General features: G+C 41.2%; 1 long non-coding RNA gene across 1 annotated transcript; it reads right to left on the reverse strand.

The window, feature by feature from the left end:
- Positions 1 to 9,764: 9,764 nt before the first annotated feature.
- Positions 9,765 to 97,188, reverse strand: LOC120323579. Its single transcript, XR_005564196.1, has 5 exons — positions 97,119 to 97,188; positions 30,693 to 30,789; positions 29,220 to 29,389; positions 25,235 to 25,449; positions 9,765 to 9,848 (listed from the first exon to the last, which is right to left on the reverse strand). It is a non-coding gene; the product is annotated as an uncharacterized LOC120323579 (long non-coding RNA).
- Positions 97,189 to 144,179: the final 46,991 nt, after the last annotated feature.

Consider the following 144,179-nt stretch of genomic DNA (forward strand, 5'->3'; position numbering starts at 1 on the left):
TCTTTGGGAAATACTACTGTCCCTTATTCATTCAGCTCTAAATCACTCTCATTTGTAAACAAAACAGAAGACTAAAGAAATACAGGGCAAAAGTTACATTTCTTTTATTCTCTGGATACACCATAGAATCATCAAGGTTGGAAGAGACCTTCAAGATCATCTAGTTCAACCATCAACCCAGCACCAACACCATAATACCCTTAAACCACATCCCCACACATCCAGATGCTTCTTGCACACTTCCAGAGACAGTGACTGCACCACCTCTCTGGGCGACTTATTCCAATGCCTGACCAATCTTTCACTGAAAAAAAAAAAAAATCAAATATCTATATTCAAATGCCTCTGAACAAAAGGCATTTCCTTTTGTCCTTTCACTTGAGAACATGGCAGAAGAGATTGACCCCCACCTGGCTCCAATCTTCCTTCAAGGAGTTGTAGAGAGCAATGATGTCCCCCCTGAGCCTCCTTTTCCCCAAGCTAAACTAACTCAGCTCCCTCAGCTGCTTCTCATAAGGCAAGTTTTTCAGACCCTTCCCCAGCTCTGTTGCCCTTCTCTGGACACACTCCAGCACCTCAAGGTCTTTCTTGAAGTGAAGGGCTCAAAACTGGACACAGGACTCGAGGTGTGGCCTCACCAGTGCCGAGTACAGAGGGACAATCTCTTCCTTAGTCCCGCTGGCCACACTATTTCTGGCACTGCCCAGGATGCCATTGGCCTTCTTGCCCACATTGGCACTCACTGGCTCATGTTCAGCTGCTGTCAGTCAGTACCCCCAGGTCCCTTTCTGCTGAGCAGCTCTCCAGCCACTCTTCCCCCAGCCTGTGGTGTTTCATGGTGCTGTTGTCATCCAAGTGCAGGACCCAGCACTTCACCCTCTTGGACCTCATGCTGTCGTCCTCAGCCCATCAATCCAGCCTGTCAAGATCTCTCTGTAGACAAAAATCAAGATGTGATCTCTTGGTAATATACAGGAGAACAACATTTTTTGGGTTTGCTGCCATGAAATACATCCCAGTGGGGACTTTCTTGCCATTTCCTAATTGTGTTGAGTAACAGAGCAGCCAGTTTGTGGAGACAGATGCTTAGACATAATTTCAGAGGCTCAGGCACAACCTGTTCAAAAAGGCAACCTTTGTGGCAGTCAGAGACAGCTCCCTACCCCAGGCAGAAGGGCTCACCTTGCCTTCACAGGGATGGCCAAGAGAGCTGCAATGTAACCAAACTCATTCAGGACCCTCTCTGAGCTCTCAGCAGTTTTCTTATTCTCATCTTGTGAAAGGGTTTTCCCAATGTCCTGCTGCTAACACTAGAGCAGGCTGAAAAGTGAACTACTGTGCACTCCCAAGCTTTAGAAAAGGAACAGTTTCCCATGCACAAAACTGCTGGCTGGGACTATTTATGCTTGCAATGGTCCACTGCACAGGATCAAGGGCTTTTAACTGTTGCTGTGAAGAGCATCTATTCTATGTGAAGCTTCACAGAAGGAAAGTGACATTTGATATAATTTTTCACAGATATTACAACACTCCCTCCTCTACACGCTGCCAAAATATTTGCAACCAAGTGTGTTTGACTGAAAACTTGGCATAGGGCTTCCATTAATTTTTTTCAGTTCACTGAATAGGTAGATTAGTCAGGGAAAAAAGAACAATATATATGGGGTAAATCAGCGAGCCAATCATTGGCAGATGCCTTGCCTCACAACTGAAGCATTTTGACCTTAAGGAAAATGGACATTTAACAATAATGCTTCATTTGTTAAGATATTGCAATCAATACACCACACGTGAAAGGCTATCTCACAAATGGAGACACCCTCAGCACAGCAAAAGGACAAGCTTTTAACAAAGAAAACACTATTTGGCTGCTGCAAATAAAGGCAAAGGAAATGTGTACTTTCACATTTGAGTGCATAGGTAAAATGAAGAGGGTGCTCCTCCAAATCTGTAAAGAAAATCAGATGGGGAGGTAGCAGGGCTGCAAGGAAAGGCCTGGAAAAGACATCCCTTTGTCTTTAAACATCCTGGCCCTGTGCCTGCCTCAAGACAGACATTTTCTGAGGGAAACTGGCAGGGAAGATCATTTCACCAGACCTTTGGATCTGACGATGTTACAAAAGGGCAAATACTACCTAACACCAATGTTCATTCAAAGTAAAATCCTTCCTGCTGCATAAACACGTGGCATTTTCCAACAGGTAATAAAACACTCTCTTGCATACTAGATTTGCTCCATTCACAGCCAAAGTGAACACTGACACTTGCAAAGTGCTTGTGACAAAACCACAGCTCTGTGTTATTCCTCAGCATTCCCACATTTGCAGATTGATCTGTTTGCTCTCAGAGCTGTTCAGCTCATGCCACAGCTGTATTTTACTTGCTGCTGTAGTAGTAACACTGCTGTTACAGCCATGGTATAAGCTTCAAGTTATGAAAGCAAGACTGTAGAGAGGAGTCATATTTTATAGCACAGCAGTTAAAACAGCTGGGAAATTCAGAAACCTGATAATGGGACTGTCAAAGGCTTTTCCACATTTCCCAATTTCCATTCCTCTAATGAAAAATATTCCCTCTGCCTTCACATCACACTTCTCTTATTCTTTTAGCACTTTCCCATAAGTCACTCTTCCACTCTCTGAACGAATCAAACTCTTTTTTCTCTAAGTACCTGAAATCTTGCCATGACCATCTAGTGATGATATAGAAATGGCAAGTGCAAATGCAGCCCAGGACACTGCACAGACTGTTGCACACTCAGCTCAGAATCATAGACCCATAGAATATCCTGACTTGGAAGGGACCCACAAGGATCACTGAGTCCAGCTCCCAGCTCTGCACAGGACAGCCCCAGAAATCCCACCCTGTGCCTGAGAGAATCATCTGAACACTTGAACATGTCAGGGTTGGTGCTGTGACCACTTCCCTGGGGAGCCTGTTCCAGTGCCCAACCACCCTCTGGGTGAAAAGCCTTTTATTCAACCTAAACCTCCCCTGACACAACTCAGGTCCTGTCCCCACAGAGCAGAGATCAGTGCCTGCCCCTCCACTTCCCTCATGAGGAAGCTGCAGACCCCAATAAGGTCTCCCCTCCCCTCCTCTCCTCTCCTTCAGGCTGAACAGACCAAGCAACCTCAACCTCTCCTCTTATGGCTTCCTCTCATCCCGTCACCACAGGAGGCCCAGGCTAGAAAGGTGTTTAGGCAGTAATGTTGGTGCCCTGATGTGATCCCCTTGGCATGCCTTTTCCAGGCCCAGCTACATTCAACAGTTTAAAAAATCATATTATACCAAAACACTTTATAAAACAAGAGTCATAGTAACTGGAGGCTGTTCTAGTTTATGTGAAAACAGCTTGAAATAACAAACTAAACTGTAAGATATTGCTCTGCAGACAGGTTTTCAAAGGTATTTTACTGTATACTAGGGGATTTTTACAAACTTAGCCATTCTCTTCAAAAAGAATGCTTCGGGAGATTTTCAGATCATGTTGGATAGAAACAGGTGCAGCTTATATTAATACTTTGGCAATTCTGAAAGACAAATAAACTTTCCTAATTATTTTTCTTTTTATCTTTTTTTTTTAATATTTAATTACCATATCATAGCTGTTTTTCTATACTAACATAGGAGGGCTAGATCCTTCATCACATAAAGGATCTTATATAACATTTCCACGATGTCAAATAGACTCAATGGATGTCAACACCCTTTTGAAAGAGGCCTCCCTGGCTGGTTTAAATCATTGTGAAGCAAAACACCAATCCCATTCTAACTGCAGGACAAAGGGAAATTTGGACGTGATTGAAATCATCTGACTACAGATGCCAGAACAGTTTTATTATATAATGCATGTGAGCACAGCTGCTTTCTTATCACAAGACCCATGATGAATATATCATATACTGAAGGGCAGAGTTACCTTCCCTTCGGCCTCCTCATAAATCCCCCTTGATGGGTTACTTTCCACGGGCCATTCCCAGTACAGAAAAAGTCCAGAGTGCAAGGAATTGGTACCAAACCATCACTCTTTGAAAGTTATTTTCCAAGGGCAGCAGGAAGGACACCACTCTGTCCCTTGAGGTACTTTTATGTGGAATAACACAAACAGCCAGTCAGATGCCTGATTTGGGAAATCTTGGGGTGCAATTTGCCATGCAGGCACGTGCAGTGAGTCTGCAGAAAGGTTTCCACTCACAAACAGTGAGAAAGCCATTTCTAATCTATTTTTGACCAGGGAACACTGTATTATTGAGTGAGCTCTGCAATTTAGTCATTACCACTAAGATGATATCAAGACCTACATAAGCACACTAAAATTTCATTGTTACTGTGTACTCAGGACACAGAGTTTGACCATCATCTACCTTTTAAGAGAGGGTGCAATGTAAAGTATCTAAACAGTAAAGAACACATTTTAAGCAAGATGTTACTGACTTTCAACATGTGATCAATCAAATTCAGTTTCTCTTCACAAGTTTCCATTGAGAAACCTACTTCAATATTTTGCTGTTCAGAATATATGGGAAAGGGGAGGAATGTTTCACTTACCAAGATTTTATCATTTGATTTGAAAATTACAGTACAATGAATGCAATTTTAAAATAAGTCTTTCCAATAACCCTCACTTTTGTGCTTTCTGTGTGTAGTATTCACCAGTTCACACGATGAGCATCTTCCACACAGCAAGTTCTTATATATTTTAGGGCGGAACACAAAAGAACTCTGTGTCAAAAGCTGGGAGAGTGAATAGCAAGGTCCTTCAGCCTCTGAGATGCCCAGGAAAGAGTGAAGAAAACTGGCCAACTCTAGCACAAATCAGATGTTGGTACTGAACTATAACCAGTTCTCTTGACTGAAGGTTGGACAGCACATAGTGACAGTGAGGAGAGAAAAAGAAAGGCATATTTCAAAGACAACCTCTACTGTCAGAAATCCAAAAGCTTCCTTCAGAGATGGGGGGATGTGGGAGAGCAGAGGTGGGTCGATGATGTATGAAGGAAAAAGGCTTTGGCAGGGGCTTAATTTCTATTCTCACGCAAGCCTGTGAACTCTGAATTATGGGGGGTTTGCCTTTCAAGGTGACTTTTTATAAATTATACACAGGATTCTCCCTCTCTGACTGAAGCATAAAAATATAGAGCCCCAATCAGATTTCTGTTCATTGGAGGATATCGGGCTGCTTTGCCCCTCCAGGTGCAATAGTACCAACATAACTAAACCATTCTTCCCAATCTGTTACCAACAAAAGGATTATTTACAGTTCAAGCACTTGGTTTTAACTTGTCTAGAACAATTTCCCTTCCATGTTCCATAAAGGTGAGAATAGAAGATACATAAGGCACAGGAAAGTGTGATGAAAAGCTCTCCAGAATGGGCTTTGCCACACTGAATGTTGCCCTCCGGTCTGGTTTCTGGCAAGTTGTAATAATGTAACCTGACTCTCAACTATCCTGACCTGTGGCTATTGTCACATACTTTCCAAAATCATCCACAAGATGCTGAATGAACTCGTCATAACTTATTTCTGTTATGCAACCATGTGGGGAATACAACTCTGTATCATGGACCGACGGCCCAGAATAACTCCGTGCAGAAATGACTCAGTATCCAGGGAAAACTTTCAAGCTTGAAAAGCATGACATTTTCCTGGAAAGCAACTGTTAAACTCTGACTAATGCATTCCCCTCTTTTTCTCTCCTTTTTTCTAAAGTCTATCCATACAGGTTTGGAAGCTCGGAATGCCCCTGGGCACTGAAGACAATGTGAGGTGAAGACTGTTTAAAAATGAGAACTCAGGCTGGACAATGCTGTGTATGTGATATTTGGGGAACATTATGGGGAAATGAAGCAATCCAAGGGCCTAGAGCCAGACATTTCCTTTTTGCCCAGGCAGTCCATATTGACAGGGCACTTATTAGGTGTCCTGGAAAGACTGAAACTTGGCCACTAAGTGATCTCCTTGGGCAAGCACAGTTCTTAGGCACGTTGGATGAGCCATACTGCTGACCCACTTTAAGTCCCAAGTGCTTCTGGCCCAAATTAGGAATAGCAGCTCTAGGGACTTCAGAAATTATGTCCCTGTCTAACAAAAAGCAAAGCTTCCCTCTCTTCTCCCTCCATTCCAGCTGGAAAGCTTCTTGTCACCATATCCAGAAATGTACTTGTAGTGAAGTAAAACTAAGTGAAAGTGAACACTAAATGTAACTATAAAGATGTTGCTTTAGCAAAGGAAGTGTAAAACAGACAGTGCTTCTCCACCATCTTAGCTATTGTGGTTGACTACCCAAAAGAGTGCAAATATGTATCTCCATCCAGAACTTACCTCAAATTTACTCCTAGGAAGGTAAACATCAGTGAATGGGACAGAGAAAGCTTAAATTTGTGAAAACATTCTGATCTCTACTCCTTTTGCTTTGTTTCAGGCTACTTCACACTATTCCAGTCTCCCATGTGAAACAGTCCCCACACTCGAGGTGCACACTGTAGGAATATTGCAGAATTTACACAGGAAACTTTGGTGTAAAGCTTAACATAAAAGAGTATCACCTGAGCACGCTGCAGGATCACAGATCTTGTAATAAGGAGGTCAGTAGACTGAGAACTGAGGTACTCTACTCCAGTCTGCCATGGAGGGAACCTTGGACTAACTCTTTTCCCTCTCTTTATCTCAGTGTCTGTGTTCCTGAGACAGTTAAACAGGACTGTCATCACAGGGAGGCAGCAAGAATTACTGAGAACTTATAGTGTGCCTTGAAACATTCCAAAAACCACCACTACTCTAGTCCTGATTACCAATACCTATCACGAGAAAATTACCATATATTATTACACAAAGCCATAGAGCTGCTAAAGACAATGTGTATTGTAAGAGATGAGCAGGAATTTTAACTCTCTGAGCTAGCAAGGGAAACTCTTTTCTCACTGACAAAGCCTCCAGCTATGGATGGATGCAGTGCTTTGTTTTCTCCAGAGCAATGGTGACATTTTAGATCATCTTTTGTGCTATAAATGGAACACTGTGATATGCTGAACACTTGTTACCTGGAAGACCATTTCCTGGTGCCTGAGTCATCAACTTCCTTGGATGACATTGCCACATCTGTAAGGAAAAGATGTGCTGCTAATTTACGAGGCCACTGTAGTGCTGATATCTTAAACCACTCAGGTGTGAATAGAAAGGCTGGCTGGTATTTGAAATCTCTTCAGCAATATTAGCTCACTGTGGATGATATTTGAAATATCTCTAAACTGGAGACACGCGGATTTGGCAGATGGAACACTCAGTGGATAGGGAATTGCACTCAAAGAGTTGTGGTCAACAGCTCAACATCCACATGGAAAGAGGCAACAGTTCTCAAGGGTAGGAACTGGAATTGTCACTGTTAAACATCTGCATCAAAAGCACTGTGACCCCACTACCACTTCAGTGTCCAGCAGTAAAACACACAAATTCCAGTATAATGATTTTACAACTATTGCTATTAAATTATTAAAATCTAAACAAGAGAATTCTAAGGCTGTCAAAACACTCAAGAAGAGGTTTTTTTCAAGTTCAAATCTGTTACTGCATGTCATCCATGTAGGCTGGCAATCAAGAAACATGAGAACAAGAAATCAAGAAGTCTCTAGGGTAAAACCTCTTTACTCCAGCGCTCACCCCTTTGGCTGGGAGGAAGAACCGTTCTCCCCCCTAACTAATCCCAATTGTCTTCTTTCAAAATATAGAATGTAAATTAGTTTGGCTGCAGATAATGATGTTTCTGTTATTAGTAACACCCTGAATAGCTTCAAACCCTGGCTGGGAATTTAACTCCTGGGGACTTGGCTTAGCAGGATCTCCTTTTAATAGACCCTGCTCAGTCCAGGAGATAAAATGGCTTCAGAGTCCTCTCCAGGGACACTGATAGGCCTGCATGCTTCATCACAGGCTATTACACACTCAAATTCGCTGAGGTGAAAATCTGTGGGCAATATATATAACTTCAAAACATCCATGAAGCTCTTCAATCTGCCTGTAATTATTCACCTGCAATTCTGAATGCATTTGCTGACAGAAAATAAGAATTTGGTATGAAATCCTTTTCTTCTGTGTTGTTTCTATGGCTGTCCAGAGAGGCTGAAACAGCAGCTTTCAATTTAATTTTTAAGACACAATTTTATGGTGTACATTAACTGACTGGCTTGAATTGCACTGGAAGTGGCCTCCTGAGTCAGACCGGAGCATCACCTGGCTTGGTGAAGATCCTTTTATGCTTCACCAAAATGGTTTTATTTATAATGGCCAAGGCTTTTAACAGTCTGTGTTAGGGTTACTAGAAGGAATAAACTACAGGTCCTTCGCTCAGGTACCTGATTACCATGGGTTTATGTGTTTTCTAAGCACTGGAGGCCCTTGGCACTGTTACAATGGAGAGAAAAGGCATTTCCATAGGGGATGGAGCCTCCCTGGAGCTTTTTATCTTTCTGCACTGGCCATACCAGCAAAGAGACTCCTTCCCCATCAGGGAAGCTGTTAAAGTCACATGGGATAAATCTGGGCATTGGTTTTCCAAAGTGGCTGAGATCCACAGGCAGATGACATTGAAGGGGACATACAGGCTTGAATAGAACTTACAGCATGTTTTCACTTATTTTTTCAGTAATAATGGGGTCTTCAGAGGAATTGAAATTTCATTTAAATATGGAATTTGATGAAAGTGATTTTTTTTAAGTATAAACATTTGAATAAGTTTTAAATATTTTCAAAATATTTCATTTTTTGGGGGAAATTTATGTTATACATCCTTGCATTTAATATCCACTGAATAGCCTAGACATTTCTAAATAGAAGGTGCAACATTACATTTAATTTCTTTCCTCTCAAAAAATCTGCTTTGTGAAATAAATTAAAAAAAACACTAAAACCTCTCTGTGCTCATCCTACCTTTGGAACACAAAGTTCTCCAGCTGTGGAATTTCCTAAAAGCCAAACAAGGAAGTGCTGCCAAAATCTTCACTGCCTCTTTTGAAAACATACAGTTCATGCAGTTCTATATATTTCCATCAATTTGATCAGATAATACTGTGATCTAATTAATTCTAGTACTAATATATGTGCCCTCAATAGAGAATTGGCTGAAGACTGAGGCTTCTTTTAGTTAATATAAAGACAAACCCGTTTATTATAATGTTCCTTGGGGTAATAAATCCACAGTGACCTTAACCATGATTTTTTCTGTCAGTTCAAAAACATAATCTTCATTCTTGGTTAGCCAGGTGATTTAGATTTAGTGTGTTCTTCAACTGCCCAGCAACAGATTATTTCATTTATGCCTTCCATTTATTCTTCCAACATAGCTGGTCCTGCTAATAAAGAACCAGGTTCACAGCTATTATCCCTGGTTAAACCTTCATAATTGTCTACATCTTAAACTAGGGATGTTATGCTGAATTGTATTTAATACAGTAGCTTCACTATGTGCATCAAACAAACACACAGAAACAATGACCTTGGATGACACACAAGTCATTTTAGATTCTAGTTCTCTAAAAATATCTCATTTACAAGCACTAGGCAGGTGCAGACAATGGTCCTTGTCCTTCTGTGTTACTGTTGGTTTCCACAATACAATTGATGATATTAAAAACAAAAATGTACTCCCTCACAATAGGAAGAAAACTATAAACGTCAGAGGTTGCCTTCAGAGGCTGTTCGTACACAGACAGTGGTACCTTGTTTTGTCCTTCATTACTCACCTAAATTATGTCCTGGTTTACTTGACCAATGTTCAGTGCTGAAATCTGTGTTCTTACAAAGGACGCTTTTTTAGGCCTTGTTTTCACAGGTAGTTTGGAGAAACTGAAGCCTAACAAAAGAGAAGACAAGTGGGATAGTAGGCTCAGTTCAAGACTAGAGAGATCCAAGTCTTTTATTCCTGCACCATTGACACAGATACACTGAACAGCAATTTCAGAGACTCACAAAATCACAGGATGATTGAGGTTGGAAGGAACCTCTGAAGGCCATCTTGTCCAACCCTCCTGCTCATGCAGGGTCACCTCAAGCAGGCTGCCCAGGACTGTGTCCAGATAAGTTTTGGATGTCTCCAAGGATGGAGACTCCACCACCTCCCCGGGTGACCTGTGCCAGTCACCGTCACAGTGTTAAAGTGTTTCCTGATGCTCAGAGAGAACCTCCTGTGTTTCAAGTTTGTGCCTCTTGTCCTGTCACTGAACACCAATGAAAAGAGTGTCACTGCTCTTTCTTTACATCCTCCCTTCAGATATCTGTACATGATAAGATCACTCTGAGCCTGCTCCTCTCAAGGCTGGGCAGTCTCAGCTCTCTCAGCCTTTACCCACGGGAGCTGCTCCAGTCCCTCAGTCACCTCAGAGGTCCTTTGCTGGACTCTCCAGTAGCTCTGTACCTCCCAAGGCTGAAATAATTATTTCTCTTTTTTTTTCCCCTCAGGCAATCAGAGAACACAAGCAGAACAGGAGACTATATCAAGAGCAGAAGTAAAAATATCAAAAAATAGACAAAGACAAACACACCAAGTTGAAGCAAAGTGTTCTGGTGAGATCGTCATCTTTTGTTCCACCTCATCAAGAAACTGAAGAGCACACAAAACATTTTGCTTTAACAATGTCCTCCAGTGCCTGCTATGGAGTGACTATTGGAAGGTGACATTTTCCCTTTCTTGTGACTGGTTATGTGCCCTGGGAAATGTAAAAATATCACCAAGGTATGCATAAGAGAGGAGTTAATTAGTTTAACTTCCTGATGGGAATATATTAACAGTGTAATAAGATGTTCAAATACTCTTTTTATGATTGTCCCTGCCAAAACAGTTGTTGGAAAGCTTTTTTGTAGTACAAGAAGTTTTATCCTCCATATGGAGATCCAGATGCTGACTATGATCTTTGTGTGGCAGAGGTCACTGCAAACACTCAGCCTCCAGATCTCAGCAAGCTGCACCTCTGAGACTGTTACTGAAAGGATCCTGTGTCAGGATCAATATCTATAGACAACTTTCTCCTAAATTCCTCTACTAATCATTTCCCTGTGTCAATACACAATGCTTTGAGGGGAAGCAAATTTATTTCTTTTTTCATTTCCATCCGATATTTTCATATTTCAAAATCTTTTGTAACCAAGTTCAAATGCAATTTGTCCTGTACAGTCATTGCCCCAAGTGGACAACATAATTAATCATCTATTCTTATATACTTGTGACTTAAAATGACTTTTAGCTAAACACTCTTACCCTAACTCTCCCCTTGACTAAGCCTGAACCACATAAGCATGAATTTTATTACTGCCTTTCTCCTTCTGTCAGCTAGAAAGTCACTTTGCAATTTAATCTAATGAAAAAAAAATATAGTATGTTGATTTCCCCACTACTCTAAAATACATCTATTTTTCATTTGAAATAATTTTAATAGATTTTTAGATAGCTGCAATGACCAGAATAATATTTTCTTATGAATTGCATTCTAAAATTACACATAAATCTTTTCTCCCTTGCATACTGAATATGAGTGACGTGGGATTATATTCCTTATAATAAAACCTTAAATCAACTTCCAGCTTCTTTATAACTGTCTAGACAAGAAAAATATTCTCTAAAAGCCCCACTAACCTTAGGATCATCATTTAAGAGGACACTGTCTCCTAAGCTATTTATACTTTTATCTGTATCTGATAAAAATCTGTGGGTAGGACACACAGTCCAGTTTCTATTTCCCTGCTTTATAAAGGCAAACAATCACATTTAGCTGATTCTTTCTCTCCAAAAAAGGCATTATAAAAGCAATAAAGAAACTAATATTTAAGCAACATAGGCAGCAGTGTGGTAATTTATATAATATCAGATTTACAAAAAAGAAGGACTGTAAAACCTTGTTTTCTTCAGGTTGCAAAGGAATGATGGCAAATTCTCAATTATTTTAGGAGATTAAGCAGCCCTTTTCAATGCCAGAGTTTTTGCACATTTCTGTAACATTATCTTGGGCGATTCAGCCACCTCATAAGTAATTGCTTGCATCAAACAATTATAAAAACTTTGGAAGATATCAAGACAAATGCCTGGGAGAATAAAAAACCTCAAAATTGAAAATGAAATAAAATTTAATAAAAAGTTTTCTGTCACTGCACATCCCCAAGTCCCCATATTATTTTGCTGATTCATTTATAAGATTATATATATCAAACAGCCACCTTTTTGAAAGGCCTTTCTAGTGCGAAATAAATTAACTTGACACGTAAATTCTTCCCATTTTGCAGCTTTTCTAAAAGGCTAAATCTTGTTGCCAAAAACAAACCAAACCAAACCAAAAAAAAACAAACAAAGAAAACAAACATTGAAAGAGATAAAAGAAAATAAAATAAACAGAACAACAAAAGTGCCCTGTGTGGTGAAGAGAGTTTCCCTGCTTTCCAACACCCACTGGCCACAGGAGACGTGCCCAGGAACCAGGATCTTCAAGCAGACCCACATCTCATTTTAGGAAAAGATTTTTTCACAGGAAGCAGGTCCATTCCAGAGGCCACCACACGGAGTCACAGGCACTTCGTACAAGCCTGGCACTACTTTTTTAGCATAAACTGTAACAATGTTGTCGTGGGCTCCTTTGAAGAGTCTTTCCCTTAACTGTAAGATGAATTTCTGGTCATCTGATCACTGTTTGGCTGCACTAGAAAACCAGCCCTGGTGCTATAACTGCAGAGAAAAGCTTGAAGAACTGTCTGTGTTTTCTATTCTGCAGTTACATCACCTGCACAGCTGCTTGTGCTAAGAAGGTTGTCAGGTCCTGCCATATCAGCTCATTTCCCTGCTGATTCAAGAATGGGTTACAGTTTAAATACCACGGCCATGCCCTGGATAATCACCTTCTAGCATAAAAATAGCTCGATTTGAAATAATTAAAGAACTCCTACATGTTATTTATTGGGAAAGAAGAAGTAAAGTTCCTTAAGTTCTTCAAGAACTTAAATTCTTTACTATTTATCTGAGATTACTTTGTTTTGATTACTTTAACTTGCCAGAATGACACTCCTACTAATCCCAGACTGCCTGGTAATAACTAGGTAAGCTGTCAAATTACATATTGATATCTCCTATCATTGTGGTTCCAATCTATGCTCTGTTTTATCTATGCTCTGTTTCTTCCTAAGCAGTATTTTATTCTGACACATTGATGTAGTTAATATCTTTTCAAATCAATTCAAGTCTTGTTCAGGTTGATAAACATATTAATTTATAAAACTGATGCACTTTAATATGAATTCTTTGTCCTTTCTTACTGGTCATTAGCCAATTACATGTTATCACTGTTTTTTCATTCTGAAAAAAAATAAATGATAAACAATAGCTGTTGTGACAGCCAACTTAACCATCTAGCACCATCTTGAGGTTAAACTGCTCTTGACAGTCTAAAATAATTGGACATTCCTTGATCAGCAGCTCACCAGAATTCTAGAGCGATGCAGGTACCTCATTTTTAGTTATAAAAGTAAAAAATCACGAGTTACATGACAGACATCCTATAGATTTGTTTTCTTTGCTTCTTTGCATAGACTTGAGGACAATTCTGTTAATTCTGCTGGGAATTAAGCTTAAACTTGTATTCCAAAGGAAGAGTGGGACAATGCACATGTTTATTTTGTAACTGCTCTGGACACTGTACTCAGGAGTGAGCTAAGGGAAGTTCTAAGTTTACATAAAAAAATTTCCACAATTACTTTCCATTTTCACTGCAATTAATTCTAAAGTTTACTTCTGGAGAAAAACACACATTTACAAAGAATGCCTTATTCTAAAGGTTACTGGGCCACCCAGACACAACCATCTTTAAAACTAATGCATTTCTAACAGAAAATATCTGGGTATGTCTGGATATGATATTTTGTTGAAACATAATGAAAATGTCAAATAAAGCTATTGAGTCCAAGGCTTTTCACTGCTTACCCTATGTCTGGAGCTAATCATAACACCAGAACACATTTGAAATGATGAGTGTGGTACAATTATGGCTTGAATGGAAAAAGGGATGAAGGTTGGGATCTTTTCAAGGAAGCCAGGTGACAAATGAGGAAACTGTGCTGACTTTCTCCAGCTGGATTTGCCAACTTTGACACTTTCAAAAAGAAAAAAAAATAAATAAAAAAACTATATATATATATAAGCCATTTGCATGTATGGTAAGGAGAGACTGAGACATACATTGGCTGATTATTTGAAACAAATCTGATCAGGAGTTCTGTGCTGCTGGGCTGAACTCCTGATGGAACTCATGGGTCTGTTGCAAGAATCCAAGCCCCAGTTTTATGAGCATCTCACATGGCAATATTCACTCAAACAGTCTTTGCTGTGTCCCCAGTGTTGTGTTATCAAGTTTAAAGACTTAGTATTAGGAAACTCTAAAAATATATGATTTCCATAACACCAGGTATCAGCACTTTGTGCACATTGTTGTTTTTGCCTCAAAGCCTGCCTGCAAATGCAGAGTGGAGGAAAAAGTAATGGATTTAAAATTCACCTGCCCTTCTTGAAGTGTCCATATGATGTGCAGTTCTATAAGGAGGTGACATTTCACTGTACATGGAAGTATCTAATCACATGTGACTCTATCTGTGTACACTTAACACAACACATCAAACTTCTAGCATTAATTGCTGTACTTTCATTTTCTACCTGACAGCCCTGTGAAAGTGCCTTTCATCTTGCAGTGACATACACTTAGAACTGGAGGGTTGATCTTGCTAAAACACTGACTTACAGTGGTTTGGCTCACAGGTTTCAGTACACTTTAACATGAATTGTATCTGGACTTTTTCCACAACAAAGACAATTGCCTGGTGAAAATCAATTACAGTCATTGTCAACGTCAGGGAATTGATTTAAAGTCGATGTTGATGGTAACCACTCTATACCAGAAAGACAAATGCAAATGCAAAACAAAATACACAATAATCAATAACAGACATGGATAGGCAGGAGACAGGGAATCCAGTCTCTAGAGACAGGCACCTATTGTTCTGAGACAGCAGATAAGTAAGACAAGGGAAGCAGAAGAAATTAAGTCTAACTCCTCCCCAGCCAGAGCTTTTGAAATTGCCACCAGGATTTGTGTCAATGCTTTGAGAAAACTGAGCAGAGTATCTCTCAGATCACAGCAAGAGATGCAATCCATAGGGAGAGCAAGGAAAACTTCCAAAGAAAATGCAACTCATACTACATATCTGGAAACTTATTGGGAAAGTGACTGAGACAGTCCTACTGTGAATGGGAAAATCTGCTTCCTGGTTAGCCACAATCCCAGGGCTGAGAGCCACCAGTGCAGTTAAACAGCTCTATCTGTGGCTCTTTTACACTTAGATGAGACAGTAAAAGGAACTGAATGGCATTGAAAGCCCCTTTTGATAGGTGTTCTCAAAATATCTGCAGCAGCACTTCAAACTTTCAAGTGACAGTGTTGGGAGAAATGCCATCCGTGAGAGCCTCTGCCCGGAGCAGCTATTCAAAACATCATGTGAAGAACAAGCAAAAGTATAAACAGCCCAGCACTTTCAGAGACAGTAATTGCCTCTCCTGCCAATTCACACTACAATCATGGGGAGAATAAACCAGGAGTGTGGGGCAATACTTGAGCCAGTGGCAGGTATAAAACTCCAGATTGAATATGTGCACCTGGATCTACACTTAGCCCACCTTGCAACACGTGCCTTGAAAGACAGAAATGTATAGGAACTACACCTACTTCTGGCTCTGCTCTGATCTCCTTTTAACCCTCACACACCTCCTGGCTCCCTCCCTCCCTTTCCTGTCACATCAATGTTGGCTGTGTCCTTTCCAGAACGGCGGCTGTGTTTGTGTATTCCTCTGGGGATTGGGGTCTGACTTCCTGAATCACACAAATGCTTCAACTATTTCATCATGAAATCCCAAATCTTGAGACTGGAGGAATCCTCATATTTTTATAATGCCTGTCTCTGTATCTTCAGGCCATCAATGATTTATAAGTTATGGATGAAGGAGCGAGGGAGAGACTATGCACATACACTTAAAAACTGGCCCAAATTACCATGTTGACACTTGTTGCCTATTGACATTTCTTAGTTATGTCCATGTCAATCTAATTCTTTCTTAATTAATCGATTTAGACACTGAAAATGAAAATTACTTTTCATGTTCCAATTGTTCTTGTTTCATCATGGTGTTTGACAGCTCAAATACTCAATATTTTAATTCCAAACAACCCTTAATCAGTGCTGTTTTCTTTCATGAAGAAAAACATAATCAAAGCAACAAAATGTTGTTCGAGACAACAGAGGTTTGCAGCTCCCTGGTTAGCACAGTAAAGTGTTATTTAGCCTTCACTGAGATAAATTATTTGATGCATATTTTGTTTGCTGAAAGGCAAATGCACTTTAACATTGCAGTTTGTCTCTGAACAGATCACTTCATTCTGCTGAGAGCTTTAGACCACCTATTTTATCAAAGCAAAAGAGAATGTTTGTGTCAGATCAAGTGCAGGAAGCAAAAGGGCAGACATTCAAAGGCAGCTCCCAGAGTTAGGTACCACTGGAGCTTGCAGCCTGCAATTTGGGTCTCACACAATGACATTTGAGTGACATGCAACGCACATGTGGCACTCAGAAGGTCAGATCAGATGCTCTAACTGCTTTCCCTGGCTCTTAAACTCTATGATTCCTCACCCAGATCAAAGGGGCTCTACTGATAGCTTCTTCTTAATCAATGACAGATTCTTATGGCGCCGTGAAGACGCAGAAATGTACCTCTTGGGTAAATTTGTTACAATTATGCACACAAAAGAAAAGAAAAAAGGAAATAGATCTAACTCCCTTGTCATCACACTTCTCAAGAAAAATTCCCACTATACTGAGGTCTACCCTAAAGTAGATCACCCTTCTGAAACCACTCCAGTAAAGAGTTAGGCAGGCATTTGTTTCATGTCCTAAAGGCTGTTGCAGAAATTAATATCCTGGGTCTGATCTGAATCCCATTAAACGTTACTGGGTCATTTTCCTGGCTTTTAGCAGGCAGCAGCTCAGATCTTACTGCCATTTAGATTAGCAGATGAAAGTTGGCTATTTTACACAGATCTGTATAAATTAACACTATATTTGGGATAACAGACTGTGTTTTTTAGCCATCAATATCAAGACCTCCCGCCCTGGCACCATTCTGAGACTGTGGTCCAGAGCAACTGGGAGAGACAACAGACTTCTGAGAGGAGTGAAAAGCCTCCTGTCTCTGTAATATCCCCCCACAACTGACTATGTTCAGCCCCACCCATCTGATATTTAATTACATTTCTGCAGCTAATGGGTAATTTTTTGCCGACATTAAACCTTTCCTCACTTCTGACTAAAACCTTCATGAGCTTCAGCCGACACCTCCAAGGTGAAGAGCCAAGCTGAGGATCCCATCAGCATTCCCCTGGAGGAAACTCTCATTATCTTAGTGCCATGAACAGCAAGCTGATCACACAGCCATTAACACCCCTGAAAACCCCCTGCCCATTAGCTCCGTGGAAAGAGATGTATCTTGTGTGCTAACAAAACACATCAGGCAAGAACATCAGACTCAGTAGAGAGAAGGCATAAAAAGATGCTTTTCTACTGCCAACTGCTTTCGAAGCTCCACTTGAAACAAGTGACAAAGCAATAGTTATTGTACAACAGATTGTGTGGTTGCCATGAAAACCAAAAGTTTCGGCACTCTTAGCTATCATTAGGATCCTCACTGGCACACTGAATCTTGATAGTTGCAGGGTACAAAACAGGAACCCCAGTGGGACCATCTACCCAGTCATTTACGTGGAGCTGTGTAGGAGGCCAATATTTCAAGCAGACTTGGCGTATGTGTTCAGGGTAAATCTGGGAGCCTAATAAGCTGTAAAAATGTATATCATCTGTCCTTCACGGGTAAGACTAATGTCCTCTGATGATAATTTCTAAAATGGGTTATGAATACTGAAATTCTAAATTGTTGTGAAAAGCAATAAAACCACTCAGAGCGAGCATATCAAATTAATGTGTGATAATCCCTCCCTTGCTGCAGCCAGATTTTATTTTTAAGTTGCATTTTAAAAATGTCTACTGTGAAGGATAAAAACAGTGGGGATGTGATAATACCACACCAACAGAGAGAAAAAAAAAATCCTTCTCCAAATTTGCAAAACCCAAATCTGTTATTTTCAGACCAGGATGCACTTTTAAATGACAGTGTACACAGGAAAAAGGGAGAAGGCTACCCTTGGAGCAATGCTATTCACACAGATACTCGAAAAGGCCTCAGATATCCTTCTGGCAACCCTGAAATCCATCCCCTCCATTCTTTACTGGCCAGTAGAGTACAGCACCAACTGAGTTCCCATATGTAAACCATGCTGCTCTGCTATGGAGAGAGGTTAATAAGAAAAATACATATTCCTGAGCTTCAAATATTTCTACAGCATTGGAAGATGGCACCATTTCTTGGCTGCAAAGGAGAGTGATTTTGGGGGGAGGATGTGAATTCTTATTTTCTCCACAAATAACTGACTAATATTTATTGTCTGTACCGGTTTTGTTTCAGCAAGGTATAATGAGAGAGCTTTGAGAGTTTAAATTTCCTGATTCCAAGGGTGCTGTAAATAAAACAAAAGCCTGAGGAAGCTGTTGGTGAGTGAGCAAGCTGAGTACCTGGTTTAACCTAAAGAGTTTAATTTCCACCAAAAATGTTAGCAGAAAAGGATCAGGACATATCCAGCAGCTCTTGCCAGCCTGTGACTCCAAACAATATATTTCAGCTTTTAGGCTCTGGTGCTTCACTGCAGTTTGCCACTGAAAATTTGGCACATCTTCTGTCTGACATTTATTCGATATAAGCTACTGTTTCTTGTCCTCAAGTACAAAAGCCATTATAGAAAAATATCTAACATGAGAAAGATATTGCATTATAGAGCAACTGAAGGGATAGAATTTGTGTCTGTTTCATAAGCAGAAACTAGATATTTCCTAAATGTGTTCCTTGCATTTGAGAAAACTGTGGAAAAAAGATGGAATTACCTTTCTTTGATTTGCAGAAAAATAATATGAAAGTGATCTCAAATGCTCAGTATAACAGATAAAGCATGAGATGGGATATAAATGACATTTTTTACAGACCATAAAACCAGAAAAAGTAAAGGATGCTTGGGTTCCTAATATCAATTTATAGTTTCTACCTAGAGAAAAATGTTGCATTAACACGCAGGCTAAAATATGAAATGTCTGAAAAGACTGGTGATAGTCCAGAAGATAATTTCCTAAATCAAAAGGGTTCCATCCAATGTGCTAGGAAATCTATATTCCACTTTACCTTGAGAGATAAAGACTAATTCCTCCTAGAGCTAAAAAAAAGTGATAGTTGAGGTGAAACCAATCACCCTACTTCATTTCTTATGTGCAAGCAAAATAAAGTCTAAACCCCAGTGCTTTTAAAGAACCAATTCCAGGAAGCCAGAAACAATTACCAAGCAGATTGATTGCTGATGTGAATTTAACAGAATAGCATGAGTGAGAGCAAGTTACAATGCCATTATTTTTCCAAGTGCTACAAAATAATAATCAAGGAAACCTACTCATTCTTAAAGTTTCATTGTAGAGACAAAAAAACCCCATGAAGTAATAAGGAAAGAATACTTATTAAATTACAAAAATAAGGCAATTGATGATAACACATTATAAATCAAGAGGTAGAACTTGCAGAAAATTGAGACCAGAAGAATAAAATTGCTATCTAGCCTAGTTAAAACCAATAGAAGCTTTTTTAAATATGTGAAGAAACAAAACTAACATTACCTTCCCAGATATCATTAAAACGTACCCCATACCAACTAACTTCAATTGCTTGCTTTTTAAAATCAATTCATGGTTTCAAGACTTGGAGGAAAAAAATGCAATATATAATTTTTGCTGCAATTTAAACATTATTATTTTTTAGTGACACATTATTACCATTATTGATTGTTGATTTGTCTCCATTCTATGATATTATCCACTGCTAATACAACCACTTTTATCGGTCTAACTGATGTAGCCTGCTTTGGAGCTACAGGGAATTTATCCTTGGGAATCAGAGGCTGTCAAGGGCTGTGTGAGAGGAATTGTGAAAATAAAAGCAATCAGTAAAAAGCACATATTTACCAAGAAATGTAACCGTACAGTTGCCTCAGTGCCGTTATTGTTTTCTCCCAGGTAAACTGTTTTATGACAGGCAGTGCATTTTTTTTATTTCCAATCCTGTAAGCAAACAGCAACTACAAACAAAATTACCCCAAAGGAAAAGAAATCCAAGAATAACAAATTGAAATGAGATGGGACATGTGACAGCAAGCAATTCTCAGTGCAGGTTGGGCAATTATGAGATGGAAACCATAAAAAGTTACAGGAAAGGTATTTCTGTTCTTTTCATATTTTCTGTTTTAGCTCATTAGTGTTTGAGCCTTTGGATTACTAAACTTAATTAGCAGTAATTTAATTACTACCATATATTTTGAGGTGCAGAGCTCTCCTCAGCAGGCACTTGCTCCCTCAGAAGGCACTCTGGAGAATTATAGATGTGTGTTGCTGTTATCAGTGGTTTCTTTTGGTCACCCAATGCAGCAATGGAGCAATAGAGAACAGACATGGCCTCAACTCCTTCTCATTTTGTAACTGTCTGTAGTAAATCAACTTGGAACTTTGGCATTCAAATGACAAGTCACAATGTTCTTTCTCACTAGGTTCCTAAGGTGGAAAAAATATTCATGTCTGGGAAAATATTTATGCATCCAAGTATATCTGTATATCCTGAGGAGACAGATACACGTCACAGAGCTCTGGTGCTTCAACTCTAGGATTGAAGTGTATGGTTTTGAAAGAGTCTTCTCTGTGGGAGAGTGGGGGTGATGCCTAAATCACCAGATTTTGAGCTTACAGAACCTTTTAGGCTAATTCAGGCCTAACCTGAGCTCTGGACTGCATATACGTACAATATTTCTTTTCCCTTGTGGAAAGGGCTTTGATCAATTCCAATAAATGCTGCTTTTAATTGTCCTGTACTTTACCAGTATCAAATAAAGGAGTTTTTGTGGGCATGTTTTCCTCCCACTATTTTGGAAATGCTTCAGTTTTAGTCTTTCAAGAGAGAACATGAAATCTCTGCAGACGAACAAAGACAGGTGTGGGAAAGGCTTAAAAAGCAACAACCACATTATCATTCAGTAATTCATGGCATTGTCAGTGAGGGAGAAATGTGAAACCTGCCAGGCCAGGAAGTACTGCACAGTTGCAATTTTGGCAGCTCTCTCTCCAGCTAAGCCTTCAAAAGCAAAGGAACAGAAGGCAAAAATGTAGCAAAGCACATGCAATTTATTGAGATGAGATGACATTACTGGTAAACTCTCCTTCAAGACTATAAGACAAAATATTCAAAATCTGGTACAAATGGACCAGGTACAAACGGACCATTCATCCAGAGTGAGCAGAATCTGAAGAGACAAGGCAAATGCAAACAAAGGATACAAGTAGTTATTAGATCCTGTAAGAAGACCTAAAATACTCTTACAGAGCCAGCTCAGGACGTGTCTTCCCATTCCTTCACCAAATGAGCCTCTTGCATTTCCATTCAAGTTGAAAGTAAACACGAGTGACTTCAGCCTAACTTTTGTTATTCGAATGACGCAGCTTAATCAGGAACTAACTCTCTGTCCCCGGCTTAAAGCAGAAATACAGGGCTCTCAAGAGATGGTTTACAGCATCATGGCATCTCACTGCCTTATGCAGAGGCAGTCCCTTGGATTTTTCTGCAAAGTCATAGCAGACACTCACATTTGGCTTACAAAAACAGGAAGGAAATGGAAATGCTGGTATGGTCTTGAGTCCAGATGTCATGTCCATCACTGTGGCTTTGATTAGAATAAGGTGGAGTTGCACTCCATTTGAACTCTTTTGGCTTTGGTCTGCTTAACCAACACTGGGAGAACATTGACCTGGAATTTCAGAGTATTTATGTCATACAAATGCCAGTTTGGCCTGAACACACAGGAGTTTAAACCCAGCAGCAAAGTACAGCACATAGTGCTGCTTGGATTGATAAACCGTCTCCAGACACAGGGTTGCTTGAGGATATCCAACAGCATTCCACAAAACCCAAGGGGCTTTGGCTGCCTTTATCATGAATAGTGAAGAGCTGCAGTTTCTGTCTCTAGAGAATAATAATTGAGGCTTGGTAGCTACTGTGCTACTTGGAGGTTCTTCTGATTTCTATTTCAAACAGAAAAGTTGGTTCTTGGAAGTTGTAGCACTTGTGAAAGAGGTGTGTACTGTTATTGTCACTGCACACCATCCCCAGGTGAACTCCTGTTATGTTTTCTCAGGCTTTAGAGCTTTTTCTTTAAGTACAAAGGAGGGGACATTTTTTACCCTCTCCTGGTTTAATAACTAACAGGTTGATATTCATGTTGAAGTGCAAGCTTTTCTCAGGGCAGCAATACATTTTAATATTAGTTGATAGCACTGGAAAAGGCAAACAGGCTGTCAGACACACCACAGAGGTATAAGGAAAGGGCTGGAAAAGTGTTCTGGTTTTCAGTGGTATTAACCACTTCTCCCTACAAGCCTTGTTTCTTTTCCAATCTTAAATCTTCTCAAATGCAACAATACTTCTCTGCATATTAATACTCAGGGTTTTAACTACTAGGGTGGGTGGTTTATTTCTAATTTAATCAATTAAGTGTCTCTAAGGCACTTTTGAAAACGTGGTTGGGTCTAAAACGTTTTATATTAGCATCTCACAGGATTTTTAAGATAAGCTAAACATATTAGATGCTTAAACTTCATTAGTTCCAACTTGCTCAGGCACTTTGTAAAATCCCAGAAGATATTCACATCTATCATTAGATGAATAAATAATTTTTGACAAGCTATTCCCAAACTATATTTGAAAATTACCACAGGAGTAATTTTAAGTTCTGTAGATAAAAATAATTAAAAAAAAAACCTTTCAGAAGTTGGCAACCTGCTGTTTCTTATCTTGAACTGTGCCTCTTTATAATGAAATAAAATGAAGTTTGAGTGCAACAATTAAATAAAAGTATTCTGTTGTGAAAATAATAACAAAAAGTAGTGGAGCCCTTAGATATATGTGGGAAATCTATGAATAAAAGGTGTTCAGAAAGCTGCACTCAGGCATGTTCTCACATTTGTCAAGCATGTACACAATAATGCTGATTTCTACACACATCAGCATTACATTTCTACACACATCCTTCTGAGAAGGATACAACCTTCTCAGAGGAAGGAGTCTGATTCAGACTAAATACAAATTTGTCCAGAGTAGTTCCATAAAGTTTCTCATCATTTCAGTTAGAGTTGAATGGTTCTTTAGCATGCAACACTGTATATGTTATATTTTACATGCAGAAGTGTCTTTAGCAAGAATGGATTATATGGCCACCTGTTCTAGGAAAAAGGTGGAATGGTGAGCAAGTATTTCAAACATGAAATATTTATTACTCACTGGAGATAATTTTCCTGTTAGAACCAGCAGAAGGGGAGAATCCAAATCTCTATTTTATTGTGGATTTGGATACTGACAGGGAAGAGAGAAAAAAAATGCATCATGGATTACCTAAAAATAATTGGATCACAGAGGCATAAACTTCTCTCTCTGGCTGATTTATGATCACATATGTACAGTCTCAAGTGACTTAGCCCCACCAAAATTAATGTTAAGTGCCAAAAGACAATCGGATGCTCCAGATTTAATTACTGAGTTACATAAACACTGTCATTAATTGCAGGAAGCAACAGAAATATTAAGCCTACTAATATGTGCTGATTAGTAAAACTTAGAAAAAAACCTCTTTCCTTTTCAACGAAACTCATCTCCACAAAGATCCACTTTGTTGGTGGGACTGACACAACAATGACACAACAGCCTGTGCCACACAGGGCATTTCAGAACATGCTCTGCACTTCAAGCAAACCTGCACTCTGCAAATGCTCTCCACACAATTCTGTGCCTCACTGCATTAGCATTATTATTTATATTTATTACAGAACTGGTGAAGATCTAACTATTACGTGGGACATACTACAGCAGACACTGTGTGACCTCTGGAGAGTCACTGATAAATGAACTGATAAATGGACAAAGCAGTGCCTTCACATTGAAGGGAAAATATAACAGATTCACAGAGTTTACACAGTCCTGTTCACTCCATCTCTTATAGATTTTTCTAAAGGTGCCTTTGTAATATAAGTCAGGACTGTCCACCATTTACATAGGTCATATCTGCTGTGGCCAAATTACAGATGTGAGGACTACAGGTCTGTTGTTCCTCAAGAAGAAAAAAACCCAAACCAATAAGAAAATCCAATTCTGCTGTGAGGCTGAGCCTCCTTCCCAAAGTATTCTCATGACATGGACCTTAAAGAATGTTTTGAACTCCATTTGTGAGTGGTCATTGCTGTCCTACTATGAAATCCTGTTCTCACAGACAAACTTCTCTCTCTTACAGAACATCCTTCTCTGGCACTTACTATGATGAGTGAGAAGAATACTGATGGCTAATTAAGAGCTTCATGATTCCTTAATGTTTTCAACTCCTACATGTACAAAACCTTTTTGAGACAAATCTAAAAATACAGAAATGTTATTATGCTTATCTCAGATATGTAACAACGCTTCTGTTAATTCTGTTATGTCTACCAGAATAAAGGTTAGCCAAAGCTCAGTTTTGGATTCAGAATCAATAAAAAGCTCAAAAGTCTAACACACCACACTGGAATTTGCAAAAGATTGGCCTCTGACACAATTCTACCGTATTTTAGTTAAAATTTCATAGGAATAACTCTTCTCACTGTATTCCTGCTGGGTCTGAAATAAAGCTCACAAATCCATCCTTTGACCATCTAACTTCAGTAACCACAAGTAACTGAACGTGAATGTTCCAAACCACATGTAAGTATAATAAAGACCCTCCAGTAAAAGCCCAGTTTTTCTGGGTTGAGGAGAGGGAAGTGTGTGCACACCCAAGAAGAAAGCATGGAGCATTTTGTGGGTTTTTTTTTAATTATGCTGAGTCTTAAGCCAGCTCCATTTTACTCTGAAAGCCTGAGGATTCCTAGACATGCTTTTGCAGCTAAAGGTGGAATATCTACAGAACACCAGGGCAAATAATTAGTGATTCCTATCACATTTGAATATTACCTTACCTTATGCTCAGGAAATTCTCTAGGTAGGAGTTTTTCAACCTGGAAAGCAACATTACATCACATCTGCTTCACTCCAGCAGAAGCTGCTCTTTTACTTGATGTATTCTCCTGCAGGACTCTCAGTTCTTTCTTTGCACCTCCAACACCAGTCAAATGGAAGATAAGAGATTATTCCAGGACACTGGATCCATCACAGATTGCTGCCATCCTACAGTCTGCAGAAAAATAGACATCACAATTATTTTACTCAAATATTAATTGCTTTATTGATAAAACTGTGCAGCAGGTCTTGTAGCCTTTTTGCATATCTTCTGCATATGAAGGAACATAGACTTGACCTATTAGCAAGAGAATAACTCAAAAAGTAACAAAAAAATCAATGTTCTTATATAATTATAAATGAAATACCTTTCTGGACAGCATTAAGGAGAGGTCATTCAAGAGGAGATAGTGTAACAGCATTATTTACAGAGGGGGGTATTTATATTAAAAACTTAGATGATGAACACAAGAATAACTTCCAACCTAAAAGGTTATAAAAGTAGCAAAAATTAAACAAGTAAAAGGTCTTGACTTTCCCCATATGCATGTAGCCTTCTATACCACTTCTTTTTTTTAGCTGCAAGACAAAGACTAGGAATCGGATTTATTGAATATACTTAGTTCTGCTGGAAGTGGAAGATAAATTAATGGGGGGATATTGTATTCAAATGTATTTTATACATAATTGATGTCTAATACAAATATAATAAGGGTTAGCTTTGCCATATGCAAAATAGTATTGCTTTGGGGTTTCATTAGTACTGCTTAAGTAAAAGTAATATCTTTTTTTAAGACACAAACCAGAACTAGAATGGAGAGTCATGTAGTCAAAAAAAGAAAAAGTAAGGCTTTCCTGTAGTGTTTAACAGGCTTCACCATAGTCTATTGAAAACGCTGTTCTTTTAAAATTATTGTCCTCCTGCATTTGTATGAAAAATCCATTCAACAGGGAGTCACTAGAGGTGTTAGTCACAAATTGTGCATAATCATATACTATTGTCAACAAGAGGGAAAAATCAGCATTTTAAGTTACATTGGAAAAGGTTTTTCTATCAAAACTTTAGCAGAACTGAGATTGAAGGGGTTGTGCAGCAAGTCCATTTGAGTTTGTAACTTCACATATAAAAGTTACTTTGGCATCTAAAAATCCAGTCAGCTCTTCTTGTCCTTTTATTATATTATCCCTCCATGCCCTTGACATGAGTGATTTTCTGCAATATAACAATGGTTTCACTTATTTGACTCATTTAATAGGCAGCATTTAAGAACATATTCTTTCTCAGCATGTATCCTGAACTATTGTCTGAATATTACCAAAATGACTAGCACATTAGTAGTATAAAATTAATCTAATTTTACCATTGTTAATTAGCACTGTATTCCTAACTTATGTATATAGAAATATTTTTTGACAATGGAGATTATTCTTTCTCAATTTTCACTGTTCTGATGATAAAAACAAGATAAATTTCCTGAGAGCAAAAAGATTCCATTCTTATTAATTTTTGAGTATCATAAAATGATACCAATTATTTCCACCTAAAGGCACAAAAGCTTAATTCTGATACTAAGCAAAGTGCCATTTTAGACTTTCAGCATTTGTTTCTTTGCTGCAAAGGGAGTTGATAAGTGCTAAGAACTAGGTACCAATATGGCAAATCGTTTATCCTACACTGACAATCTCTCTGGTGTAAGCTATTACAGTTTCTTAGGGGGGTGAAGATGAATCATCCTTCCTGTTGCATCTATTTATATTAACTCATAAACCTGTAATACGTAGTTTAAGGACAGAGTTATTCCAGAGTATTCATTTTATTCGGTCCACTGGCCGTGTATAAATGGGATGTAAATCCTGTCGAATGCACAGAATCCCACAGCAGCTGAGGCTGGCCAGCTCCTCTGGGATGGGGGTCCCTCCACTCCAGCAGGTTGCCCAGGGCCACATCCAGGCCAGTCCACTTCATAAAAAGAAACAGAAATCCAATGATGACATCTGTATTTCCAGATCATTTGATCTTTGAAAGATTAATCCATCTCTTACAATATGAATCCAATGGAAAATCTCCCAGTGATATAACTCTTCAGTGTGCCTTGCTCTGAGGATCTTCAGCCCTTGAATGTCAGGGTTTACTGACAAACTTAGAATTCCTTTGATTTTGGTGCTGAAAATTGTTTGGTGCAGAGAACAAGGCTTTTGCAATTGAAAATGTACAGTTAAAACGTGAAAGAAAAGTCTCTCCAAGCACTTAAAGGGTTACTGTATGAACAATTTTGGGCTGTCACTTTGACTCTTTATCGTGCACCACTTCCCAGATTGGGCCTTGACAGGTGCAAAGGCAAGTTCCCTGGCTGTGGCAGAGCCAGTGCTTGGCACAGGCTGACAACACAGACCAGCTAAGGAACAACACTATTGTCATTTGGAGAAGATGAAAAAACCCTATCTATGTTTTTAATTGGTAAACACTGACTGCCAAGTTAGTAAATCAAAATTTAAATGTATAACATTGAAGAATCCTTCAATTTCAGCTTTTTTTTTCTTTCCTATTACAGTCTTTGAACTAATTTTGGAGGGCAGCTGGGGCTATTAAACACTTAATTGAACTGTTCTTTTCACTTCAAAAATGTAAAACTCTTTTGTGAAATAGATACAGCAAAGGAAACACATCCAGATGACTAATTCCAGCAGTGATTTCAACTCATAATTTCATTAGCACTGCCAGCAGAGTCAGCAAGAACATCAAGAGATCTGTATGTGTAACATTGTGCTGCACTTGTGAAATACGTTGGGCCAAATTCTGCTCTCGGGTTTTTTTTATCTGATCAAATATGATTTGGACCAGTTTAGCTGACGGTAGGTTTTGGACCTGTATCAACTGGCTTCAGAAAAGCTTCACCTGTCCTTTGAGTAGACTGACAAAATCAGCAGAAAACAGACACATAACAGCTCCAACAGGAATTCTTAAGCCTCAGGTTGGCCAAGAAATGGAACAGCTACATTTGCCCAAGTCTGAATCAAGGTCCTGCCTGAGACTTATACCTTTGAAGTTAAAATCCTAATTTGATTTTCTGACATTTGATGGGCTTGTTTGGGTTTTTTTTCGTTAATGAGGAAATTTTACAATTTCCTATATTTGAAATGTAAATATTCCATCCTCCCTTATTCCTTCCATCCTAAACAGCATACACACACCTCATCTATTATACAAACAGAGCAGGACAGAAAAGTCATTTGTCGTTATAATCACATAAATGTGTCACTGCCTCTGAAGAACACCTGACTGAAGGCCAAGAATGCCTCTATTTCCCAGGATGATGAGGCACATTCTTTTTAACAACTACTTTAAGCTCTTTTGAAATGGCTGAAATTATTACAATTCTGGCAATCACTCCAAAATTTCTTGCCATCAGTTTGACACCAGCACAATGGCTTTCATCCTTTCACAGTGTTTGTGATTATTCCCATACAGGTGAGACATTACTTGATTAATCACACAACAGATTGAGCCAAGGGAGTGAAGAAGGGTTCCCTGGCACAGATAAATGTAGAAAATGTGGTACAATGTGACACCCACGGGTGTATGGGGGTCCTCTCTTCTATCATAACCTGGTTATGGATCAGTTATTGGGCTGAGAGTTCTTTATGATGGCAATAGTCCTCATTTGTGTGCACACAGTTGTCACAAATTGGAAGGGCATCCTGTGCTGTTACAATATAGGTAGGAATGTGACTCATTTGCATTAAGATCTCTTTAGCAGCTGCAAATTTTGCTCAAGTGGATCCTGAAATAACAGCCCATCTGAATCTCATTCTAAAAACACATCCACGCTCAGGGAAGCCAAATCTGTCACTTACTCAGCACTGGAGTTCAGACATCATTACAGAAGGGTTATTGTTGGTCTCCCTGCCAACACTTGAAGTACTTCCCAAGTTTCACCTACTCACATTAGTCCTTAACAAGAGTGAAGGGTTCAAGGGAGGAGTCACTTGAGGGCTGCTCCAGCTGTGTGCTCCTATGGCATGAGGCATTCATTCAGCCATTTCAGAATGTGTATTTGCCTTTCCATCCCGTAGTTTAGAGGCAGAATTAAAAACTTGGACAGAAGGAGTCCTTCCTGAAGGGAAAAAACATAAGTTTCCTGTTTCTCTTCTACTGAGAAGCCCAAACAAAAAGCCAACATGAGCCATCAGGACAGCATCTGCTATACACAGCTTTTCCTTTTGCCTCTGAAATTCATCACTCAACAGAAATACAACAACCTGGTAAATTGTGGTACCGCTACAAATGCCTGGATACAGACAACTGTGGGATACCTGTGAGGGCCACAATCCTAAAGTACTGTTTTCTGTCACACTGGTCCCACTGAAGTCATCTGAACTTCTTGCTACAGAAGCGAGCAAGAACACAGTGACTTGATTTTAACTGTGAAAAGGCTCCAAGGAGCATTTTTCTTAAGTGGGTGCTGGGCTACCTTCCCATTCCTTAGGGATATGAGTCATTTGTGGCTTTGTCCTCACCACGTGCTGCAGCCTCCCTGCAGGGTGTGATGCCAACTGAACCTCAATGGAAGTTGCTTCAAAGGGTCACACCGGTGACCTCCATGTGCCCCAATCCTCTGCAAATACAATGCAACCATAAAACACAGCTCGTGGGAGCACAGTGAGATTTATGCAGTTAATATAAATGTCCTTTGAAATAATCTACTGGGAAAAAAAACCCACACAAAAGAAGAGCAGCAGCAGCAGCAACAACACCAAATTTGAGTCTGTGAGGAGTCTGAACAGGCATCTTTGAACACTTATACTTTAAATAATTCAGAGCACTCTATCAGCAGCTCTTGGATGCAGCACTAGGACGCTGGTTTGTTAACATCATTGCTCTACAAATGTGTATTTTAATCTTGTGAAAGTCTCAAGAGTGCTTGGGCGAGATTTATCCACTAAAATCCCACCACAAAAAAGTCATTATTTTCGTTTCTTTGATCCATCTTTTGGGGCACATGGCTTCATGGCAGAAGGGATTTTCCAAGATAAAGTTTAAAATTAAGAAGAGAAACAACTACATTTTTAAATTCCCTTTCTAATTCATTCTTTTACAGTGTAATTGATATTAAAGCACAGAAACTACAGTTTGAAGAAGGATGAAAATACATGGAAAAGAAGGGATCAGAAAGGTGTGACTGATTTATGTGTTTCTTGATCAGCCAAGAAAAATTCGGTTTATCTGCAGACCTAATGACTTTTCACTGTACAGCCATATTACACCAACTTGTAATACATAATAACAAGAAATATGACTGGGTTTTTATGTATTTAGGTCAAAATGAAAACATCAGCAAGGCAGAGGTGCTAACAGGGTTAGAAAGCATTGCAGTAATGATCAAGCCCACATAGTTCAAAGTGTTAGAGCCAACTTACCTCCTTCACAAGCACTTTATTTTTTAAATTGATTCCTTCTGTCTTTATGGATTTCTTGAGTCAAGGTCAATAGTTTCATTCTGTAGCCAGGAATAGGCTAGACAATATAAAAGTTGCAGAAATTAATTCATCTAAAAGAGATGCATGTCATTGGGATTTGAGAATAATAGAAGTTATCTTCAAAAAGTTGCTGAGTGTAAATATTCTCCTTTGTTTACTCAGCTCTGCAGCAGGTAGAAACCTGGAGAAGCAGCTTAAAGGTCACATTCAAGTATATCATGTTTATGTCTGTTGGTATATGGTCCAACTTTCACTGTAAATTCTATGTGGACATGACTTATGTGAAGCACATCTAATTCAGGCCTCCAAAGTTCTGAGTTTGTGCTGGTAGGAAGGACTTGGTACTCAGCTCTCTGAAGCACAGCTACCAACTTCCACAACACCCAGGAACACCTAAGAGGAGGTCTGCAAACACAAGAAGGGTCAGAACACAGACTTTTTATAGGGTGGTTACAAGGAATCACAAATTGCAGTGTAATGAGTAGCATGCAAATTATATTTATTAGCAAAGAATTCTGGAAGAAAAGGAACCCTAAGCATTAACCTAAGGACTCATAAGGATGAATCTCTATCAATGTTTTTCCTAGGTAAGGGCAGATGAGCCTGACAAATTGCACTGATTATATTTTCAGTATGCAGGCAAACTGACATTTTACCTTCATTATTTCTCCATTGTTCTATTTTGAGCTTCCCACAAGGTATCTGCAGGGGAGAAATGAGCTGTAACGCACAAAGACTAGTGTAAACTTACTTTTGTTATTGGGAAAAAGAGAAAAGAAAATTCAGAAGTAGAATTAACAAGATGAGTAGGACTCCAGTTTACTTGATTTTCACAAATTTACATCTCCTCTGGCTAAAAAGAAAAAGCTCCTAGTGATAAATGTTTCAGAACTCAGAGATAAAAATTTATATTTCCTGGATTTATTGCCTCAACACAAAATTGCACACTGCATTTTTCTGTAGCCAATCCTCTCCTAGTGCAATGTAGCACTTATCCATGTCCTGTAAATCACCCATGTTTTGTATGAAGTGCCCTCTCAACTCCAGTAAAATACTTGAGCTTTTTTACATCTTTCTGGATAAAGGTATCTTTTACACTAACAATTACAGAGCTTTAAAGGAACAATTTAATATTATCACGACCTTGAAGATGCACCTACTTTTTAAGCAACTGGAAGAACATATTTAGATTTGGTGGGGCTTCAAAGCCCTCACAGATTCTCAAAACTATCATATTCTGAGACAAGACACCAGCTCAGTCTCTCCTCCAAACACTTGGATGGGTTTTGACAGTAAACATCGTGTAAGAGAGAGATCTGGTGTTACAAGAGCACACTAAGGGCCTGCTGTTGGCTACAGGGCTGAGGGGACACTGCCTTGTCAGAGATGCCCCCTCCACTGCCTCATTTATTTGGGCATGTTGAGCACAGAAGGACTGTCACAAGAGCTTCATCTTGTCATGGCTTTTATTGAGGTTACATAAGTAAGAAAAAAAATCACAGAACTCCGTTTGAGAGCAAAACGTTTCTCCAACAGCAATAAAAAAAAGTCCTTTGTCTTTTAGAGTTGGTTCCATTAGCTCTGTTATACTCTAAGCAGAAGAAAGCAGTTTTCCACTCTTGCTTTCCACACTAATGAAAACAGACCTTAATGACTGTGTTTCTGGGAACCACAGCCATGGTCCGAAACTCGAGGCAGATGCTGAGAAGCCAGAAGAGCAGAAGAGACATTAGTGCCCATGCCATCTGCTCTCATCAGAGACCCTTCCCTACTTAAATGATGTAGGATGAGGCTGCTCCTGGGACACCACACACACACTGCTAACACCTACAGACACTAACTGAAAACGGGGTGAGAGGCACCGAGCTCCCCGGGTGTGCTTTTAGTGCCAGCTCGTGGCTCCCTCTCCCTCTGCCTGAGGATTTGAGAACTTCCACAGAGAAGACAATTGCAACTGAAGCACTCATAAAAATAGGGACTAATATGTCGCTTCAGCTTTCATCCTTAAGCACTGCCATATTCCAGAGAAGCATTTTTTGTTCCTGATGAGTTAATAAAGAAATGTAAAGGGAAATACATAGACTTGTTTTGTCAATTAACTGGTGGTAGAAGACACTTCCAGCGGCTCTCATGGCTTTCTAGTAACAGGGTAGGCATAACTACCTGTTTTCAGTCAAGTGTTTCTATTTACCTCCAAATTATGGAGAAGGTGCAGCTTTGTTTAAACATGAAATATATGAAATTTAATTTGTCCCCAATATTATAAAACAAAAGTGAGAAAGGCACATAGAATCCTAAGACAACGGGATGTTGGTTGCACCCCTTGGGTTTGAATTGTATATTCAATTAGTTTCATTTTATGTGAAGGGCATCATTTTCACACAATTTTCCAGAGGTGATGGTAAGTATCTTTCAACTTCAACTGAGAATAAAAAGCAATTTAAAATTAATATGTATATTTTCAACTTAAAGCATCCTTTACACAGGAAAATAATACAGCACATTCTTTGCAACTGAAAGTTTTCTAATATTATTTTTTAAATAATGTTCACAGTATTCAATTTCAGCTTAACTCTATTGATTAAAAAAAAAAATCAGCATGTAGGAGAGCTTGGATTTTCTATGTAATTTTCAATTTATAATAACTCACAGACCCAGCCTGATTCCACTAGATCCATGCAGCTTTTACCCTTAAATTTATAGAAACAGTCAGTATTTGCATTAGCTGGATTTACACATCGCAGACTGAAGTGCCTCAGCAAGTTAAGATTATTAAACTGTGCATTGCTTTTTGTGCATCTTTGCCCTGATCTGCACTATTCAGCTACATTTCTGCTAAACAAGTCAAAAGGAGCAGAGTGTCTGTATTATACATTATATTTCTGCTGAACAGAACTTTAATAAATGGACTAAGCTTCTATTTTAATCAAGCATCATGCACACAGTGCAAAAAATAATGTGTGGAACAGCTCTGAATGATCCTGTTGTCTGCCTCTTTCTATAAAGAAAAAGACCAATTTATAACAGTACCAGCCTGTTTGAAGACGATATAGATTTTTTGATATTCTAGAATGCTGAATAATACCAAATAAGCAGCAGAACAGGGATTAGAGTAGGTCAGCACACGATATTAATAGCAATTAATAATACTAGTAATAAAAGCTGATACAGTTTAACTGCAGTCCCTTTCTCCCTATCACACACAGATTTGTGTTGTACCACTGGGGCTTTTGGTTGTGTGATTCATGCAAGAGGAGGTTCCCAATCAGGATACAAAGAGAGCTTCCAAAAGCTGAAAACTAATGAAACAGTCTCTATCAGACCAAATCTGCTGAAATCAGAAATCTGGTACTCTTTGTATATTCAGGTTCACGTTGTATGATTTCCACATTAGAACAAAGGAATGTAGTTCTGGAGCTCAAAAAAAAAACTGCTCCAGTGGCTTACATTGCATAGAAATATTCTATTATTCTTTTGTCTAGGCACTTATACTGTCTTCATCGCACTAATTAGAATAACACTAATTATCTTCCTAAGGCTGTCCTTAAAAGATAATACAGGACACCTGGGCTGGAGTTTGGTTTGTGTGATTTTGTGTGGGTTTCCTCATTGCCTGTTTTCAGTACGAATTTTGTTTTAGTGAATTTGTGTGATTGTGACACAAAGAATGAAAGATTTTTTTTTTCTACAAAGAGCCTCAATGCTTTTCTTTGCCTTTGCTCATTGCTTTGAAAGCACTTCACTGAAGATACTGTTGAATAAAAAAGGGGGGAAGTTTTTAGTGTCTCCATGAATGTTTCAGAAAGAGAACACATTAAAATATCAATATTAAAAAAAAATTATTTGATTGATTTCACAACACTACCAACAAATCAGATTTTCTGGATTCCAATACACATTTGAATGAAACTTGGGGGGAAAAAAATGGATTTATTTCAATATCCTGCCAGGTCAGCTACAAAACATGTAACATGATGATCTCTAGAAGCAGAAGATGGATATTTCTTTCCATATCATTTATTTATATTTGCTCATGAGTGCATTCTTAATGAATACATCTACCAAGAGCATTCAGAGGGAAGTCAAGGTGAAAGCAAACAGGAAATGAAACCACTCCATCTCTTTCAGCTGAACATCCAGGGAAATAACAGCACATGAGCATTTACAACTGCAACATGAGGGACAAGACAAATGTTGGGCATCCCTGGGAGCACCAAGACCAGCTGGAAAGAACTGATGCTCACAAACTGTAAGAGAACTTGGCATTAAAAAACAAAATGGTAGAGAGAGACTTCAGGCAATGTCAGACAGAGAGTAATAAGAAAACTGGGAAAATCTAGAAGATACTTCAAATAGAAATGGTTCTTGCTGTGCACGTGAGCAGCTCCCAGTGCAGCCACTGTGATGGTTGTAGAATCAGCATCCACCCCAGAATTCCCAAACTGCCAGAAGACCTTCCTTCCATCCACCTTTTATCCTTCTGCAAATACCTCTCTACACTCTGCTTTTTCATAATGTTAGTCTCATTTGAGCAACATTATCTCTGCTTCCTCCAGCTCATCACTTCATCTCGTTTATCTCCCAGCCCTGGTGTCCATGGTGTGACATACAGTTGACTCTTTGAGCCATGGAACATGTTTTTATTTTGCCTTCCCATAATACCTGCCAAAATAGAGTTCAGCAGTTTCAGGAAGATGCTATTATTGCAAAAGCTTTTGAGTCCTCTGCAAAACATGAATCACAATCAAATTAAATGCAGAGGGATTCTGGACAGGGAGCAGATGTTCTGTTCACATCAAGTGAGGAATCTGTCACAGTCTGGAAGGAAAGCAGAAGCCAGTAAGCTCCTTAATTTGCTCCTTCCATACATATAAAGTCCAAGTTTAATTTGGAAATCTTGTTTTATGTCCTTTGTGTTCTTATCTGCCAGGATAAAAATAAAATAAAAAAAATTAACGTAATTCAAGAACTTTAACAAGAAGTTGCACTTACTAAATTCAGTTTTCCTTTCCAACGCAGTTCTTTTATGCCATTCTGTCAATTCAATATTTTCAAAGTCCCCACATTCTTGCTAAATATTTGAGCCACAGAAGTGACTGTCACTTAAGTATTTTCACTTGAGCTATTTCTAAATTCTAGCAATCTCTATTAGAGAATCTCTTTGTCTCTTCTAGCAAAGGGTGTTCAGTAAGGAGTGAGAGAAGGATGAAAATTAGTGGCAGGGCCTGTCTCAGTACAGGAAGCCACAAAGATGCCTTACTGTGTCTCTCTTTAGAGTTTTCATTGTAGAAAATGCCAAGAGCTCTTGAACTTGTAAAGTTAAATAAATTCATATTAAATACAGTTCATATAGGCTAATTATATACTTCCTATGCAAAACATTGGGATACAACTGGAGCTAATAGACACAAACCTGCACGTCTGTGCCTAAAACCAGAAGGATTATTGGTCAAATATCAAATATCAAGGATTATTGGTCAAATATTGGTCAACTCAGGTCTTCCATACTGGAGCAATGGCATTAAAGAAGAACTAAGGTGAATGTCAAACACCTCTATAACAATCCAGCCACCCACCTCTTGTCAGAGGGAAGGTTTGCTGTGACAGTGTCAAGCATGGCTTGGAAGGGGCAAAGGTGGTGTGGAGAGAAGAGACTTTTTCTTCACACAGTGGTCAAATACACACCCACCTAAGAGTGACTGGTTCTGGGAAGAGGTCAAAAAGAGCAGGGTCTGTTTATCTGGTCCATGGGCCACATGCATCCTTCTTCTGCTGTAGTAGCCATGCTGCTACTTGGATGGAGATTCAGCATTAACCAGTGATTAATAAAATAAAAATAATGATCTGTCACGGGAACAGAAAGGAAAGATTCAATGTTTCTGACCTTGATCCATGGGATGTTAGAGCAAACTTCCCACCAAGGAAGACTGCCGAGTGGTTGAAGTTTTTTTATCTTTAGGGAACTCTGAGAACATAGAAATAGAAGCAGTGGCTGTGTCCCCTGAGGACATTTACAAGCAGCACAAACTCACCCTGCAGTTCAGCACAACTGGTGGCCCCATCTCACAAGAAAACCAAAGTGAGAACAGCAGGAGTACTGTGGGTTGGGCATGAGCTGCACCAGCAGAACTGTAGAGAGAATTCTGCACATCCCTCCCTGTGTCATGCCAGGGTCTGATCAGCATCATACAGTTTTTCTCCTTAAGGAGGGACAAATTAATTTCCAACAGACATCTTTTTTTTAAAAAAAAGAAAAAAAAGTGTGATTTCTACTTCATCAAGCTCTTACAGGCTTAGGAAAAGAAGCTTTCAGGTTCTGTTGTGAAGCTTTCAGGATCTGTTTCAAAGCTTTTGAGAAGGGTCATCTAGGAATATATGTGAACAATAGACAACTTTTAATTTCTCAGTTAATCACTGGCAGGAGACTCTCATGAGGTATTCTATTTGCCTCTCTCCAACACTTTATTAAAAAGAGACTGTGCTCAAGACACAAAGCAAACAGATAAGGAAAACTATTCTCTAACCTATAATCTTTCATAAAAAAAACCCAAAGAAAATAGGAAAATTCCTATGGCAGAGTGAGCTTATTGTTTTAATAACAGTGGAAAGATTATGCAGGAGTAATGTGAAAATTCCCTTTGCTTTGGATTATTTAAGAAATGATAGCTGTTCTGTTATGTATTTGCCAAGTCCTCCAAAGCAGGGATTTAGGACTAGGATTGATTTTATGCTGGATAAGACAAAAGGTTTCTATCACAGGAACACAGAAGCTAACACATCAAAGTAAAGAACAGCAGTTAATCTAATTCAGCTTCTTCCCCAGTTCCCCATTTCAGATGCTGATATACCTCTGTAATTACAAGTAACTACGGAACTCAATGGGAAAAAAAATGCACAATGAAATCTGAGCAAGATTTGAATGGCTCAAAGGGGGATAAGGCTTTGAGCACTACACATTCCACCCAGCAATTTATTTTTTTCTATAAAATATCTTCCTGATATTCTCTCATCATCATCTTGGAAATCAACTTAGCATCTTCTGAACTCATTACATGATACAAAATGCATCCATTTTAGAGACCTGTCTGCAGGCATTTAATTCTGGAGCATCTGACTCAAAAACTTGAAGGTGAGTCTCTCCATTTGCAGAGGACCAGGACAAAACATAACCTGAAAATCCTGACTCCAGAATTTAAGTAGGATTTGAATTATTGCACAGACTTTTTGTATAGCAGTGAATTTTGCCCATTGGCACCACCTCGTTCCACGCTGAGACAACCCTGCAGAGTTGCAGAAGAGAGCAGTGCCTACCCCAGAACAGCTGATTCTCAAAGTAAATCAGTGCTAAAAGTGCAAGGTGAACCACCTCAGGTCTAGCAAGCCATGGGGAATTTGCAGGTTGACTGAAATGTTTTCAAACCATTACAGCAGAGGAGGCAGGTGAAGTCAGGAGAGGTGGGATCACAGAGCAAAGCTGCAAGGAGCCAAGGGGAAGATGTCTCCTGGCTGGGACACAGAGCCACCCTCAGCTGTGTCATGGGTGAACCTGTGAGTTGGATGCACCTGGAAGACACCACAGGGGAAAAGGGATAGGGCACAGGACTATGAACAAGCAGGAGAAAGGCCAATCTGCAAGGAAAGCTTGAGTGGGAGATACCTGTGTGACTGTCACTTTTAACCTGAGAGCCTTGGCAGTGATGGTGGCTTGGTTGCCCAAAACAGCACCTGCTGACCAGACAGGCCCTGCATGACCCCATAGGTGAAGCAGGCACTCTGGTGACCTGTATCATTCCTCTGCTCCTCCTGCCCTCTGCCTCCCAAGTGCAGGAGTGGATTATCCAAGGACTGCACACACAAGGATTACTTTAAATCTATAGATGCTGGAGAACAGAAACCTATGGCCTTAAACAGGTGGCTGTTCTTCCCAGGCTCCACAGTGTGCACTGCTCCTCTTTGGGTCAGTCTGACAAACAATCCCAAACACATCAGCTGAAGTCCAGGCTGGTCTGATGCATTGTAAGACAGCTGGGTACAGACTGCCCTTTGCTTCCAGCCCTTTTGGGGGAAAGGTGGAGGTGGTGGTGCTCTGCCTGGAAAGTGCAGCATGCAGAAATACACAGCAGGATACTGCAGGGTCCTGAGGCACTCAGTACACTGATCCTAAAGGTCCTGGTCACCACTGCTGTTGCTCCACTGAACCTGTTGCTTGTTCCACATCTATTTTATTGGATGGAGACCCAGAAGTGGTTTTCTCTTAGTAGAAAGCATCATAGGACTAACAGCAGATGCAGTAGGAGCAAGGGGATGTGATGTGGCAGAGAAGATTTATCAGCTTAGATGGATATAATGTGCAGCAAACACAGTCATTTTGAAATAAGTACTTACATCAGCTACTAAAAATTAAAGATGTGCTGTGTTCACTTGTTTCTTGTCATAGAAAATTGTCACAGGATATTGCAGAGAATAAAACCAAGAGTGTTCAGAAGGAGACCCCTGAAAGCAATGGGGTGAGGCTGTTCACAGATGCTTATTAAAGCCAACAGAGCAGATGCAATCTCTGGCTCAGGATGTCCTTATATTGCTGACTGGTAGCAGCAAGGGTGAGTATAAAAAGAAAAGTACAAGCAATATTTGTTTTATTTTTTTATGCCCTTTTCCCATAAGTATCTACTACTGCTGGCATTGTCAGAGCTTCAACCATGCACAAAGGAAGCAAAAAAATGTAATTTTTCATGTTTTATTAGATGCAATTGTTAGTCAATGATTGTAACAAAGCATTTTTGTCTGACCTAGTTCAGCCTTTCTTTAGGAGAGCCGGTAAACATTTATATTTGTGAAGATTGGACATTTTTAAAGCTAAAAAGTTTTTAGCAGTGTTAGTTGCTTTCATGCTGTTTCAGTAAAGACCATTTATTTTTCATCTTTTTGTTCTTATATTTTTCCTCTGTTCCTTTCTGGCACAGAATAAAAGAAGAAAATTTTTAATTACAGGGGTTTTTTTCAGTTTTGGGGTTTTTTTTCTTTTTCCTCTGACAGTGTAATTTTGAAAAGCGAAACTTTCAAGCTACTGAAGAGTAAAAATAAAAATCTACTTCCTCCAACTGGAGTAATGCCAAATTTTAATATTAATATTTTAACATTTAATGACAACCTAAGGTAAAAAATAATATCTGAAATTTGTTTTTCATTCATATCCGTTGCTAGGCCAAAGATACCACAATCACTGCTTTTAATGGAGCTTTGCAGCTTCCTGAACCAGAATATATTCCTCTCATCATGCCTAAATTCCCATCTAGACCATTAGCCCATAAAAGTGGATAATGCCGTGTAAGCACTGTACCAAAGACAGCCTCAGTCCTAGAGACTTTACAAGCAGAATTAAGGACAATTAAACACATTTATAAGCAGTAACATCCATGTTGAAGACTCAGCAATAGGAGTTTCTGCCAGAAAAAGGGAAAGGAACAGTTCACAACCCCAACTGCATCAGCACAGGTAGATACCAGTGTGTCACAGATGCACAGCTCAGGTGACACTGGTGTTTTCAATAGTTTTCTTTAGAAAGAATAAAGAGTTCCCAGAACATTTTTTCCTCTCTGGTGAAAGTTACTCCAGAAAATGGAGAAAAAACTTCTCTATCATCTCTTCTTCAAAGCTAAGGAATGCTAAACAGATTGCATTCGTTCTTGTCCCTGTAAGAGTCATAACATTAAAACAAACCTCTTAACAGAATGTACATTAACAACTATTTTAATCATCAGCATTAGCAACCTCCCAACTCTTGTAGGAGTTACCTTCTACCTTGTGGTTATGCAAGTTCCATCTCCTAACAATTTCATTTTATATTTAAATCAAAATTATTTTATTTCTTCAATAATGAAAGAATAAATGATGTAAAATGTCATCCTTTCCAAAGGCTAAGGAAACCCTGGCATTCATCAGCCACAGAAAACCTGTTTTTAGGACTAAAAGTTTTATAAAAGTAAGGACAGCTTTGTGTACAGTTCGTGTAGGTGGATTTTTGTCATGTGTTCAACTAGAGTAGGAGAAAATCTAATGCCTTGGCAAGGTATGAATATAATAAATATTGTTCGTCACAGGCTGGGTTGGACAAGTTTAGTATGGGAAAGCTTCTGGTTTCAGGAGGTTTCTTTCAGGATGAATTTTGCTCCAGTGGAATCCAAAACACTGCTCAGCAGCACTAAAGATTGAGTGTTCTGGTCACTTCATTAACAGGGAAAACCACTGGCTTTCAAACAGTGCAAGAGAATGGGTTTCTACTGATTTATAGCTCACTGGAGTACTTTTAATTGGACTTTGCTGTTTTTCTGCACCAATGGCTAGTCCTTTCTTAACTGTTTGTTTTTTCCTAAGAAGTGGAGCCCTGAGAAAAATTACTTTAATGATAATGTAGGCAGAAAAATGCTCCTTGGCAGAATTGAAACACTATTAATTATAGCCCCTTCTGGAAACATTTTGCCAGATGCGTGGAAAATAATGCCCATGGATACTTTATACCCCGAATTTAGCTGTGTGATTTTTACACAGAGATGTCACCTTTAGAAGGGAAAAAAAAAATTCCTGCCATGAGGTTTTTTAGGGTAACTTTCCATTTTTAAACCTGTGGATTAATCCTTTGTATGACTGTAGGAACCATGCCCATCTGTGTTCCCTGATGAGGTCATTTTCCCATGGCAGGGTCACACTCAGCAGACAGGATCACCCCCCCTTTCTTGTCCAGGTTTCACCACCTTCCTCACTAGCACACAATGTGAATTTAAACGAAGTCATTTGCACCAAAGGAACCAATTATTTGCATTTTTCCCTGCCCTTACTGAAGGAAGATGCTGTATCTGGGCATTCCTGGGAGCAGGGAGTGAGGCAGCACCTTGGCACAAGCCAGATGAGGCTTTTGGACCAGCTTTGCCCCATGCCCACTCCCTCTGAAATCTGGCCAGAGGGTTTAATATCTGGTTCCAAATGCCCAGCTCCTGCTTTGAAAATCTCCAGAGACCCCTGCAGGCCTACACAGAGACCCAAAAAATATCTATTATCCCCACTTATATTCTTATATTCTGATATTCTTATATTCTTATATTCTGATTTTCCTGGCAGATCACATTGTCTGGAAAATACAGGGATACAATTTCTCAAGTGCAACCCAAACTTCAGGGGACATAAAAATTTATGCAAGTTAGACCCCCTAACATTGAAGCAGATAAGAGGTCTCCACAAGAGTTATTTAGGAGACAGATGAGGGATTAAGGTATTAAAAGCCTTTTAAATAATTTAAGCCTTCAAAGGGCATTACTTATTTCTATAAATAATTTAAGGTATATATTCTGTGATTAATTAGGGACAAAGGGCCTGGAAGATTCCCACAGACAGTGCCCTGGACCCCGACTCTGCCACAGGGACTACAAGCAAACACATTTATTGGTAATGTAAACACACATAATGTCAGAAGGTGCTCCTGGCTTCAGTGCTCCTAAAAACTCAGACTACTCTTTGCTTGCTCTCATGGCTGGGAAAAGCTTGCCAATAAACCAAGACATACTGGGAAGCTGAGCTGAGCCCCCAAGCCAAAGGGCTGAGGTTTTTCATCCGCACAGAGAGGCCAGGAGAGAAACTGGATGAAAGCAGAAGCCAAGCTTTGCTCTCCACGGTGCAAGCGTAAGCCTGGAGTCACTAAAAGGAGCAATTAGTATAATCCTGCTTTTCACATCAGGGCAGGAATCCTCCATTCTGGAGGGAAAAGCAAAAAAAGGGGAAAAAAAGAAGGATTTGTAAACTGGCAGCTGGTGCTTGAATGAGTGGACACGATGTTTCCTTTTTCATCTTTAACAAAATCGGTAGATAAGAGATGCAAGAGAAAGGTGTTTGCTATATGCTTTGACTTAAAAACAAATGAGAATCTTAAAACACTTCTTTTAATTCATCACATAAGCCCCTTGCTTTTGCTTAGCGAATGCATTTCCTCCTTCTCTACCACAAGGCAAGAGTAAGAAAACTCAACAGTTAATGAACTTTGCAGTTGAAGCTCAGTTGCTTTGGAAAAAAAAAAAAAAAAAAGTTGGAGGGTTCAACTATGAACTTGGCAAAAAAACCATCTCCTTTTGCTGAAGGACCACAGTGCAGAGAGGAAATTCTATCACCAACAATTTGTCAAGAAAAGCTTTCTGCTAGAGAAAATCCCACCTCGTGGCTTTGCAAAACACTGTCATTGTATTAAAACAGCTTTAGTGAGTCAGGGTTGATTTAAATGCTACCTCTGTCTCTCTGCTCCTGCCTGTCTTCACAGAAAGGACTGCAGCTTGTGAGATGTCTGCATTTCCTTCACCAAACTGCTGAAATGCTGTTCTTCCCTTCCCCCAAAATGTCTAGTCCACCACCTACATTCTATCATTGCAGCAAATCATTGTTTATTATCTACTTACTTACTGAACAACAACCAAAGCTGGACCTATTTCCTCCCCAAATAGCACCAGTCAATGAATCCATTGCTTCCATGAGTGCTGCATGAAGTATTATTCCCATCCTCCTGATGTCCTCAGTGTTGTCTCCTCACCACCCTGGGCTGGCCAGTGTCCCTTCAAATGGTAACTCAGAAGTGCTCAAAATTTCTCTTTGCCAGAGAAGGGTAAAGTTTTAACCACGATAAAGTCGTGTAAGAGGAGAAATGATGGAAGTATGAGAAATTCCTCCTCTAAATTTGTAATTCCTATTCACTTAATCTTAAAATTTAGCATAGTTTATTAGAAAGGCAGATCATAATGCCTTTCCCTCACTTAAAAAAACAAACAAACAAAAAACAAACAACCTGGAAATAATCAAAGAACTAAACAACATCATGTTCTGTCAGCTGGGGCTTTTTTCTAGAAATACTAGCAAAAAAAGTTATTTCGGAAAAATATTTCTGTTCACCTTCAGTTGAAATTGTCCAGTGTCACTGAAAATGACAACTCTGCTCAGCATCACTGTATTCACTTTTAATCACCACTCTCCAGCCTTTACTACATCTTCTACTCTATTGGCTTCTGGCCACTTCAAACGTTTTGTCCTTGAGCAACCATTTTCTACCTTCCTTTTTCCCCTCAAGCACAGTAAAGGGTTTCATGGCACTAAGTGGGCAGAGATTTAGCTGTATAACCCCCATTGATACTACTCCAGGAGAAAAGTCAAAAATTACAGTCAAACCCCAACCCACATTAGATTAATATTTTTTTCTGACACTTATAATTAAGAGTTCAGTTCACTGGTCTTTTTATCCAGAACATTCCCCACAAAGGATAAAGGGAATCTGCATTTGTGTATAAATGCACTTTGTTTCTAATATAAATGTTTCTTTTATTGTGTTTTTTTTTAATTACATCACATCAAATCTCAATATTATTTCTAAAGAAGTTTATTCTCACCTAGAAAAAAACTAATTCTAAAATAAGCTCATCACTAAATTCTATATATGTTTACAAAAAGTTCTTAAAAATAATAATCTGGAAGAATTCTGAGGTGATACCAAGGATGCCACTGTGACCTAAGGTTAAAAGCTGTGCCTGATATATGTGACTTACAGGAAAGAATTCAGTCCCTCCCGGGCCCATTCAAGCATTTAAATAAGTGTAGAAACCTTTTGTGCATCAAGAGTCAAACTTTTCACCAGTGTTACTCCTCAGAGAACACAGTGGGGACAGTCTTGAAATTTCTTGGTGCTCCTTTTTATGGACACTGAATCTTGATAATAAAATTCCTTATGGAGTCCTCACATCTGTTGTACAAAATCTGTAGAAGGAGCAATCTGGACTCTATTGAGGCTTGGAAATATTAATTAATATCTCCAGGAATGCCAAGCCAAATTTTTTTGCTAAATATGTGAAGTACTGGAAATCAATAGTTACCTCCCCTTACCTAGTAAATCATTTGACTGCAAACCTGCAAATACGAATAACTGCCCTGCTAATCTTTAAAAATGTCTTCATTGTAGAAAACCTACATTTATTCATGATATTTTGTAAAGATTTTTAATTATATCTGTAGCTATCATAATTACAATGCCTCATTATATGATTATACAGGTTCCTACTCATTACGAAAACGCAATTAAGGAAATGAAAGAAGAACATCATCACATAGACATTTCAAAACTCTAGAAAATAGCTTCTGGGAAGGCCTAACTGTGCTGGCTCTACTTGGATGAGGAGTCTCACAGCAGAGAAACACAAGTTCTGGGACAAAACGAGCATTAGGTGTGACAGTACCGATGCACCACCTACCAGTGAAGTTCAACAGAACACCACTGTACCCTCTGCTGCACTCCTGCTTGGTACCATCTTGCTAAATTGTTTCCTTTAGAACATTTATCAGGCACCTTTTTGGCTTAATGAAGATTTGGTGGAGATGGGCAAACCAATTTCTCCTGACAGTAACAGCTCCACCCTGTCAGCAGAACTGCAGGAACAGGCTGCCATTTGCTCAGTTACCCAAAAGATTTTCATTCCACTTGTGGAAAAAAAAAAAAAAAAAAAAAAAAAAAAAAAAACAACAAAGCAATTGTCTTTCAACACTGAGCTTTCAATTTTGGCAACAGCCAGGCTTTTTTTCTCCTGTAGTGCTATTCCTCTGCTCCTAATGGAATATTGATCTTCTCTAAGGAAGTGTAAAGCAATCAATACACTACAAAGAAGAGGAGAAATAGGTAAGAGAAAACATCTCCGTATTCTTTTCATACGTAACTGGAACAAAGAGAAGTGGACTAAAACTAACAAACCAGAAATTTTTGGATACTAAAGATTATTTGTGAGGTCTTCACTCTAACGCAAAGCATTGGCACACATCATGTTTGACATGATACAGAGATACCTGGTGTAAGGGTTTAGTTGCACTGGACTCACAGGCTTAAGCTCCTAGACTGTGAGACTGAGAATAGAGCCAAAAATTTAATCTATGCTGTGATGTTCCTGGTATGCACTCACGAGTGTCCTTTGATTTATTTTGGTAACAAAAATAAAGCACATAATGGGCACCCACCAGGAATGCAGAGGTGTCTCTGTGCACGTAGAAATACCCTCCAGTATAGAGGTACCACCTAGAGTTAGAAGGGATGAATTTGGCCACCTTTTATCTCTCTGTTTAAATAAGAGGCAAACCTACAACAAAATAAAGAGTGGAAGAGCATGGTGTGGAAAAGGCATACCTATGTGCAGTACTGCAGGTATATATATTACAAGTTCAAGCCCTTAGACATTTCTTTAGGAGTCTAAAGATATTTAAAACAACTCCTGTTATTTATCTGTGACCACAGCTGCCGGCTGGAGCACTAAAGTCCACTTTTCACTTGTCTCATCTCAGTCTTCAGCCTTTGAAAACACCCCATCCTTCATTTTCTTAATTCTTATTAAATAAGAAAGAAAAAACACAAATAGCAACTTTGTCCATGTAACTAAACTCTTCTCTAGGAGATCCTTTCAAGTAGGTTCAAAATTTCCTTTCTTGGCCTGCTGGGTACCATTTGTGCTTGCTAAGGACATACATGAAAAAAAAGCTATAACACACAGTCAAAGAGAGGAAGAAATGGAAACAGCAGCTGAAGAACATCTACCAAAAGATGGGTTTTTTTCCTCACACCTTGTTTTGCCTTGTTCTAAGTACTGACACAATCCATGTTCATTTATTCCTTCAGATATCAGTGAGCCCAAAGCTTTGGCTAATTACAAGAAGTTGAAACTGGCCCTTCCTGCACAGAATAACCTTTTAAAATAAAATAAAAACAAACAACTAGACTCTCATTCCCTCTGCTTCTTTCTGCACATTATCCTATTATTCTAATAGATATCCAGGAGTTTGTGTCATATCAATAAAAAGGATGAGAGATCATTTTGATATACTCCAGCTGAATGATTTACAACACAAGATAGAGCAAAGAGATCATCTTATCTCCCTCTTTCAAAAGATGCCAAGTGTACAACCGACTGAATTAATTTCTGACTTTTTGCTTCTAATCAGATGACTGCAAATCACCACAAACCCTTCTAGTCTCTAGGGTATTTTCGATATGGTAAATATGATTTTAAAATTCTTTGATCAGATGGGGCAGCAATTGCTGTTTCAAATTACCTTTTAATTCTCATATATCTATGAATAAGCTAAAGGAATCTCAAAAAGACAAAAGAGAAAAAATTCCACTTGGCACTTGCCTTGGGATTCTATCTCACTGTCATTATGGATGCTGAATTGCTATCATAGGTTTGCACAGAAATAAGATCCATCTGGTGAAGAGGTAAAGAAAACTATTCAAGAACAATGAAGAAATAGAAGGTAAAAAGTGGGAAGAATGAGTATTTCTCAGTAATGGAAATGCTGGCAAGAAGTGGAAATAGTGTACACGGCCCTCATCCAGGAGAGGAGAGACACACGGTTAATTTTAATTTTAACCTCATTTAGAGCATGTGATTCACTGCCCCATTTAGTTCAAAATTAAAATTAAGCATGTGCTTAAGTGCTTTGCTGGACTGAGGCCATATATGAGAGTACATTGGTCATGAATCCCTATTGCCATAGGTTGATTTGGATCTGAAAAGTCAAAGCTTTAAGATAAAACCTGAAATGCTTTACTTTGTTTATTTTTTTAATGCAGGAACACACCAGCAGCATGGAAAACTACAGCAGTTACACAAGTGGGTTTTTTTGAGAAACTAATGCAAAACAAACAAAAATTCCAAAAGACCTTAACAGGATAAATTAATCTAGAAAATTCCCAGAACTCAGAAAGAAAAAACAGCTCTTAAAGATTGATTACACTGTCCTGTGTGTCCGTGTGCACTGTGGCCACCCTCCTTATGTATGTTGGCCTGTTCTACAGTAAATGGTTCACAGTCTGTGCTGTAGTGAGACACAGCTGAGAAAGAAGCTGCTAGGAACTCCCCAGTGCAGTAACTTTGACACAATTACTGGCTGACTTACCTCCTGGTTATCCCTTATCCACAGCCTGAGGAAAGATCTAATCCCTGGGCATGCTCAGGGAAATGTCATTTCTAATGTCACCTTCTCAAGCACCGGAGCCAAAAAGCCTTTCAGAGCTCAATAAATTCTCCAGGTGAATGCAGAGAAGAAAGGGAGCCACAATTCTGTCTTTTCCTTGCTCTAAGTGATTTGTTACCTGTGAGTGCAGAACAGAACAGGCACAGCAGCCACAAAATAAAGGAAAGGTGCCTACCACAGCCCTGGGTCCTCACGCTGTTTTGTAGCTCCTGATCAAGACCTTAGGAGTTCTGCAGTTGCCCAACACAGGAAAATGTCCCTCGTGAGAAGGCTTGAAATTGGGCATACCAGACAAGCAAAGGTTTTTTTTACCATCTTGTCTCTCTCCTACTCTTCTCCAGACAGACAAGGACAACCTACTGCACTGAACACTTTATTAACACTACAGCAGGTCACTAACTGCACCAGCGGGTAATGCTCTGGTATTGAAAAATGGACAGCAGAAGACTCAGGTTAGCTTTTAGAATAAATACCATGCTCATCTCAGAGGACTACTACTTCCTTCCTCAGGAAAATCAGGGAAAATCTAAAAGAAAAGAGAGCATCTGTGATTGATGCTGAGGAACCAGAACTCCTAGAAAGAGTATCTTAAGGTCAGCAAGGGCTTTCCATTTGAGGATCTATCTCAACTCTTGAGTTCTACACTTCACACTAATTGAGCCCAGAAGATTCTGGCCTGCCAGGGATTTTTGAGCCTGGCCATATTAAACTTCAGAAATGTGATGTTGATATGGTGTTGAGTGTCTGACTGTAACCCCGAAGAGGAAAGAGTTTTGAGTTCAAAGAAAGCAGTTAAAGAAAAGAAATTAAAAAGAAACTTGCTAAAGCAGAAGCCTACTTCAAAGCAAAATTAAACTTCCTTTCTCTTTATGGCCCATGGTTTTGACCTAGAAACTCTGTGTAATAGATTATGTCTCTGAAAAATAGGTGTTATGAGAAGAACCTCAGCCATCATTGCAAGGGAAATGGTAGATACTTATCAATCACCTCCAAGCTACATGAAGACAGACCTGTGTGTCTGCTTGCTTTAAACTCATCAGTCTTCTTCCACAAAAGACAACTGTGAATCAGCATTACCAGCATGTCTTTCCATGCATTTCACTGTAAATAAGGCAGGTTTTTTTGCTTTACTGAACAGACATCCATGGAAACAGAGAGTTGAAAGGTTTCTAAGGTGCTGATGTGTATTGCCCATGGGAACTGCATATTCTCAAAGCCAGACACTGTATGTTGTCACCCTCCCTCCAATACTTTGTTGGGTCTTATCTCCTCCTGCTCCTCAGTTACATTGTCATGTAACTCATGTCCTCAGAACATTACCAGTCTCACTGAAGCATCATCACCTCTATTGGTAAGGTGGGGGCTTTGATAATGCTAATTTTTCATGTTGCTCATTTTTAGCAGAACAACAGAATGTCAATCCTTTCATGTACCTTTAGAGTGAAACCATATGTTAGAGGCTCCCAGGCTCAAAACTGCCTCTGTCCAAGGACTGAAGAAATAGAGACACTTCTTTCCACCAGGGAGTATTTTATCTTCAGTATAACAGCATTACTTAATACCAACAGCACAGTACTTTTCCTACTGCCTGTCTTGTGGCTTAGTCCTGGAGCAGTTCTCACCTCGAGAACATCCTACAAAGGGTCTCACTGCACAGCCTGCAGAAGGACAGGATCTGTCTGGGCTGGAAGTGGTTGCACAAAAACAGAAGATTGGGAAAAAACAGGGAACCCTGGTTCTGCTCATCTCATGTGCCAGCTGGAGCAGCCTGATATCACAGAAGGGGAATGCTCACCTTGCCTCTTTGCCTGTCCACATTCGTGCAACATCAGAGGCGAGAGGAACTCATGGGTTAAAATCCCTCTTTTAAAGGCCAGTTGGATTCCTGCAGCAACATCTACTACACACAGTTCCAAAGCCCTGATGTTGGAAGACTTCTAGGAGGAAAAAGAATTCTTTACAGAAATCAGCTGAATTTCCTTAACAATAAGGGAAATTGTTGGTTAATTCTTTGTTAACATCTACTGTCTCACAGTTTCCCTTTCAACAGCTTGAAAGAGCTTCTATTGAGACAGACAACAGCTGAATGCTGCACATAACCAAATGCCCTGGCTGTAAAGAAAAGGAAATGTGGATTCTTTTTTAATGAGTTTCCTTACCAAGCCTTCATGCTTCTGCATGTTTGTTGATGGACTACTTTGTGAGGAACTAGCTATGAATATAAATGGGCAAGTCGAAAATTCACTTGTGAATTTGGTTTGATGCCTTTTTTTTTTCCTCACCTATAGAAGGGGGTTCCCTTCTATAGATATGCACTATTTTATTTTTGTGCAATCATCACTTATGGTTCAGAGCAGATTTTTTTTATCACAGTAAGGGGAAAAGAGACAAAACATACCTACTCAACAATAAGCAGGAATCCCATGCAACTGCACTTGCCTGACCTACAGCTTCCATTTCTCTTGTTAAGTTGTCCTGTTTAAAGTGTTCCCCAGGCCAGAAACAGTGCTCAAGCTATGCCTGATATTCAGGGTACCCATCTGTCATTAGTGCTTTAAAACCCAAGTTGAGCATCTTTGTGGGAGCCAAGATCTTAGCAGGCCAAGGAAGAGCTGCCAAGTAGTGGTTGTTTTCTGAGTGTTTGCTTTCACTGTTAACATTTCTGGAAGATATGGACAAGTTTCATTTTCACAGATTAAAAAATTACTTTCAAACCCTTGTTTTTTTTTTCCAGGACACACTCTACCTTCATGAAAAGTTCTCATAAATATTTTGTCAGACATTTCAGCTTGAAAGTAAGTAAGATTTTCTTATTCTAGTGGACATCAGGATTTCAGATAAAGGACTTCACAGAAGCTCCCTGCCCCTCTCATAAAGATTTCATCATTCTGAAAAAAACTCCCCATTTAAAACCTCTTCCTCCTTGGGACTTTTGCAAGATGTTTTCCAGTTAACAAATCTCTCTTATACAGCACTGCTTCTCTCTCAATGCCTCTTTCTGCAAACAACCATATTTCTGTTTATCTGCTTCCCTCTTTCTGCCTGTGCTGTAGTTTCCTTTTTTCCACTCACTCTCCTCCCATCTGCACCATTCCATGGAATCACTCAAACATATGCACAAGCAATAGCCCAGTAAAGCTTGTGCTTAAGTGCCATGACCAGGAGGATGGAGAGCTGAGCTGAGGCACAGGAAAGAATCCAACCCCCATAAATGTCTCTTTGTACTAATTTCTTAGTCCCCAGGAACATCATGAGGTTCCAAATGGGTTTTGGAAGCACCTGTTGAGATCCCAAAGAAACACAAGGGACTTCTTTCAACCTCTAGGCATTACTCTAAGGACTTAATGAACTGAAAACTTGCACTGCTAATGAGAGTTGCTGGGGTTTTTTTCTTCCACTTTCACCAACTATGATTAATTTATGAGAAAACTGTGTGAGAAACTGAACTTTTGAATTTTTAACCATGTGGTTTACTCTTTCCACTATCTTGAGTATGGAAATTGAGTCTTGTATGGCCCAGGCATTATTTTAAATGTACAATGGAGCAGCACATTTGTGTACAAATTATGAAACAAAAGTTACGAGGGACCTGTCCTTTGACAGCCTCATCTCTTTTTTAAATTGTCCTTTCTATTTTGGAGACTGCCTGGGTCTGGTCACCAGAGGAGATAAATCACCACAGCCTGCAGAAGTTAATGCTGTGCTCTTGGTTTAAACTCGCCTGATAATTTGGCTCTCAGCATCTACTGCGCTTACAATTAGATCATAGACTCATAGAATGGTTTGGGCTGGAAAGGACCTTAAAGACCATCTTGTTCCAACTCCCTGCCATGGGCAGGGACACTTTCCACTACCCCAAGTTGCTCCAAGCCCTGTCCAACCTGGCCTTGGACACTTCCAGGGATGGGGCAGCCACAGCTTCTCTGGACAACCTGTGCCAGGGTCTCACCACCCCACAGGGAAGGATTTTTTCCCAATGTCTAATCTAAACCTACTCTCTTTCAGTTGGAAAGATACACTCCTTCCATCCAATACACTAGTCTTATTCTCCATATTTTGAAAAATAATGTGATTAAGTAGTTAACTTTCACAAAGATTTGACAAGGTGGGTATTGAGCAAAGAAATGCTGAATTGGGCATAAAAGACTGTCAATGTCACACCCTTTTAACCTATAATTTCTCCTAAACAGGACTGATCTACTAAGTCTGTACAGTACTGACTCAAATACACATATGCCTGGTTTTTTTATTCTGTAAACATGAATAAATTTTCAACACAGACACATTAGATATATAATTATGTTTTCTGAAAGTCCCATTTATGGTTAGGCCACTGGCATAGAAGCAGCAGAGAGAAGCAAATGACATGCAAAATAATGCTGTGGGCAAAGCAAACTTGAACAATTTGAAAAGGGAAGACAGAAAGAGGTGATTATCTAAATGGAACATAACAGCCATTAGTCAAACATTCACAGCTTGATCTAAACCCCGCTGAAGTTAACAGAAAGATCCCCCTCGACTTCAGCGAGTTTTGAATTAAGATTTTAAACATTAGAAAGAGGAATATTTGAGGAGATTTATGTGATTGTACTTCTCTTTAGCATTTCACTCTCAAACTCTGCAATAGAAAGGCCATGAAGCAGCAGCTCATCTTCCCCTTAAAAAAACTTAACGAAGTAGTTGGCTTCAGAAAGGCAACTGATATTTACCAGTTATTTCAGATATATCTGACTGTACATGACTTCCACCTCAGTGGCATTGGGTTCCAAGTCCTTGGAAAACTGTCATGGGACTAAGATTTCATGTAAAACCCAAAGTATTGTAATTTATGATAGCTGAGAAACTTTTCCAGGCACATGCCAGAAAGGTACACTTTCTACTTAGGCACGTAGAGAAATTGGTTGGTTTAGTGAAATTACAATTCCTATCATCCTGGGATGAGCAAATAAAAGTTTGTAACTGTGGATTCTCTTTTGGACAAAATGGGTGACCTATAGTGGTCCTGCCCAACCCTTAAATTAAACATGGCTCCAGCTGTGTCTCTGCAAGGCCGTGTGCATTTGCTAAGTCTGGAGAAGAATGAGCATCCAGAGCATATTCAGAGCAGGCCTCTAGAGACTGAATCACCTGGAGCATTCACCAGGTACTCCCAGACTAAGAGCCAGATGGCTGCACTGCACTTTACAGTGAAAAACCTTATGTGTTGTTTTAGCAACAGTCATAGCAGGGACAATTGATCTATGGGGGGAAAAAACCACTTTAAAGTAGTTCTAATTACACGCAGCCCTGTCATGTTGTTAAATGAGGCCCACTGCTGTTTTATGAATAATTTGCAGAATTCATTGTCAGTAAATTATATTAGGAATTGGGAAAGGCTCTGGACTGCAATGCAGCAGGTTTTTCCCTCCCTCCTGCCTTCTTGTAATACATTCAGGGTATTTGTTATAACTACAGAACATAATTGCAATTATACTCAAAGAAAAGGAACTATAACATACAAACAGTGTTTCATTTCCCACCAGATTGTGACTTAAACATTAAAAGTAGCTGAGTTACCAAGAGTGGAGACTCTTTCCAGTCAGTTAACCAAACAAAATGCTTTACCTACACAAAGCTGTATATTGAAAAGTCAAAATTTCTTCTAAATATGTTTAGGTTGATGCCAGGTAAACCCTCAATTCTTATTTTTCTCCTGAACCCAGTATAATAGCATCTGTAGCGTATCCTGGAAGACAAGTCACCCAAAATCCAGTACTAACAGGAATTTCCATAGTATACAGAAATGGAGGAAACCCCAAGAACAGAAGATAAAAGCAATAAGCAGAGTTAATGGGAAGTAGTCTTTGATTAGGGAGATAACACAGTGTAGACTGAAGAAAACTCTAGAAACAAAATCTCTTCATTCTCTCTTTGACCCCAAGCTACAGTGTGAGCACACCCCCAACTCCATTTCACTTCTGTATCCTCTCTCACCTTGCTTTGTTTCTTTTGTTTTGTGTTACACCCTGCCTAACAGAACATTGCTGCAGTGCTGCTATAACATGCCTGGAAGACTTTCTCTGACAGGATTTTTGAGTAACATGACGTGAGATAAGCCGTGGCATAGTTACATATATTTAGTACATGAGCATTCTAGAAAGAGGAAGACACTGAATTTCTTTTTGGAAAGAAAAAAATCCTCAGATATGGAGTTCATTGAGGTCCTGCCCTGCTGTGGAAATCAGAGGGCTACAGGCACACTCTTTTTTCTAGAGCCATTTCCATGGGAGGCATTCTAACCTTCCAGAGACTACAATGAAGAAAGTTCATAGGTTGGACAAATGAGTCACCAAAACTAAGGGGAGCTCTTGCATTTATTGTATAGTTCAGGAAAACCTTGAAATTGGTCACAGCATTAACTATTCCTGGCTGCTACTAACCTTACAGTTCCTGGGACACTGGCAAAAAGACAGGTTTTTCAACATGCACAAGTTCTCAACAACATCCACTATTTTAACACAGTTTGAGCCAAGCTCCGTGGTCTTCCCATAATGCCAAATTCAGCAACATCTCTGATTGGGTCACTTTGTCCATAATATGATGGGCTGTGTCTGCAGGTTGTGCACTGTCTGCTACACAGGATATATTTGTCTAGTGAGAAACCAAGGAGGATCATGAGGTGACAGCAGGTAAAGAGACAGCTGCACTTCACTTATGCAAACATTTTCACCAACCTGGGAACAGGGTACAGGCCTTGTGTCAATCAGTTCTCCCCTTAAGACACAGATCAAAGAAACATTGCACCGCATTCTTTACTTTCCCTTTTCTTTTTTGTCTTTTGAAATCTGTACAGGGATAAGAAGCAGATTTATGCTTGCATGACAATGTCTAGTTGACTTCAGAACCAGTTTTGAATTTTTAGTGGTTTGACTGTTTAGCAGCTCATCTCATTTCTGCTGAAAACCCATTACCATGCCTGTGCTGCAGTAAATTACTTGTGAATATTCTGATCACCTGTTGCTGTTTTCCTTGATTGTCAGTGGCCTGGCTGCTCTGGTCCATCAGCACAGCTCCACTGCAGTCTCAAGGCTGTTATTCTCACAGAGCTGTTTTTCCTCTTTGCAGACTATTCAGATTAAAAGAGGCAATTTTTTATGCATAAAATTCTCTGTGAAGATGCATAACAAAAATCATGGCTTTTATGTGATTAATAGAGCTGTCAGGACCTGTTTGAGATTTAACTTCCTTATTGTGAAAGTTTAACTTAGTAGTTTCAGAATAAAAACCTACATAAATCACAATGTTATGGCAGTTGAAAGCAGGGTTGAAGTCATATGGATACACAGGAGCTGAGGCAAAGTATAGCCATGAAGAGTCTTTATTATACTGAAGCACTGTGAAAATCATAGCATTTGATATAATATATGCAACCAGTGTTTGAGTTTTTTAATGCCAGCTAAGCAGTTTGATTCATTAATCCAGTTAAAAATATATGGAACCAATGTGCCCCAATCCTCTGAGCACCACAGAAGTCTCTGCCTCCATGGATATTGATCTGCTTGCAAACTAAGTAAATAATCTGAAATTTTATCAGAGCTCACAATGATTATTTGATACATAAGCTACATGCATTATTTCAAAGCAGTATAAGTTGAAATTATATTTTCCAAAGTATTCTAAATGTCTAAAGAGGCTCTTCTATCTCCCTGGTACCCAGCACAATGCCCCACACTACCAAGTCAAAAATTACTATGAAAAGCGAGGCTATCTCCCACAAACATTCATTCAGTGCAGACAGTTCAAGCAAGGCTTACAGAGAGACATCACTGGGCAGGAGGCAAAGGCTACATCTGAGTGAGATGTGGAAAGGGATTCACAGCATACCCAGAAATACTTATCTGAGCACTAGTCAAGAAACAGGAAAAAGCTGAATTGGTTATTAACTGATGAAGGGAAATTCAGAGTTAGCCTACCTCTTATGCTTGCTTTCAGTTATAAAATTAGTTTGAATTTTTCATAAGAATGCTCTTCTAGGTGTTACAAACACCAGTGGTGGTAGTAGGACAGGAATAAAGCCCCTCTCTGACTCACTGTAGCCATCAGACTGTTTCTCCCTCCTCCTCAAGGCCCCGTTCTTCCTTGGTTTTATCTTGGGATAAGTCAGACAAAGCTGCCCATCTGGCTGGCACAAATTCTGCCACGAAAGGCAGTGGTGAGCTGAGATAACGAGCTGCCTGGTGCTCAGCCCACACAGCCAGGTCTCCAGCAGCCTCTCCACTGAGTGTTCATGGAACTGCACGACAAACTGCTTCCCAAAGCCCCTTCCTGCAGGAGGTCGCTGCCAGTACCAGTCATCAGCGTTATCCACTCCCTCCACCTGCTGTCTTCTCACCAGGAGAGGGTGGCAAGTTATGTAACAAATCCGTATGTTCCTTCCTTGATCCCTATCCTGATCCAGCATTTAGGTACGATGTACCTTAAAAAACAGGCACTGTCTCAATGAAACCAGCCTGAAGTGTGTATGCAAAAAAACCACATGAAAGTGGATGGTCTGTGCCTGCTTCCCCCTCCTAATTGCTGCAGTGTCTGACTGTGCTAGTTGTGTTGAATACCAATAAGAATTTACCTGATTTAAACTCCAGCCAGTAATTTTTAGATCATTAAAAAACCTATTCAATCTTTTTTCTATGTCTTCAGCAGGTTGCTTTGCCCAGAGGTATTCTGTGAGTCATCAGGCTATACTACTCCTTCAAGTTCCCATGTTTACTATCAGCTTTACCTGAATTTCCAAACACATCCTCAAATACAAAGGTATGGTAAATCAGCAGTTCTGCTAATTTTTATAAGTTTTTCTATTTTTTTCTATTTTTTTTTTCTATTTATTTTCTATGCAAATTTTAGGGTGACCTTCCTGGTATTTTGGGGGGGGAGGGGGCAACTCTCCACTGCTGGGCTAGAACTAGGAGCTTTCCTCTCTTGTATATAAGCAGATAAATATATAAATTAAACATTTAGCTTTCACATGCAGTTGTTAGAAATGTCTGCAGAAACAAGACTCAGATAATTGAAACTGCATAATAACATTCAGCTTAATGAAATGTTGATGTTATAACAATAGGGAAACACTGCAGAGTACCCATATAACAACATTGAATAATCTGATATTATAGCATTAAAAAACATCCACTTGACTAGAGGCCAGGAAGCAATTTCCTTGGAAACAAATTCTATGCTCAATAGGCTGCTTCTGCTGCTGGATAATGAAACTGCTACATGACCAACTGCCCACAGAACAACAACGTGGCACTAAGATTTATATATTTGTGCCGGGCACAAAAGAAGTCAGTGATACCCAGAATAACCCACACTCTGAGTTAGCATCCCCAGTTCATACACACTCCTCTGTCCCTCCTCAGAGATGGCAGCCCCCAAACTGAGCCAAGCCAGAACACTAAAACCAGCAGGGTTTCTACCATGACGCTATTTTTCTACTACAGCACAACCACAGTCTCAAACTTTGTCAAGGCTCCCTCTAAGCTACACGCTTTGTCTTTACAGAGCAAGAGGCAATTCTGTCTCGAAGTTTTATCACCTGGGCACGGGATGAGAGGAGAAACAGAGGCAGAGAGATGGAGTGAGTTGCCCTCAGCAGGAGCACTCTGAGTTCAGGTTCCCTGTGCCTTGTCCCCTGCCCTTCCTGCAGCACCCTGCTGCTCCCTGTTGCTAACACCAAGGCAGGCAGGGCAGGCACAGTGCTCACTGTATGTCTGAAGGAAGTTACATGAGAATGGAAATGCCATGTTTCTCCAGCTCTTATAAATGTCTTGTTTCTTATCTTATTTTCTGCATAAATCAAGAACTTCTCCTGATTTGATATTGTTACATTGGTACAAAGCTAATCTCAAAGAACTGTGAAACCACGCACCTGTGATCCAGAAAGCAGAAATTACATGCAACCCTTGTCTAATCATTAATTTACTCCAGCCTACTGGGCAAACCTCCTGCTAGGATAACAACAGACAATTTGGAGGAAGAATTGACTCCCACACAGCCAGGATGTAGGTAAGATCTCATCAGAGCATTCACAGAGACCAAAAAACGGCATAGAAAAAATGAAACAAAGTACTCGAGATGGCTTGTTCCTGCATCCTGGCCTTATTAACATGGAGACACATATCCTCTCAGGCAGGTAGTTTATACAGAGGTTCATTATCTTACACAGTGCTCATACCTCCTTCAACTTTAATCTTGAACTCTAAAAGCAGCTCCTCAGTGTTGATTCTAAAGCAGACATAGAAGTGTGTAGTGGGTATTTTTAAAGCATTTTTAAAAGAGCCACTAGTTTTACTTTCAAAGGGTTGTGTTATCTCTGGAATAAATTCAAGCCTTTTTTTGCATGAAAACAACTTGGTTGAAATCAGTGGAATTGCATCCACTTAAGACATGGGTGATATCCTCAAAGCTCAGCTTTGAAGTGCAGTTGTGTCAGGAACAGAGGATGGCAACACAAATTGTTCCATTTTACCTCTGCGTTTCTCATTTCCCAGATTTTGTGAAGACTCCCTAAGCTGCTGTCACAGTCTCCTGCAGCTGTGGACACGGGCTCCTGCAGCAGAACAGCCCAGGCACCACAGCCAAGGCTGCTGGCAGGGAATGCTTTGTTTTCAGGTGCAGAGAAGGGATATATTGGGGTCCCTTTCTCCTTGGCCAGTCACATTCGTAACTCTACCTACTGAATTTGGTTCTGAGCAAGCCTGACACAATTCAGCTGGGTGTCAACTGTGATATTCAGTTGCTTAAACCTGAGTTCAATACCATGCCAGAAAACCTGGGGTAGCCAAGGGTTCGGTTTGTAACAAGTCCTGTGTTGTAATAACCAGCCTCATTAGGGAGCTTCGTGTAGGCAGCTAAATCCCACATTTCTTGACCAGTTATCTTTCCCATCTAAGCACTTGGCCATCTGTTGTACAGAAATTGGGCAGATCTATTGCTGTACAACATACATTTTAGAACTCAGGGAAATAAATCTTGAAACCAGCATGGTGCAGTGTTCTAATATTATTTGAAATAGAGGAAGGAGGAAAAATTATGTAAGAAAGATCAGTTTGGCTGAATTGGCTTTCCTCTTTTGAAAAAGTACTGAAGACTGTACATGAGGTAGATCTGCTTCAGAAAGGACTTTCAACACCAAGTCAGACTAGCTTATGGGGAAAATGTGGTTCTGAGCAAAACAAAATACATAAATAGATTGGCTAGATTTGAGAGAGTCAGGCAATAAATCAAATCCCCATAAATAGCACTCAGAGTCACGTACCATACAAAGTCACCTAAAGCAGTGCAGAAGGAAAAAACATTTGGAAAGCATAAAACTCAGAAACCAGACAATTTCGAGAGGGCAAAGAGTGCATAATTTATAAGAGAGGTAAAACTGCAGTGGTAGCAACACAGAAGTGAAAAATAGAAAACTAAAGTTTTTCACTTCAAAGTTTTCCCATAAAGGACAGTAACTATGCTGTCATGAGGGAGTTGGAGGACACAAGCAAGACAAGTGCATAGCCCTCTGTTCTCCCAACAGCAGCCTCTGGTGGGAACTCACTGATGTAAGCACAGCAGCAGTGTAATGTCCAGCCTAGAATGACCCTCCACTGAAGGTATTTCAGTCATCATCAATCTTGACATTAGCAATGTTGTATCATTCTTATTTTATCTCAACATGTTGTATGTAATTTTGCAAAGACATGGGCAAAAGGTGTTGCTGGTTTTGAAAACAGTTGAATGCAACTCACATGGTATTTTAGCAACAGCTTGTTCCCATTTCTTCACGGTAATACATGTGACAAATAGAAGGCACAACAAATAAAACCCAACTGTTTCCTCCTGGTTTCATTCTTTTCCCTGTTCACACATTCCCTTCCCTACACAGCCCATACTAATATTGCTTTCCAGTCTAGGGTGCAATTATTTAAAAGTTCTTGCTCCAGTTGATCTGTAGCTCTTGACATTTTCAGTCTACTTTGACTGAATGTTTGACATGGCTTTGAAATGGCAGCTCAGCCCGACTCCCACAGGCAGAGGGACAGTGGGAGGAAATGGAATCAGAAAGTTCATGGTTGGAGATAAAGACAAGAAGATCACTTACCAGCTACTGTCATGGGTGAAACAGACTCTACTTGGGCAAAATTAACTTAATTTACTTCCAATTAAAAAATATTCAAGTAATGAAAAATAAAAACACTTTAAAGCAAATCCTTTCCTCCCCTTTACCAGGTTCTCAACCTCTCTCTCATTCCCAACTTCCCTACCACCTCCCAGCCCAAGTGGTGCAGAGTGAGGGGGGCTGTGGTCAGTCCATACCAGCTCCTCTCTGCTGCTCCTTCCTCTTCACACTCTTCCCCTGCTCTGCCACGGTCTCCTCAGGGGCTGCTGGGCACTCTCTGCCCTGCACTGCCACCCATCCTGTCCCTCCCCCTGTTCTCCCCAGATGCTCCCGGGGCTGGGGCTCACTCTCTTTCCACACAGCTGAGAAGTATTTCATCCCTTCTGGAATGTGTCCTCCCTGAGAAGAACTAGCCCAGCTCAAGCTCAGCTGTGCTCGGGGTGGGGCAGCCCCAGGATCCCCTCACAGAGCCCCCCCAGCCCCACTGCCAACCCCTCACTATTTACACCCAGTACAGAGGCAGAGCTCACAGCCCCCTGCCACCCACCACTGCCCCACAGCTCTGCCACAGCCGGTTTCCAAGACTGGTTCAGAAAAAGCCAAATAATTTTTATAGGCAAAGACACCTCTGCAAGAATCGCTGTCCTAACACTTACTGGATTTAAGGTTTTTTATCGTACGCACAGGACAAGACTGGCATTGAAAAGAATATCCATCAGGAGTTCAGAAGAAGTTCTCACCCTCTCCACCTCCACTTAATAACATCCAGTATTAGCTTGGCACTGAAAATGCCACTTGAGCTGTGCACAGCAATTGCACAGTTAACTAAGTGTTAGTTTTCTTTATAGGACACTTCCTGAGCTTATCATCTTGGGGGAAAAAATAGCTTTTAGACTTAGGGGGAAAATGGTGCTGGCTGGCTACGTAGTAATCACTGCCAGTATGAAAGATAGTAGGAAGCCAAAGGCTATATAATCAACAGTGCACAGAGGGGAGAAAAGTACAATCATGGCTGTGCTTGAGCTGCTGTTAGTGTCTGTTCCTGGGAGAAGATGGAGCCTGGGATATCCAGTCATGAGTTTGTATGATTGCCCCAACTTTTATTTGCTTCTGTAACACAAATGCCATTCAGACATCATTGAGATGGGTTATTATGAGAACCTCCAAGCTCAGCTTTGCTATATTTGCAAACAAGAAAGTGCAATGCTGGCTTTGGTGCTCTAAGTTTCCTTCTCAGAGTAAGGATTTCCTCCTTGCCCTTCTCCCACGTGTGCCTTGACTCCTTGCAGCACTCAAAGCAGAGAGCAGGATTACAGCTCACAATGAGCTTGCAGGAAGAGAGGTTTAGCTCAGTGTCACTGATGATTCCCATCACAATTACTGCCAGCGTGAGAGGAAATAACAAACACCACTCAGCTTTTATGTCCTGCCCCCAGTGCCTGTGAGCCCCAGCCTGAATGTGTCATGTACCCTCCATGTGAACACCTTATTTTGACCTTTCAGCATTTTCTATTTCAGCCACCTTTCCTTTCTCGTCCCCTCCCACTGCAGATTGTGATGGCTGTATTTTCAGAGACAGGTATGTATGAAAAGGCCAGCTAGTTTTAGTTGCTTTGATTATAAGCAGAACAATTTCTTGTCCTGGGCAGTGTGGTTCCTCCTATGAATCTTGGGCTGAGTCACACTGTTTCCAGCAGTGATGTAATTGTCCACTTTCCTCCAGAAGTGGGGTCACTGAGGAATTAAAAGAAACAGAAGTAATATCTACACCTAGTGCTCTCACTGGATTTTCACCCATTCTGCCCCTGCACGCTGAGCCAGCCTCTGCCACAGGAGTCACTGCTGCCAGCCAAGACCTGGGAGGATGTCACTGCAAAGGGACTGGCTCTGTGAGCTGAATGTGAAACACAGCACCAGGCTGGCCCTGCTGCCATCAACCTCTGTCTGAGGAGAAGTGGCAGCAGTCTATAAAGCAGTCAAAGGAAATTAAGAGGCAAACAACTGCCAGTGAACCTTGTTTCCCGATGCATCACCATCAGGCATCTTGCATCTTTGGCAAGGTCTGCTTGAAACCCGACCAAGAAGAAAGCTGTTGGCACTGGCTTTGGTATTTTGGCTTAGCTCTGAATTAGAAGTCAAGGAAGTAGGAGCAAAATATTCAAGAAAAGAGCTACTAAATGAGACACTTGTCAAACTAAGTTAATGTCTGATCTACCCACTCAGACTGTATCTCTTTAATCAAAAACCAAAACAAGGAGATGATCAGTGCCACTGAATTAACTTCTAATTTCTTCTGAAATATTTAACATAGTATTGTATAACTCTGACTGGTAAAATATGACTATAACCAAGCCTTTTGGAACATTATGTTTCTATATTGAGAAGCCCTAGACAAAGCATTTTGCCATGAAATGTTCATGGTGTACTGCAGGGCTGTGAGACACTTATTCCTGCTCCAAGATAGAAAGCACATAGTACAGAAACCAGAACAGCTGCCAGTGCAACAGCATCTTAGTTAAAACACAGAAAGCTTAAAAATTCTGAATGATGCTATAAATTTGTCTCTGTAGGAATCACTACCCCACGGGGTCCCTCTGCCTATGCAGCCCACCCATATGCAGGAGGGTCTGGCCTGCATGGTCACACCACAAGGTACAAGGGATTATTAGGGCTCAGTGATCATCTGGGTAACATACAGCACTTTATGATCAGGGATCTTGCTGGAAAACAGAAGAAACAACATTATGTCGAGCGGGAGGTGCGTGGAATAGAGTTGTTGTGTCATTTCTGTGTTGTTTATTTGTGTTTCCAGCAACTTAAAATATTATTGAATTGATCAGGCCTTAACATGTTCCCCTTCTGTATCCTAATTGTATCCTTGCTGAGGAAAAGTGCCAAGAAGCAACACAATAGTATGGGAACTGTTCAGGTTTGACAGAGTTTAAGGATTAGTTTGGGGGTACAAGTCAGCCCACACATTTTAATTTACTTGTCAAGCTCATGGTATGAATTTTGATAACTTTTCAAAGATTTTACTGCAGATGTTTTACTAACTGTCTAAGAGCTGGGTACTGGGGACAGATACTGTAAAAACGGTACATGGAGCACACCCACAGAGATGCAGTCTCCCACACTCATTCCAGAATAGCATTTCCTTTTCCCATATGAGACTCTCCCACCTATTTTGGCAGAGGCCTTTTGCACAGGTAACAGGAGGACAAAACACAAAACACTGCGACTGAGGTACTTTGAGGACTAGACTGATAACCAGTACAGGGCTGGGATTTAATCAAGGAAGGCTGTGACAGCAAAGAACAATCTGAACAGAGGAGACAAAGAGGTAGGAAAAGAGAAATGCATAAAATCTTTAACAGCAGAGAAAGGAATGCTGCTGTGTAGCCTGAAGAAATCAGTCTCTTTGCTTCAATCCTCTAATAATACGACTCAAAGGACTGGAACAACAAGTGACCATCAAAAGCTTTGCTGACCAGCAGTGAAAAGCACATTCTTGCACCGTGGAAGGAAATGTGGAGAGAAGGGAAAAAAAAAAAAATCTGTCAATAGCTGTGTGTTGTCAAATCTGAAATACAGGTAGTCTGTGACAATAAATTTGTCCAATACTTACACAACAGAAAGCCTGCCATGATAATTGACCTCAATTCCTTATATAAAGCTTTTGAATCTTTGTTATACTTATGTATTCATTTGCACAGCTTTAAGAAACTACACAAGTCACGGGGGGAAATGTATTGCAATCTGAGCAGGGAGAACCTCCTTGGAAACCACCCAGCAGCACTGGAAGAGATGCAGATGATCTTATACAAGGAGGCATTTTAATTCATTCTTTTCTGAAGGTTACTGAATAAAACTGTCTATTAATCTAAAGACCTTGAGGTAATCCTACAAAACACGGTGTTTTGTTGATGGCTTTTATGAATTGCAAGAAAGCTGATAATGGCCCTGTGGGGAAGAACAGCAAAATAGATAGTGACTTAGAGAAATACCTGGAGAGCAAGTAGTGCCATTTTTACAGTGCAATTTGAGATGTCTATAGAGAGTGATTTGGTTCTTTCAATGATTCAAGCTGCTGTCCCTCAGAGTGGCACAGCACTGCATTAGCTCACCGAGGAGAATCTGCCCTAGTGGCCAAATCAAGCTCATGTATCAAAGACATCCCAGACTAATTTTTCACCTATAAAAACAAAATAACAAGGCTGGCTGCAAGTGCTTGTAATTGCCCACGTTTCCCCGACGCAATGCAAGAGCAAAGATTCCTAAGTAAATATCCGTATTTTGGGGGCTGCTGCTCTCGCTCATTTCTGCAGCACAAGACAGGGAACAGAGCAAAACTTCCCATCTCCAGAGCATTCAGAAAGCACCAGGAAGTGTCTGTGTCACTACTGAAGTTGCAACCAGGAAAACAAGCAGGACTCTGCTCCCCCTGAGATCAGAAGCAGAGTCATTCAGAGAAAGCACACTTGAAAGGCAGTGCAAGAGACAGCACCTGTATGACAGTGTTAGAGAAGGAGGGGACATTGTCACACGAGGAGGACAGTGTCAGCTTCCCTGTTTCCAGTTCCTGAGTTCTCGCTGCCTCTCAGGCTCTTTCTGCCCAAAGCAAACTCTGACAGTTTTGCCACATCCCACATGGATCCCAAAGTCATGCTTCTTGTGAGCACTTCAAATTAAACAGATTGTACTAACCTTGCCTACATCTAATTTTATTATTATATTATCTCCTTATTTTCCTTGCTCTAAGTGTGTCCTTGACATGCTGTGCAGTTGTCTGCAGGTCCTAAGAAATGTGGATTGTGTGTCTCTTCTCTAGTATTGCTGCATTACACAGGGAAATCCTCTCTCTCAACATCTCAGCTTCAACTCCCTGGAAAATCTGCATCTGGACTTCAAAGCTTATGTCAGTGAGGAGGAAAACTGTCCCTGTAACCAACAAAACCATGAGGCTATACAAGCTGTCCTCCAGCACTGCCTACATCAGCAGAAATACCTGCAAGAAGGAACCATTGACTTTTCTCAGATCCATTCCTTCACTATGCCCCATCCTAAGGGTCACCACAGGTTCATTCAGTGATGTCACACCTGCATCACCAGCCTGAGATGTGACAGCACCACAGGTGATATGACCCAGCACTCCATTAGTACTGTCAGCACACCACAGGATGCACTGAGCTGCCTGCAAGGGAACAAGTGAGTTTGGATTAAGAGTTTGGAGAACTTTCTTCATATTAAAAAGAAATAAAACACCTCATGAAACAGATGCAGAGGTGGTAAGCAAGGTGGAGATGGAACTGGGAAGCACTTGAAGGTAAAAAAGGAGAAGGGGACTGAAGGAGAGATACTGATGTATTTCTCTGACTTTTAGGGGCTCCAAGGTTTGTTAAAAGCAAAACAAATAGGAGATATTTTCTCTGTTATTGACCTTTTAGTTACAGGAACTGCAAATATTCTTGGGGAAGAAGCTACTGGTATGACTCACAGAAAAAGGGAATCTAAATCAGAAGAGCAATACCTGAAAACACAGAGCCAAAACAAAGTGTACCTCTGAAGGACAATATCTGTTTTCTAATTTTTGCAGCCTGCACCTCTGAAAGGTCTGGCTTGGTTTCCTTTCCTTTCTTTTCTGTTTCCACCACCACTTCCAGGATTGTTTATATGCCCAGCTCTGGCTCACAGCACACAGAAAGTGAATGCAAATCAAAGAACACTTTCTCAGCCTGTTACTGACAGCTTGCAGAACAGAAATGTCTGAGGCATCCTCAGAGTTTTATTTGTTTGTTGCAAGGGGGTTTCATTTTAATCAGGCTCCATACCAGGTGTGGATACCCATGGATTTGAAGGATACAAACACCATCATCCTCTAATCAGGCCCATTTATGATGGGCTATAAAAATTTCATCCAGTAATTTTTACATCGAGCCCTAAATCCTATTTAAGCAAAAGTGTATTCTTTACATAAAGGTTGATACATCAATACTGACACTATGGAACTATGCCTGAAGTACTTTTGATTCCCTTTATAAATTATACGTTTCACATCATGGAGGCAACCATGACAACAAACCCACTGAAAAAGAAGACTATTTTCTGTCACTAGAGAGAACTATCATTACATCTCACTCTAAGATTTGATGGAGGACTAATAGAAAGGCACTGTGGAAAACTTACATCACAGCTGTCCTTCAAAGTTCTCTTTTTTCCTACTCTAAGAGAGATTAATCATTAAATTCATAGTAGATTTTTTTCAAAGGACATAAAATGAATATGCAATTCCAATACACAATGATTACTTTGCCTACTTTATATTTGTTGAGTCCTTATTAAATTTCAACCATTAAAATCGAGCACTGTATTTCTTATGAATTCATATAGGGGATGCAATAAAATTAAATTTGATAACAGACTTATTTAATTCTTTCCCATGCTGCGAAGGCATTGATGGGATTATGGTTTTGTCTTTTAACTGAGTTTTGTAATTGCCATTATAGGCTTTTTCTTCACATCACAAACTGGCCCATGGTCATGTCACTGTCAAGGTGGTACTTCAGGGTTTCCCAATTTGCTGGATCATCTCTCCTCTTCAGCTACAAGCTAAGGGTTTATTTCAAGAATATGACAAGCCAGATAATCACAGATTTACAAGAGAAGGCAAGAACATTTTTGGAAGAAAAACAGAGCCTTGGGAAATGGAAAGAGATCAGGAAAGAAAATATCAAGTCATTATGGGAAAAAAAACCCCCAGGGATATGATCACAGCCTTCCAAGGTGAGAACAAGGTTGCCTGGAAAAAAAATATATCACTCTATGGGGAAAAAACAAATAAACAAACAAAAAACCCAAAAACAAAAACAAAACAAAAAAAAACCACAAACAACAAAAAACCCAACCAAGCAAACAAAACCCAACTACAAGACTGTGCTACTGGATGAAGTGGATGAAGTAGAGGCCTGGGGAGAATCTAGAGCAATGGAAAATTGGGCTGGACCTTTGGAAAGAAGAACAGGAATTCCCTGGAGAGTAAAAGCATTCACAGAATAAAACAGCTGAAACCAAAGCTGGGGCACAAGGATGCTAAGAGTGGATTCCATCTTCTTAAGCTTGTAAAGCATTGACTGTTTTTGAAATCCTCAGTCCTTTATTTCCTTCCTTTATTTTCTGTTAAATGTCTCTATTTTCTCTGATGTGACAGCACCATTTGACTGCCTGGTCCTAATTCACCAACAGGTGAATAACGTTGCTAAATTTTATCTCCACTAAGTATTAAACATCAAATTTCTACTTCTCCTAATGGAATGCTACCAAAACTTTGTTAGTATTAGTAATTCTCTTTCATTGAAAATCAGTGAAAATGGAGAATATACTTTGTCAGTTGTCTTTTAGACTGAAAAGGAAAGTTAACTTCAAAACTTTTGGATTTATGATTGTTCCTTCATGTGAGGTTGTCTGGGGCACTGTCCATCTCAAAAAGACTGGAAAAGAAGAGGATAGTGCTTAGAAATAATTATTTCACTACCCAGGATCCCATAGCAGTATTCCTTCTCTAGAAGTGTTCAAAATAGTCATTTATACATTACAATTCATTCCTTTCCAAGGCAGTTATAGAAATTAGGTATGTGAACCCACATTCTCACCATCTTCTTACAATTCCTAGGTATGACAAAATATTTTGGGATAAACGAAAAGGGAAGAGAAGAGGAGAGAGAGTGAAGTGGACAAAGAATGCAAGTTGGTCTGGTGAACACATAAATGACAGACAGAAAACATTTCAGTGGTGTAGCTGAGCTGACTGCAGAGGGTGCTTTGACCTCTGCAGTTTTGGATGCCCAAAGCTTCATACAACTGCATTGCACATTCCCCTGAAATCATAGCTATTCTTTCAAGAAAGGAATACAGCTAATTTTCCCTTCCTCATCCTCCACACGAGCTCAGATAACAAAGCTTTAATGCTGAATTTCCCACAGAAATCATCAGAGATGCACAACAGACCATTTCCTCTCATGTATATCTCTTTGGGATAATTCCACAAACTGTTGCTCTCAGGGAGGAAGTAAACCATTGCTTTTTAAGTGTTTGTTCATTCCTTTTAGCCTGAGGTGATGCAGATGTCAAGCCTAATGATATAAATCAAAAGATGCTCTGAAACCTCTGTGCTGAGCAGCTGCCAAAGCAGCAACATTGGGATCAGCAGGTCTTTGACAGGCACAAAAATATTTTGCAGTAGCCCTCTGTAGAATATTTTAAAACCCACATTTGAATAAATAAATACTTTAGATTGAGAGCTTTGTTGATCCTTGGGCCCAATCCCACGCTTAAAACAGGGCCAAATTCAAAATTAAATTTACACTAGAATTGGAGACACAACACCACAGGAAGGATTTCAAAGTACTAAAACAAAGATTCTCCAGATCATCAGACACAGTTCATGAGTTTTTGATTATGCTGTGTGTGCACTGCAAAACCATATGAGTGCAGTGGTTTATTTTCTTCACAGTCTTTCTCCCTATTCTGAGGAAAATAAAAGTGACTTACACTGACTGCAAGACCTTAATGGATTTCTTCAATCTTCTGGGAGAGAGACAGAGAAATTAGTTCCTGAAGTTTCACATAGAAAAAATGATGTTTGATCAACTGCTGATGAGTTTTGAGGGAGAAGGAAAATAGAATTAATGAAAGAAAAAGGTTGTCCCCAGATACACAGGAGACTATAGACAATGCTATAAAGAGTTGCTACAAAGACAATGTTATAACCACACTGTGAGTGAGATTAAGATATAAAAGGTATATAAAGAAAATATATATAAAGAAAAAGATATAAAAATTATATACCCAGAATGGGTCAATAGTACACAGCCACAGAAAATGTTAAGACTTAAGCAGTTTTTAAGACAGTGAGAACATAAAATGAATTAATGGATTGCAATGAAAAGAAAGGTCAGCCTGGTTCACTTCAAGGCCAAAAAAGAAAAAAAAAAAGGAGCATTTAAAAAAAAATCCTCTTTTAGCACTGTGGAAAATCCAAATGTCAAAGGAAAACAGACAGACAACCACACAATAACTGAGAACAACCAAGATGAGCAATTTTATAGTCAGACATGACATAATCATGTAGTAAGAGCTTCTACTCCTGCAGAAGTTGGCTCAAGGAATATCAAGATTTTTCTCTTAACAGGAAAAAGAGTTAATTCATAAATATGATCACTCATGATGTCATGTCCCTTCCACATCACAATTCTTCAGCTCTTACCTATTCATGGCACTTAGACAAACAAATGCAAGTTTCTCAAGTCACTCCAAAATACAGCATCTCAAAATCAAAATTTCAGTGGAGGCTGGTCAGTACAAGAGAATTAATTGATGTTTACTCAACAATCTGAATTTTCAAAATAAGTCCAATCTCTCTAGGAAAAGATTCATTATTGGAGAAACTGCCCATTTCACATGTTTCTTGATCATGAGGACACCATTAACATCATGAAAGAAAACCATTCCCTCCCTCAAATATTTAGAAGAGAATTTCTCATACTAATGCCAACACCTACTCTGACTGTGCTACTTAGTAAGGACATGGCTCCAAACTTCAGCTTAAGACTGTAGTTTTTGCAGAAGATCCACCAAAACCAAGCAAATGATTTTGTTTTCAGATTCTAAATTATTTACTACATGAACAAGAAGAATAAAGCCCAGAGGGACGGTGGGTGTTTCATTAATGCTGAAGGAAGGAAAGCAAGGAGAGCAGATGTGATGTCTGACAGAAGAAGATGGTTTGATAGAGCTATAAGCTAGACAGGAACTAGGAGCCAAAAACAAGACCAGATGTAAACAAGGCTGCAGGAATTGCCCTATAGAGCAATAATATACAAAAAAAAAAAAAAAGGACATTTAGCAAATGATACACGGGACGTGACTTCTGATTTGACAGGCAATCAGGAAACACAACAATTTAATTTTTCAGACATGTTGTGAGTCAATCTGAGAACTGTGAATTCATCTGTGTAGGAGAGGAAGCTGAGAGAGGAGCTGGGGGACGAGTGGGATCACTTCTTTGCTTCAGGAACTGCCTTCTGGATATTCCAGGTTGACACATTTTGTTTTGACATCTTCTGTCATTTTTTGTCACTTGTATCATGTTACATTGTCTCCTGGACTGTAATTAAGTTTGACAGAGGAAAACAGACCAGCTGAGGCTTAACATGATGTGGCAGTTAATAGATATGCATATTTGTCAATGGTTTTGCTAAATAAACCTCACTGACAATAGACTGTGGAAAGGACAAAGGCAAAAACATAAGAACTCTCCCATGTGGACAAGTAACTTAAGTTGCTGGAACCCTCTTGAGAGTCTCCATGTTTTCATACACAAGAGGGGCAGGTGGTGCTGTTTGGATTCAGGGCACGAGCTCTTCTTAACTGTACTCACAGACTCAATCCATTGCTCCCATGGAGGAGACAAAGGCAAATAAAGCTGAAGAGTCTCATTCCCTTCACCTCTCACAAGATGATGACTCTGCCATGCACCACCTGAGAAGCCATCAGCTGTATGCAAGTACTCCCCTTCAGACTGTGCCTCTCTTCCCAGGAGGGAAAGGAACCTCTCCTGGCTATGACTCACTGTGCATTAACAGCTGCCCAGCCACCTTCATCCAACTCCCACTAAGAGGATCACCTGCCTCAGGAAATGCTCCAGGAACAAGCAGATGCAGCTGTACTGGCTGCCCTGGTGTGCCCATGAGAGCTCTGTGCTGCTCAGTCCAGGTCACTGCTCCCACCCCAGTGAGCTCTAATAGGTCCCAACACGTCCCTGCAGGGGCTGTGGGGGCAGGAGCATTGTGCTGACATCCATCCCAGCAGGGCTGGAGGTTCAGCATCAAGGCAGACAGAAACAAGTCTCAAAACACAAACCAATAGATGTATTCTTGCTTTGGATAGGACAAGGGGGAATTGTGAGTAACACTACTGTTTAGATCAGAAATTCAGAGAGAATGGTCCACAGAAAGCTCAGCTGCAGTAGTTTGGCTCACCTCCATAAGCTTTGATAGCACATGGTTAATTTACTCAGTCCCAGAGGAAATCTCACTCCATGCCGTTCTACGAAATGGATAAAAACATTTTTCTAAGTCTGCTCAATAACATTTCTCACTTAAGCAGGACACTAATTAAATCCAGCATGCGACCTATTAACTGTAGCTGCACTAACTGTAACCAAGAGGGACATTCCAAGTCTCTCCCATAGGAAAGCCATCCTGACCACTGAGATGGCCCTGCAGCATCTGGACACCAGCAAGAAACAGAGACATAAGTTTCTTCAGCTCTTCCTTACTTTTTCTAGGAATTGATTATGTAGATATTATAAAGCAAAGGTATCTTTTCCAGTGAAACTGTTCTACTAGAGAAATTGCTTTTTCCTTGGCTAAATGGACTAATTCTTTAATCTCTCCCAACTCTTGACCTCCATTCAGATTTACATGTGTTTAAGTGGTGCCCAGAGCAGCTGGATACAGTACATAGCTGGGGGTTAATAGGGAATCCTAAAAGGTTGTGTTTAGGTTGCAGTATGTATATAGTGCAGTTTGGGGCTGGAAACCACACCGTGTTTGCTTGAAACATATAAAACTAGACAGAGATTCAAAAAACATTTTATATTACTACATCATCATGGTGTTGCTTTTAACAACCAGTACTGGGCACATCCTATAAGAAGCCAAGATGCTCCTAGAAGGTGCTAAACATTCTCAGCTCTGATGGCACTGGGAGCTCTCTGGACATGCTGTCTGTTCTGTACATTATAAAAATCAGAATCTCAAGTAACTGCATCATAACAGTCACTGTTATACAGCTTAATTTCCACTATATAATTAAACTGGCACAGTTTAAGTTGTAAAATAATTTAAAATGAGCCGCAGTGAATTTTGCTCTAAACATTTGTGCTTTAGTACTCATTGCTTCCATTATAAATACTGCACACTGGCTTCTCCTCTGTGTAACTCCAGTGAATCCATATAGTTGCACTAGGGATAAATTATATTTCACTGCCTTTGCATGGTAAAAAAAACTCCCTTTATTACTGTGGAGTGATTAAAAATGGTCTAATCTGCATCATTGCTGTCTTGTAGCAAATAGGAACAGGGTGAATGGAGTATAGGTGAGATGCAGCTACTTCAGCACTGCAAAACTCTTTTCCAGGTATCATTTTACCCTGGTAATACAAGGCATGGACTTCACAGCACTGACCTCCTCCTGGACTGAATCTATCCAGGAGTGGGAATCTGACACATAGTAGAGCTTATTTCAAAAGCTGCTTATCTGACACATAATAGAGCTGTTTAGAATTTGTTATGGAGATGTATAAAGAAGCATCGTGCCTTATCCCACGCTGAGCTGGACCTACAGATGGTCTCTGTGTAATTTACCATGAAGTCAGGCCATAAACAGTTTCCCTTGGTTATTTTCTGGTCTTTCACATCGTGCTTCCACTGAGCAGCTCAGCATGGATCTGTGCCACTCTGCACATTGAACAGGTCTTGCAGCCTTCTGGCTTCATTATTCTGCTTTATCTGATCCCTGTTTCTGGGATTTCCTCATTACTTGACACACCATCCTTGGTTTCTAAACACTTTGTTCTCTCTCCCTCACCATCTCCTTTCTGCCTCTCCCTCTTCCCAGATTTTTTGCCTGTGTATTCCTTTACATCTTTCCCTCTTGCACTCGAGCTTCACATCATCCTGTGCAGACTCAGAGCTCGCCCTGCTCTCGCTGTCCCTCTAATGTCCTGCACCCGACAGGACTCATCTGCCTCTCAGCAAGAAGCAGGGCTTTACTCTGCTCATCTCCAAGGGCCTTTGGCAGCAGGTTTTTTCCCTGCAGCTACTGCCAAATCTCACAAAGAGGCACCTCCATCCAGCTGTTCTGGGAGAAGCACAGCTGAACTTGGCCAAGATGCATATTCTGACTCAGCAGTACCTTGGAATTTTAGGCTCTGCAAAACACCACAGTGGAAGCAGCTCCCCTTGAGACACAGCTCTGATATTTTCTTATCCACAGTATTTTTCCTCTTGTAATTCCTTGACTGCAGTTTGGTTGTGGCACTACGTGAAAGAAAACTCTTTTAATAAAGAGCTAAAACTGCAAATAAAAACTGCAGAAATCTCACAGGTAAGGAGATTTTGTTCTTTCCATACACATATTTTAAAGCTGATAGACTTTTGTTCTGCTCAATTTCTGTGAGCTGAACATTGTGTAGTTGTCAAAGATAAGAAACCATATTCTGGAAAATGAGATATCTGAGGGGTCAGAGGAACAGTTCTTGAGCTTTAGCACTTAAAAAATAAGAAAAAAAAGAAGGCAAAGGCAACTTCAAAGCAATAAAATGGGTGTTTGCAACTGGGTGTAGACTAAATCAGCAGGGAGCTTTACTTTGTTTTCATGACTCGTTCCCAATTTGAGATTTGGACAGATGCTTGCTTTCCTGAGGACACATTTCAGGGTTTAAGCCAGGCAGGAAATGGCCATTCCTGGGGTTTGTGGGCTTCCCCCATCCCCAGGGGCTCCTTCCAGCAAATGGGGAACACAATCCTCATCCCCAGAGTTGACTGAATAATTCAACAAATTTGTTGATTAGTAGTCATTTTCTTGAACCTTTCAAATTGCCAAAGTATGACTTAATGAATTCATAGAGGAGCCAAGGCTTTGGAAGTAATTAAACTCTTCAAAAGAAGTCTCAAAATAAAGGTTTCTCTCATCATAGCTTTAGAGAGCAGAAAGTACCAAACTTTGGCTTCACCTTTTCACCTCCATAAAACCTACTCCACTCCTGTACCAGACAGCCCTTGGCCCTTTCCATTCCACTATGAACCAAGTAAAAATATTTCACTCGAGTTTTTTCCCCTTAATTTTGATTTTGGTGAAAACACAAGGGAACATGTGACAGAAGCCACAATAACAGCTTCACGTACACCACAGACCACAGGTTCTGGCATGTTACACAAGCCAGTTAATAAAATTCAGTGCTATTTTTATCACATATCACACTATCCCTTTGCCGTTGACAAAAGGCTGATCACTAAAAGGATCTTGAAACCAACATAACATCTAACTTCTGCTGTAACTGTGCTCTACCACAAACTTAGAACTGTCCCTCTTTTATACTGTTCTATTAAAAAACAAGACAGATTTTTTTCCCCAAGATTGACTAAAAATGTCATGTTACTTCTATTTATTTAATTTGATAAAAAAATTTTGAAGCTACATTTGAGTCAAACTCAGCTTAAACACTGTCACATTTATATCATAATAAGTTTGAGAGCAACAGCGTGCATAAAATAAAAATATTTGACAATTTGCCATAAAGAAGAGATGGCAGATATGAATTCAGAGCGGTGTAGCAACAGAAGCCATAGACCTGACTGATCCAGTTAGGGAGAAATCTAGACTTTTTCTCTCTTGCCCAGAAGTTGAGTGCAGTGGTATCTTGTTTACCCCACTCCCAGCAAAGGATGTTTTTCTTTCACCTTTACTCGATCACTGAAACATTAAATGAGCCATGAAAAAAGCTGAGCTCAATGCTTACACCTCAGGCAGTTTTTAGCAACAACTGCAGGTATTGACCTAACTGTACAGATTAATTTCTCTACAGATCCTCAGGCTCTCCTTTCTCTGTCTCTTTAGCAGAGACCTCCATCAGTGCCTTGCACACCAACACCTGAAGCACAGAAAACAGAAAGCAAGACCTCCAAACGTGTCATGAATTTGGCAGGAATTAAGAACTTGAGCTTCAAAAGAGTTCAGATTGTACTTTAGACCAAAACCACTATACACACTGGATTTCTCTGAAATCCTGATTAAGAGAAAAGCTTATGACAGAAGTACGAAAAACAACTATCATGTGAGCTGTAGTATTTGTATTTAGGATTCTATATGGATATATTGTACACCCCCCCCAAATTCTGTCTGCTAATTCCTTCATGAATGACAAGAAATGTTAATTAGAAGTGTTAGGGTGTTCATATTCCACAGATGCCATCATCCCAGAAACCAAGCAGATTGTGGATTTAGGGTGAACCTTTCTCCTTACCCCAAGAGCAGAGTTTAGCCAGTTAAACACGGAGTGTTTATGACTGTTTTCATCTTGCAGGTATGTCACTGTAAAATTGTGTTTGGCTTTAAACTTTCTTTCATGAGGACAACCCATAGGAAATTAATATGGGCAAGGCACTACTTTTGCTGAGGAAAAACAAAATTTATGCAATTATGTAACTTCTAGTAAAAACTGAATCTGTTACAAACACAATAGTTTTGTCTCTGGAGAACAATTCTTTCATAAACACAGAAATAAATATTCTTAATTACTTTTCTGAAGTAAACACATTTTATTTACTGGTGGATGCTTCATCCCTCTTTCCAGCTGCAAATCTTCCACAAGACACTGGGACAAGTGCAGCCCTGCCATCACTCTTTGTGATTTCAACAGGAGGCTAAATGAGTCCATTATGATTACCATGTGCTTGCCAAACCATGCACACTTGTTTACTAAGGTACACAGTGACTTACTGCATCTCCAGAGAAAATTACCACTCATTACTTCGTGCATCAGATTATGGCTAAATTATTGTTCTCATACTGCAAGTCTCATGTTTTATTCAAATTCTAACCAGTGCATTAACTCTGCCACTCAGCCAAGATTACAGCTAAATATAGACAATACATGTCCTACCTCAGAATATGTTTAATGTTACTACCAACAGCATCTCCAATTTCACATGTGCTCAGATTCCACACCTTTGACCTTCAAGAGAATTTGAAGAGTGAAAGCCAGTGGTCTATAATTGTCATAAGAGTAAAAGAAAGCCTGTAGCCCCTGGCCACGTGGTACCAGCTGGCATGTGCAGTTTTGTATGATGTAACATGCACTCCTCCACTGGAGGAGGTAGTTATATTTATTTGGATTGTTTGACTGCTTAGGAATAGTGTAGCACATGGACAGGAATAACCACATTCCACAAGTAGCCAGATCAAAATTAGAATATGTATATTCAAAACTTCTCCAGATACAGAAAGAAATTGCACTTGAACAGCATCCATCCTTTACCCTTGATCTGCCTGAAAAAGTCTTACCTCAGGTACTGTGAGTCTACACAGAAAGAACTAAGGGAATATTAACCTTTCTCCCTCTTGGATACAGTCAGTGGTGTTGCAAGTACTCCCTTGTCCTACAATATAGCCATACATTGGCCTCCTCCTCACTGGTTTCCTCCCACTCTATTCCCTCAAAGAGTCACTGAAGACTTCAGAGCTGGAGAGATTCCAGCCCTCTTCTCACTCCTGTGGGAAGAGATGATCCTCATCTGATTTACATCATTTAAGATGGAAGAATTCCCCTATGCTATATATGTCAGGCCACCCAGGACAAAGTTAGTACTACTCATATTCCAGCCTAAATTCTGAACCGTAATCCCATGTAAATAGAGCTGAAACCAGGGTATGAACACACAAATGGATATCATTCCCAACCACTTAATTCTGAAAGGAGGAACAAATTTTCTTAATTCTTTTCTTTTTCTACCAGCATCCTTCAAATCACAGCTCAGTTTTTGGCACTCATGCAATTCCAATTTGACAAGGAGTGCACATCAGAAATTCAGCCATTTATGACTTATGGTTCTTTTTATTCCCTGTTGAAAGACTTTTCTCTTAGGCTTGCTCTAGTCTAAAGACTTAAATTGGACATAAATGACCTGCAGTAGGACCAAAGCATCCTCACTTGGCTTTATATAAGTAAGAACTAAGCCTAGAGTGTTTAAAATAAATGTTCATCTGGGCACAGATTTAGTAAGAAATGGTTCTACATTCATTAATCAACCTATTCAGCTTCCAGTTTAGACACATTAGAGGTGCTCTTCTGAAGATGAAATTGGCCTGTAATCTGTTTATAATCCCTTTTAAGTTTCTTTTGTGCTCATTTTACTCTTTCATCCTCCTTCCCCACTATTCTGAAAATTAAGGGGCTAGAATTAATGAGGCCTGTCCCACAGTGCTTCAAAAGATTCCAAAGCCAACACCTCCTGCCAAGGTTAAAGATGAAAAGTGAAAACAACTCCATTGTATTTTCACCTTCAGAGCCCTTTTCTGCCTGCCTGGGTTGCTGTAGTTCCCCTGCTGTATTACAAGGCACTTGCTGCATTTTCATTACAAACCTCAGGCTTTGTTATCTGTAATGCTATACCATTAAATCCACTGTTTAGGTAATAGAGGAATGAAAAGGAGAAGAAGTATATATAATATCGCTGCTGCCCTCTCTACCACTTATTTAAACGGAAAATGGTTAATTGAGCACTTTTTAATATTATATAAGCCACCTGGACTCTAAGGCCATGTATCTGTTGGTTCTGGAACGTGTCTGCATTTTCTTTCTGCAGTATGGAGGCACACACATTTCTCTTGGGGCAGGGAGGATTTATTTTGCCCATTTTATCTCATATGATGTGTATCCTGCATACTTCATGATGAATAAATTAAAAAGGTCACTTCCTGAGCCAGGACTTATGGCCAAGAGCAAATCCATCCTTGCTCGTGATGGATAAAGAAGGAGGTTATTATAATTTACAGCAAATGACAACTGCAGAGTTTCCAACAGGAAAATCTCTTCAAATTTTCATGATGCCACACAGGGGCAGCTTTTTTCTCCTCTTTGACAGTTGCTTCCCTAGAATCTTATTTCACCTCTGGTGGAGGTTTTCTCTGGTTTCCAGAAATGTATAGTAGTAAAGCAAAGGCCTAATTTAAATTAGGGTTTATTGAATAATAAAACTGATTCTATAACTCTTAATATTGTCAAAGAGCCAAAGAGAGAACTGAAAGCTATAGCTGACATTTACTTCTGATTTTTCTGAGCAAAAACTGGTCAAAAAATTCTGACAAAAATCAAGGTTACTTCTAAACAGGACAAAGAGTAGAACCCATTATCAATACTGACATAACTCTGCTAAAAAGACTTAGATGCTTTTGACAGCCATGCTCAATAGTAGCATTGCAGGTATGTAACTTCACAGTTTAGTTACACTGAAATCAGAGTAACTTGCTTGGTGAAGTGACAGGGACTTCTTTATGCAAATAAACAGGCTTTCACTGAATTCAGTGTAGCTATACTGACAAATGCATCTCACGTAGTGCCACAGAAGCAGAAAAAAATAAGTGTTAACCATAATGTTATCTGGAACCTCCAGAGTCCAGAAAAGCCTTTAGTATCTATCACCTGCCCTAGAAAATCCATTCTTTTCTTCATTTGTAGATCTATAATTTAAAAAAAAAAAAAAAAAAGGATTTTTGTCATAAAAATCTTTTCCATTAAATGTTCCACCACCTTAAAAGACCAAAGTGTCAGAAAGAAATTAAATAAGAAGCAGCTGTTCATACACCAGTGATAAAAAGCAGAGCTTTCAGCAGCATTTTCTCCTTTTCAGAACAGACGAGCAAACTAACTGATAAATACATTAGAAATTAATTGTATCATTCATCATGTAGGAAGTAGGGCCTTCAAAGCAGTACCTTGCACAGATAAGGGTAGAGTGCTTAGTGGGCCTTTAAACACCATTAATGAAGTGGCTGAAAGCCAAGGGGCAGGGAGGGCTCCCTTACTGCCAGTTTTTGGGAAACAACAACCCCAAGACCCGTTTACAACCTAAAGCTTTGCTTTCCTCTGCTGCCCATTTTATTGGCATCACACTGAAATTCCACTGCATTTATTGTCTGCTCTGAAATGTGCCCAGGGATAAACACTTCAAATGTTTGAAATAAGAATCTACTTTGCAGTCCATCTCCTCAATCACTCAGAACGAATCTGAGCAGGAACATTTCCAAGCAGCAGAGGCTCTGCTGTGTCAAATAACAGGCAGGAATAAAATCCTTCCCCTACCTCTCACCCTCGGTGCAGTGTTCAGACCACAGCTAAAATTTCAGATCCCTCTGATTTGCCAATATGTTTTCTACCACTCACAAGACTCAGTGGCATGGTCAGGGTTCTCTGATTTCGTATATGGCAACTGGATGAGGAAAAAAAAAAAATAGCATTTTTATGCTTCCTGAAGGACTGACATTAAAATATAAGAATGAATGCAGTATAAGAAATACAGCTAAGCATAAACAGATATCTATGCTATGAAATGCTTCTGCCTTCTATCCTGAAATGAAACATGGCATTGGAACCAACCAAACTTCATATGTGCTAAGGACAAGCGAATAAGGTGGTGAGAAAGTACATTCATTTCTTCAGAACTGCTCACACGAGTAAAGTTCACTGTATTTAAAGTGTTCATGGCACTTTTACTCCCAGTAGAAGGGCATTCCTCTTCAAAACATATATATTTTGACAACATTGAAGCATCTAGTAGGGTTATACTGATGGGATTCGTTTTAGACATTCTCACCCAGTTTTCTACTGACTGCTTTTCATGGTCAATTGGGCAAAACTGGCACATTTCCAGCGTTGCCTGATCTATGTCAAATGCTTACCTAAGGAAATGGATAGAACCTAGAACTGTCTACTTCTTCCTCAGTTACAAAGGGAATCCTGCTTAGAGAAAATTAGCTGAGACAAATCCTTTTCCAGCTGACCGAGAGCACAAGATTCAGCAGGAGTCAATGGACAGTGCTGTCACTCATTAATTTTTTTTTAAATAAGTAGTAGGAAATAAGCATCACTGTGACAGCAAGTAAATATACAGATATTTTATTATTAAAATTATTAACTATGTCTACTTTAAATAGGTGTCATAATTAATTAAACAAAATATTTACATGAGAAAACAGAGATTAGGTCCCAGCAGTACTATTAAATCTTGCATTTACAGAAAGAAGAGACAGTTTTGCACCTGTGAGCCTGGCTGCCTGTTCCCAGCAGAACAACAGCCACATTTATTCACGAGCATCATTCTCTAAGCAGGCTGGGTGCCTCCAAGATGAAAGCTGCTCTACAAGTACAAGGTGACATTATTGCAACATTTATCTTCCACTGAAATTTTAGCCCTAATTATCCTTTAATTTACAAGGCATCTTGAGGCACAACCAGAGCTAGCTAGCATGAGTTATTTTCAGAGTTGTGTTGTGACTATATATTACAAGGTATCATCCAAGTTGCAGACCAACTGGATGTGAATGGAGAAATCCTCTATCATCTTGCCATATACTAATATGTAACCTGAAAGAAAGATCTTTGTTCCTTTTCCACCCAGGAAGTGGTCAGGACATAAATCCTTGGACACTACCAAACACATCTCAGAACAGGTTTTTATGTGATTATGAAATAAATACGGAATTCTATACCTGAGGAGGAATCAGACTCTGTTGCACTACAAACACACTGCAAATCAGCTCTGACAGACTCTGGCTGCTGGGAAAGCCACCACAGACACCCTGCAGTGCCCCCAAAACCACAGACCTCCAAGGGCACCCAGGAGAGGATGATAGCCAAGTCCCAGGTGAGGGGTCACTGGTAGAAAGAGATGCTGCAACCACTAGCTGTCTTTTCAGGAGATACAACCTAGTGCCAGCATTTCAGAAAGCCATCATGGGGTCTGGAGGACAGGAGGGGACAGTCTGTAGTCACTGGGATATGTTGACTGTGTTCTGAGTCATTGGATGAAAGTCATTGCCCTTACAAGGCAATGGACAAAAGGAGCTTTGCCTCACCCCCACAGTAGCCACCTCTCCAATGTCAGTAGAGATCATCAAGCTCAGGAATGAGTCCTAACTTTCAAGATTATATTTTTCTAGTTACAACACAGCAGGTTTATTTTGCAGACAGAGCACAACTGCTTATTCACAGTGGCAGTGTTTACTATAATGCCTTTGCCACATTAAGAAAGTAATGAAAGTATACATATTAACACTGTGCTGATTTTCACAATTCAGTACACGATTTACAAGTCCAAACCCAGCAGACATTAAAAAATACCCTGCACAAAATCTGTCCCTGGTCAGTTCTCTCTCTACAACCCAAAATATATATCAGTGGTTTTATCACACCATTAAATTAGTACCACAAAGTTTTACAGCTGGTTCCAGTGACATTTTAAAAGATTTTTTAGTAGTATGGTAAATAATTGAAAGCTGTGCCTATTATATGGCTTTTTACAGAGCCTTTATCATTACAGTGATTTACCATTTAAAGTTTTATAGCAACAATATATGGAGCAGTGTAAGTCCCATGATACTCTCAATACTTATTCCACAACTGAGCCACTGGATCACCTGGATAGTAATGTTTAAACTGGAAGAAGAGGACGTGTAAGAAACAGAAAACAGGTACAGAGGGGTCAATTTTATATAGTGCAAGTAAATAAAAATTGCTGCTCTGTGTTTTTCCACAGTTTATGCACTTCTATAAACATACTCTCTGTTTCTTGAGCTTTAGCACTGCTCCTTCACAGAGTTGCAGAAACTTCTGTAAACTTTGGCTTATTTGAGGTTCAAATTCACTTTGTACTGCACATACCTCTTCCAAAACATATTAGTGCAGTCAACCTGCAAAGCATCTCTGTGCTGCATCCCACCGACTGCTGGGCATGATTTGCTGATGCTTAGCCAGCTTTCCTGGCTCTGCTTCCCACATCACAGGAAGATTTCCAAAAAATTAACTCCTCTTTTCTGGCAAATACCTATAGTCCTGTTTCTGAACCAGCACTTTTTGAAGGCTGGAATTGTAGGAGAGAGGTGGCTTCCTTTCCCCTTCCTGGAAGTTGTCCCAGTGCCTCTGACTGCCCTGCCTCCAGGAGTGGGGGGGGGAGGAGGTGGCCCATCACCTGCTGTGTTCACACACAGATGGAAAAGGAAGACACAAAACAGCAAATACATACGCCTCTTCTCCAGCTACAACTGTGTTACCCTCTAAAGTTTGTCAAGAGCTCTCACTAGCCTTCTATACCCCCAAATACTGTAAGGAAAATGTTAAAGTGACATCCAGAAGGCTCCTCTGGCTGCTGTTGTGCTTCTAGCATTGTCTGTGCGTGCAGCAGAGGGTCTCTGCCTGCAGCACCCCAGGAGATGTTATTGCCACTGTCCTGCCCTGCAACACCCCCTCCCTGCTTCTCTTTCCCTTAATGACACCATTTGTAGACAAATTCCCCCTTCTCACTCTTCATACAGCTGCCCTGTCCCACCCTGCCCTGCCCATGGGGATGGTGAGATTGCCCAGACACTCGTGGGCTTCTCAACAGCAGAAGTGGAACAGAGAAACACTTGGAAACTCCAGCATTCCACACCAACCCCAGCACAGCCTTCCAGCTGAAGCTGACAGTGGTTCCCTCCAGTTACAGGATTTACTTTAGAACACTTAACCCATCTCGTGTGGGCCTTTGCTGAGAGGTGGTGGCAATCTGGGTCTCTGTGACAGACACCACAGCACACAGACACCCACAACAGCCCTGCTGTCAAGGTCACTCATGTGAGACACATCTCGTGAAACAAGTCTGGGTTTCATCCACACAACCCTGCACGCACAGGACTTGAGAATAAAACCCATGTTCTCACTGCAGCATTTATGTGTGGGCTGGTGCATTTACTCCCTGCATTGGGGCAGGGGAGCTACAGCACTCCTGAGCTTGGAGCAGAACATGGTTATTGCAAATAACTTATGGTATTTGTGTAAAAAAAATTAAAGTGATACAGCAAAAGGTTCTCAGAACCTCATTATCTGTGCTGTGCATTTTATTCAGTAATTTGAAAGTGTTTTTTGCTCCACTTGCTCCCCAATATTGCAAGTTAGAGAAAAAACAAGCACCAGGTGTGCCACATCTAACACACTGAGCCCTCTGCAAGACTTGAAAGGGTACTATTGCTCCAGTGAAGATCTGCATCTCCTACAGTGAGCCAACACCAGAAATAAACCTTTCTTCCCCATGCAGCCTGTGGCTATCATTTTCAGCAGGCAAATATGGGCAGTATTTACTGTACATTTTTCTCATGAAGACAAATGTGAATAACGTTGATTTTCTAACTCCTAATTAAAAAAAATTAATTTGAGCACATTTGTTTGGCATGATAATGTTCAGAATGCAAAGGCTTGAGCTGATATTAAAAAAGAAGTCTAGAGGCTGAGCTGCCATTACTTTTCTGACCTCCAGACAAATGTAACAGCTTTTGATTTCCTTGAAAAAATTAAAAAATCTGCAATTACTTCTCATCAGATGGTGGCTGGCAACACTATGACTTTGCACAATCATCTGAATTTAATATTTCATAATTTGATTTTCTACCCAGAGGTATACCATCAAATTAAGTGTGTTAATAGACACACCAAATGCTTAATAGCAATCCCATCTGCTTTTATAGATGGATAGATGACACTGACAATCTAATCTTGTAAATACTCTGAGTAAATGAAATATAAAATAGAAATCACATTTTTAGATTTTTTACCTAGACATATTCTTTCTTTCTAGGTTAAAAAAAAGAGGGTGCTGTAGTCCTGTCAATACTTCAGAAATACTACATGTAAAAAAATAAAGTCCAGATTAAATGCCATTGATTTTTACAGTTGTATTTTCTTGGTTGGGGTTTTTGTCTTTGTAACTGTGTAACCAGTGGGATTTGGAAGATCCTGGCTTGATAAAATGGCATGTTCTTTTCGTTTATGGTAAGAATTTTTGAAAGGAAGCATCATACAATCAGTTTTACGACTTTCTCCACTGCTTCTGAAAACAACTACCACAGGCAAAACTGTCAAAAATCAGGATTTTTTTAGTTTCTGAGGAAATAGAGAGCTGTTCCCTTCAGATTAAATGATTTGACTTGTGTTAGAAAACCTCAAAGTATTACATATCCAGAAGATTGAGTGAAAGGCATGGCAAACATTTGTGCAGCCACCCCATCCCCACTTCAAGAGCAGCAGCAGGTGCAACACTCTGCAGACTGATGTGCAGGCTGAGATCAAGGTGCTTATCATCTTTCTCAGATTAGGAAATTTTTCTCAGATCATGCAGAACAGCAAAAGAAAACACCAAGTATTCTAAAACGTAAGTTATTCTTTTTCCTCAGCAAGTGTCCACAGTGGCTTTCCATCACGATTTTAAGCTCTAAACATTGCTTGAGTGCAGGATTTAGCTAAAGGTAGGAGGACTAATCCAGGAATAGGATTCCAAATTCCTAATATCAGTGTTTAGTACTTACACATCCCCCCTTCACCCCTCTTCTAATGTAATCAGCTATTTATTGCATTATCTTTACCCTTACCTCTTCCTCCAGCTCAATCCACCTCTGTGGCCAAGGGGACAGCTGTGATACCCACACCCACCCCACTCCTACAGCCCCAGCTCCTACTTGTGCAAAGTTGGATCACCTGTAAACACACCAAGGTCTCAGAGGAAAGTACTGAATCATAGGAGTGTTATTCCTTATCCATTAAATAACACACAGAGCTCTCAGCCAACAAATGTACTACTTGTCCAGATGTCTAAAGTTTTTCATAGCCAAGTAGTTGCAAGTTTTTTCTGCTGTCCTCATTTTAAGGTAGAAGGATAAATTTAGATTTACTACTACAGGGGGAAATTCATCAAAAATAAATAAAATATTAATTAGTTTTATTTACTTGAGGTGAAAAATCAAGGACCAGCAAAACTTCATGGCAACTTTTAAGTCTGTCTTGAAAGCATTAAACAAGTTCAACTGTTTTTTGTTCACTTTCTGAACAGGGAAATATTCTTTCCCTCAGTGTTTTACCGTCTCTAGCAGAAGCTGAAATTGTTTACTAAATAGCACTGAGATCACCTTTACAGAGCCCCACACAGTGTAAACAGGATCATTTATAAACACTAACATGGTAATACTCAGTTCTGTGCTAGAAAAATCAGGGGGAAACATGCAGAGTCAGCTGGAGTGCTGCCAGCCTGGGCACAAGACCTGAGATGGTCACTTAAGTCCTGAGCAGAGCAGCTCTGTGGCCATCACTGCCACCATGGGCTGAACTCACTGACCTCTGCTCTAAACTGCTCCCAACATGCAGGTTGAAACCTTCGCTTGAGAATCAATCCCACTCTAAGGTGGAAATAAAAGGCAGATTTTTCATTCTGTTCTTCTGCTGAAACCATCCAGGTTTGTTATTTAGAGAGGACTCTGAAGAGTCTACTGACTCCACATAAGCCCTCCTTCTGCAGAAAGATCAAAGTGTCATCACTGCAGCCACGTCCCCACATCCTGCAGACACACAGTGGGTACTTCTTGGGCCACCCAAATAACTGACACGTGACTACCTTGGTATGTAAAGGGAGATCAAACATGCAGCAGCTTTTCTGAGGAAGGGGTACATGATGGGCCAGGCTGTGTACAAAGGAGACATTAGTTTGTGAATAAAGCAAATATCAAAGTTGCTCAAAAGTGCATCAGAACCAGTCTTTATGCCTTGGCTAATACAGAGACCAGGCCAACTGTTTCTGCACAAGAAATAGCTGCAGAAGGAAAGATAACAAGGCTATCGGATACAAATTCAATCTTCCATGTTGCCATCCATCTGTAGGTTCCTGTATGATTTCATTTGATTTGAAATTTAGCCAGACAGAAGCTAGCTGGGACAGCTGGCAGTGCAAATAACTTTTTATTTTTTAGGGGATAATTTTTTCATCTCCTTGGAGAGGCTGAATTCTGTCTGCTGGAAAATTCATATATTTATTTTGCATGAAATAGTATATTACTTGGTTACCTTTAGAGTGGCCTAATGTTCACTTTTTATCCCCTTGTACTCAAATTGCCTTGTCTTCACAAAACTGGAGCCACTCTTCCTTTGAGGGGGCATTGCCTATATTTGTGATATAATACAAATAAAAGCAGCCTGGAGTTGGAGACATGCCCTTTCTTCACCCTGCCTGATAGACTGAGGTGATCCAGTGAGATGATGACTTCCCAGTTATAAGTTGTATCTCTGGGAATTAGGACCACACAGTGTTTTGGGCATTTTATCTCCTTGACAAAGTCCACCTTCCAAAGAATACAGGACACCAAAAATGGAGGTGACAAGCTACCGGTAAAGGAAATTTTAAGATATTTAAACTTATAAGTTTATATTTACATAACACTGAGAGCTGCAGTGCACTAAGCCCGGGAGTATCACACTGCTGCTGGTGTTGCAGTGTGATAAGAGAGTGGACAGTAGGAAGCAGCCCCATTTTAAAAGCAAAACAAACAAACCAATCAAACAACACAGTACAGCAAACACCCTTCATTCTTACAATAAAAATATCTACTAGCACAGACAAGTTCTCCATATTACACAGGAGGCACCAAGCAGTTTAGATAAAGGGTGGTTTTATCATTATCATTTCCCAAAGTAACAACTTCAGAGGCAGTGAAAAGAGTTTCACATAAAAGCAAACATATCTGTATGTGTTTCTTGGGAGTGAGGTAATGCATATCAGTAGGACTACAGTCTCTTGATTTTCACCCATTTTTGGACCCCAGCATTTTAAACCACTGAAAAACACAGATGAAGTGGGGAGGGACTCAAAAGACAAAAAACATCCACTCCTTAAAATAAGCGAAGAGAAATTCACAGGAAGATTCCTTTGAGCTCCTCTGCAACACTCAGCCATTCGAGGCTGCCTCTTCATCTTGGACAAACTGGAGTTTTGGAGCTCCTGGGCTCTCTGATCTGAAGATAGGTGGAAAAAAACTGTATAAAAAGAAAAGAAACTGTGTTCTGGTTTCCACGTATCTGTCTCTCATGAACTCAGATATCTGCCAAAATGCTTAGAATAATAAATCTTGCAACGCTTGTCTCAGCAGTGGTACCACTGACTGTTTCCCTGTGTTACAGCCTCTCTGTTGCCCAAGAAGCTGGTGTAGCTACAGTTTGTGTAATTATCCAGCCTAGAGCAAAATACCACCCACAGATGAGTAGTATGTTTTCCAAGAGACTCAGCTCTACAAAACTTCCTTGCTCCTATTCTCCTTTCACATTTCAGTGGGTAAAAGTCCCGAAGTTGTTGCCTGGGATTACTCCCAGCACTTCTTTTCTTAAATGCCTTTGAGTGGAAATGTTGCACAGAATTCTATGCTTGATTATTGGTGCATGGCTAGATCTGCCCTAGCTCTGCTGACTATCTGGCAAACTTTGCCCTTCTTTTTCAGCCTAAATTTAATTCCTCATGGGATTAAAGGCACTTCACCTACCATTTCTAGAGCTTTGTGTCTTGTCATAGTTTGACCCCAGCTGGCAACCAAGCCCCACCCAGCCATTCACTCTCCCTGGTGGGATGGGGAGAGCATCAGAGGGGTGAAAGTGAGAAAACCCATGGATTGAGATACGAATTTAATAGCTGAAATAAAATAATAATAATAAAATGTGGGAGTTGGGGTATTGAAAATACACAGATTACTTGTTACAAGTTAGATTATTATTTATACCTTGCTTTCTCGAGCTTTCCTTGGGATAGGACTTGCAGAGATTGCTCCCAACCCACGCTACCCCACCCTACTCCCCTGCCTTTTTTGGCCATTCTTAGGCTCTGCTACTGCAAAAAAACAGATTTATGGGAAGAGAGGTTTGCTGTAGCCCCAAGATTTATCAGGAGGGAAGAAAGAAGGTAAAATCCAGGTTCACTATAGTGAAGGAAACATCCACTGAAATGCTGGCTGGTAACAGTGCAGTAGATCAGGGAACAAAAAAAGGTTAGATCATAAACCAACAGAACTCCCTGAAAAATAAAAATTGCATTCGTCTTCTTCTGACCTTAAGATGTGAGATGCTTGAGAATGTGAAACTCCAATCTCTTGGAGCAGATAAAATGTTCTGATGAACAGTATGTGCTCAGCCTCCTGCCAGATGGGATTACTTATTTCTCCTCTGTTTAAACTACATGTGCAACATCTTCAGCCCCACTGTTTTCTAAGGCATTTTAAAAACTATCTTATTCTAAAAAAAGCTGTATCTGTTCCAGGTAGGTTCTTGATAGTCACTGCCACTCAGACACCAGATCTTCACCTGGTATAAAGTAACTACCTGAGAATTCACTGTCTGGTTTTTAAGCAATTCAGAATGTCATTTGATCAAGGAAGTTATCCCTTCTAGGAAGCTCTCTGGCAAAGAAACTGTTAGGAAACTAGAATTTGGGAAGAGTTTCTCTGCTTTTTGTCCCAGTCTGTTACAAATAAGCCATCATACCTTCATCTTGGAGCATTACAGCACATAATTAAACCTAGATTGTATGCTAAATGCAGGTCAGTGGCTCTGAAAGTTTGGACCAATGAAGCACCACCAGATTGCAGTGTTACTCATAATCTCTGTTTTCTTGTAAACCCTACACTGAAACCTCGAACAGTGGCAGTGACTCTGTGCATTTTATTAATGGCATGGGTCTGGGGATCAGCCACCACATTGTGGGCTCAAGAAGTGACTCCCTTCACTACTGGAAGGGGACATTGCCCTTCCATTAGCAGTTTAAAGCTTGTGTCTTCTGTAGCATTTTGAGCTATTTACATCATTCAAAATCTTAGCAGTTTAATGTTTTTACCTCCAAGGTTTCAACTGGAAAGTTCAATAAATATGGGGATATACAGCTTCAGTGGGTCTGAAGCAGTAATGTAGGAGATTCCTGATGTGCTTGATATATTGCACCCCACTGGTACTGCAGCTATCCAACTGGAAAGTCATAAAATAACATAAAACAAAGTGCTGGAGCAGAAACAATTCAGCCATTAGCACCACAGACACTCAGCCATTAAATCTCTCCCACCAAAAAGACAGCAGAGCCATCACAGCGAGTGCTCTCTGGATGTGTGGAGACCCAACAACCCCATGGATTGTGCCCTGAGGCCTTGATACACATGCCAGTGGTATTCACAGAAATGACAGGGGTTTGCCACAAGGTTTATCCAGGATGTGAGTTCACTTTATCATTTTTCTACCAGCACCACTGCCTGGATTGTTTTAGGAACCTCCACACCCCAGACGTAGGTTCCAGGAAAGGCACTTAGAGTATCTTCACAGTACAAAATAACTTCAGATTTCTCCTAAAAGCTTGGTAAGAATTTCTCAGTGCTCTGGCACCAGGGCTATAACATACCTGAGCTCCTGCAAAGCACAGAGCTCTCCTCCAGTGGAATCACTTTATCTAGCACTCCTCAACCACTGCTGCTTGCAGACTCAGAACACGGAAGACAGCAATGAGAGCATTCACTGCCATGAAGAAATGTCAGTTTACTGAGATGAGAATCAGGGCCTTGAAGAAAAAAAAAGGCAATATATCATCACTTGCAGTTACTTTGCTATTTTGTTCTAATGCAAAGGTTTGCAAAATACTAAATAAATCAAAATGAGAAATCTTTGCTGCGAAGATGATGCAAGGGCCGTGACGAACTGAGCCCAAGCCTGAGGGGGAGAGACTTGTGGAAAGATATGAAGCATTGAAGCAATGAGGAAAACTGGAGGAGAGTCCATTTAGGAGTCACAGGAGTTTTATAGCAGGAGAGAGAGACCTCTGAGCCTCTCACAATCCTTCATTTCATACACCTTTGTTTATTACAGCATCTTTCTTTCCTAAGGCTGGAGCTTAAGACTTTGATTTATATTTCAGAGCTATTTTTTTTTCCCAACCTTGAAACGTAGGGGGGAAAAACTGAAAAGGTTTTTCAAAACAACTGTGGGGAAGCTGCAATGCAGCCTTTGCTTGCCTCCTTCCGAGGCTGGAGGTATTTCAGGCTCAAAAGGCAGCACAAACATGAGATGTTCCAGATTGAATTTGCACTGCCAGTCTGGTTGGTATGAGATATTTCTCTTTGCTTTGTGGTCAAAAAAAAGTAACAGTACAGTATCAAAAAGCCTAAACAGAGTTAGCACAGAAACTCAAACCCATGTGTGTAGGCATCAAAAATTACAAGGAAAGTTATAATATGAAGGCAATCTGATTTTTTTCTCCCCCCAAGCTAATCACAAGGCTTGTGCTGTCTGCTGGGGATGGGGGTATTAAAATAAAGAGTCTGAACTGAGAAATGCAACTGGGTGAGAGACTTCCCAACAGCTTCCTTTCAAGCATTGAATCCAACCTACAGGCAGAAAGACACAAGGAAGCCTGCAAGACCCATCCCCACACCAAACCCACTCTGCAGTGTCCATATGAGCAGAATGTTCATTGCTTTAAAAACCTGGAGGGGTTAAATGCACACTGGGACACAATGCCCGACTGGGATCTTGTGCCATCAGTCTGGATATTTCATATCACAGCTTCACATTCATCCCACCTAATTTCAGGGATCTAAAGTGCCTAATGACTGAAAGGAGTTAATCAATGAGTAGAGAGGCATCTCCAGAGGGCAGTTCAGCCCATGCTAAAACCAATCACCTCGTTATCTGTAGGGGAGCACAGGTTAAATGTGCTCAAAGTTCCAGCACCTCAGTGAAGTGTCTGAAGAGAGATGGAACAAATCTCATCTAATAGTCTTTCAAAGAGCCTTAACAGTTGCTGGAAAAACTCATAGATTTCAATAAGTATGGGTCAGGATTTAATTTCATCCTATTTTGGTAATAAAGTGAAAAGCAGCCTTAAGCATTTAAGGAAAAAAAAAAAACAGTCACAACTAAGAAATTTTTGCTGAGATTGCTATCTCTTCCAGTTTATCAGAGTGAAAGCTTGTGATATCCCTTGTTAGATCCTATGCTGCTGTTTTCAGAACTCTCCCTTTTCCCTCAAATACCAATCCAAGACCTGAAGATCAACTTTAAAAAAAAAAAACAGTAGTCTGCCAAAAAAGAAATTAAATGGTAGTTTTAATTTCTGGCAAGAGAACCTGTACTTCTCTTTTTCCAAGCTTAACGTCAACGAAAGAAATGAAATCGCATCCCCTTTCACAAACAATCAAACATGATTTCTTTTTCTTTTACGCCTTTTGTCAGCAGTGCCAACTTTTTTGAGTTACTGTTAAACGCAGTCATTGTAAACAGAGCTAAAACCCATCCACTCCTATTATCTCACTGCACCATAAATTGCCTTGATAGTGAAATAACAGCAACAAGACTGCAGTGTTCTTGCTAACAACCCCTGCTATCACTGAAGTGGGCAGGTCACATACACAAAGCCAAGAGCAGGCTCTGGCCACAGCAAAGTGTTAAGGAATATATCAGTGAAATGAAAGCTGTCATCTACCCAGTGTCAGACATCTATAGCTGCAGTTAATTATCTGTATCACTGCAGCGACTGAAAACCTTAGATCTGAACCCAAATGCCTTTCTTCAAAGCGACAAATAAGTAGAGAACATAAAAATAGCTTGGTGAGACAAGTACTGAAGCCTGTTGTGGAACAGACAGGGGCCACAACCCAGACAGACAGGAGATGATGTCTGTGCAGGGACAGGGAACCCTCAGCACACTGTCTGCCCACCCACGGCCAAGTGCCATAGGAAAACTTCCATGGATGAACAAGAGAAAAGGTTGGGAGGTGGGTTTTGTTATGGAGAACTCCTGCTGAGTGCAGAAAAACCTCCAAGGTACATCTCTCAGCATTTAGTAGCTGCACTGTTGAGGTTTTTAGCAGGGCCCAAGTGAGAGCTGGCAACAAGAGTAATAAAAAGGAAAACGAGCAGCATCCATGAGCAGTGCTACAAACGAGAACAGCTCACTTATTCCTGACATGACTGGGAAGAGGGATGCAGTGCAACAGTTGGTGACATAGTTGAAGGGACCAGACTAGAGGAAATTCCCTTTCCAGAGGCTTCCTAACAGCTACCAAGGCTGTCACCAAAATGAGAAAAACAGTTCCTACAGTAATTGAAATGGGACACAAACAAAACAGTGTTTCAGGCCTTGTTTATATGGGGGGGGGGGAAGTGTTTTGCAGTGCAAATCAGAAAGATTTAGACATTGGCCAAATAAAAGCATCTACAAAAACGTCTCAGTCAGGGACAAGGCTTCAACCCAACAGACAGGATTTTGTCCATAACGGTCCAGGAAAGCAGCAGCAGGGTGGGAGTACAGAATAACCTGTCTGCAGCTACATGGAGCAAGACCTGGCAGCTCAATAACTCTGAAAAAGTATCAGAGAAACTTAGATTTCTTTTGAACATGGGTCAGCTAAGTGGGGAAACATCAGTGGGGTGATGGAGCTGGATTTATGCTTGCAAGTGATGTTACCTAGACACAAGGTCTGAGTCACAGAGAGGAGTAGGTGGGAAAGAGTCCTGGAAAAACCCCTCACAGCAGTGGAAGGAGGGCAAGAGAGGTCTGGTTGACAGAAGGAGAGGCCAGAGAGGGAGGTCTGTGGCTTTCCATGGCCTGGTTGTATTCAACCATAAGAATGCAGCTTGGATAACATATCCTTTGGGACCTATTCTAGATGTAGGTAGCTTTTAAAGACACATAGATATGTTTTTAATGAATGTAGGTATTTCACTGCTTTTTGCAAGTGGAAACAGCTTTCCTGAGCACACTCCAGACTGTCACACTCCCTTATGCAGCTTTTAATAACCAGGCAGAAGCTGGAGAACAGCATAGTCATAACCAGTCTTTTTCTCTACAAAATCCTCGTGTTGTAAAGAAAGAAATTCGTCAGAAGCTGAACTTCTATGCATCATTCATTTCTATTTGTACCAATACTTGCTTCTGCAGGTCAGTAATTGCTTCTTGCCCTGCACAGCAATGAAAAGCAGACCAATAATGCCACCCACAGGTGTCTGGGGTTATTGCTACCACGGATTTCGAGATGGGTTTTCTGATCTTGCAGTTAACTGGAATGACAATTCTAACTCGATAGTGACAGTGCAGGTGAATTCAGAGGCATCTAAGAACTACACTGCCCAACCTGTTTTGGTACTGCTTGGTTAGAGAGCTTACATGTTACTGTGCAGATGGCTTGTTTTCACTACAAATAATTGGGGTGTAAACCTAAACAGATGACAAAATAGAAATTAAAAACTAATAAACCCCTCCCTTCTCAACACTCAGTGATATGCAGGTCTGTGAAAGCCTTTCAAACAATCAACACCATCCACTTTTTAAATTAAAAACATCCAAGCACACTGTAATAGCATGTATCATATTTTGTCTTATTTTATTTTGCTGTTCCTATCTCAGAGATCCTTCAACTGAGCTGACAAGGACTGTGATGATTTAAGAGTTCCTCTTCACAGAAGACAAAAGACATCTGAAATAAGAGCTCAATCTTCGATATGACTGAAGCAGGGAGAGTTGTGCTCACAGATACCACACTCATTCTTTGTCTTATGTCCCTTATCAAGTTTATTAAGAATCTCTGAACAGAAACATTTTCAGCTGTTACCTGAACATTAAAATAGGATTTTGTGTGTAAAGTAAAAGGGATTAAAGGATATTTATTACCCTATTCCTCCTTTCTTTCAGAGCCACAGGACTCCAGAATACAAACAGTCTCGCAGAGAGGCTTGAGATCAGCTCACACTGCAGGGGAGGAGACAATGTTTTCTCTTATACGTGGTCTCTCTCAAAAGAAACTAAGGTGGGTGTGGGCCACTCAGGGGAGATAAAGCCCTTGTACTCTGCACAGACTTATTACATCTCATGGCTGGAATTAATTTACATCTCCTAGCTAGATTCACAGCAGTTAACTCTGAATTCTGCAAAGGCATGTGATGGCTCTGTATACCATAAATCCTCTTCATATTCTGTTGTGCCTCAGATCCTCACAAAAGGTCAATTCATCTGAATTTTCTAGGGTTTTCCAACAGTACAGACATTGGTGCCCTTACAGGAAATCTTGAAGGAGTCAAAAATACAGAGAAAATGGGTAAATACAGGATTTCACATTGCAAGTGTCTGCTGAAGAGTGGACTAATCCTAGCCAAAGTGTATTCACTACATGAAACAGTTTGTATGTGCTAAGATTGTCTTGGATTTCCACATCAACTGAATAATATAAGAAACTCAGTAAGGGAAACTTTGTGTATTGAAAAAAAATAATTTGAGAACTGACTTGTCTGAAACACGTTTAGTCTGAGAACTCAAAGATAAGCTATAGTATCCTGCCCTTCATCTTGTATTAGTAATATGTTATATTTTTCTTGTATGCAATTGTAGATATGGCACTTACATTCCCAAGTGTATGTTATTGCAGCACAGCATTAATAGCACCATAGTTTACACGTAGCATTAAGTTCTGTGCATTCATTGCACACAACCATTTAGCTTATTTTGACTTGTTTATTGCACAGAACGTATCAGCTGAGGCCAGATTTGAGGTAAATTAGAGACAGGGAGTGAAGAACATGAAACAGTTCTATCCTAATCTAACTAAAACACATTCACACTTTATTGATGAAGTTCATCAATACTCTTATTTAAAGACCTGGAGCTCTTGAGGAACAACTGTTGTTAAAAGCTTGCTATGACTGCTGGCACCATAGGTAAGAAGGTATTTCTGACACCAAAATGCTTTCTGAAGGACCTCTGAATTATCCAGGCTCATTAAAAAATCAAAGGCATCTTCTCCTGTCCTTAAATATTTGAAGAAAAAAAAAAAACCACCTTAGGTATTTAAGTAAACGGATTTTTCCTCATTAAAACTATATTTAAATACTTATAACCTTATCTTAATTACAGGAAAGGTGACACACCTACCTTTCACCCTCAGAGCCCCAGGGGACAAAGCCCATTTAGGGTGAGGGGGAGCTGACAGCAGATCCTGTAGCTGGGGCAGTGCTGGCACTGCTGGGCTCCCAGCTGCAGCCACAGAGACCCACGTCTCCAGCCCACAGGGCAGCCAGGAATTAAGCAGAACAGGGAGCTGAATCTGGCTTTCCCAGCACAAAACCCTTTGGAAGAGGAATAAATGGTAATGATTTTGTACAGCTACAACAGAGCAGTGCCTTAATTTTGGTCTCTACCCATTGCTGGGTCTCTGATATAACAGCAGCGCCAGACGTGCAGAGCAATTGCACAGCACTTGTGACACAGAACCACACGAGTAGTCCAGCTCAACCAACTCAAGCTGTCCCCCAAAACAAACATTTCTTTTTATACAATCATCAAAAGAAAAACCTTATTGGGTTTAAAGATGCACTGACAACACAAGACTGTTTGAACAGTTTTCCATTAGAAGTGCTGCATTTGTTGTCACACTGTTGCCACGTAGGATTTCACCAAGCAGACGATAACACATCTCATGACAAATAAGACCAAAACACCCTCCAGGCAGATTTATGGAAATCATCACTCACAGGCAAGTGTGGCAAGTGTGATAAAAAAGCATCAAGCTAACTTCAGAAACAGCAAAGCTACTTCCAAGGCGACAGCTCTATCTGGGTGATCTCGAGGACATGTTATCTGACAGTGGGACTGGATTGTGCTGATGTGAACGACTGCCTGCTTGGTGGCTTTGCTCCACTGGTCTGTCGTTGAGTAAGTGTCAGCTCACACAGACTGTTACATTTATGCCTCCATCCATCATAACCAGCACTGCCTGCTGACTCCCTAAAGAAAAGGCCGTTCACCAGGAAAACACCAGAGAGCAAATGCTGATTCATTGGGTGGTTTGGGTGGAGACAGATTGTCAAAGTGAGCTTGTGATTGGAGAAACTGAAACAGCTGGTGCATCTGTAGACACACCTGGACCTCCTGAATCTGGATAACAACTCTCCAGGGAATGATGTTCTCCCTGGTGGTCTACCCATGGAAAACAAGAGTGCAGGGTCCTCCTTTCTCCACAGAAAGCCCTTTTGCATTTGGCCCTTGGTGAAGGTAAGGAGGTGTTACACGAGGCACTTCAATTAAATATCCCAGACATCACTGAAAGCTGCTTTACATAGAGCTCCCACCTACTCACAGATATTCCATCCTCTGGACACAGTCTGCACCCAAACACCAAGCCAACATAAAACCCACAACCACAGGAGTTCATGACTCTGCCATGGGAGAAGACAGGGGCAACCCAACACAGAAGTTTGAAAGAGTTAAATAGAGTGGCCATAGGTTAAATCTCTAAAGATCTTTGGAAAATCCAGCACAACCATGCCTAGAATTGGACATTAAGTCCAATGTTTTCACAAATATACCCTGTGCCCATATTTACAGCTAAAATTCTCATATATCCAGAAAAAACACTATATTGCAATGGAGGAACACCAGCCCCTCAGTGTGTCACAATACAGTGCAGGCACTGAGACAAATAATGGCAAGTAGTAAGGGCTGTGCAGTGGGAAAAGTCTCACAACATGGAACCTGAGCTTTCCAGAAACTACTGGAAGTGGTATTGTTGCATGCTAGCAGAAGAGAGCTACTCAGAAAAGCAGTAATTAATTCCTTCTAGAAATCTGCAGATGGTACCATTTCCTTTGGGTCACACTGAAATGGAACAAAGAACAACAAATATATATTAAAATACACCAAAGATTTGCTCAGGAGAGGTTGTGAGTCCCTGTCCTGGGAGATGATGGCACTCACACATTGCCAGGCTCTGATTCAGAGGAAGAGCAGCAGAGGGACCTGCTGGAGGAAGGCCAGCCAGCCTGATGCCACAGGTGATAGGGCTGCCAGGCTTCCAGAGAGCCTGGAGTCTCCACTTGCTCCCTTGCTATTACATGTCAAGTGACTACACTCTCCAAAGGTTCCCAATCAGAGCTAACAAAAAAATCCTACTTTGCTTTCTATACATTTAGACCTGAATCCACTCCAGCTAAGCTGGGTTTTCTGCGCTGGACCCTTGCTTTGAAACACCTCTTACCTCCACACCCCTCCTGCCCCACACTCCCTCCACCTCAGTGCTGTTCTTGGGCTGATTCTTCAGATGTGAGCTGAGCTGGGCAACAGAATAAAGACAGGGAGTGAAAAGTGACCACCACTTTTGGCCACTTAATTTTCAGACAGATGAACTCTGACCACAGCTCACGACCAGAAATGTGCCACAGGCTTAAGAACATGAGCATGGGAAGGAACACTTCTGACCTGCCACAGCCTTCAAAGCAGAACCTTGCCAAAATCACACTCCAACAGAGACCCAGCAGGACATCACAATCATGTAATGCAAAGATTTACAGTGAGACATTTAAAAAGCACAACAGGGATCCCATCCCAGACCCACAACAATCCCCACAGGGAACCAGGCACTTTGTACCAGCGAGGAAAACCTGCAAAATTATGCTGTTGATACACTTTGCTGGATTGAAAGAGAATTACAAATGTTATCTGCTCCACTGGAATATCAAAAAGGAAACCCAGCCACAGCTCCAATGAGAAACAACAGATAAATACCTTGGCAGTCATCCAGCGAGGGTGCAGCTTGGGTTCATCCACCGAGAGGCAGTGGTAGAAAACTTCAGGCATGAATCCGTTTTTCAATTAGTCATAAGCCAGTAAAGCAGTATCTGCGGGGGAAAAGTATCAAAAAGTTTTCTTCTGCAAACAGAGTTCACCACGGCTGGCCCCACAAAGTCCACTGCCCCTGCCAAGCCCACACAGCAGCTCTCACAAAGGTGAACAAAGTAATTAGTAACACAGGTTGACAACATGAAGGTAACAGGTCAGAAAAAATGCTGCGGGGCACATTGTAGGGACTGGTTTGCTTCACCCAGCCATCACATCCAACTGTGGGAGCGCTCACACAAGACCACGAGCTAAGCATTCACCCACTTTCCTTCCTTGAATACCCCTATAGAACTTCAAACAATAACAGCTTACCTACTACCTCTTGGTAAAACTCTTTCTGACTCCACTACAGCAGCTGACTACCTTGACTCCCTTCTTTATAAGCCCCACACGAGCTCAGTGCTGCTCATGTGGCCCCTCCCTTCCCTTCCAGGATTTGGCCCTCACCTCACCTGGGGGACACAGCACAGGTGGTGCTCCATCAATGCATGGCTCTGGAGGGGAATTTTCACCTCCTTGATCACAAGGTGAAGTAGCCTCGGCTGATGATCAAACCTGAAGTGCTCCTTATAAAGTGAAAAAAAATCTTTGCATACTGCTGCTCCAGTGAAGGGGTTGGCAGTAATGGCATAGGATAACAAGGAAGAGAAGGAAATCTATAGGCAGCTACAAATGATGGTGAATCCAGTAAGAACCTAAAAATCTGAGGTATAGGTTTGTCCTGAACAGGAATAAGAAGGGAGTAAATAGCCTGTCCTGTCAAGCGTCCTTAATGTCTGTGTACTAATGCAAGAATTAATAAACAACCAAAATTCTCTTTACGTGAGGAAAATGGAGGGTAGTGATTCAAACAGGAAAGGTGCAGTGCTTAGATGTGTGGTTTAGCCCTGTTAACAGGAAGGCTGAAGAAATGTCAGGATCATTAGTGATTGGTTTGGAGCAGGAAGATGAACCAGATGGCCCCTCCACTGCCCTGTCTGTGAACAGTGTTGGTTTACATAGGGTCTGGATTTGTTAGCACTAAGCCAACTCAAAAAAAAAAAAAAAAAAAAAAAAAAACAGTACAAAAAGCCCACAGCTTTGGGGCATTTAATGGGCTTTATGGCATTTGCACACAGAGAGGTTTGTTTCAGCATTTCCTTCAGTTTGGGAATATTTACACTCTGGACTTGCAGATGTTCAGTGCCACCTTTGACACTTCTGTCTAGCCTTGCTATTCACAGAATAGTCTCAGATCTTATTAAATTTGCTTTCCCTTTTATGAGTTTGAATTTCTCATTTTTATATCTGTCCACTCTAGTATAAAACCACAATTAAAGATTTCTGATATGCTTAGATAAAGCAGGCGTTATTTTTATCGTGACCCCTCCTTTCCCAAACAAGCGTGGCTAATCTTTTCAAAGCAAGCATGCCTAATCTTTCCAGGCTCTCTTCAAGGCAGTGCATTATCATGACCCAATTATTCCCCAAAAAGAGATAGCTGGAAAATTTCTATCAGGATGATTTGCTCACAGAAAATGCCGTTATTGCAAATATGGAAAAAGCCTTCGTATCACTTAGAATGGTTCTCTGCTGAGGAAATTCAGATCAAATATTTCCTGCTCTATCAGCTTGTTGAGATCTTGTTTGTTGCCCCATTCTGTTCCTAATTGGATAAGACAGAGCTGCATTAACCCGAGGTGTGTGTGGGTTCACTGTTGTACAGTGCCTGGGAATTGTACATTTCAGCAGGGCAGACACTACTGGTTTGGTTTTCATTTTCTGACTTTCGCTTTGAATTCCCCAGATAAACAAAAGTAAATTTCATTTAATGTCTTGAAGTCGACTAAAGAGAAAAAAACTGAGCAATCCATGCCATTCACCTCTGCACTTCCCCCCCAGGCTGAATGCTCTAAGCAGAGGAGGGATCCAATCTCACTGGTCTGTCCAAGGAAAACAGGGTGTTACCCACTGACAAGCTCTCTGCTTGGACAGGGATAAGAAGTTGGGCCCAATAATCCTTGTGGGTCCCTTTCAACTCAGAATATTCTGTGATTCTGTTGAAAGGTCTCAGCAGAGTTTTGACCAACTTGGTCAACTTGAAAGATTTTCAAATTGCAGTGAGTAAATTTGGGATTATTTCTCAGTTTCTCAGTGTTCTGACTTTAAACTAGGCATATTGCTAAAAAACCCAATAAAAGCCACAAACAGACACTCTTCTGAAGTCACTTCACCCCTATAAAATTGTTGTGACATTAATGAAACTGCCTTCTGGAGAGACTAGAAAGTTTGACATAAAGCTTTCCAACCCCAAAACAACATCAGGGTATGTTAAAGATAAATTTTCCCATTTTCAAGGCAGCGGTACAGCCTTCTGTGGGAGACCCAGCTCCACAGCTCACCCCCAGGCACTGCAATGGTTGCTCTCCATCCATGAAAAAGGAATGTACCTTTTATCCTGAGCACTGAATGACCATTCACTTTGCTGAAATGTTATTTCTTTTTATAACTGTGCAACAGCTTAAAAGAGGGATGAAAGAGGAGAAGGAGCCCAGTGCTGTCACTTTGGAAAGCTTTTATTGTGATCAACCTTACAGCGCTTTTTGTTGTACAATACAAAGAACGTTTAATCTCTCCTGGCTGGCACATTCCCTCCAGGGTTTTACTCCTGACAATGGGAGCTTTCACTTTGACCGTGGCTAAAATAATGTCAAACCCCATTGCAGGGCACTGCTTTGACTCTGGATACATTTGGGAAATTCTAAAGAATCAATGACTTCATGAGATGAGGGGGAAAAATAGGATTACTGTTGGAGAGGGCTCATATATTTCATACATTTTGCTTCCCATGAATACCACCATCTCTAAAATGCCATTCACTTTGCTGCTGCAAATACTTGCATGGTTTGTTGTTTGAATGATTTAAAAAAAAAAAAATTAGATAAGATTTCCGTAACACTTGGTCTTCATAAATCTCTGGATGTGCAATCTCAGGGCACTCCAGGTAGGAAGGGAGGAAGCAACAGAGATACTGGAGCAGAGCCACTGAGCCAGTGCTTAGAAGTGCTGAGCTATTTGCAGAACTGAAATGTCAGCTTTTCCTTCTTTTTTTCATGTTGGTTTGAAGGGAAGTGAAAGAGTTTGTACATAACAAGCTTTTGCCTGGGTATTTTCTAAAGCTTAGGCCAAATTCAACCTCTGAGTTTTGGCAAAGGTTACTAGAGAGTTATAATTCAAGAAGTTCCTCTGTACTTCCATATTTGTGCCAGGCCTACAGACCGACAGATGGAAACTCCCCAAAAGGATTTGGGTCCGTACACAGAGAGCCAAACAAGTGATTTCCATCTGCATGACTTCATTTCAGTTGGGAGAAGCAAACAGCAAACAAGAAGTGTAGGTCTAGAGAAGTCCCATGAAACAACACAAACTCATGCATCTTGTTACATAAATTTCTCTATGGTTTCCACACTAAAGGACATTTCAGATAAACATCCAGATTGAATCTCCATATCCAATGGAAGCCAAAGTTAAACTTGAATTTTCAGGCTCTGCCAGAGTGGCAAATAAAATAGTATCAGAGATAGAAAAGTAAATGTGTTGGGTTGTGTTACCAGCATTTGTGCAGCTCCTGGTGAGGTTGGTGGAGAGGGTCCCAACAGGTCCTGTGGAAAGACTGTCATCTTCACAACACTGGTCCTGCAGGTCAGAGAGAAATGCTGCCACATTTCTGCCTTGTGTGGGACAGTCCTGCACTGTGAACAGCAAATAAACAGGGTGACAGTGGCATTAGACAACACAGTGGCTGAAAGGTTTTGGCATAAACTAGTCGGGAAACATTTCTGCTTGTGTCACACACAGGGTGTCAAAGCCAAGCATGCAAATGGTCTAGCAGCATGCAAATGAAAAAAAAAATAGGTCAAAAAAAATCCCTTATACTGACTAGTTTCTCATTCAGTATTTTGATCAATCCTGATTGTGATCCTGATGAAATAAAGAAGAAAGAATAAGTAGACATAAGAGAAACTGTGCTGGATAAGCTCTCTTTGCTCTGATAGGTACTAGATAGTAAATAATCCATCTTGGAGAAACTTTGAGAGTCTGGAGTTTTCCCATCTAGAGATGTTTCTTAGTCTTGAGTTAGATATAAATGCAGAAGGCAGGTCACACTTATGCTGCTGCTCTGTAACCTTCCAGATGATAGGTAATTACTCATAAATGTGTCCTACAGATGCTCCAGGGATCCATCTGCACATGTCTGCCTGAGAGTTGTTGGTTCTGGATGAGTTCAGAAGGGACCAGAGCTATGTGAAGAGAGACAGAGTTAGGGGATGCTTAGTAATTCAGTTTTGCAGTCTCTGAATGGAAAATAATAAAGCAATGATAAGGTGGCTCGTATTATGATGACAGCATTTTTGGAAACCAAATACTTGTACAGCCATGGGAAAGCAGGGAGCTGACCAAGTGGGGGCAGGCAGCCCACCTCCAGCTCCAAGACAGCATCACCTATGGCCACTGTGGGGCTGAGACCCAGTTGGCCATCCTATAAAAAATTCCACCACCCCTTAACAATACATCCCTGGGCCTCATTATCTTTTTTTCAGTGGAAGGGGCATTTTTTTAAACATCCATCCTCAGTCTGCTTTGTTACGACTGAAGCTCACCGTTGTTTGCCCATCCCCTGTGGCAGTGGTGACCACCCTGGTTACTGCTAGAATTCAGCTCTTCCCTGTGCTGGGGTGGGCACAGGCTGCACCCCCTCAGCAGATGGGCTGGGCTGGCACAGCCTGCAGGGAGTGGGGAGTGAGATGCATAAGGTGTGTGGAGGTGGGAGCACAGAGCATTCCATCGTCTGGTTTGACTGACTGGAGACAACCAGGGAAATAAATGATGCCCAAAATCATCCAGCATAAGTTAGGCCACTATACTGCTTTATCTGAAATTAGTAGGGAGGCTTGAAATTAATTCAACACAAAGAGACTCCTGCACTGACCATCATTTCTCTGCTGCTGGAGAGAACTGCTTGGCAGTTTTCTGGGGAAGGAAAACTCCATAGCTGAGACAAAGCACGAGGGTGGGCAGGCAGTTGTGATAAAACCACAGGGAACCAGCACAGGGAAAATGAGAGCCATCTCATGCAGGACTCAAAAACTGAATAAACAGGTTATTTTTACAAGCTGGAAATGAATATATAACGCCAGGGATGAGGAAAAATGCAGCAAGTAACACCATTTGCAGCTCAGCATATTCCATTGCTATTAAAAATAAAAAAAAAAAAAGAAAGAAAGGCAATGAAAGCAGATGGGAATAGCACAACCAAAGCACCTCAGAATTTTATTAAACCACAGGAGAAGCGTTTTGAGAAGCAGAGACAGGACTGTGGTATCTGTACTTACATATTCTGCCTTCTGCATTCCCCATGGTAATGGAGATGTGACCCTGTAATCTGCTGCAGGAGTGCTGGTCATTTTATACTGCCATTAAGATGCAGAATGAGAGCTGCTCTTGCTCTCACTTGGACACTCAGACAATTTTTCTTTCTTAGCATTTTCAGCCAATCCACACTAACAGTCAATTGGACTGGTGGGTTTTTTGTCCCTCAGCCTGGAAAAATTGGACTGATTCCTCTGAGAAGTAAGAGAGCAGATATTCGTTATCATAAGGTGGATTCGTAAAGTTCTGGTTGGTTCAGCTCTTTTCCTTCATTTTTCAGCTCACACCAAGTCCTCAGATTTGTTGCAGCTTATCCCATTCCCTGGAATAGCACATCATTCAATATTATTAAGCATGGCCAAGACGATTCTTCATATTAAAATAAGCAGCAGAAAGTGATGATCATCTGAGAAAGCATTTCTTCACTTGAGTTTTATGATTTGCAACAGAAAGTTCTGCAATGAACCACAGCTCTTTGTCACTTGGAATAGTTCTGATATTGTTGCTGTTGTACTTTTCCACTACAGTGAAATCACTGGTATTACCCTTGAAGCATCTAAACAGCTCAGGTCAGGGGAACAGACATCCTGCAGGAGTAAAGTACTATAACTACACCCATTTTAATGGTGTCAGTCTGATCCCACAGTCAGGCTTGTAGGAATAACTTTCCTGCAATGTGTAAGTAGGTACTGCTGGATAAAGGATGACCAGTGTAGTGGAGAGTGGCAGTGGGTGCTGTCATTAGGACTCTAAATTAAAAACTTGGGAGAATCATTTGGCTTTTTCCATCCCCTTGTCAAGAAGCATTTCTTTGGTTTTTCCACACGTGGAAGAAGTTCAGATGAGCACACACCACTCTGAGAAGACTCAAGCCTTTCTGCAAAGAGGAGATCTCAGTGAAAAACAACTGTAAGGTCAGGCTTGCTGGGTCCACTCAGCCCTCCAAGCCCTCAGCCTTTGGCATTTGCCTCTCCTGATAAGCAGAGGCAGCAGGCTGCATTGTTGTACTCTGTCCCAGCCACACTCGGGTGTTGGCAATTGGAAATGACTATCCCAAAATAAGATGTCATTAAACCCCACATGCACTTGCTCTTCAGATTCCTACCATCAGTTATGGCACTTGACTGTAATGGCTTCAGATTCTTTTACCTTCCTCTCAGTGGATTCCTCTGCTCCTTTACATTTAAATTCACCTCATCTTCCTAAAAGCACAGTCAAACTGTAAGCAATAAATGAGCCAGGCAAAAACAAGTATGCTGTTGTTTTCTTGGCTTTCTCTATAGTCCTGATGTTTCTAGATCCCTTTGAGAAAGCCATCCCACAATGAATAACTTTGAAAACAAATGGGTAGAATTGTACCAGCCACCTACTTCTCAGCCTTAGAAACAGTAGGAAAATCCCACCTATCCATAAATATTTGTTAGGATGATAGTTCTGAAAATAAAGTAGGCTGGAACATTCCCTATCAGGCCAGGCTGCAGTATTCAGCTTATATCAATTACTGTCTATTTGACATGCTTCATGCTCTCTTCATTAACAGGATGAAAGGTTTTATGGGATAATAGCCTAGTTCCAGTGAGCAAAATGTATTTATGAGACCAAAGGCCGAGTCTTTTGTCCTTGCAGAAGGAGCCTTGAGACTGCAGTGATTGGCACTGGTCTAGGAGGGATAAATCACAAGAGCAAAACTTCTGCCCCGTAGAACATTGATCCATCCATGAATCACTGAGGACAAAGGATCCTCACTGCAGGAAAGCTGAGGGAGCAGAGATCATATTGGTGATGATGCTGCTACAGGAGGAAAGTAGAACAACCATTGGCTTCAGTCAAATATTGAAGACACTGTAATTACAGTTACTGCCATGTTAAATGGTCCCTAATGGTCTCCTCATCTGAATCAAGGTTTGATTGAAAGCTTGTGACCTGAAATTGTGGTCATTACATTATTGCCAGAACTTATTGGTTTTCTCCCTCTTCAGACAGCAGGCAGATGGTAATTGCTTCCTAAAACATTTCTCAGCTGAACAGCAGTGACAAACATTCTTCTCACCTCAGAAAATCCCAAAGCACATTACAAACTACCTGGATGGAGAGGACAGATGTGTTCTCCTTGGATCTGGCAATAGCTCCTCTCATCAGGGAAGAGGTGTGCTTGGCTAATGGAAAATAATTGTACCTGGCTTTCCACCCCAGCTGTCCCCCACCGTTAATCTCACTACACCTGCACTCAAATTATCAATAGGGACCCTCTTCCCTTATTCTATCAACAAGTTACATGGAAAATCTGCCTTCCCAACACAACCAGAGCAGACTGTAAGTGAGAATGGAGGAGGGTGTGCAGTAAGGCATTGCTAACGAGGCAAACGCTATTTAATACTCTCCAACTTAGTCCTTTCCTCCAGTGGGGCCACAGTTGAGTTACCACCCCTTGTGTTCCCTCTTGGATCTTGGCTTTGCTGGGTGCAAACAGCACAATCCCCTCTGGCTGTGATTTCTGGCATGTCAGGCTCCTGCTGCTGAGTTCTATTCCATTTCACACAATCCATGCACCATAAAAGGAAAAGAGAAATCCATACTGATCAATTATTATCTTACAGTGGCATCAACGTTTCACATTGTACAGGTCCTGGATAAAAATGTGGTATTCAAACCCCCACCATTGTTGGCTTTACTGATAGGCATTGTGAGACAGAACCTGACAAGAACTCCCAGTAAGGGCTTAAGAGGGGTCTGTACTTGTGGCAGATAAAATCAAATTTGTAGTGCAGAAGTTATCCATTTTAAGCTCAGACCATGGGCTGAAGTTACCACGGGCTGAAGTTAGAGCTCTAAATAAGTGTTTTCCTGCTTGAATTATGGGTTCTTACAGGTGAGAATTTACTACAAAACCAAAGCTTTTTAATCCAAATCATAGTGAGTGTCGTAGTTTGAATTATGGCTGTAAGAGAAAGTCTTTGGTTTTCGTCACCTCCTTAGTCAATGCTAATTCAACCAAGGTATGAATGAGTTAGTATTGGCCCCAAAAATTCTGTGATGTGCAAAGAACCACCTTCTCCCCAGCCCACGGAGCCTTTGGAGCCCTTTTTAGGTAGCCTCACAGAGACTAGATGAAAAATCTGCCTTCAGATGATGGAAGACAGGTTAATAACTTGCAGGATATTTATTTCAAGAAGGAAGATCATAGCTGCAACAAAACAAGTGAAGGAAGGAGGGATGCACAGTGGAGACACACTAAATATTTCTGCTGATCTGCTCCAGGGTGACACTGAAGGGCAACGTCCATGCCCAGCACAGCAAAGGAACAGCCTGTGGAGTTCACCAGCAGAAGATTTGGGAGACACAAGGTCATTCTGCACATGGGTGGTGTGATTTGAACAGCCACCTCAGGCAGGGTGAATATTAACTCACTGCAGCACTTGTTTGTTAAGGCAGTATTTACTAATAACATATTTTTTCAGTTTCCCAATCTGCCATTATTTTGTGCAGACACCTCTGTCTCGCTGGAAGCTTCTACTTGAAAAGTCTCCTTTAGCATGTCTCAGAATTGGGATATGCTACACTGGCATAGCAAAAAAAAATAACAATCATTTGGGAGCAATTTATTTCCAACAGTTATACACTCGCTCATTTCCATACCACCTGCAGATATGTGTACATCTTGTTGTTCTGATATTGAGAAAAAAACAATTTGCATTCTTTCAATACAAGCAATCCTTGGCTTGAATTTTTAGTTGGTCAAATAATGCCAAAGCAGGAAATATTGGAGTTTCTGTCTACACCATGGGATTGTGCAGGCAGGCAAACTCTATTACGGCCACGGTCTTATCAAAGGAAAGCTAAATCTTCTCATTAAATCTTGGCTGTTGTTATTTTCAAGAAGAAAGACTCTCTGCTGCAGGGGAAATTATGGAGAAAAGTGGAAACAAGTGGTAAAAGGCCATGGAGGGAGGCTGTGTGTGGAGCCACGCCAGGTGGAACAGGATGGCCACCCCTCGAGTCCCTGCCTGGGGACACCCACACTGTTCATCTGCTGGGTCCCAGGTACCACCAGCATCACCTCTGGATTAATGCATGTAGCCATCAACCCCAATATTTGGCACTTGTATACAGTCTGTTCCAATGGAAGTGCATTAAACCTTGTTTTGCATGTTCATTTTTAATTATTCTGTTCATCCTTGGCAAAATAATTAAGCCTGAATACAGCAAATACCCAACCACCTAAGTAACACACGTAAGTCCTACAAGATTTGAGGTGCAGTGCTAAAACAGAGCCCTCATTACACTCTCCACTAGCCTTTTCCTAGTCTGTCATCCGTTAAAATGGATATAAAATTGGCCCTGCTTTCCTGCTGTCTTCTCTCTTTAGGGAGAAAGGGGAAAGGCAGAAAAGAGGGAGAGAGGATGAGATACAAGACAAAGGCCTGTGACATAAAGATAATTCTGCTTATCTTAAAATATTTTTTTTCTTAGAATACTATCTTGTGGGGGATGAAGTTTGTAAAGCAATTTAAGAGGTTTCCAGCCATTATGGTTAAAGTGTGTAGAAGTAATCTAAATGGTTAGCAAAATGCTGACTGGAAGATGAACATGTTCATATTATATTAAACTAGATAATAAAATTTCTTTTTTGGCACTTCAAATGCAAGAAACAGCTTAGTGCTTTTACTGGCACTCTTAAGAAATGTTAATAAGACTTTTTTCCTGCTGTATATTTTAAATGTACAACAGGCAGTGCAAACAAAACTGCAGACTGGTTTCTTTGTTCTGCTGGGATATCCAGCTATGCTCCAACACACCAAAGAGACTTTTGTTTACATGTGCTGCATAAAGTTGTTCAAGAAAATTTAGGTTAACTCATGCCAGGATCCAAAACTCTGTGTGTTCAATGGATGAAGAGCACATTCCCTGACATCTACCCCCCCTGCCCTAAACCAGCTAATCCAAACACTAGTGATAGGTGATTTAGGAGTTGATACTTTGCTAAATAAGGTAAACCTGGCATCAGTCAGGCCTTATTGAAAGCTCACTTCAAAGTAAGCTTTTGATTTATTCTTAACCATTTTAAATGCCACGCCCCCCCCCCCCAAAAAAAAAAAAAGAAAGCTGAAGTTCCCATTGTACCTACACAGGCTCAACTGCCAGAATATTGTATTGTTATTAATGTAGAACAGAAGGCAAAACCATCACTGTGCCTTTAATTCTTAAAATGAAATACTAGGAAAGCATTAATGTTTTTGCAAAATAAGTTGGATTGGTTTTTTTTATTGTTTGGTTGCTTTTTTTCTGAGAGCGGACTGGATTGACTACAAAAAAGGAAGACAAGATAAAAGTACAAAATCTATAAAAAACTAGTGTTCCAAGGAGCAAGCACATGCACCTAAGAAATCTTTGTTGATTGTTGCTAATATCTATGATAATTAAGCTAAAAATACCCACAAAGCAATAGAATTTGCAGAGATGACTCTATTGTCTTAAGCAAATAATGAAGCCAGGAACAGTTAAATTGATCCCATGACTCTCATTTCAATAATAAAGCAGCAACAACTGTTAATCTATAGCACTCAGTTTAAATTACCAACCCAACGCTGAATGGGCAATATCATTAGAGAGAACACAGCTAAGAGAGAAATGCTGGCAGGGAAAAAGAGTCATCCCCATTGATATCCAACCTCCCTGAGAGTTTCTTGCTGGTCTGTACCCAGACTCGACATCAGGGAACAGTTCTCACAAACACCAGGTAGGTCTGTAGGAGGATTTCGGTGTCCAAGCAATTCCCTTTTATTTGTCCCCAGCACACAAAGGGCTGAACCAGCTCCCCAGGGCACCCTGGGCAGCCAGGGCACCTGCTCCAGGCACAGGGATCACCAGGAAGGGGCAGCTGGGAGGGAGGGGAGCAGCTCACCCCCACATCTGCCTGTGGTCAGAGCTCAAGGAGCCACCACTGCTGGCAGGGAGGCTCCAGGACACGGGACACATGTGTGTCCCTAAGGACAGAGAGGAGGAGCCAAATGAGCAGATGGGAAACTGTTTTCTCCTTCTTTTTATTCTTGTCCCCGAAATCAACACATGGTCTGCAAGCCAACCAAACTCACCCACGGATACCAGCACTGCCTAGAAGAGACAGTTCTCTTTTTAAATCAGATCCTTGCAAACACTCACACAAATCCTTAGATATCACAGGGGCTGTTGGAGCTGGAGCCAATGAACATCCACAGCGTGATGCTGTAGGTGAGGGGAGGGAAGGCTTTCACCATCTCTCCTGGCAGCTGTACAGAGCTTAAGGGAGTAAGAACTTTCTGTTCTCACTGAAGGTAGCAGGCAGGGCTATAAATATCCACATGGAACATATTTACTGGAGGATTGACTGCCATACTAACAACCATTTTTTTATAGTAGGACCAAATTTCACAGGTATTAACAACTTTCTGAAATAAAATCAGAGAATCAGAGGATAACTGAGGTGAGAAGGGACCTCTGAAAGCCTTCAGTTCAGCCTCCTGCTCAAAGCAGGGACAAATGCTATGCTAAGGGAGGTTGCTGAGGGCCTCAGGCAGTTCAGTTCTGACAAATCTCAAGGATGGAGAGCCCATAACCTCTCCAGGGAATCTATTCCCTTATTCTGATGATTTTTTTTCCATATACAGATGGGTGGAATTTCCCTTGCTGCAATGCATGACCACTGCCTTATCATTTTGCTGCTGCAGAGTCTGAATCCATCATCTCAACAATCCCCTTCCATTAGAAGACGACAGCAATTAGATGCCCCCTTCGCTTATCTTCTCCAGGCTAAATGAACCCAGCACTTGTAGCCACTCCTGATACACTGTGTGCTCCAGTCTCCTGAAGAACCTGGTGACACTCTGCTGGACTGGCTCCCACTCAGTGACCTCCTTCTGGCCCTGGGGTACACCAAAAACAGTTTCCTTTCTGCAGAGCTGCCCCAGCCCATATGGCTGATGTGTCTCTGGGGGCAGGACTGGCTGGTTTTGTCCTCACTGAATGTCACGAGGTTCTCGTTAACCTGCTCCTCAAACTTGCTGAGGCCTTTCCCTATCACTGAAAACAGATCCTGGAAGTTTTGGTAACACCTTCCATGTGCCTTCATGAAAAGAAATGGAGTAAATGTCTCCTAAGACTTCTGTGTATGTAGCCAAGCTCCCAGGTGCCCTGTTGGTTTTCACCAATGTTACATTCTTTACGACACTAATAATCCCCAAATCCAACAAACTGACATCAGCAAGAGTTTTTAGTGACTGCAATGACCTTGAAAATACTCCTGTGCAGCAGCAGGAATCAGGATTTCAGCATTAGTGAAGGAATAGAGCTGTTTGAACATGACTTTACAGAAAAAGAAGGAAGATTTAGTTGCTGCTCAAGCAGAGGGGGCCTTGAAATCTATAACCAGTTTTATTAACCTGTTTAAAATTCTGATAGCAAAATTTATGAAACACATTGAAGCCTTATTTTTCCTCTAGTAAGAATATTTCTTTCAGCTATTCATTTTGCATTTCATGAGACACTTCTGCAGATGCAATGAGCTATATCACTTCATTCTGCTTATATAGCATCCTGAGATCTAGAGGCTTCGAAACCTGTGTGTATTGTGATGACTGTATAGAATATCTCAATGGAAGTCTACACCTGCATCCTTGATAATTCATTTGTATCCAAGTGGAAATATTGATTGCAGCATTTGCGAAGGCTGATGTAAGCCGTGGAGTGGATGTTCACAAAACTCAACTTCCTCTGCCCAGGTTCTTCATAGAATTCATCCAATACATGGCATCTCCTCTATCACAGGAGTTGAGTTTCTCTCCCTAATGAAATTTCCATTTTCCCCCACCCTTGTTGCAATTACATATGCATTGTACAAGTACACCGAGGCTGTGCTGCTTTAATTTTGTTATAATACCCAGGGAATAATTAGTTCTGTATCTTCTAACAAAGAACAAATATATGCATTCAAAAATTAAATATTTGCTTGCCAAAGAGCCATCACAAGTTGTTGTGAGTGCTTGTCTTCATTATGTGTATCATAATTCTGCTGGTATAATGAAGGATTATGCACAACAAGGGAAAATTGGCCGAGTTCAGGAGGAAAGAAACACACCCCCTTCTCATGAAATTTTAGTTCCTATTGCAACAAGCTCAGGTCTTATGAAATATAACAAGTAAGGACTTCTTTTACTGTATGGAGGCACAGTGTCAGCCAGGAGTACAATGCTAACCTAGTTTACAGATCTGAGGCCAGCCTTGGGTGGTACCAAATGTCAGGTGTCAGGCAAAATGCTTTGGATCTTATTTTAACAGACTGTAACTGCACAACCCATTGACTCTAGCTGAAAACTGCATTGGGACTGTTTTTGTAGCAGAGATGCATTATCTAAACACATTTCCTTAGCACTTACTGGACATAAAACCTCAAAATCTCCTCATTTCTCTTTCTTGGACACACCTGTTGTATGTGGAACAACCCCCTGCCCCCGGTAGCTGGGGCACACAGTTTACACTCCTTCATGTGGCACGTTCTGTTCTCCTCCACCTTTGGTTGCTGGCACTGGGGAGTCTGATTTTTCCTCATCTTCTCTGGAAACTTCATAATGCTGGAGCTTTTGAATTTTGACCCCTGCCTTCAGGCTGGTGAACAGTTGTTCCAGTCTTTTTAGATTAGACATCACAACTTCCAACTCGCTTCAGGGGGTTAAAATGTAGAGAAGACCTTTAGCTTTTTACATCGACTAATCTGTTGCTAAAACACCAGCAATCTCTCTCTCTCTCTGCAGACATGCTAACCTCCTGTCACTGCATGAAAGGGCTTTAACAGTTTCTAGGGCACGGAATATACACAAGCCCAGAGTTTTGAACTGCTTTTCGCTGTGGATTTCACGTACAATTTGAGGCTTGCGAGGCATTACCCAAATGAGTCACGACAGCTCTGCTTTTCCAACAAAACCAGCAATAACCACAAACTCAGCATGACCTGGTGACCATGCTCAAGTCCCAGCAAACCCCTGTGTGGTCAGATAACTCAGGTGTACGTGTGTTGCCAGAGCTGACTGGTTACACCTCACACTGGGGGTTCTGCATGAGCACACCTCGATTCAAAGGCAGGGGCACAGCTCCCCGTGGGCACAAACCACCCTCCACTTACCTGCACAGCTCTGTAACCTCTCCAAACCTCTTCCACTGCTGTCTTACACCTTCCAGAGTCCTTTCAGGAACAGCTCTTACACCATCTTCTAATACAAGCTCACCTACAAGCGAGCTGCCTCAAAGCAGTGTATTTCATGGATTCATACAATCACAGAATGGTTTGGTTTGGAAGGGACCTTAAAGATCGTGTAATTCCAACCCCCTGCCATGCACAGAGGCACCTTCCTCTAGACCAGGTAGCTCTAAGCCCCATCCAACCTGGCCTTGAACACTTCTAGCAGCCACAGCTTCTCTTCCAGTGCCTCACCACCCTCACTATTATCTTTTTCCTAATACCCAATCTAAACCTACTCTTGACTCTTTGCTGTCTTGAGTAGAGTTTTCAAAACACCTTTAAATATTCAGCAGCCATTTTTCCAAAATAACCCAGAGTGAAGAATAAAAAATTATGAAACTCTGAAAAAAACAGAGGCTCCTCAGGGGATATTTAACTGCAGCCAGGGCACCTGGAGCAGCACCATTACCTGAGTTAACCATCCACCCACATCTGCCCCCACCTCAGCACTCACTGGCCCAAGATGCCTCTGTCCCAGCCACTCTCAAACAAACTTGGGACTGTAAATAATTTTTTAAAATCAGTCAGTTTAATTAGGGTCAATATAAGAGAATTCAACTGTGATGTAAAGTGCCATGGGCAGACACTTCAACAGTAGAAAGTCTGTAACCTGAGAAAACAGTATGAAACTGTATAATGAAGTACCTGGGGCCCAATCCTTGTTATGCACCTCGTCCCTTACATACCCCCACACACTGTCAGAGCTGCATTATTTGGTGTGAAGATGAACACAACCCAAATTTAACAAAGGAACACACACACCACGGAGAGAATAGCCATGAGGCCACATATGTTATGATAGAGGACTCAATGCCAACTGCAGCAACACGATTTTGATTTAAGGCTCAGAATTTCCCAGGAGTACAGGCTGCATTCCCACACCTGCTGTTCACCCAGGCAGCCCCTTGGCTGTACATTTACTTGCTTATGCAAAGGCATAAAGGCACAGCACACAGCCCTGCTCTGCCCTTGGGTGTTTAATTGATTTGTTATCACTCCAAGCTGGATGTACCCACATGGCAATAAATGAATCAAAGCAGAAAAGCAGCTGTAGTTTCCCTGGTGGAAGCTGACCTTACTTTCCAAGAGCACATCTGCACAGGGAGCACCATCAGACAGAGCAGGATCCATCACAGGATGCCCGAATGGACCCTTAGGAGCCCTGCCTACATGAGGCTGCAAACTCCACTGCAGAGCAACCAGGTGGGGCCAGAGGACAATCAAAGGCTCACCCAGAGATAACAGAGGAGGCAGACCAGTTTACCAACAGGCAGGCTGAGCCAGAGAATACAGAGATTACAGAATCACAGAATATTCTGATTTGGAAGGAACCCACGAGGATCACTGAGTCCAGCTCTTAAGTGAATGGCCTATCCAGGGGATTGAACCCATGATCTTGCTGTTATCAACACCATTTTAACCACCTGAGCTAATCTCAGGGTCCCAGCAGCAGCTGAGCACACCCACACACAAAGTCCTGTAAGGATAAAACTCCTTTCCCAAATCCAATGGGAGCTGGTACAAGTGTCTTCTCTGCCTTTCCTAGCCTATATTAATCCAAAAGTTGCTCTTAGAGCAACCAGTGCTGCCTTCTGGGTCCTGATGGTGTTATGCAAAGCTGGAGGGCAGAGCTTGTCCCAGCAAGGGACCCATCCTGCTTGAAGTCTCCAGCTCTCACTGGGATGCACTGGGCAGAGCACAGCCTGGCCCACGTTACTGCTCAGGGCATCCTACCAGCATGTGAAGAAGCCACCTTTAACCATGGTTAGGACAGGGTTTTATATCCAAATTTTAGACAAGAAGTGTGTTTCTGGGCATGTTGACAATCCTGAAACACAGAGCTATCTGGGAAACTCTCCTTGGTAATCCACGGCCAGTTAACAAGTTAAGGACTGCAGAGTGGCTCTGGGATGGACACACAGGGAGCCTTTCCAGGAGCAGGAAATAGCCATACTATCAGGTTTTGTTCTTTGGACAGACACCTGGAACACTAGGTCAACTGCCTTGATCTTACAGAGTTAAGATGTCCCATGTCCTCCTTACCTCTCCCTACCCAGCTCTGGATGCGACACCTTTAATGCTAAAAAGAGAGCAGATGTAAAGACTCTGATCTCAACTGTTACAGGCTCCTAACTAGAAGCTAGGCCCTCCTCATATTTTCTGGAAAAACAGGTAAATTTTGAAAGTGAGACTTGAGACAAATAGCTGAAAAGCAGTTATTTCACCAAAGAACTGCCTGTACCCAAATAACTCATAAAAACAATCCTGGCAGAGTTTGTGCTCATGTCACTTTGGCCCTGAACAAGCCTGCAAACACAGGACAGTGTGTAGCAGTCATTCTCCCTCTTCCAGAATAAATAGAAAACACCTGGATTTGGCTGATATGCTGAACACTGAGCAGTAGATACTCTCAAATAGCCTTTCTGGTCAGTACTCTTCACCAGGCAGTTTATCTCCTCTTGGTCCTGCAGAGGATCATGAAGGAATCAAGCTGCTCACTCACCCTCTTATATGTCATCTCCAGAAGCACTGTGATTGTCCCAGAACATTTCTATTATCCATTTGTCAGTGCTAAAATGGAGAAAAGGAAAAACATGGTATGTTCTGTAAATTACCGTTTACTGAAAGGGTAAGGAATGGTTTGCATGGTGTTTGAACAGCATGGTACAGATTCTGCATCAGGATAATTTTGTTTTATCTCGAGGGCTTCATTAAGGAAGAAAGCAGAAAGATATCACTGGATCTGAAAACCTTAATTTATAGAATATTTGTTATAAGACTAGATGTAGGATTATGTTCAAGATACAGCATTTTTTGATATCCTTGTAACTAAATACTGCTATAACCAACACACTGATGATGACTAGACTATCTTTTCAGCAGCAGTTTCACCCTCATCTTAGAGGCACTTAAATTCCATCTCAGCAGATTCATGTAATTGCCTGACACGTTTACACATCCTCTTCACCTCCATGTGCTGTTTGGAGCCTGCAAACTGCTCTCTGGAGTGGGCTGTGCTGCCAAAGGGATGCATTGACATTCCTTTTGGACAACAGCACCTGCTTGGCTGTTCTGTGCAGCCCTTTGCATGCACATGTGAGTTATCTGACGTCTGTACAGCGCCTGAATCGGTCTGGAAAGATGTTCAAATTAATTAGAATAATAATTAGCAGGCAGCTGAATTTCTTTAGGGAGCCCTGAAAATTCTGCTTGCAATGCATTGTAGTGAGCTGGAGTCTGGGCTGCCACCCAGCAAGGGTAACTGCCTCCTATCAGACAGGCCTACCCTAGAAATACCTTCAAATTCCAGGATCTGGCCCTTGGAAACCCATGATAACCATGTGTATTCCAAGTCTGCAGACGGATTCAAACAGCTCGTTTGGGAGCAGACTCTACTGAAACATTGCATCTCAATGCTGACATCCCCCGAGGGAAGAATAGGTAGGAGTTAGGATTTAACCTTTTGGGATGACAGTATGTGGCATATGTTTGAGATAATCAGTGGAATTGCTGAGTGAAAAACTGTATAATCTTAAAATAAATGTAGTTCACCCAGAAAGGTATTCAAACTCAGCTTCGTTTAATGTGAACAATTGTTCACATCCTGTAACATGCAACCCCGAGTGGTTACTAAAACAAAAAGGGATTGAGTGCCTCTAATTATTATTATTGTTATACAAATGTTTTGCTGTCAATGAGCCTGTGGTAAATAATCACGACATCTCATGGGTACAGCTGTCACATTTACTGTCACTAGCTGAGCTGTTCTGATTAAGGGCCATAGTTTTTCCAGTAAATACACATATCCCTCTCTAAGGACTAAAGAATAAATGAGAACTGAAAATCTGAGAGAGAAAAAGAAAGGGCTATCCCGTGAGCTTCATTCTCTGCTCAGAATTTCATGTTTCTGTAAATATAAAAGGGCAGCAGAGCCCTCACCCCACCTCACATGGACTCCTCTGGAGGCCAGAGCCAGCTTGCTCTTGTGTTATTCATCAGCCATGGATGAACTGGGACCATCTCCTGAAGGCTGGGGAACATCTCAGTGCTGTAGTGTTAATGCCATGCCCCTACAGTGGCACAGGAGAGAGAGGGCACATCCTGTCCTAGAGACTTTCAGCAATGTGGGCAATCCTCCTGTTCTTTTCCAGGTTGCTTTAAAACACCTGTAAAATAATCTGAGCTACTTAAAGCTACTCCGATGCTTAAACTTACAGCTGAGCTTTCCAAAATAGATTTTGTGTCCCTTCAGAGGCTGACACTTAACTCAGTTGGTTTATGTTTACTCAGTTTCCCCCCATTTTTATTTTGATTCATCAGCAATTTCTAGTCAAGTTCCAGCCCAAGTCTGTAAACATTTAATCTTTGTTGGTGAACAGAACTAGAAGCAATCAAGTAAAAGCCACCCTCTTAGATAAAGTCTTGTAAACTCTTGACATACAAGATGTGAGTGAGTGAAATAGGTCAGTTTTCATCTCATACCTTTTGTTTTTTCAAGTTTTGAAGATCATAAATGTTTTTCCAGCTTCCTCTGAGGATTTTCACCACTGCCTCACCCTCTGGTTCTTCCTGAAGAATGTGATGAAACAAAAAGAGAAAAAATATTCCCATTCTCTTCTGACATCTGCAGCTTGGCCTCCAGTGGTCTGTTCCCAGCAGGATGCACCCATCTGCTGTGCCCACTGGAGGCTTGGCAGGGCCTTTTCTCTCCCGTGTTTCAGGTTTTGGCCCATTCCCCCCAGCTCAGGGTAGGAACAAACATCAGCATTTCCTATGGGTTAAAATGCTGTTGCCCAGCCAGTGCCCTGGATCTCATGACCTCTGGACCTTGAGAAAACTTGGTTGTTTTCTCCTGAGCCACATCTCAGCCCCTGTTTGCACTTTGGCACAAACACCCTGCAGAGTCAGAGCCTGCCTTGAGTCCTTTTCAGCTGGCATTTCACCCATTCACAAGTGCTCTCTTCCATCAATTTGAAATGTTTCGTTGCCATTTTCCAGTGCTTCTCTCTCTGCTGCCATCACTCCTATCCGAAGTCTCTCTTCTTGCTGGTGACCTGTCTTTCTCCTTCCCCATCCGTTACTTCCACGGATCTTCTTCACTGGCCAGTAAAGCCTCGTGGCAAGTTGTATTAAGTTCATTCAGACATTGCACAGTGTTTTGGAAACTTGCATGACAACTAGAACAAGAAACAGCCCTGTCATCTGTATCTGGAGCTCTACAAAATTCCCTGAGGTCTGGGAAGGTACAAACTTCAGAGGATGTTTTCTCTGTGCCTGCGGCACTGACAAAGTCCACCTGGGCACTCCAGCATCAGATGAGACCTGGCTCTCACCTTGGGCAGGAGGAGAGATTTCGCTGTCCTTTCATTGCTGTGAATCTTACAGGAACCATGTTTTTAAGCCACTGTTTCTCTAACAAACTGCTGAAATTGTCTGGCACTGCCAGAGGCTGTCAGGAGGGAAGAGGGATGGACAGACACACACGGAGTTTGGACAAGTTCAAATCTGTACTTTGGACCTGAACTCATGCAAGTCCACTCTGTTTGGGGTATAGAAAGGGGTCCCAGGGGTTTCACCTCTTCTCTAGGGCTCAGCAAGCCTGAGCTGGTTTGCAAAAGTTGTTTACTATTTGCTCCTCCAAATAAACTTTTGCTTCCTTGCTACACCTCAGTGATCTACTTCCAGCAAACAAAGTGGCTCCTCATGATCTCTCTGCAGGGCTATTGATGTAACAATCAGTGGAGGAGCAGCAGGAGGGTGTGCACACAGCCTGTTCCCAGCTCACACAGCTCAGAGGAGATGGGAAGAGAGAAGGAGGTGGTGGAGGGAGAGGCGATGGAGAGCATAGAGAAAAAACAAGGGAAGAAAAAAGATGAACAGGCTTCTTGTTTCTCCTCCTCGAGGTTCACAGTTTCTCAGGAAGGATAGAAGCATGTTATCCCACCTGCCCTCTGATAAACACAGCACAGATAGGGATGCCAGATTCCTTTCCTGCTGGAGAGAGCAATGCTAAAGGCAGCTGCTTCCTGAACACCCATAAGAAGCTGTGGGGTTTTTCCTCCTAATAGCTTAAAAGTACTCTCATGAGTCAGAAAGGAAGAGTTTCAAGTCCCACTCACTTTGATTTTCCATTAAGCTCTCCAGCAGCACACAGAAGCTCGTTCCTTGTAGCCAGAGCAGAACAAAGAGAACACAGAGAGGCAGGAGAAAGTCAAAGGGAAGGAAGGCTTGGCAGAAAGTGAAGTCGCTTCTTTTCTTGCTGGAGTTCTCTATCCTGTAATTTCACCTACAGCAGAACTGTGCAAATTTGCAGTAATGGCTGGGAGACCCATTGTGAGCTACTGAACCTTGTGAATTACAGAGTAATTGGAAAAAACACAATGAAAACAAGGATTTGCACCATAAAGCATTCCTAGTTCCTTTACTGGGATGGCTACAGGTCTGGTTATTTAAAAGAACACTTTGTAGTGTGCTGCCATACTTATGAGAGGGTGCTTAGTGAAGAAACAAATGCTGAAGGCCTAATAAAGAGAGATTTCACTGTAAGCAAGAAGAGCAGCACTAATCTTTACAGCAGTAAAGATTACCTTTAGGAAGAAATACCCAGAGCCAAATGAGTCGTACTTGATTTTATAAGAGTGCAGGTTAAAGAAATTACATTTGGGTCTGTTGTGCAAATCCTCATTTAGTCCTTTCTGTCTCAGGGAAGCCCCCTCCTCCATGTGCAGATGGCACAAGGCAGAGCTCAAACCCCTGTAGCAATTCCCTGCATGAGCAAGAAGCCTCCTCTGCAGCCACTCTTCTCCTCCTGCATTCTTTTCCCCTTCCACCCCTGACAGCTTTTATCTCTGGATAACTGGACAACTTGGGTCCAGCACCAAATATAACACCAGGAGAGGAGAAGATCCTCATAGAGGGCTTTAAAAAAAAAAAAAAAAAAAAAAAAAGAGGATTAAAAAGCACCATGTGGGATTTTGAAAGGGGCTGTGGGCAGTTATCTGCCTCAGAAATACATATTCAACAATGACTATCAGGGTCAGATGATTTATATATGGAAAAGGGCTGTATCCCAAGCCCCCTTCAGGCACATCCCAAGCTCCCTGACAAGCCTCAGATCCATTGCAAAATGAGGAAAATGTTGCCCTTTGCTTTGTCATTTCTCTCTACTTCCAGCTGTGATACTGATACTCACCCTTCACACACGCAGTAATAAATGAGGAACACGTACAAGATGATAAAGATGTTTATTTTCCCCTCCCTTTTCTGTTTTTTTCCTTTCTCTGGATTTGCTACAGATGTGTTAGTTAGTGATGGATGAGTTTAATCCTTGCCCTTTTTCTAAGGTCTGTTGATTATTTACTGGTGTTCTTTTAGTTTGCTGATCTCTATCTACAAAAGGGAATTTTCTAATATGTAATGTTTGCGTTAATGGGATTTTGGGCATATATGAATCATCTGACCCTGATACTCATTGTTGAATACCTATTTCTGAGGCAGATAACTGCCCACAGCCCCTTTCAAAATCCCACATGGTGTTTTTTAACCCTCCTATTTTTTTTAAACCCTCTATGAGGATCTTCCCTTCTTCTCTCCTCCCATGAAAAAACCTGTGAATGCTTTTGGCATTTGAAGAAACCAAATCCTGCTAATGGTTTTCCTGTTGATTTGCTTTGGGTTGTAGTTCAGCTACCTGAGTTTTAAATCTTTATGTTATTTGTGTTTGTGTTATATTGGTCAGAACAGACAGGCTGGCCTTACCCCTACAGATGTCTGACTTCACAAGGGTAGGGGTTTGCTTCGAAATTGATAAAAATTCCCATAACTCCCTAACATTGAATATGTGCCTATTTTTCCTACTATATTTTCCCTTTATTATAGGATTGTAGACATAATAGGAAGTTCAATATTTGCAGTGCTAGAACACCTTCCCCAGACTTTTTTAATCAACATTATTAGTATTTGGCCACGATCCTGGTCCACATAAATCATCTGAGGCAGACATTCACTCTCAACCCTGTAGTGTAAATATGGCTCACTGACCTTTAAAATAATAATAATTTTACATTTATAGATCTGTATCTATCCCGAGGGATCCCACACCACCACAAGATACAGCAGCTGCCAGAGATCAAGGATCTCTGGTGCCCAAGCAGCCCTGCACAGCTCAAGGAAAAGCAAGATCTTGGCATGGGAACCAGCATAACCCAAAGATACCTGTGAACCTCTGTCTCAGTCTGAGCAGAATTAAGTTCTCAAGGTTCCACTGAAGTCAGCTCTGTGAAGCACAGAGTGGATGAAGGTGTGAGAGGTGAAAGCCAGAGTTGGGCACTAGAGGAAAACAACAGCAGTGCCTCGAGGGGAGGCAGGGGAGGAAGAGAGGAGGTGAGTCTTTGAGACAAGTCTTCTGAATGGCTGGAAGAGGAGGAGAGAAATCAGCTTGGCAGGTAGACACAGCTATCCCACAGGTTACATTGTCCCCTGAGAAACACTTGTGCACCCAGAAGTTTGCCTATTCTCTCTAAATGTGACAATAAAAGATATTACCTCTTCCCACGCATCTTACTCCAAATAGAAATTAACTGAAAGTGAGTGACAAGAGATTTGGTCTCCTTACAACATCAGGTTTGCTACCTGACTCATGAAGTGGCAATACATCTTGGATAAAAAGTTTGGGAAGGATCAGTTTCTGCAGGTGGAGAAAATTCTGGCTCCGGAGTCAGTGATACTTCTGTAGGAAACCCTTTTATCATTTAGCAAATAATTCACATTTAGGTAAATTTTGAGTGAGAATGACTTTGGAAATAATGAGAGATCTCTTCTCGTTTTTAATTAAGTTTGTTTCCTTCTCAGGAAGTCCACTGAATACCCAGAGACTCTTCATTTACATGAAGAAGACATTGCCCTTCACACAGAGGCATAATGGATGCTGCAAGGGTAGGAAAACATCTTTCCCAGTCACCCACGGGGAGGGTTGACTCAAGACGCCCACGCAGCAGAAAGGAAATGAAGGGTTTCCATGTTTATATTGATGGTGCATCCGAGGGAAAGCACAGGGAAAAGCTGTGATAAAGGCAGGCCCAGCTGGCTCACTGCCGTGGTGGAGCACTGGTACAATAAACACCTCCTTGGGAAGCCCCATGGAGTGGGTTGGGACTGAAGCACAAGGGGAATTAGCCTCAATTAGGATGTGAATATCAAAGCACACAAAACAGCGTGTGGCACTTTCTCCTTCATGACTGACATTTGATCCCTGAGGCTGTAAGCATGGTCCCATCCAACACACTCTACCTGAATGGGTGTGTTCCTGATGTAACTGTAGATACCCTTTGCAGAAGGTTTATGACAAGGAGATTAGGGTTTGTTTTGCTTGGGAAGTCTTTCCTGCTTAGGAAGAAGCACCTTTCTCAAAGGTAGTTGGGTGTTTTTTCCTCCTGCATTCCAGAGGAAGCTTTCAGGCTCTCTCTCTGGTATGAGGAGAGAGAAACCCTCACAGAAGTTAATGGGCCTTTGTGTCAGGGAGGACCTGGGGGGAGGCCAGGGAAGATAAAAGCCTTGAAGAGAACAGGAGATGTGTCTTTCTCAGGCCTGATGTTCAAGCACTATTAGGAATTTTCCCTTGTAAGTCTAGCATTCTTGACTTTGGAATAAATTTTCCTGAAATCCTTCCAATGCCTGACATTTTGGGGGTACCGGCATGTTATCTCACTTCACACTTGATGCTCCAGATGTTCCTGGAGCTCCTGACCTTCCAAACCTCCTTATCTTTCCTGGTGAACTAGGTTTGGTCCTACCAAAGCTGTGCAAAATGCAGCTGACAGCACCATCACACAGATCAGGTTCCAAACAGCTTAGAAGTTATCCGAGCTGTAGAAATGAAACTGTGTAAGTGGTTCTGCCTGCTGGGTGAGATTTGGGTGGAATATGTATCAACATCAAGCATATAGCAATTTGATTTTGTGTGACTGGAAAACACAGCATTCAGAATGGAACATTAAAAGAAAAAAAACATAGCAAAGCAGGGTATATTATGAGACATCTTCCTAGTAGTTAAAACTGTCTGAGGGTTGCTATTTCTGACCCAACAGCAAGAAAAAATTTCTTAACTTTGACCAAACCAAGCACATACATTTTTGGTGAGGAAAAACCTTCATTGGTAACAGATCCAATTTTTTGTAATTTTTTCAGTTCTGATGTACTTTCATGACACTTCAGCTAAAACTTCTTCTTTTATGCTGAACTACCACAGAGGACACCGAAATGACAATAACTCCTGTTTGTTGGGGTCACAACTGCTTTCGAGATGCACAGCTGAATCAAATGAAAGCTGCCTTCCTTTGCCACCCAAGATGCTGCTGCATTTCAAAGAGGTGATAGCCAAATGCATACAGATGATAAGAACAAACTGTTCAAGGAATGATTCTCAGCAATGACTAATATTCGATAATAACAGCCATGAAATGAAAGCGGCATTAAGTTTTATTAAATAATTTTCCACTGCCTCCACACTGAAGCATTAGCATGTGCAGCAGAGAGCTTAACTAAATTATCAGTTGAGAAAGAAGTGTCGGGAGCTATTACAAAACGTATTCCCAGTAATGAGATTCAAAGTCCATGAGAGAAGTTGTTTTATAGATGTGGAAGGAGGGAAAGAAAGGCAATCCTAGTCAGCAGCTCAAGTGTAACTATCAAACTTGTCCACTTCATCCTCCCTTGCAGAGTCCCTTGACTGCACACATACTTACTGTGCCGTGGTATGAGCACTGGACAAACCAGGGGATGAAAGGCCAAGAGAATCTTAAGCTGTGTCTCACTGCCACCAAACCAGAATCCTTCCAGTCCTCTTTCCCACAGGGGTGTGAGGGCTTATTGTTTATCCAGCAGGTGGTGCCTCAGCAGGGGCAGACCTTGCAGTTGAAAAGTGCTTCCCCAGCACACCCTGCAGAAGAAAAAACTGTAGCCTAAAAATCACAGCCAAATCTACTTATTGCAGGTGGGAAGGTACCACTGGTGTCCCCATGGTACAGGGATGTTGGCACAGTCAGCTCTGACAATGGAGTGTGGCACCAGCATGTGTTGTGACCCTGGGTTCCCAGCTCAGCTCACAAAGACCCCAGAGATTCCAATTCCCCTTTCCAACCAAGAAGGGAAGTGTTCCTGAAGCACCTGCTGTAGGTTAAACACCTTATGGTATGGCCTCACCAGATGCCATCACCCACAGAGAAATGTTTGTCCGTCCTGCCCCACCCCTGGAAATGTTCAGGACCAGGTTGGATTAGGCCTTGGGCAACCTGGTCTAGTGGAAGGTGTTGGAACTAGACAATCTTTAAGGTCCCTGCCAACCCAAACCATTCTGCAATCCTATGTCCCTCCTGGATATGGTCCTGTTGTCTTTTCTTTTTGACTCATTTAAATTTCAAAGCACAAAGGCCTAGGGACTCAAAATTTATTTTCATGACATGCTGTTTTGCTGGCAATTATTCTTAAGGGCTTTTCCTCCTTTCTCTTCATACTTGGATGCTGGCTGTGGGCATCTGGGAAGAATAAAATGCGTGAAGATGAGCAGCAATGGTCAATCAGGCCAACCTGCATTTAAAGATACATGGTAGAGATGTAATGAGAGGAATGTAGATAACAGAAAACATACTTGTGTACAGAAAAGAGATTCACTTAAAGGTTAAATGAAAAATTTTCTCAAACCAAAAACCCATCAGTTGCATGAGGCAGTTGAGCTAGAATCCATTTTGTTCTCCCAGCTCTCTCCCCCTTTCTGTTGAATTATGAAGGATTATTAATTAGTGCTTCTGACATGGTATTCCTGTGCTAGATAAACACAACACACAAAATGCAAACAGTACAATGTGTTTATGCTCCCACCTGTCTATATTTCTTCACCTTCTATACACCGCCCTCAGAGCTCCTTGCACAACACCAGTGCTCACTGCAGTGGGGTGGGTGTCTCAGCCATGAGTGACCAGCACACCAGCAGAGTGACAAGGACTGAAGTACAGGGAACAGCTCAGAGTCCTCCCAGTTCACACAAACAAGTAAGAGAAAGGAACGTGGTGCAAAGAAGGTGGCCCACTCACTTTTGTTCCTTCTTGTTGGGGCCAGCGCTGGTTCCTCCTGACGTGCTGTGACTCCCACTGTTTAGTCATCTCAGAGCTAATTATACATCTACTCCTAAGTTTCTTTGATCCATTATTTTTATGAGTAACTGAAAGAGTTCAGTCTAGCAAGATATTCAAAGGAAGACACCTCGTTCATGAGCTATAATTATCAGCCTAGAGAGGAGATATCTGAGACTGGAAAAATTGAGCAAAAAAAGAAGATTAAAACCAGATGCCATGTCTGAAAAGTGGTCAGCCACATTCACTCTGAAAACCATATCTAACCTTCATAAAACTAAACACCAGGTAGAGTGTTTGTGGCATTATGGACTTATCAGCAACTGAGTCTCTAAATTAGCAAGCTCAGTGTTCAAATGCAGGTTCTCAGTCTCCATGTAGGAAACAGTGGATGGAACTTGTGGTCTATTATTCAGAAAGTCGGACAAGACAGGACTCTGTCTCTTGGACTTAATATCTTTAAACTGTTAACAGCATTCCCTGACTAATGCTCCCATCCTTACTGGAGCCTTGGCAATTGGAGAGATAAAAAAAAATTGCATGATAAAAAATGAATTTACTACCCAAAACCAAAAATTACAAAGGCTGGTAGCTCAGAAACACTACAAAAGATACACAACTTTAAATATAGGCATGCTTTGATAAAATATGAAATGCCAATTACTTTTTTTAGCTGTTCAGCTTAGTCATTAATACCTGCTCTGGGATCACTTCATACTGTAGCAAATAAAGGAAAGATGAGAAGTGAGCTCCAGTCACTGTGGCTGGGCTGTAGGAAATTACAGTCTTTGCATCACCAGTGTTCTTGCCTTCCTACTCTCTGCCTCCATGGACCTGAACTCTCAAGTCTCATTCTGATTAAACTCCACATGTAAACTCCATCAGAAGCACCAGTTTACTTACATTTTCTTGGTGAAAGATTGGGAACAAAAACCCCTAATGTGTATATATCTAACAGCAAAAGCCTAATTCACCTGACGCTTCTGACTGTGGCAGACCTGATGAGATGGAGGAGCTCCCAGATTTGGACATATCTGCCCATCTCTCATGGCTGGAGATCCAGCCTCAGGTGACCCCCCAGCCTCCCCAGAGAAAGGATGAATCATTCTGCAACCTCACCCTTCTCTCTTGCACACTTGCCTTGTCTGAGCTGTCATCTAAGCCATGAGTCTGCCTCATATAGTTATGGGGCAAATTGTCCCTCCAGTGCTACCCACTGAGCCTCCACAGTAACTGGTGACAGTGACAGAGGGAAAGCATTAACCAACCCTGGTACCAACAGGAGAGCAGCAGCTGCATAAGTGCATTTCTACAACAGACCTGGGGATGCCTCCCCGGTGTTAAGAACATTTGTAAACCTTCTTCATAACTATTAATTACCTGGAAATACAAAAACCTAATCAGCTTACAGACCAGATCTGTCTTGGCCTATTTACACAACACTTGTTTTGCTGCCAGTTTCTGTGCCTGAGCTGTCACAGTGGATTTCCTTCCCCATCCAAGTATGGATGTGCAGTGACGGGCATGTTTGTGCTGGAGCATAACTTATGCAGGCCAGAAGGTCTCCATGTCCCCTCTGCTTCTTCAAGGGCATCTTCCAGCTATAACTTCTCTGTGCTATAAATACTCAAACCTGGGCTTACTTTCCAACCCAGACACAGGGTACAATTGTACCCTGGCTGTCAGGGTACAATCAGAACATACAGAGGTCTGTAGTGCACACAGACTAGAACAAACCCAACAATGGCAGAATGGCCACAGACCATTTGAAAAGTTGTTTAATAGAATTAAAGCTTTATAATATTAAAACTTCACATTTCAGTCCCTTCAAATCCAAAGCATCACAGCTGTTTTTCCAACACTGTGTAGCTGGTACTGCCCTGTTCCAAGCACCATCACCCTTGACCTGAACTGATCATAGATAAAGTGTGCAGTCCTGATGGGTGATAGCACAGGAGTACCATTATTCCTCCTGGTACTGCCTGCCTCCTTTTAGCTCCATTGCAAACGTGAAATCCAAGCTATGAAAAGATACAGGAGCAAAGACTATTTGTGAGGATCTGCAATGCTGCTTTTGTTCAGCAATAAGAAATCTACCACTGGGAGATCAAGACTGGTCTTGGCAGATCTCTGCCCTTGTCCTGGTTTGGTTCTTGAGAGACAGAAGAGAGAAAGTATGAAAAAAGTGACATAGCCAAAAAGTTTTGGCTTTTGGTGGAGAACAACTCTAAGACTTAGATTAGCTCCATGAAAGCAATAAGACTCTGGCTTTTCTTTTCTCTGGCAGCTCCTAAGTCTGTGTTTTTCTTGCCCTCTGGTTGTGTTGCTATTTTCAATAGTTCTTTGGGTGGAGTACAGAGGTCTCTAACTAAGGTACATTAGGCTTTTTCAAGCAACTTTGCCAAAATTATGTACTCTGATTTGCTATCCCTGTCCTTTCCCAAGCAGCTACTTTCCTTCTTTGTGCACGCAGAGAGATTGCAGTGCCTAAATGAAATGTTTAAGACGGAGGCATGAAATCCTTCATATCCCCCTCCATGTCCACTCTGGAAACAGGGTAAGTATGGATCAGGACCTCTCAGGACAACTGCATTCCTATTTCCAACTAGCCTGTTTTTGCTTTCACAGGAAAGATGCATTGACATGGATTTGTAACCACACAGACACATTTATGAGAATGAACAAGGAGGTATTTGCTCCCCTCATTTTGGTGTATTTACTCTTTCCAAGGGATTAACATATATGACAATAAAGACTGTGTGGTCAGTGCACTCACATGCTCAGCCACCAAATCACCTCCCAGCATTAGCTTCAGGTTTGCTGTCTCTTCATTTTATGACTCTCCCTCTCTTGTCTTGGCTTATTTGTGCCTTATGAAAACAATATGCAAATTCCTTCAAATCTCTGTCCCAATTCTATCTAAATTCATCAGCAGGCTTTATTTATTCTGTTAGCTTGTTTTTCCCTCTCGGTGTATGGCCTCATCATACCCCTCATTCATGAAATAGGTACCATCTCCAGCCCCAGAATGTCTTTACATACAGCAATGTAGCCTGTCTCCTGCAGAGCTCAGACATCAGGAGTGTTCTCAGAGAGGTCTTATTGCAGAACTGCCTCATTCCACAGCCCAGCTCCCTGCACTGCTCCAGCCACACTCATTGTTGTGCCCTCACACTGGTCCTGGGTACCAGGACTGTGCTGGGTACACACAGGATGGTGTTTATGTCATGCCTGTAAACTAATTTCCAGAAAGCTATTACAGGCAGACACCACCACCACTGAGAAAGGGGGGAAATGAAAGGCTGACACAGTTAAATCAGTTCAGAAGTGGTCTGGAGAATCCATGGATCAGGTGAGTGTAATGACCTGACCATACAGGCACCTGCTTCACCTAGACAGCCATGGACTCCAGCTTCTCTCAAAGCCAGTAATAGCAGATGTCTGGTTTTCATAGGATCCTTGAAAACATGATCTAAACCCACTGTAAAGCTTGTGAACTGAAGAAGTGGTGGAATATTTTGAAACATCTGGAGATCTTGCACTTCTACAGAGGTAAACCCTGCCATCTTCTAACTCTTCTGTCCTATGGCTAGAAGAGTGCAGATGATGCCACATATCTGGTGGTACCAGGCAAATGTTTGCAGCACCTTTTAGTTGGCTTCCACAAGAAGAGCTCAGCCATGATAATCTGAGCCTATCTCTGCGCTTCAGCTGCTCTTACCAACTGCTCACAATGTTCTCCCCACACCACACCTACAAGATAAGTTCCCCAGAAAATAAACTCAGTACATCTGAGAGATTCAAAGACCCTCACATCTGAATGCTACTGGAGGTTGGTACTACCTGTGGCTGGGAGATGTTCCATGAATTAAAATATCTGAACTCCACTCCTGGCTTTACTGCAGACACTCATAACCTTGAGTAAGTCAGTTTGCTGTTCTGTTTCTGCTCTACTGGGTTGTTTTTCAGGTGAAAGGTCCCTTGGGAATGGATGTGTCTCACAGTGTGTTGAGATACCAGTGCCCTAAGCTGTAGGATTGCAGGCCTGAGTGGGCAGTACACCTGATTAACAAAGGAAATAGCTGCCAGTAAATGTTTCCTATCAGGATTAACTTAACAATGAAAATTTTATAACACATTCTTTTTGCGTTATTATCTTTTTCATTTGAAATTAGACATGAGAAAAAACATCCTGAAGCTCAAGAGACTTGGACTGATTTGTCATTAACATCCACAGGGACATATTGCAAGGTCTGGTTCATATGCTGCCTATCATCTTCTGACTGCTGCACATCTACAGCAGATGGGCTGCACTCCCTTGAGACTCACAGCTACGTTTCCAGCCCTGATATAGCTCTGGAAATTGTTCTTGACCCTCTAGGATACCTCTGCCTCTTGTTTTCTGATGTCTTCTGGGAGAACATCATCCCCTGCATATCTCCTTTCGGAGTGATCTGACAACGCAGAGTAGCAGCCCGTGTCCTACCTCCTGTTTGTAGAGACTTTGCTCAGAGGTCACTGTTCTGTCTGGTAATTTGTTTCCATCAGTGCTTTTTTTGTTTGCTGCCTAGGAAAAGGTTTGTCTGTGACAAACCCATGCTATTTCATTAAAATCCAGGGAGCATTAGTCACAAAAGGGCACAGCCATTTAGCAAAACTATTGGAAGTGTGTTCATCTCTCCCAGATGCACAATCATATTTTCTTACTGTGACTTATACATTACAACAGTGGCTAATGGAGCAGGTTCACACCTACGTATCTTAAGGCATAACCTCTTCTAGTTCACTGCAGGTGACTCCCTAAGCTTGTAAGGGAGAGAAAAATTAGATTTCAAGGGCACTTTTTGAAGATATCCAGAGTGACCTAAAGAGCTTTTTCCTTCTGTGGATTACCATCCTAACATCACAAACTGCAGGTTGGCATCGTGCTCTCTATGAAGACAGATAAATTACAGCCTGAACAGAAACAAGCAAAACTCTGCAGTTCAATAGAGGAATCAATGCATAGGAAGAACCAATATATAGGAATGAAACTCTTGTTCAAACAAGATCATTAATTTCACAGATAGAGCAAAGTGCTTGTGCTTTAAAGGACTTTCTACTGTATATCACCTCCAGGAGCCCAGGAGGTAAAGACCTTCCAAAACACTTGTTCCCAGGATATAACCTTCAGCAGTGACTTTGGAGATGACTGATCTTTCTTCCTCTTTCCTTGAGGATCCTGTGACCTTTAGGAATTTTAGCAAAAAAAGTTACATCTTTGTTCAAGATGTAGTCTGTAAGAGCCTTTTTCTACTCAAAAAGAACACTTAAACACAACTAAAATAATTAACATGTCACTGGGACTTAATAAAACCACAAGCATTAACACACCTAAACTCTAGAGCTCACCTGCAGAAGCAGGTGGTGTTACCTCACTGAGCTGGTCCCTTATAGACATCCACAAATACCATTTAAACCATACTTCAACAAAGGGAGAGCAATAACCAGTTTTGGTTGCGTGCTGTGGTTATTTTCATTATTGCATTGTCTCTGAGGATGTAAGCAGGTACATGAAGCAGTTTCCTGTATGTGGGCCAGTAGAGCAGCAGCTTTGATGAAATCCTGAATTCATAATCTGGAATCACACCTCTGTAAAAGACTCTTTGATCATATGTAAGCGAAGGAATAACCATTTCATGTTCTTAACTGCAGCTGGTAAACGAGGAGAACCCATGATTACAACCTCAGGGACCTTCTTAACTAAAAATAGAAAAGCTGCAACAGCAACCTCTCCACACGGTGTGTGTAATCTTCTTAAGCACTGAATGGGGGTTGTCTCTGATTCCAAAAAAATGCTCTTGACACAACTCGCAGATATTTTAAAGACCAGTGCCAATGCTCCTGAAAGGATTATAAACTATTGCTGCCTACAGCTTGGCATTTACCCCAGCCACACGGGAAATCTTTTTGACTGTCTGAAGGAGATTAGGAAAGAATTAAGATAAAGTCAGCTGGCACATTCCTCTCATGGATCTGAAGTAAATCCAGGACAGCAAGGAGAGCTCACAGCATGGTTATAAGGCACTCATTACTGTGCTCCCAGTGCACCCACGCTGCAGGAGCTCCCTTTCAGTGTGATCCAATATCATAACAGTTGGTGCAGGCTCCATATCCTCACCCCTGCCTTCCTTGGACATGTTGAAATATCTGCTAAGTCCAGTAGGTTTATGTCTCATCCCACCAGCAACCTCACCTGTCTGGGGTCCATCTACCCAAGCCACAGCCACGCCCATGGCACACAGACCTTTCCATCAGTTCAGCCAGCAGGAAAACATCCAGGTCTGGCTCACCATGGCCCTTGTTAGGAGACAAAAGTCTGCACAAATGACTAGGGGATACTTCACCTCCCACTCTGGAGTCCCTGTTCTTCTACTGAATCCCCTCAGAGGACATCTCGTGCCACCCAGCATCAAAAGCAGTGGTACAGCAAAGTTTTGTGTCCTGCTGATGGAAGCCAAAGGTATCCAGCAAGGGATCTTCCCTTTGTCTAACTTAAAACTGAAAGGCTGGATTTCCCCAGCGCCTTGGAACTAGTCAGAAACAATTACCTCAGTACCAGTGCAGTTACACCTGCGTGAAATGAGAGCTGGAGGAGCTGAGAGTGAAGTCCTATTCCAGGGAACAGCCTTCAGCAGCCCTTCCACTCAGGGATATTCTCTACAGAAAATTGCCCAGTGGTTCCACAGAGACTGGAAACTGCATTTCTGCCTTCCTGCATAGAAGGGATCAGTATCATAAGTCTGAACTATCAAAATAAGCAAAGCTCTAAATTATTTAATTAATATGAAGCAATCAAGGTCAGAGTTCTCTGTGAAAAAATACTCAGGCACAGCTTGAGTTCCTGGCAAGCATATGATAGAGTGAAGGGTATATGGCCTGTCTGGGGAAAAACAAAGCATGTAATGTTTTCCCAGAGTGCATAAATAACATTTTCCTCAGGTTCCTGAGCTAAATACAATATATAGGGTTGTTTAGTTCACTTCTGGGTATGATGAAGCCACAGTACCTATATTCTTGAAAAAAAAAGATTTTGCTACAGTCTAGATCTTACAGAATCATGCTGCTTAAAATTCTGAAAATTCTAGTTGAATTTCAGACATTTGAAAAGTTAAGTAAAATTATGTGGGTGTACTTTCAAGCTGAGCGCAAAAGGTCAGTTACAAACATAAATACTGCACCAAAATTGACTTGGTGTCTTTTCCTCTAAAGCTGCTTTTAATGTAATAAACAGTAGTTCATTAATGCATTTTACACTGTTTATGGCCATAGAAACTGTGCTGGGATGATACAAAATTCACAGACTTCTACAAAGGTAAAGCAATAGATATCACTTCTACAGGAACACGCAGGAATTCCAAACATGAGAGAAATTAATATCTGTAAACTGCTTCCTTACTCTTTTCTGCTTTTTAAAGTAAAACAATTATAAAAGGTGGTTCTTTACTTGCAACATTATGAAAACGTGGATTTTCATTTCTCCAAAGAAGGTGGATGGGGAATGGAAAGGAGACGAGGAGGTGCAGAGGGGAAAAAGTCTTCCCACTGTTGTTATTATTTACCACTTTCTTCAGCTGCTCCTGCCTGAAGCACAGCTAGTCTTGCAGATGCAGCTGCCCAAATACTCACCTGAGCCCAGGTACAGCCCCAGCAACCTGGATGGGCAGAGGAAAACCTGAGTTTTAAACACACTCAGACACAATCCCCCCTCCCATAATCAGCAATATTACATCAATCACAGAGTAATTCTTTGTTATGCACCCAGGAGGGAGATGCAGATCATCCACCTGTATGCTCAGACCTCACAAAAGGGATATAAATTTTCATTTTAGCCCTAAAGAGACAACTTTTTCTTTGAAGGACTGAATGCTTCAGTGGCTTCACTGGAAATCCTGAGCATTCAGCAGCATTCCTCTTCTCAGGGTCATGCAAAGTTTATCTTTCCAAATCACTCAGTGCATCTGTAATCAAACTGTATCTTGGCTGTTGTCCTTAGGTTTATATCTTACTGTCTGTCACTTCCTTCACAGGTTTAGAGGAGGTCAAAGCCCCTGTCCTTCACATCTTCTCTCGCTGAAAACATATCTAGTTAAAGCCAAGAGACAACTGATGGAGCTTCTCACACGTGACTGGAAGATTTAAGATAATTTCACATAATCTGTAGAATGTTTTCCACTGTGGTTTGTGTTCAGCTGCCAAGTGGTTACTCATGCAAATTAGCTGTCTGATAGCTAAAAGTATTTCAAGGGATGCACTCAGTACCCCTCCAGGTCATTACACTAAAAGCTGTTATGATATCTCTGATTGAATTCAGTTCTTGCTGTGAAAGCTATTGGGTTAATCAAAATGCGAGGGAGCCTAATATCTATTTTTTAATTAATAAATTACAAGTTATGGTGTAATCAGTAAGATTTCATCGAGGTTACATTTAACTGCTCATCCCATGACCCACGAACACAACTTTCAACTGAGGATCATGCAACAGTGGCAGCAGATGAAGCCTGTATTTGCAAGCACAAATGAGACAGTTCCTGCAGCACTGTAACAAAATGGTCTTAGGCTCACACAAAAGCTTTAAAACAGTAAAGCTGCACTGTTTCAGAAAGTATTTAAAAGTGTGTTTATATTAAGCACATATTTCAGTCCTATTAAAAGGAATGTCTTTTAAACATATTTTAAAGCTAAATACACACATCAACAGTTCCCTGACTGGATTTAATTAAACATTTATTTTTCTGAGCAGGGGTCTGAGTACCTAAGGAAAGCAGCAGCACAGGTAATAGCACCCAGAGCCCATCTCTGTGCAGACCTGCTTGTAGGGAACATTTGGCCATATGCAGGTCCAGCCCCAGTCTTTGGATAATCCTGAAAATGCCTCTTCAGAGGCTTGTTTTGCTTATATCAGTCATTTCATCCGCCTGAAGACAGCTGCCACCCTCTGTAAAGTGAATGACGTATCTGTAGGCTGGAGACTAATGTTTATATTACCTTCAGTGACTCACAGGAAAAATTAAACATTCTGCCTTACACTGGCTTCATCTCTTTGACTCACAGTGTCAAGACAGGGCTCTGCATCAGCCATTCACTGCAGGTGCTCCTCAGGTTCAAGGATGGCTCTGTAGAAGTCTGAAGTAACTGTATTTCTTCAAAGACAATTCTTACAGTTAAGAAAAGTTCAGAAAAAGCTCACAATTACTCACAGTGAGAGGCTGGGAATATGATCTTCATACAGAGCAGCAGGACAACAGGCAGGACTGTCTGTATGATGACCAGCTCTGCTGAAGAACTGGATCTTGTTGTGACTCCGTTTCAGATAATCACAATACTTGTTCAGTCTGAGGACTGAAACCCTGACACCTGGAATGTGCTAAAGCTCCCAAGTAAGCATCCTTACAGCACTGGCTTGTTGGCCTGTACAGCTCCCTGAACCCAACAGGGCAAGGTCTGTAGTGCAGAAGAATATGTTATTGTGACAATCAGCCTTAAAAAAAAAAAAGAAACTTGCATAAATTCCCATTCACTACAAAAGGTGATTTCACATGCTAAGTAGGCTTATAGGTTGTGCTGAAGAATAATAATAAAAAAATAATCTTGCATTTGAAAAAAATGAAAAAACTAAGTTTGAAAAAATTCAAACTGCTTTGAAAAGCAAATCAGGTTCTGGGTCCTGATACTGGAAGATATTTAAATATTAAAGCTGATAGTTAATATTGCAATTGATTTCAGTCATGGACTAAAATCTCTCTGATGTCTGGGGGAACTCAAAACTCATCAACTCTTCTGGAATAAACACTGATACTTTTCCCTCAGATGCAAAGAAACTGGAGAGCAATACCAACTCTACATTCAAATCAGCCCAGGAGGTTTAGGCAAAGGTAGCTATTATCTCTGTATTCAAAGCATGTGCATAACAAAGGAAATGTAAAGAGAGAATCTTCCATTTCAGTAAAATTTTATGAGAACATGAAAAACAGTAAAATCTTTATCTCAGACACCTTATGCAACAGTCTCTTCATAGCAGCACTTTTCTCTCTGATTGGTTTTACAACATTCTTATTCAAGAAACAATTCCTTTCAAAATGTTAAATTTGCAAAGTTACATTCTCATTTCCCTGCTTTTAAAAACCAGGGAGAGAGCTCTCAAGGTTTTTTGGTACTCCAGGTGGAGATCATGTAACTCCAGGTGGAGAACAGGTAACATAGAGTATGTTTTATTGGCTCAGTTTTAAAAGTCTTGAAAATCAACAATTCTTACTGGTTACAGCTTGGTTTGAGAAAATGGGATTTTTATTTAAGCAAATAGCAAATCTTCCAGTTACTTTGCAGTGTAATATTGGGACAGATCTGACTGTGGGGTTTTATTATTAGGAACTTATTTGGATAATATTGATTATTCATAAGCTTATGGTGCATAAATCCAAACACGTACCAACTACAACTCCAGCTTAGTTGTAGATATAAACAAAACCACAGTGCCACAGCTCCCAGAAGTTCACATGGCAGCTCCCAGGACTGTATCAGGTATTGCTTCCGTGTCTCAGCACTGGGAAAAGTATTCTGTCACCTGTGTCTGCAAAGAGAACCTGGAAAATGTCCCATATCAGGGAAATAAGTGGGTATTAAACCCAGAAAACAGCTTTTATTTCTAAAGTTGGAATTTTTTAAGTCAGTCCTATAATTCCAGTATGTCACCCAGAACTGGCCAAAAGTTTTAAAGAAAAGGTTCTTTTCCAATAAGAACAGTTCTATCAACATTAAGGGCCCTTGTATCACACTTGACATTTTCTACATTCCCATCCTGAAAAAAACATAGCATCAATTTGGAAAAAAAACATTACGGAAATATAACCAGCTTTTAATTTAAAAAAAAAAAAAAAGGGGGTAATTTTCCAAATCCTGAACTTTCAGTGAGTTTCCCTATGGCACAAAATCAGGTCTATACTTCCTGGCTTACCAATGCCAGTGTGCAAACACCTCCTCACCACCTCTGAAGAGCAGGTCAGCAGCGAGTCCCCTCGTGCTCACCTGCACTTACCAGCTCCTCAACGCTGACAGAATGGACAGCCCTCCAAACCCTTTGTGAAAAATGGTATCAAATTATGTGCACATGATAAAACCTTAAGTTTTTTTCTCTGTTAAAACTTATCCTGTTCCTTCTTTTACATTGATTTTTCCATTTTCCCTAGGAAAACCAATATATCTTGGCAGCCTGTCAGCGTGTAGAGAGAATAACTATCTGCTTGTTAGAGTACCTTTGGAGAATGTTTATTTCTCTGGAAATATAAATATACTTGAGAACATATTTTTCCACAAAACTTTCCGCTGGGAAGGTCCCATTCCTGACATTTCTTCATCTCCTGGATTCTCCATCACATACTCCAACAGTAGGGACCAACATCAGCCACATCCTGGTGTTAGTAGTTAGAGGGATGAATTTGGGTTCCAGTTTCATTGCTCTAAAACAGATTTCCCTACCAGCTATTGAATTCAGGAGAAGTTGCTTTTTTCTCCTCTCCTGGAAACTGCATTTATTCTCTTTTGCTTTTCTAAAGCAAAAGAGAATATTCCTAAACCGTCCTTCCCTTTTCTGCAGAAGGTGACTGCTCCTCTTTTGAGGAATTTGGTTTTGAGTTCAGAGGCAAATTGCCATGGAAATGGTACCTGCAGGTGCTTGCTCAGAGCTGGACACTCCTGCTGCCAGCCCTAAAGACTCTCCACAGGGTTTATTGAAGGATGATAAATGTTAGCTCGCTCAGGACAGAATGCAAACATTATGCAGAAGTTCTGCAAGGAAACTGTGGAAACTGATTTCCTCTTTACAAGAAAAGGTTAATTACAGAGCTTTGGCAACATGTTTATTATGTACTAAAAGCAATAAAAAGCCCACCTTGGACTTGGATAGCAGTTTAGCCTGAAGATTAAGCTTTCTACTATTCCAGTTTTGCAGCTGAATAAACTCTGTTGTGGAGAGGGGACATGGGGGATCCCACCTGCTCTCGGTGACCTGCATGAGGGTGGTGGTGTCCCAGCACCCATCCTGCCCACTGTTCCTGCTAAATGGACACAAGGGCATGTAGCCAGCCCAAGGGATGAAGCCAGCTGAGGGCACAGCCCACTGTGACCTGGAAATCATTGGCAATAAGCACAGCTTCTCCCTGTAAGAGCTGTATGGGCACCAAGGATCATTCCTGATGCCAAACGCATCCTTGGCTTTTGCTGGAACCTGTGGGGCTGGCTTGGTATCACTGCAGCATTCTGCAGGCAGCCAGAGCCCTCTGACAGGCACTCTGCAGACTTCAGGGATCAGATTTGGGGACAGCTGAGCAGGCTGGCAGGAGGTGCTTGAATCGTTCGGGCAAGTGGTTTGACCAAGCCAAACGCTGCCCTTCTCCTTCTCCCTGTTTTGAGCTCACATCGCCTCACAGCATGGCTGGGTTTCATGGGAAGATTTGGTTGGCTTTGTTTAAGGTTTGTTTGGCTTTGCTTTTTGTCCAAACAGTCTTTACGAGCTGTTGAGCACAACTTTCCTTTGTGGCCGTGCCGACACCCACGAACAGGAGCTCTCCAGCCTGAGCACGGCTCGCCCGAGCTCCACCAGGGGAAGGGTGGGAAGTCCTGCCTCCGTTCCCGCAGCGCTGCGGGCAGCTGACGTTTCTATCCTTGGAAAGGTCAAATGCCTCATAATAGGAGCATTAGAAGCTCTGCAGAGCCCGGGCTGAGCCCGTAACTCGCTGTGAATGCAAATCCGCCGTCCCGAGGAGCCACGGCCACCGCGCAGAGCCCCCGGTCCTCCCTGCTCTGCCACCGCAGGGGCAAACCCCGCACCGACAAAATCCACTTATTCCTCTGATGAGGGAGAGAACCAGGAGAGAAAAACGGTGGGGAAAAAACAAACCCGACCTCACGACATTTGTGACACGCTGACAAGAATACAAAATGGCAAGGAGTCCTGTTTTTAAAAGCCATCATCGTGCTGCTCTCGGAGCACGGCGGTGTCAGCAGTAACCCACAGCAGCTCCCTGGCTCACCTGGCCCTTCCATGGCACCACACTGCCTCTGCCACAGCACAAAGCTGCCTCCACAACGTGCCCTTGGAGCAAGAAGCTGGGCTACCACCTGAAATCACCACAACCTGTGCCTCTGCTTTAAGGTCTGTCATAGGGAAGCTGAAGTTTGTAGTTAAAAACAACAAAAAGCCACCCCAGTTTTCATTTTGTATCTGCATGCTTAAATTTAGCTGTGACTGGTTCTGCAGAGGAACTCAGGATCTGCACAGGATAGAACAGAGGCAGGCAGAGCCAAGATGCCAATAAACAGCCAAGGAGTACAAAGCACACACTCACGGAAACATGGAAAGATTCAAAGAAGCTTTTGTAATAGTAGCTTCACGGTCTTACATTGCAAATGAACAGTTATTAAAAAACTAGCATTTTCGTAGGCTTTCCAGGTTAAGAATATATTTTTAAGACTTCAGATTAATGAGATCTAGTGCACTTGCTTAAAGCAGGAAAAATTCTCTTTTAATTACTCAAAAGAAAAACCCAATAATTAATAACCACCAGAAATAATAAATCAGCCAGTGTAATCTCATTTCCATTAGCCTTATTAACTAAAGGGATTGGTAGATCAAACCCAATTTCATTCTTCCAGAAATAAATACACTACTATTTTTAGCCTCGTTTCCCAAGACTGCAAAGTCAATGTGCTCGGGCTGCCTGCCTGTTTGTCCACTCTGATAAGTTTGGAGCCTGCTGGCCAATTTCAGTCTGAATTAATGAAGATGTTGTAGTCTCAGAGATGTTGGTGTCAGACCTGTTTTGTGACCAAGCTCTGGCCAGGAAGGACTCAAACGAATGCCCCCACTTTGACAGGTAGCAGCAACACGGTGTGAGACCTACTTACCTCATGGCATAGAAATGGATGGGCACAGGGAGAGACAGGGAATATAGGACCATACATGAGGATACAGACAGGGCACAGAGGTGTTGCATGGAGGGCTCAAAGAAAGCCCTTGCTCACCAAATGGCCAGTAAATGTATTTGTGATTTCATATAGGATAACTTATTATCATACTATGTTTATTTATCCTCAGAAGATCAGACTAATCTAATACTAAAAATATTCAATTACGTATATGCAAAAAAAAGGTGTTTGAAAATTTCTTCAAACTACCCCTGAATTCCCCCAATCTGGAGGGATAATCCTTAGGAAGCTGATGAGCAGGTTTCTCTGAAGGAAATTCCTAACCAGTTGCTTACAACATATTTTATGTTATTACTAAAATATTTACTGAACATATATGATGCAATATCTCCTTCTGTTTGCAAAACTCTCCTAAGGCCAAAAATAGATTATGACTTGGAAATAACATGCACCACATTGGAAGTCAATGTAATATTCCCTGACCAAGACCCAGTTAGCAAGTCAGGAGGTGTCACACTTCTATTTTTAGCAACAGATTATTTTTTTTCCTGTGCTTTGACAATGACTACTTTCTTTGTGCATCAATTCCGTAATGGGACCATCCATTTACTAAATAAGATGTTTTATATACAATCTTGTGACAGTAATTGTGGCAAATACTCAAAGCTGACGACCAGCATTACCCAGAGGTTGGGTGTGCCTTAGGTAAACATCACATTCCTCCCAGGTGCCCCTTTAGCTGAAGTAAACCAGCAGAAGAGGGATGACAAGGTGGATCACAGTTGCAGCTACTCCTACAGTCACTTCTGTGTTCTCCTGGGTCAGAGCACTTGTGGTTGGGAGTGTTGGACTCGTACCAGGAGAGAGAAGTCTTTGATCAGTCCAGCAGGAAGGAATGAGCAGAACCCACAGAACACCTTAAACCTCTGCATTCAGGGCAAAGACAGCACTCACCTTGGGTGTTGAATACAGTCCAAAGAAATAAATGAGGAACAGGACAGGAGCAGGAGAGCAGTCCAAGAAAAAAAATGTACCACCACAATTGTTTGGATCTTACCATTTAGCAGTTGGGCAGAACTGGCAATGGAAGGGTATAAAAGGCCCCAACCACCAGGAAAACTGTAACAATCCCAGCATCAAGGTGATTCCCAGTCTGCCTGGGAGGAAGGATCTGGGGAGGGACCATGTTGGGGACAGTGGCTGGCTGGATTTTCTCTCCCTTAGCTCATCACCGGGGGATGGAAAGCCACTGTGAACATGGAATGAGAAGCTGCAAGAAGAAAATCAGCATTTAAAAACTCACAGGGAAATTCCTCATCAGGACCTGTCACATTTCTACTCGAAGCTTGCTGCAATATGCAATGGCCTTTTGTATTTGCTTTGTTTTTCTTCATTAATTCTGATGTTAACCATTATCACATCCTGCTTTCTGTAGTAATTACAGCAGACAAGAGAGATGAGCCTGAAACATCAATGGATGCAAGTAGCACTTGAGTTTAGGGAGCTCCAAATCAGTTCTTTGTAGTGTGTGGGCTTATCTTGAGCAAAACAAAGGAAATCTGTTAGAAACCAAATGCAACAGAGAGTGAAATGCAGGTAAGTACTGTAGATGAGGGCCCTGGTAGTCCTTTGAGGAGGAAATTATACATGCAGAGATACCAGATCTCTTGCTAAATACACTGGACAGTGTAAACTCAGAGTACACTGTTCAGCCCAAACCCAGCATGATCAATCCCACAACAGCTTAAATACATGCTAAATGGATTACCTGGCCAACAAACCATCTCACATGCTGCCAGCTCACCTTCAGTTGCCTTCAAACGAGTGACAAAACGTGGGCAATAAATTCCAGGATGCCGGCACAACATCCTGCAGGACACCACAGCACTGAGCAGCTCCAGCTCGGTCAGTGTCATGCACTATGACAAATTCAGACCCATTTATTTTGGTTTTAAGGAGCATTTGACAACTAAACAGCAACCTGCTGAGATGCTCTAAACCATGCTAGCCAGGGCTAAGATGAGGGTGTGACCGAGAAGCCCTCCTTACCCTAGATTTTGGGATTGCTCATAGACCTTTAAGAGCTTTGTTATCAGATGTGTGCACATATGTGACAAAGCTCATGGGTGTGGTACTGTGCTGCTGGAAACATTCCTGGCTCTTGGTCCTCCTCTTCAGCCCCTGAACGTACAACCCGCAGTTCGAGGCTCCAGATATCCAGATCTAATAATTTCACTAGTGACTCACCAACAATCAAGTGTTTTTCTGCACTCTTTAGCCAAGCAGGATATATACTTTTCAAAAAGGTAGAAACTTGTCTTTCCTTGACACAAGGGAGTTATGCAATCACTTAAAAGTAAGTAGATAATCCCTAAAATGGTGGCTTCTTTTAAAATTGCTCTGCTAGACTCCGATGGCTTTACCAGCTGACTGCAAGTAAGATCTGGTTTAAATGGAAAGGAAGATGCATAAACACCTGTCAGAAAAAATGTTATCATTTGTCAATGATTTAGTCCATGTTTAGCCTGCAGTCCCTTATTCCACACAATCTTCATTCACTTTTACTTCTAACGTTTCATTAACTTCAAGTACTAACATTATTTGCTCAAGCAAAAGAACCTGGGCATGGAAAACATATGTACATTTTTTTCCCTTCTATGGTGCAGCATGCATAAAAGGAATGTGATTTCTATTCTCTGCTTTCCTGGGGGATTCACTGCTCCAAAGAACCCCATCACCCGGTGAAAATACCTCATTCCTTACCTTTCTTCTTTGCCTGTAACTCTGAGAATAAAAGCAACAGACCTTTGCAAGACAGCCCAACTTCAAACTGCCCTGGTGGAGGGGGCAAAATCCTCTGCAGCTCTTCTGCTCCCCGTGGGAGAGATTTTGATAACATCCTCACTAGAAAAACCCTGGAACAATTTCAGTGTGACGGAGTCGTTATATGAGAGCAGAGCAGAGCTCAGACTGGGACCTCTCTCATGTTTTACATGTCACTCATGTAAGGCTTCCTAAGGAACCACCACTTAAAGACTAAGAGCACACTGCCATTGCCCCTTGGAGGGATTGTGCCTCATCCTGCCTTGTTGCCATTCCCCAGTAATGCAGGAACACCACGTATCAGAGAGAACGGCTCCACGTGGCAAAGCTGGAGGGTAACATGGAAGGTGCAAATGAAACTCAACAGTGCTCTCAGTGCTTTCAGTGCTCTGGCATCCACTTGCAGCAAATTCTACGAGGATACCTGTAAATGGCTTTGAGTTATTTTAGAAGGAATGATCTAATAGTCAAATTGGTTTTGCACAGATCATTATTATAATCGGTAGCATGAAAAGGAGGAAGAATTATGCTTTCTCCTGAGCCCGCTGTATTTAAGTTAATTTCATCAGGATAACCATTACCTGGGAGTATCCAGCCCTGTGAAGACCTTTCTTTTCATGCATTAGTGAATTATGGTTTAATTCCTCATTATCAGTGATGGAAATACCATGAGGAAAGCCAAGCACACACGGATAATCCGGGGCCCTGCACCCATCCTTGCCAGCCGCCTCCTCTGAGCAGCACTTGTGCTCTGTGCTGTCCCCATGCCTGAGCAGCCTGATGATGAGCTGAGCTCCCTTCCACAGCTAAATTAACAATTTTGTGTTTCATTACCTGGCCTTAATTTATTCTTAATCTTTGGCTTCTTGATACAGAAAAATGCAATGATAAAGTGCTAGCCAGAGGGCTGACTTTGCCCATAGATCATTCAAGAATGTTTTTCTATTCCAAATTTGAAGCCCTCAAAAGCACTCCTACTTTACTGCATATTAAACCCTGTGGATGTTTCTTATCTCATCTACTTCTCCTTGTCTCATTCTGTTAGAGACCCTCCCTGTTGGATAAAGTCATCAGGTCTTTGAATAAGGAGAAACAATTTCTTTCACTTGATTAAGTGCATGACTTAATGCTATCAGCTGCATTAGGGGACAGGAGCATGAGACAGGCTGTCAGGGAATCAAAGTCAGCCACAGCCACACAAATCTCTGCAGCAGCACCATGAGGTCTGAATAATCAATTGCACATTCCCAGGGAGTTTGCCTCCATAAATAAAAGTATTTCTTGTCGTTTTCAAAGGTGTTGTGCTCACACAGTAGATTGCCAGCAGAGACAAAAAATCCTACAGCACCACTTTCTATATTACTTTCAGAGCTTGAGATGGGTAAGGTGCAAAATCTGGACCATTCAGAGATGAGAATGTGCTATTAAGAGAAAGATATATGTAAGTACTAAAATGAAAGAACTTAACTTTGGCTCTACCCAGGTGCAACTGGGCAGGAGAGTGTCTATTGCAGAGCAAACTCTCAGCTGCCTGAAGCCTGAGAAAGTCCTGCCTGGCTTTTTACTATAATAACTCAGCAAATGTGAGGTCTAAGCCAATGCTGACCTGCTCAGTGGTTGCTGAGTATTTGAAGGAGAGCTGTCCCCCGCACCAGGGAGGGGTTTGAAGTCCCAGGGAGCCACACAGTTGTGCCAGTGGAGGCACCACTGCACGTGTTGGACATGGGACACAAATCCTAAGCTTTCCCAGAGCCCAAACATGAGTCACTGCAGCACAGGGGCACCCGACCCCTCCTGCCCCAGCCGTCTGCCTTAGAGATGAGTTCATGTATCTCCAGCTCATGAACTGCTCAGCTGGAGGGAGGGGCAGAAGCTTTGCTGGGGAGGAGACAAAGTGCAGCGTGCTGGCCAAGTCAGATAAGGCTTTTGCTTTTAAACCAAGCAATTTGGTTCAAATCACGAAGACACACGAGCTATTTTTGTCTGATGGCTTCATCAGTCGATTCCAGTACATCAGTGTCCACGTCAAAACTGTCACATGTGGTAGATGTCTCAGAAGAGGAGCCGGGACTGATAAAGTCTAATAAAGTCAACCAGGACTTCAGAGAAACTCCAGAAATTTGTAGCCCAGGCCAAACGCCCAACTTGGTAAGCTCCTGTCTGAAATTAAAACCCTTGTACCACCTCAGGCAGAGAAGCTTCCCAGAATAAACATCACTACAGCTAGAACATGGAGTGAACTGCAAAATAATTAAACTCATCATGTGCCAAGGCAAACCTGACTGATTGCTGCAACGCTGATTACTTGCTCCCCCTGCTCTGGAGAGCATTAGCATGAGAGGGGAGGACAGCTTCAATATTCACTGGAATATCAAGGTTATCTCTTTGGCAGCATGGGTGAGGTTATCGGCCCAGAAAAGGCTTGTTTTGGGTCATCAGCACAACCTTTTCCCCTCCTACTGCCCATACCTCTGTGAGGGTAGGCATGGCCTCCCTAAACAAGAAACCAGGCCAGTCTTGGGCACCTCCAAGCAATCCCTGTTCTTCTGCCTGCTGAGGACACTGTTCTCACCCAGTTAGGTGGCACAGTAACTTACTCCACTCTCTGCAGCAGCTGCTTGCCAGAGATTAGGACTTTCAGCTCGTTTTTTTAAGTAAAAAGAATTTACATCTTCAATTCCCAGTCAATTCTCAGCCCTGCTGCAGTTCAGCCATTTGACAGAAGCACACCAAACCTAATGTTTGGGAAATTCATATACATATATATATATATATATATATATATATATATATATAAAGTTCCCAAGTAAGATACATTTATTATCTGAAGCCCAGCCTCCAGGCCTTTTTCAGAGCTGCTCAGCTCCAGCCACCACATGCTGCAGGAGGAAGCAATAGGTCTCATACCCAAGTAGATTAACTCTCCAGAGCTTTTCTAATTAGAGACACCAGCTCCTTGCCAAGGAAATGTGCTTGCTGCAGCTTATTTTAGCTCTACAGTTCTGACAAACCAGTCACTTTTCTTCTTATGATCTTGTGTAATTGGAAGACAAACTTTTTCTGAATAATGAATGATCAGAGACACCACTGCTCATGAAGCAGTGTATTTTCATGACAAAAATAGATCTACAAAATGATAGCTTAACAATAACAGAGAATTTGCCCCTGTAAATGACAGAAGCAGTGAGCAGTTGGGGTTGGCAGGAGTCCCCACTCCAGCCCCTGCTCGTGCTGAGACCAACCTCAACATCAGGTCAGGTTACTCAGGGCTGTGGCTGGTTAAGCTCTGAGTGTCTCCAAGGACAGAGGTTGCACCACCTCTCTGGGCCCTGGTGCCAATGTCTGACCACCCTCACAGTG

The sequence above is a fragment of the Pipra filicauda genome, unplaced genomic scaffold (assembly GCF_003945595.2).
Source record: "Pipra filicauda isolate LSUMZ 115617 unplaced genomic scaffold, ASM394559v2 scaffold290_size937220_pilon, whole genome shotgun sequence".
Classification (NCBI taxonomy): domain Eukaryota; kingdom Metazoa; phylum Chordata; class Aves; order Passeriformes; family Pipridae; genus Pipra; species Pipra filicauda.